The sequence below is a fragment of the Lepus europaeus genome, unplaced genomic scaffold (genome assembly GCF_033115175.1).
Source record: "Lepus europaeus isolate LE1 unplaced genomic scaffold, mLepTim1.pri SCAFFOLD_3_1, whole genome shotgun sequence".
NCBI lineage: Eukaryota > Metazoa > Chordata > Mammalia > Lagomorpha > Leporidae > Lepus > Lepus europaeus.
The window spans coordinates 9813442-9929762 of NW_026909276.1; the positions used below are offsets into that span (position 1 = coordinate 9813442).

Below are 116321 nucleotides of genomic sequence, written 5' to 3' on the forward strand. Positions count from 1 at the left end.
GCCCTTCCAAATCATCTCCTTTTTTTCAGTAGGCTTCTGAAATTCTTCTGCAAATATTACTCACAGGATTAGGGGAAGGTAGGGTGCCTTCATTAGGACTACCATGCTGTTGGAGGAGGGTGATTGGGGGTTTATAAAGAGGTTCTAAGGCAGGGGGTGCTGGTGTTAGGACTAATGGGGAGTCCTTGTAAGAGTAGACAAGATGCTTGCTTCTCCCCAGAACCTGTCTATTAGCAAGACAAAAGTAGCAATGCTCCACCCTTCTGAGCTTCTAGTTTTATCATGAGAATAGAAAGAATTGGCCTATCCTACTAATTGGCTGGATTTTTGTTTTAACAAGAGCAAGCTAGGCAGGATTATTGATGGGTTTTGTCCCCAGCCGCTGACTGATTGTTAGCTGGTATTATTCTGCTCATCCAAATTGCAGTTAAAAGACTCCACTCCATTTTTCAGGTCTCCCTCTCTTGGAGACCCCCTAATGGCTGCTGTGGCAAGAGGTTTCTGACTTAAATAAATCTTGCTTTGCTCACTGCATGTCCACATGGAAATTCCTTGTGAGACAAGCACCCCAGGCACCTTCCTTCATCACCATTTTCCCCCGTTACTTTGGTGTGGTGAAGTCATGGAAGAGTTGACGGTCTCTGGTTTCAGGTGTCATGGCTTGTCGCTAGACTGCTGACTAGGCTTAAGTTCTGTGATTCCTCCGGATGGTCAGCACCTGTGTCCTTCAGCTCTGCCTCAGCCTAATGGTAGAACAGAGACCTGGGGCTCCCCTGCTCTCTTAAAAACCTACTGTACATTTCCACAGATGCCCCTGATGAAGTTGATTGTGAGGAGCAAAAATTAACAATGGGATTTCTTTCTTTCTTTCTTTCTTTTTTTTGACAGGCAGAGTTAGTGAGAGCAAGAGTCTGAGAGAAAAGTCTCCTTTTTCCATTGGTTCACCCCCAAGTGGCCGCTCCGGCTAGCATGTTGTGGCCAGTGTGCTGTGCCAATCCTAAGCCAGGAGCCAGATGCTTCCTCCTGGTCTCCCAAGTGGGTGCAAGGGCCCAAGCACTTGGACCACCCTCCACTGCCTTCCCAGGCCACAGCAGAGAGCTGGACTGAAGAGGAGCAACTGGGACAGAATCTGGTGCCCCAACTGGGACTAGAACCCGGGGTGCTGGTGCCACAGGTGGAGGATTAGCCTAGTGAGCCATGGCACTGGTCAATAATGGGATTTCTTTTTTTCTTTCTTTCTTTCTTTCTTTTTTTTTTTTTTTTTTTTTTTTTTTGACAGGCAGAGTGGATAGTGAGAGAGAGAGAGACAGGAGAAAGGTCTTCCTTTGCCGTTGGTTCACCTTCCAATGGCCGCCATGGCCGGCGTGCTGTGGCTGGCGCATCGCGCCTATCTGAAGCCAGGAGCCAGGTGCTTCCTCCTGGTCTCCCATGGGGTGCAGGGCCCAAGGACTTGGGCCATCCTCCACTGCACTCCCTGGCCACAGGGAGTTTCTACACACACACACACACACACACTCCTCTCCTGGACACAAGATTTCCCAGGTACAAAATTAGATAATATTATCAGACTCAGTAGCCTTCTTTGCACCAAGCAAACAGTGTTTTCTGGGTGTGTGTTTATTGGAGGGGAAGACTAGGACCACCTATGAAGTTTTATACTTATATAACATGAGACGTCTTTATACTTATATAACATGAGAAACTCATAGAAATAATTTCCTTCTGAGATGCCAACATGGCAGCGGTTGGGGTTGGCAGGCCGGGGGCAGTCTCCACGGGGGCGTTGGCAGCTGGGACTGCGAGTGGGGCTCACAGACGCCTCAAGTACATATCCCTAGCTGTGCTGGTGGTCCAGAACGCCTCCCTCATCCTCAGCATCCGCTATGCCCGCACGCTGCCTGGGGACCGCTTCTTTGCCACCACCGCTGTGGTCATGGCCGAAGGGCTCAAGGGCCTCACCTGCCTGCTGCTGCTCTTCGCCCAGAAGAGGGGTAATGTGAAACACCTGGTTCTCTTCCTCCACGAGGCTGTCCTGGTGCAGTACGTGCACACGCTCAAGCTTGCGGTGCCCTCCCTCATCTACACTTTGCAGAACAACCTCCAGTACGTTGCCATCTCCAATCTCCCAGCGGCCACTTTCCAGGTGCCATACCAGCTGAAGATCCTGACCACGGCACTGTTCTCAGTGCTCATGCTGAACCGCAGCCTCTCCCGGCTGCAGCAGGCCTCCCTGCTGCTCCTCTTCACTGGGGTCGCCATTGTCCAGGCACAGCAAGCTGGTGGGGGCGGCCCACGGCCACTGGATCAGAACCCCGGGGCAGGCCTCTCAGCTGTTGTGGCCTCCTGTCTCTCCTCGGCTTTGCAGGCGTCTACTTTGAGAAGATCCTCAAAGGCAGCTCAGGTTCCGTGTGGCTGCGCAAGCTGCAGCTGGGCCTCTTCGGCACAGCCCTGGGCCTGGTGGGGCTCTGGTAGGCTGAGGGCACTGCTGTGGCACACCGCGGCTTCTTCTTTGGGTATACACCTGCCGTCTGGGGTGTGGCGCTCAACCAGGCCTTCGGTGGGCTCCTGGTGGCTGTCGTTGTCAAGTATGCTGACAACATCCTCAAGGGCTTTGCCACCTCCCTGTCCGTTGTGCTGTCCACTGTTGCCTCCATTCGCCTCTTTGGCTTCCAACTGGGCCCATTATTTGCCCTTGGCGCTGGGCTCCTCATCGGTGCCGTCTACCTCTACAGCCTTCCCCGAGTTGCAGCCAAAGCCATAGCTTCTGCCTCCTCCTCTGCCTCTGCGTCCGGGCCCTGCACTCAGCAGCAGCCGCGGGGCAGCCACCGCCGCCGCAGCTGTCTTCCCACCGTGGAGACCTCGTCACGGAGCCTTTCTACCAAAGTCTGTGCTGGTGAAGTGAGGGCTGGAGGCAGCAGGGGGAGAGAGGGAGGGGGGCTGGGGCGGAGGGTGATGGGCATCTGCAGGACCCAAGTCACCTCCAGGGCCTGGCTCCTCTCGGGTTGGAACACCTTGGTCTTTTCTCCCAGGTCGTTGTGGCTTCCAGAGGGGTTGTGGGACTAGGGCCAGGTATCTTGTGAACCCTTCCTGGTAGGCTGAGCCCCCTCCCCTGGGTGGAGGCGGGGCCATGTTTAGAGCTGCCTTCTCTGCCCCAGTCTGGCCTTTTTGAAGGACAGGGTTGGGAATGTTGTCATTCAAGGCCTTTTTTCTCTGTTACCCTCTGCTGGAGGTGTCCTGTGGCCCATGCCTGGGAGACACCCTCCCAGCAGTCCCTCCACATTTGTAAGGACAAACTGGCCAGAACTTGTGCAGCTCTTTGGTGATGACTAATGCCTATCCTGTGGGGTTCAGTTTCCCATTGTTCGAGGCCTTCTCTCCCTCCCCCCCACCCCTGCCGGATCATATTAGCAGCTCTGGCTTTTGTGTGGCCTTCCCTGACACTGAGCACCTTTTTTGAGCATCCAGGGCATGAGAAAGAGGTGAAAGCTGAGACTTTGACATCAGGTTGTCTGGGGGAGGTCACACAGCAGCAGGGCCACCTTTGTTTTTGTTTTGTTTTGGTTTTTTAGCAGGTTTGGGATTTGTGGTGTAACGAGGTCATTAACGATCCAGGTAGTGGGGAAAAGTGGGGAGGGGCAGTCCTGGAAGTGACTCACTCACTGAATTAAAGACACTGGCAGCTGCTGGATGCAGGGTTATTTGCAGAAGTCACCCAGAGAGGGCAAATAAAGCTGCCAAGGCATACTCTGGGTACCCCATTGGCTGCAGGAGATACCCTCACTCTGTGGGGGAAGGGGTCTCAGAACCAGAAGACCCATGGAACCCGCCTCCTGCACTCCCCAAAGCTTATTAACCCCTTAACCATGTCCTGGGGGGTGGGGGTATGAATGCGCATGGGAGATGCCCGGGTTGGCTCTGCTATTTGTAAATATGGCCATTGAATCTTTATTTTTGATTAATTTGTTTTGATTTTTTTTTCCTAAGGAACTGTAATGAAAAAAAAAGTCAGGATACCCAATGCCAAATAAAGATGTTGTACTTATTTAAAAAAAAAAAAAAAGAAATAATTTCCTTCTAAACTCAGCCAAAGAAACCTCCCACAAAATTATCTGCTACAAATCTGTAACATTCTTATATTCCCTTATATTCCTAAGTTATTTGTTCTGCTTTGTTCCTCTCTCTCCTTGCCAAACACCAGTTTTATTTCGCGTTAGGACAAAGATCACTTGCATTCTTTGCACAAGGTGTCCAGTGTGTAAGAAATCTTCCTAGTCAAATGAATCAGTTTACAGGTTTTTATTGGGATTCCCCTCCTGGGCAAGGTGCACCAGTTCCAACAGAGTGGGGGCCAGGGAAGTCATGCTTCAGAGGTTGGGAGGGCTCCTTTTATAAATACAGGGCATGGGGGTTAAAGGTTGAGGTGCCTCTGATCCTCATTGGTTGACCTTTAGGTGCACGCGGGACCTTGGCAAGGACTTTTTGTTCCTGGAAGAGTGGGCCTTCTCTCTTGTGGATCCCAAAGCTACCACTTTGTTATTTGGAACACATCTTGGGTGCCAAGACACATTCTCACTCATTTTTCCCTTCCCTATCTATTGGTTCCTTAATATGCATTTTGAAATAATCCTAAAAAGCCTCTAAAATAAGAGAAAAGTATTTTAATAAAAGAACATGTAGAATTTCAAATTATTTTAAAGTAGTCTAAAATGGTTTGTCTTATATCAATGATTTATGTAAACCAAAAAGTCCTTTGTCTTTTACAATTTTTAAAAAGCAAACAGTACAGGGGCTGGTGCTGTGGCACAGCAGATTAAAGCCCTGGCCTGAAGCGCTGGCATCCCATATGAGCACCGGTTTGAGACCTGGCTGCTCCACTTCTAATCCAGCTCTCTGCCCCAGGGTCAGCTCATATGCAGCAACCACAATATGAGAGCCTCACTCCCTTAGGAAGAGCTGTGCCAAGAGGACTGGGTTGTGGATTTAGTGACCTGTTTTCTAACTGAGGGGAATTACATTATCCAGGAGGAAAAACAAGGGACAGGGGATCCCACAAATCATGGGTTCTCCCCCAAATTCCATGCATGAAATCTGGATTCTCCCTGAGAACCTGTGCATCCTAACCACACAATTTGGAAAAATGCAGAACTCTAGGGCTGAGCCAGTCACAACATTCAGGAATGAAAAGATATCCAGTGTCCCATGCCAGATACCATCCTGCAAGCAGGAGGCAACTAACCCCACAAACTCCCCATATTCCAGATTCCAGGCATCCTTCTGATGGTTTTTATAGTGAGAGAACTTCACAGATGACAAAGACTGAGCCTCGTGGAACCCCTATGAGCAGCAGACTGGAGAAGCTCTATTTAGCAGCATGAAGAAAAAGACCCCATGTTGCTCTTCATTGTTGATCCAGTGTGTCTGATTGGACAGTTTGCTGAGCCAGTGAGAAGGCATCATGTCAGAGAAGATGCAGCCAATCAGAGTCACACCTACTAGATTTCTGTGAGGGGTGGGGAGAAGGGGTGCCATTCATCCAGGCTGTGGCTGATGGGAGTAGTGAGGGCTGAGTCTTGGGCTCAGGTCTGGAGGAGCTCACCTTCCTGGGGCCTCACTCTCCTAAGAGCAGGGGCTGCTGCCACCTTCCTGATGACTCAACCTCATGAGATTGGGGATCTCTCCCACCCTCCAATGTCTGTGATTCTGCTGGGATCTTATGACCTGGAGCTTCCAATAAACTCCTTTACAAGAGATGAAATTTACTCAAAATTTAATGAATTCTGAGCTTTTCATTTTCTTCATGTTTTTGACTTAGTTTTGTTTTAGGTCATTTTGCTTTTTTAATGATTTCAAAAATATTTAAAGATACTCTATAGAAGTTTTCTAGTCTGTATTTTGTCCTTTAAAATGGCTTTCTATTTTTTCCTGCTGCTACATGGAAAGCCACTTGATATATATTGATCTTATACTCACTAATATCACTTAATTCTCTTGTCAGTTTAGAGTTTGTTTTGGATTACCTCTGTAGATGGTAGAGTCCACCACATATATTGAAAATTTTGTTGTTTAATTGGGTGTAGAAGGGACATTCCTCAAGACAATCAAGGCAATTTATGAAAAAGCCACAGGCAGCATCATAGTGAATGGGGAAAGGTTGGAAGCATTTCCATTTGTGAGAGGCCAGAGCCACAGCATGACAGGCTTCTCACAAGACAAAAAAACTGACTAGGCCCAGGATGCCCCTGGTATGAAAAGATGAAACCTGACACCGGGCAGTCCTTTGTCCTGTCAACAGGACCAGTTGGAGGCAACCAATAAGGTGGGCCGTCCTTGCTTCTGCAGGGCCAAGGGAAGGAAGGGATGCAGATGTAATATTTGTTTGCCTGGGAACTATAAAAACCCTGAGAACAAAGAGAAGGGGGTCTTGGTCTCCCAGCACTGCATTGCATGGGAGGCTGGGGCCCCAGCATGCTGGAGCTACAAATAAAGTCCCTTCGTTCTTTGCATTACGGTGAGCCTCACTGGTTCTTTCTATCTGGGCAATCTGGAACACAACACACTGAGATCTGGTACCAGACAGCAATGCCCACTCTCTCCATTGCTATTCAATATAGTACTGGAAGTTTTTGCCAGAGACATTTGGCAAGAAAAAGAAATTACAGGGATACAAATTGGGAAGGAAGAACTCAAACTATCCCTCTTTGCAGACAATATGATTCTTTATTTAGGGGATCCAAAGAACTCCACTAAGAGACTATTTGGAACTCATAGAAGAGTTTGGCAAAGTAGCAGGATATAAAATCAGTGCAAAAAATCAACAGCCTTTGTATACACAGGCAATGCCATGGCTGTGAAAGAACTTCTAAGATCAATACTATTCATGATAGCCACAAAAACAATCAAATACCTTGAAATAAACTTAACCATGGATGTCAAAGATCTCTAGGATGAGAATTACAAAACTTTAAAGAAAGAAATAGAAGAGGATACCAAAAAATGAAAAAAATCTTCCATGTTCATGGATTAGAAGAATCAATATCTTCAAAATGTCCATTCTCCCAAAAGTGATTTATACATTCAATATGATGCCAATCAAAATACCAAAGACATTGTTCTCAGATCTGGAAAAAAAATGATGCTGAAATTTATATGGAGGCACAGGAGACCTCGAATAGCTAAAGCAATCTTGTACACAAAAACAGAGCTGGAGGCATCACAATACCAGATTTCAGGACATACTACAGGGCAGTTGTAATCAAAACAGCATGGTACTGGTACAGAAACACATGGATAAACCAGTGGAACAGAATAGAAACACCATAAATCAATCCAAACATGTACATCCAACTTATATTTGATCAGGGAGCTAAAACCAATTCCTGGAACAAGGACAGTTTGTTCAACAAATTGTGCTAGGAAAACTGGATTTCCACATGCAGAAGTATGAAGCAAAACCCCTACCTTACACAAAAATCCACTCAACTTAAAGATCTAAGCTTACTACCCGACACCATCAAATTATTAGAGAACATGGGAGGCACAGGCAAACTTCTTGGGAAAAACCCTAGAGGCACAGGCAGTCAATGCAAAGTTAACAATTGGGATTACAGCAAATTGAGAAGTTTCTGTACTGCAAAAGAAACAGTCAGAAAATGAAAGAGGCAACCAAGAGAATGGGAAAAAATGTTTGCAAATTACACAACTGATAAAGGATTAATAACCAGAATCTATAAAGAGATCAAAAAACTCCACAACAACAAAATAAACAACCCACTTAAGAGATGGGCCAAGGACCTTAACAGACATTTTTCAAAAGAGGAAATCCAAATGGCCAACAAACACATGAAAAAATGTTCAGGATCACTAGCCATCAGGGAAATGCAATCAAAACCACAATGAGGTTTCTTTTTGCCCCAGTTAGAAAGGCTTTCATACAGACATCAATGAACAACAGATGCTGGTGAGGATGTGGGGGGGGAAGGCATACTAATCTATGGTTGGTGGAAATGCAAACTGGTAAAGCCATTATAAGACAGTTTGGAGATTCCTCAGAAATCTGAATATAGCCCTACCACATGACCCAGCCATCCCACTCCTTGGAATTTACCCAAGGGAAATTAAATTGGTAAATAAAAGAGCTATCTGTACCTCAGTATTTATTGCAGCTCAATTCACAATAGCTAAGACATGGAATCAACCAAAATGCCCATCAGAAGAAAACTGGATAAAGAAATTATGGGATATGCACTCTATAGAATACTATACAGCAATTAAAAAAAATCTAGTCATTTGCAAAAAAAATGGAGGAATCTGGAAAACACCATGCTGAGTAAAATAAGCCAGTCCCAAAGGGACAAATTTCATATGTTCTCCCTGATCTGTGACAACTAACTGAGCACCTAAAAGGAAGCCTGTAGAAGTGAAACTGACACGATGAGAAACAATGACTTGATAAGCCCTTGTCCTGACTGTTGAGGAATAGCTTACTATTTTATTCTTTTTAGTATTTCATTTTTCTACTTAATACCATTGATTGAACTCTTCAATTAACATAGGTGTTTAAATTCAACTGAAAATTGATCCCTGTTAAAAACAAGAGTGGGAATAAGAGAGGGAGGAGAGGTACAGTTTGGCACATGCTCACTCAGACTTATCCCTAATGGTAGAGCTAGAAACATGCCATGGGGCTCCAAATCCCATTAAGTTGGCAGGTACCAATGCCATCTTACTAGTCAAAATGATCAGTTTAAGTTCATAATTGATCATAAAGATAGGATTAATTGTCAAAGGGATCACATAAATAAGATCAGTGCCTGCTAATAATAATTGAAAAAATTAAAAAGGAGAGAATGATCCAACATGGGAAGCAGGATACACAGCAGACTCATAGAATCACAAATGCCCTAAACAGCACTCTGGCCTCAGAATCAGCCCTTAAGGCATTCAGATCTGGCTAAAAAGCCCATGAGAGTTTCTCAGGCATGGAAAGCCAAGAGACTGTGGCAAAAAATGACCTAAATGAAAGATCTCTGTGAGTGAGATTCCTGTGGAAAGAAGGGACCATCAAAAAAAGGAGGTACCATTCTCTGAAGGGAGGAGGAAACTTCCACTTTGATTATAGCTTGTCTAAATAAGGTCAGAGTTTGTGAACTGAAGAGATTTCCATAGCCTTGGCAGCTCATGACAAGAGGCTCGGGTGATAACTGACATCATAAATAAGAGTTCCAATTGTTAAATCAACAACAGGAGTTGCCCTGCTCTTACTTCCCATGTAAGATCTGTGTCCTTAATGTTTTGTACTATGTGAATTAATGGTAAAACTAGTATTCAAACAATACTTTACACTTTGTGTGTCTGTGCAGGTGCAATCTGTTGAAATCTTTCCTTAGTATATACTAAGTTGACCTTCTGTATATAAAGATAATTAAAAATGAATCTTATGAAGAATGGGATGGGAGAAGGAGTAGGAGATGGGATGTTTTGCAGGTGGGAGGGTGGTTATGGGGAGAAAAACTGCTATAATCCAAAAATTGTATTTTCAAAATTTGTATTTATTAAATAAAATTTTTCTAAAAACAAAATAAAATTTTGTGGTTTAAAATTTGATCCATTTATCTAATGCTTTCATTTTGTTGTTTCCTTTTCCTGACTACACTTCTAGTACAATGTTGCAGAAATAGAATGGAAGGAGGTAGCTTTGTCAGGGCAAACTCCCAGGAAAAGAGCTTTCATTGTCTTAATGATACTGGTTGTTATAGGCTCCTCAAAGACAATTTTAATTATAATAAAAAATTCTGATATCTTACTTTTCTGCTAACAATTTCTTTAAAGCTTAGATGCTGAATTTAGTCAAGTGCTTTCTAGCATTAAGCTCAAATATTTATGCATTTTATTCTTTTATTTTTAATGATTTATTTGAAAGGTATACTGATAGAGAACTTTCATCCATTGGTTCACATCTCATATGATGACAACAACCAAGCTGGACTTAGCTGAAGCCATCAGACAGGAATACTAACTGGATCTCACACATGAGTGTCAGGGACTCAAGTATTTGGGCCATTTTCTGCTGCTTTCCCAGGTGGAACAGCAGGGAACTGGGCAAAATGTCAATCATTCAGAATTTAATCTAGCACTGTGATATGGGACTCCAGCATCACAGCTGGTGGGTTAACCCACTGTGCCACAAAGGTAGCCATTGATTTTGAGTGTTTTTCTTTTTTTTTAGGCAGTAGCTTGATGTACTATATATATATATATATATACATACATACATATATATATATTTGAAAGGCAGAGTTACAAACATACACACATACACACACACACACACAGAATCTATCGGTGATGGCTAGGTCTGGGACAGATTGAAGCAGGAGGCTTGAATTCCATCTGGGTCTTCCACAAGGGTGCAGAGGCCCAAAGCTTTGTGTCATCTTTCACTGCATTCTTAGGCCTATTAGCAGGGAACTAGATCAGAAGTGCAGAAGGGGCTGGCGCTGTGGTGTAGCAGGTAAAGCCACCACCTACAGTGCCAGCATCCCATATGGATGCCAGTTTGAGTCCCGGTTGCTCCACTTCTGATCCTGCTCTCTGACTGGGAAAGCAGTAGAAGATGGCCCAAGTCATCAGGCAGCTACCCTTGAGTGGGAGATCCAGAGAGAGTTCCTAGCTCCTGGCTTCGGATCAGCTCAGCTCCATCCATTACAGCCATCTGGAGAGTGAATCAATGGATGCAAGACCTCTTTTTCTCTCTGTTTCTGCCTCTCTGTATTTCTGCCTTTCAAATAAGTAAATAAATCTTTAAAAAAAAGAAAGAAGTGTAGCAGTTAGTACATGAAGCAGTCCCTATATAGGGTGTCATCATTGCAGACAGTGGACCCAAGAGATATTTTTAATAATTGTAATGCTTGATATCTTGGGGATATTTGAATAGGTAAGCACACACATAAATGGCATACATCCCAGGGGTCATCCTTACCTTTTGGGTAGGGCTAAACATCAATGGCTCCTCAGCACTCCAACTCAGAACCACTCTCAGAGGGCTTATACACTGCACTGATGAGTAAACTTGCTTTGGGTGTTCCACAAAGAGAAATTACTGAAATGTGTCAACTGGACTCTCTAGGGAGCAATAGTTATGTGCAGTAAAACTCCAAATCCAGTGAATTGTTGGCACCTGTCTGTTGGGTCTTGCGCCTACTCATGTGGATTAAGGGAGCCACAGGAAGGCTGCAAAGACTGCAGCTGACAAACCTGTCATTTGGAGGTTCAGAAAAGGGAGCAGCAGCATCTTTCTGTAACTTGGGGTCCCGGCAGGGAAATCTTGTGATGTTTCCTTCCAGTAGCACAGAGGCTGCTTCTCTCCTCTGGAGTCAGGCCCCAGATTTCAGGTCTCTACAAAATTTAAATGTTCTTTTGCACCCCCAGCCAGTGCTGAAGTCTTCTATGACCCCTTGCTAGCTGACAGCTGCTGTCATCTCAGCATCCCTTGTGACCTGGAGGATGGATGGTCTTTTGTGGCAACAGTGTCCTGTTCAGAAACTCAATCTCAGAGGAAACAGGTTTGGAGGGGTGGTGACTCGGTTTCAGAATATGAGGGACACTCATAACATGTTGAGATACTGTAGAGTCTGACACATACAAACCCCTTGACAAATACTTGCCATCCCAGAACACTTTCAAAACATTGGGGGGAGGACACTGTTGTGGCATAGTGGCTTAAGCCACTTCCAGTGATTCTAGCACCCCATGTGGGTGCCAGTTTGAGACTTGGCTGCTCCATTTCTGATCCAGTTCAATACTAGTGTGCCTTGGAAAGCATCAGAAGATGGCCCAGGGGCCAGTGCTGTGGCATAGCAGGTGAAGCCACAGCCTGCAGTGCTGGCATCCCACATAGGCACCAGTTCGAGTCCTGGAAGCTCCACTTCTGATCCAGCTCTTTGCTATGGACTGGAAAAGCAGTGGAAAAATGACCTAAGTCCTTGGGCTCCTGCACCCACATGGGAAGACCTGCAGGAAGCTCCTGGCTCCTGGCTTCAGATGGGTGCAGCTCTGGCCATTGTGGCCAACTGGGGAGTGAACCAGTGGATGGAAGACATTTTTTTCTCTCTCTCTCTGCCTCTCCTTTTCTCTCTGTGTAACCCTGACTTCCAAATAAGCAAAATAAATCTTAAAAAAAAAAAGAAGATGGCCCAAGGACTTGGGCCCCTGCCTGCCATGTGGGAGACCTGGATGAAGCTCCTGGCTTCTGGCTTCAGCTCAGCCCATCCCTGGATATTGCAGGCATTTGTGGAGTGAACCAGTGGAAGAAAGGTCTCTCTCTCTCTCTCTCTCTCTCTCTCTCTCTTTCTTCTCTCTCTCTGCAGCTCTATTTCAAATAAATAGATTTTTTAAAAAACTTAGAAAAAACCTACCAAACATTCTACATGCTGGGCACAGGATCAGTTCCCAGTGTCTGGGTCCCCGTTCATTGTAGTGTTGTTATCACACCATTGCATTCATTGGCTAGATGATTTCACAGACACAACCAGGAAGATACTCAAAGATTTATTTTTTAAAAATAGATTTATTTATTTATTTGAAAGGCAGAAGGCCTGGCTTTGAGGGGTAATGGGTAAAGTTATCACCTGTGATGCTGACATCTTATATGTTTATGTTCTGGCTGCTCCATTTCCAGTCCAGCTCCCTGCTAATGGCCTGGGAAAGAGAGCAACAGAGAATGGCACAAGTGTTTGAGCTCCAGCCACTTGCATGGAGACTGGAAGAATCTCCTGACTCATGGCTTTAGCCTGAACCAGCACCAGCCATTGTAGCCATCTGGAGGGAGTAAAGAAGCGGATATAAGATTTCTCCCTCTGTCTCTGTCTCTTCCTCTCTCTGTGAAACTCTGACTTTCAAAAGAAACAAATAAATCTTTAACATATAGAAGGCTGAGTGACAGGGAAGGAGAAAGATAGATAGTTGAGAGAGAGAGAGAGAGATCTTCCATCTATTAGTCTACTCTCCAAATGGCCACAATAGCTGAAGCTGGACCAGAACAAATCCAGGAGCCGGGAACTCCGTTCAGGTCTCCCATGTGGGTGAAGGGGCCCAAGCACTTGGGTGATGACTCCACTGCTTTCCAACATGTATTTATAGGGTGTTGGATTGGAAGAGGAGCAGTAAGGACTCAAATGAATGCTCATACAAGATGGTGGCATGGCAGGTTGAGGCCTAATATTTGCACCATTGTGCTGGCCCTGACTTTCACAGATTTCTATTGGTCATGATGGATGTCACGTAGAATGCTTGTTTTCTTGGAGATAAGCAGTTAGACAGTCACTCCAGAGACACCATGCTAATCTGTCATACAGATCTAGATGTACTAGAAATCTCACATCAAGTATGCCCACTGTCACAGAATTTCAGACAATAGTAACATTGACTATGACACTACAATGGATGTCAAGCAATTTAGAGTTTAAACCAAGCTTTGAAAAGTTGATGAATGTTGGTGAAGAATGAAGACCTGGATAGTAGAAATTCCTGTAATTTTAGTATTTGTCTAAGAAAGATACATGCTTTCAACAGCTTGAGTTAGAGCAATTCCCTTAGTCTTTTTTTTTTTTTTTTTTTGACAGGCAGAGTGGACAGTGAGAGAGAGACAGAGAGAAAGGTCTTCCTTTTGCCATTGGTTCACCCTCCAATGGCAGCTGCAGCTGGAGTGCTGCAGCCAGCGCACTGCACTGATCTGAAGCCAGGAGCCAGGTGCTTATCCTGGTCTCCCATGGGTGCAGGGCCCAAGCACTTGGGCCATCCTCCACTGCACTCCCGGGCCATAGCAGAGAGCTGGCCTGGAAGAGGGGCAGCCGGGACAGAATCCGGCACCCTGACCAGGACTAGAACGTGGTGTGCCAGTGCCACAAGGTGGAGGATTAGCCTGTTGAGCCACAGTGCCGGCCCTCCCTTAGTCTTATCTTTCTGTTGAAAGGATTCTGGGATGCAACAGTGACATCTCTGCTGAGAGTCTGCAATATACTTAGATTCTTGATCCACAAATCTGCACATCTCAGCTGAATGGTGTGTGACTTGTCTGTGGGCATTTTGTTGGGTCAGTCCATGTTGGGCTGTTTTGTGGCACTGGAGCTTACCCATTTCATGCAAAAGCTGGAAGTGATAAGTGATATCACATGGAGGCTGCTAAGGTGGCATGTGTGGCACTTTTCCTGCACCAAGCCAAAAGCCTATGCCCTCATTTACACAATGAGGAGAGTTAGAGACAGTGGGAGGATGTTAATAGGTGAGGAAACAAGAGCCCTTGGAACAGACAATCCAGAGAGGGGAGCACAAGGAGACTAATACACCAAAGATCCTGAGACACTGGAACATCTAGAAGAAAAGTCAACCAGAGAAACAACCTGAGATGTGTTAAATATCCTCCAGGAACAAGTCTGAGTGAAACCTACATTTGTTCTCAGGAAAATAAACTTTTCTCTGCCTTCTACTGCAGTTTAGTTCACAGGTTCCAATGCAAAAATGGAATAGGAAATAATCATCAAGAATATAAACATAAAACTCAGTTGCTGGGACTGGCATTGTGGCACAGCACATTAAACTATCACTTATGATGCCTGCATCCCCTATCAGAGTGCCAACTTGAATCCTAGCTGTGTTCTTTCTGATCCAATCCTCTAAACCTGTGCCTAGGAATTAGCAGATAATGGCTCAATTCCTTGACTCCTTGCCACCCACATGAAATACTCAGATGGGGTTCCTGACTGCTAGCTTCAGTCTGGCCCAGGCCCAACTGTTGCAGCCATTTAGGGGAGGGAACCAGTGAATGGAAGTTTCTCTCTCTCTCTCTCTGCACTCCTCCTTCATGTATGTGAATCTCCTTCCCTGTCACTCTGCCTTTCAGCAAAATAAAATCTCCCGTTATGATCAAGCATCTGGGGATACTACACTTTAGCAGGAAATGGATTGATTTGTTCAGAGTGCTCAAAGCAGCTCTTTTATATCCCACACTTATGTTTTTATAGCACTTATTATGGCATCAGTGTGTTTTATTCATTTTTTCGTATCTAGTCTGTGATCTATTAAAAAGCAGCCTTTCTGATTGTGTCTTTTTGCTGCTCCATCCCAAATACTTAGAATAGTGTCTAGTGCCTGACATGTAAAGAACATTTGTTGAATGAGCAAACTGAGCTATTTACTAAGTGTTATGGGGGAGCTCATATATAATCAATCCATTTATAAAATAAAGCTCAGCAGACTATGGAATGTTTATATTGTATATAAAATATATATGACTTTGCAGTCTGCCTTTGAACTTGGTCATAAGCATCAGCATCCTGGTCTCCTTAATTTGTTGTGGGCAGTAAGATTTCTGTCTGCTCTGTTTAAAGATCTCCATGGTTCTCAGTGTTCAAAGAGCTTTTCTGCTGGTGACCTTCCATGTCCACCTGGTTTCTCTTTGTACCCAAGCCTGGACATGAGGATTGTGATTGTTGATATGGATCCCAGCTCAAAACTCAAAATAGGGACTGGTGCTGTGGTGTAGTGGGTAAAGCCACTACCTACACTGCTGGCTTTCCATATGGGTACCGGTTTGAGTCCCGGCTGCTCCACTTCTGATCTAACTCTCTGCTGTGGCCTGAGAAAGCAGCAGAAGTTAGCACAAGTTCTTGGACCCCTTCACCCATGTGGGAAATCTGGAAGAAGCTCCTGGCTCCTGGCTCCATATTGGCTCAGCTCCGGCCATTGTGGCCATTTGGGGAATGACCAGCAGATGGAGACCTGACTCTCTGCCTCTCCTTCTTTCTCTGTGTAATTCTGCCTTTCAAATAAATAAATAAATCTTTTTAAAAAACTCAAAATATACTCACTAAAATATTTTTTATTTCCTTTTTCATTTCACTTCAAGCCAATGGCAGTTTGACAGTGTGGATTGAGATCCATGTATGTGTGACTTTTCCAGTTTTTCTCAAATAGATTTCTATTTTTATTCTATTGGGTTAGGAAAGACAATGGTATGACTTCATACCATTTTCTAAAAATTGTTGACACATTTTTTTTTCTGAATTAGATGATCTCACCTGGAGAATTTTTGACAGCTGTTGAGAAGAACACATGTTCTGCTGCTGTCGGGTAGAATGCTCTCTGGGTAACTGTTAGGAAAAATTGATTTACAGTGTTCACATCTACCACTCTCTATTGATTTCCCACCTAGATATTCTCTTTTATTTTGTAAGTGGTGTATCGGCCTCTTCTGTTTGTTCCATTGCTGTTTATTCCTTCAGAGCTGTCAACATTTGCTTTACATATTGAGGTGCTCTGTGGTTGAGTATACATGTTGTTCAACCTAGGAAGTACACAGGTGAGCAACTCAATATCAAGAATAATATGGGAACAAAATGAGGAATTCAAAATATACATAGAACCTTGAAGAAGAATCAATAAATTTTCAAGATGTAGAAAATGATGAATAAAAAGAAAAAACTTCTATCCCAAGGAAACACAACAGAAGAAATATTTTGTTATACAGAAATGGGGTTGGGTTTGTATGATCCTCAAGCTCTGGTGCTTTTCCCTGGCACAAATCCATGTCTTCTACTGAGAGCATCATCCCAGGACTTCTTAAGGGAGTGATCCATCCCACCTGTCAGTGTGAGTGGTAAGTGAGGATAGAACTAGCTCCTGCTGCAGGGGAAAGGGTCATGCTTGTTCTTCCTGCTGTGGCATTGTTGGTGCATGCGGAGTTGGGGTTCAAGTGTGCACATCTTATGAGGAAATGCACAGGTCCCAGGATTTAGCCCTGGCTGTGAACAAATGGTCTCTCTGTTCAGCACAAGGCACACCTGCTTCCACCTAGTGTAAGATGCCAGGGGTGACCAAATTATGTTTCTCTCAAACACAGCTAGGAGGGAGGGGAGCCAGGCCTCACTCACATTAAGCATGGCTTCTGCTCTTTGTCATCAGTGTCTTTAGTGAGAGAAGATGGCATCTGCTGATTCCTATTAAAAAAATCAACATAGCAGCTCATCAAAATGGAATCAGAAATGTTGTTGTGGAAATGGGCAAATATAAGAGATTGTACAAAATTAGTAAGTATTAACTGCACTTCTGAGAAAGCATAACATGTTAACTGTTATGAGATGTGTATTTGACTTTTTTCACATCAACAGTTCTTTTTTTGTTTTAAAGACTTGTTTTGTTTATTTCAAACACAAAGTTAGAGAGGTAGAGACAGAGAGATCTTCCATCCACTGGTTCACTCCCCAAATGGCCACAATGGCCTGAGCTGGGCCAATCTGAAGCCAAGAGACAGGGGTTTCTTCCAGGCTCCCCATGTGTGTGCCGGGGCCAAGTACTTGAGACATTTCCCACTGCTTTCCCAGGCACATTAGTGAAGAGTTGGATGGAAAGTGGAGCACCCAAGACTCAAACTGGCAGCAATATAAGATGTAGGCAACACAGATTGGAGCTGTGCCATAGCTCTAGCCCCTATTTGAACACTTTTTAAATGTACTGTTAGTGTGGTACTGACAAAACAAAATATAGTTGATGAATTTTATCATTTAAGCATTTCTAAGTGTATGTTGAGTAGTGTTGAGTATAAGCACATTGCTGTGTGACCAATATTCAGAACTGTTTTTCCTTATGAGAGTGAAACTCTACCCAATGAATGAAAATTTCCCATAATTCCACTATCCCTAACTCCCAGTAACTGCCATTCTACTTGCCATTGCCCAGGCTACAGAGTCTTTAGGAGGTACAGTGATTTTTCAGGGTCACATAACAGCATTTAGAGAGAACCATGTTGGAACTCAGTTCTGTCTCTGCAAAGCTGGGTCCTGATTATACCCAGCACTCCCTGGGGTTTTTGGATTCAGCTATGTGATTATGGACATGGCATGAGGCAGAAGGAGTATGAGACTTTGGAGAGTCTTTTCTGCTGAGGAATCCCATGAAATAGGATCCCAAGAAATGAAATCAATTTCTTGATGAAAGTCAACAATAGAACCTGGAACTCATTGTGTCAAGCTTTCTTTGCTGAAGCCCCACTGGAGAAAGCCATCTGTTCTGCTGCTCTGTCCTGACTTTCCAGGTGCCCAGACTCAAGAAAACCTGCAGATATTGGCTCAGCTCTCACTATTGATATCTTGGACATTTGGGCAGGAAGGACCCCATGGTGACATGGGTTGTCCCAAAGAAGGAAACTCTAGGCAAGGTCACCACTCTGATCCCACTTGGGCATTGCAACACTACTTCCCCTTTTGTGGATAATTTTTGGGAGCCTCATGTAGGCTGTCCTGTCCCATATAGGAACAATTTATTGAAGATGAACAATTTGGAACATGCTCAATCGGACTGGCCGCAAATGGTGGAGTTAGAAATGTGCCAGGGGATTCCAACACAATCCCATCAAGATGGCATGTACCAATGCCATCGCACTAGTCCAAGTGATCAATTTCAGCTCACAATTGATAGCTCTGATAGGTCTAAGAGTCAAAGAGATCACACAAACAAGACAAGTATCTGCTAATACTAACTGATAAAAATCAAAAAGGGAGAGAAAGATCCAACATGGGAAGTGGGATACACAGCAGACTCATAGGATGGCAGATGTCCTAAACTACACTCTGGCCTCAGAATCAGCCCTCAAGGCATTCAGATCTGGCTGAAGAGCCCATGAGAGTATAGCAGGCATGGAAAGGCAAGATATCATGGAAAAAAAAAAAAAGACCTAAATGAATGATCTCTGTGAGTGAGATCCCAGTGGAAAGAACGGGGCCATCAAAGAAGGAGGTACCCTTCTCCGAAGGGAGGAGAGAACTTCCACTTTGACTATGACCCTATCGGAATAAAATCAAAGTCAGCGAACTCTAAAGGCTTCCATAGCCCTGGCAACTCATGACTAGAGCCTAGGGAGATTACTGACGCCATGAACAGGAGTGTCAAATTGTTAAATCAGCAACAGGAGTCACTGTGTACTTACACCCCATGTGGGATCTGTCCCTAATGTGTCGTCTAAAGCCAAGTGATGCTATAACTAGTACTGAAACAGTATTTTTATACTTTGTGTTTCTGTGTGGGCACAAACTGATGAGGTCTTTACTAATTATATACTGAAGTGATCTTCTGTATATAAAGAGAATTGGAAATGAAAAAAAAAAAAAACCTGGTGTTCAAATGGAAATGGCATAGAAAATTAATTAATTTGAAAAAAAAATTATGTAGGATCTCTGTCTTTAATGTGCTGTACATTGCTATTTAATGCTATAATTGGTAATCCAATGGTAGTTTTTTCACTTTATGTTGCTATATGGGCAAAATGTTGAAATCTTTGCCTAATATGTGCTGGACTGATCTGTATACAAAGAGAATTGAAAATGAATCTTTACATGAATGGAGGGGGAAAGGGAGCGGGGGGGGGGAGGGTTGCAGGCGGGAGGGAGGTTATGGGAGGGGGGAAGCCATTGTAACCCATAAGCTGTACTTTGGAAATTTATATTCATTAAATAAAAGTTTAATAAAAAATATTCACAAAAAAAAATCCGGGTCAGCCTGTTAGGTCTACACTCTAGGTCATGGCAGACAGAATGGGAAGAAGAATGATGTGGTGGTGCTCATCTTTTATGTGAATTGTAAGCTAGAGAAATGTTCAGATAGAAATATGTGCTTGACCTTGCTAATGAAAATTACACAGAACAGAAGCAGTATTGATAGCCAGATGGGGTTATGATACCACCAGACCTACGTTTAGGACCATTGCACAGGGGCTGGCACTGTGGCACAGTGGGTTAACACCCTGGCCGTGAAGTGCTGGCATCCCATATGGATGCCAGTTTGAGTCTCAGCTGCTCAATTTCTCATCCAGCTCTCTGCTATGGCCTGGGAAAACAGTAGGAGATGGCAAAAGTCCTTGGGCCCCTGCACCCATCTGGGAGACCTGGAGGAAGCTCCTGGCTCATGGCTTTGGACTGGTGCTGCTCTGGTCATTGGGGCCAATTGGGGAGTGAACCATCAGATGAAAGACCTCTCTCTCCCTCTCTGCTTCTCCTTTCACTGTGTAACTCTGACTTTCAAATAAATAAATCTTGAAAAAAAGAACCATTGCACGAACTTGAAAATATACTTAACAGGATCATATACTTCTCCCTGGGTGAGGAGCAATTGCACCACACTGACAATGAAGCCCAATGCTGAATCCACTTTGAGTGCAGATGCAAAGAGATCTTCATAACCATGGCCTGGAAATGGCCAATAAGATCTCCTGCTCCTGTTCTTTAAAAAAATGGAACACCCAATTGTGTTGGTGAAAATACAAAGATTTTCAGCCACATGTGCATTGTTGGTGGTAACGTAAAATGGCACAACCACCACAGAAAACAGTGTCCCTTAATTAAATTAAAAATATAATTTTTATGTGATCTCATACTCTCACTTCTGAGTATACATCTAAAAGTATTGAAAGTTCAATATAAGCAAAGTATAAATATTATTCACTACAGCATAATTCACTGTAGCCAAGATTTCTAGTGTGGGCTGTACTCAGTGAAAAGTTACGCAGGCACAGAAGAAAAGGAAATCCTGTGACATGGATGAACCTTGAATATATTTTACTAAATGAAATTAGCCACAAGTATCAGTCTCCAAAGGAAAAATACTGCAAGATTCCAATCATATGAAATAAATAAAGTAGTCAGAGGGACTGGCACTTTGGGGCAGTGGGTTTAAACTCCTGCCTATAGTGCCAGCATCCCATATGGGTGCTCGTTCTAGTCCTGGCTGCTCCACTTCTGATCCAGATCTCTGACAGGGCCTGGGAAAGCAGGAGAAGATGCTCCAAGTCCTTGGGTCCCTGCACCTGAGTGGGAAGCCTGGAAGAAACTCCTTCCTCCTGGCTTCAGATTGGCTCAGCTCTGGTTATCTTGGTGTTTTGGGGAGTGAACCAGTGGATGAAAGACCTCTCTCTCTGGCTCTACCACTCTCTGTAACTCTGTCTTTCAAATAAATAAAATAAATCTTTAAAATAAATAAAATAGAATACTAGAAACAGAAAGTAGAAGAGTGGTTATGGATGGTAGGAAGGGTATGCAACTCAGTAGAAATGGAATTTTTAGATGAAAAAATCCTAGAGATCTGGTGTGTGTGTGTGTGTCGACATGTGTATATGTCACTTACCTTAGAATGACAACTGTCCTTGTGAGATACAGTACTCAAGCCCTCTTCTACCTGACCCTGGATAAGAAAAGGGCTCCCTCTGTTGGTTATATGTCACTCTTCAGGTGCTTGAGGTAGGGCTGGTGGCACACTATTCCCAAGTGAGTAGAGTCGTGACTGGTGTTACCTAGGAATGTTGGAAAGGCTGCAATGATGTCTCCTTTCTCTCTCCAGTTTGGTCCCCTTAGTTATCACACTCTCTTTGGGTGAGAATACAGGAAGATACACCAGTCTCTGCTGAGTTTATGATGATGCAACTACAGTTGGGGCCTATGAATTTATCCTCCTTTGTAAGAAAATGGGCAGCCTCTCATTTTGGCCCGAGACTTTGAAATGCATCCAATAAATATAGTTCTAGCTTTATTTTTGTAGGAGCCTGGTTCAAGTTATAGCAGACCAGAGGATGATCAATAATATCTTTCCAACATTTACATTAACATTTTTTTATCCATGAAGAATTTTCCTTTAGATAAAAAACATGAAAGACTGTGATTTTTCTCTTCTATATCATGGAGTTGCTAAGGAAATAATTCCCTAATTAACCATTGGAGCGATCGAAGTGAATTTAAGTGAGTGGTGAACACAGAAGATAGACACACACAGTAAACTCAGATCTGGTCAACCTGGTTGTTTCCAGGCAGGTTTGTAAAGATGATAAAGTGTGACTATGGAGAATAAGATTTCTGCCAGAGCACTCTTAGTGAAGACATTTTCTTCCCAGAACACAGAGTGTGACCTCAGGTACTGATTAAGGATAGCTTATGACTACTAACAAGAAGAGCATTAGCCCTTGTGAGAACGTAGGCTTCACAAGAACATGCAGCTGCTTTCTCAGACATGCTTGTTAGGGTTTGCAACCATGATGGAGAACTACAACCAAGACCATGCTTGTTCAGGCCTGCCACCTGGGAACGGAACCTGAAGGAGGGAGTGGGAATGAAAAGAGGGACAAGGGCTCAGAGAATGGAGCCAAGACAGCAAGGCTGATCAAGGCTCATTTATTCCAGTGTCTCAGAGATATTTATGCATAATCAGCTGCAGCTCAAGGCAACTCAGAAGTTAACAGCACATGCAAGCAACTTATCAGGGTTTCTACAACACAGTCAGAACATAGTTAATTTTAGCAGAGTGCTCCTGTTTAATCATCCTCCTTCAACATGGGAATACGTGACTTTCTCATCCCAGGAATTCCACAAGCCATGATTGACCTTGACTTGCCTATGGGCTGCCTACACATGCTGAGCAAAGAAAAAGTTTTATTAGAGTCAAGAACTGCCAGGAGTATCCTCAGAGGGAGAGGCTCTCTGGGCTCAGGTGTAGGGCTGGGGTGTTAGAGGGAACTTGTCCCAAGGGAGGTGGGAGATAGGTTGGAGAAGCCAAACAAAGGGGTGTGGGATGTGGGCTGGAGCAGCTGGAGAAGGTACCTGATACCAGGAGGCACAGGATGTCAGCCTGATTTATAATAGGGGCAGTTGTGGGAACAGTGAGGCACAGAGAGTCTCTCAGGCCTGATTTTGGGAATGATGAGTCTCTCCATAAGCACAGCACCTCTGTGTTTTTGCTTTCCTGATGCCAGGAAAGACTGGCGGAGATGCCTCAGACCAGTGTGGATTCAGGACTCTCACAATGTTTATCTAATATGTCTTGCTAAATGTGTTTCAGAGAAACCTTAGTTCTATGAACACATGCACATGCTCTACAACAGGCTGTTATAATCTTTATCAGTAAAGAAACCACACCGGGCTAGTCTGTGCACACTTTTTGGAGGAAGAGACCCCATGTCCTATTTTTTATTTCATTTGCACACCCCAACATGTGACCTTGGTTATCCAGACTACTGTGACCAAATTAGATACTGGAACATCTAAGCATCAGCGTGTGAGCATGCAAACTATAGATTTGAGCGCTGGTCTGGTTTTGAAAAGATTTTGTGTATCAAGGTAGTTGTAAAAGATTTGTTGCAGAATAAAGGCAACTATTAGGCTTAAAGTTCCTTGTCACTGGTTCACTCCCCAAATATCTGCAATGGTCAAAACTGTGCCAATACTTAAGGTGGGGTCAAGAACTCTATATAGGTTTCCCAAATGGGTGGCAGGAACTCAGTTAGTTGAACCATCACCATTGCTTTCCGGGGTGTGCAGTAACAAGAAACTGGAGTATGGTTCTGGATGAAGATATCAAACTTATGCACTGTAATGTAGGATTCAGGCATGTAACTACTAGACCTGCCTGCTCCTCTTATCCATATTTTTAAAATACATATAATATATGAAGAGTAATTTTATTTACTTTTAGCTGTGGATTTAAGATTTTTTAAAATAATTATTTATTTATTTGAAAGTCAGAGTTACACAGAAAAAGGAAGAGAGAGAGAGAGCGAGTGCACAAGATCTCCTCTCCACTGTTTCACACCTCAAATGGCCACAATGCTCTGGCTGCAACCAAGAGTCAGGAGTTTCTTTCAGATCCCTCACATGGGTACAGGGGCCCAAGCACATGGGCCATCCTCCACTGTATTTCTGGGGATATTAGCAGGGAGATGAATTGGAATTGGAGCAGCTAGGTCTTGAACCAGCACCCATAAGGGATGCTGGTGTCACAGAGAGTTTCTTTACCCACTATGCCACAATGCTGGCCCCCTGGCTGTAGATTTAAAAGGCATGTAACTATAAAAAATAATGTTACATGACAATTTTTGGAATGAATGTTGAGATGATTGAACTGTAAATACTCTGTTTCCCATTTAGCAGATAGACTGGATTAAGAGACAAGAAAATGGGACTGGCACTATGGCATAGGAAGTTAATCCTCCTCCTGTGATACTAGCATCTCATATGGGTGCTGGTTGATGTCCCGGTTGCTCTGCTTCTGATCCAGCTCCCAGATAATGGCCTGTAAAAGCAGTGGAGATGGCTCAGGTGCTTGGGCCCCTGCACTCATGGGAACCCAGAGGAGATGCTGGCTCCTGGCTTGGGATTGGCCCAGCTCTGGCCATTGTGACCATTTGGGGAGTGGACTAGATGATGGAAGAGCTCTCTCTCTCTCTGTCTCTTCTCTCTGTCTAAAATGCTGCCTCTCAAATAAATAATAATAGTAACATATACAAGGAAAATGATAACTGATGATTGGAAACCCCAGAGAAGAGAGAAGGGAGTCCTCACCACAGAAGAAATCAGGCTAAGATCATCATATTGCAGCAGTTCAGGAATCCGAGCTTGTCTGGAACTGCTTATATGTGACAATGAACACAATGGTGAGATAGAGGTGAAAGAGCTGCACCTGCTGAACCCCAGGTTTGTATTTAGACTGTTCAATCTGAATAGTGCTGGTCACTGTTTCATCATCCCCTCCACCTTAACACAAACAGACATAAATCCCATTTATTATTTGCTACATAAGAAACACATATACTTTAGCTCTTCACCTCTTTCAATGTTCAGTCATTTTGTGGAGGAACCTAAGGTTCATATCAGAGCATAGTTAACTCATGGTCATAGTTGATATGTCAGAATTAATTCATGTTTAGCTGCATCATAAGGAGTTAGGAGATGCATTTGAAACTGATAAGGAAATAGTCTTAAGTTCAAAAATTTATAATCATGTATAATTTCCCACTTTACTCAGACATCTACAGGTTATTTCACAGCATAGCTGTGACACTCCCATACACTGAAATCACTGACTGTTCAGATTGTGTACATATCCCAGTGATTGTGTGGGAAAGACACATGGAAGGCCAGCACAGGGAAATACTTGAGGGTAATCCCAACCATGGTTCAAATTTTCTATCGGGGCCGGCACCACGGCTCACTTGGTTAATCCTTCACCTGGGGTGCTGGCATACCATATGGGCACTGGGTTCTGGTCCTAGCTGCTCCTCTTCCAGTCCAGCTCTCTGCTGTGGCCCAGGAAAGCAGTGGAGGATGGCCCAAGTGCTTGGGCCCTGCACCCCATGGGAGACCAGGAGGAAGCACCTGGCTCCTGGCTTCAGATCCACACAGCATACCAGCCATGGCAGCCATTTGGGGTGTGAGCCAACAGAGGGAAGACCTTTCTCTCTGTCTCTCTCTCTCACTGTCTAACTCTTCCTGTCAAATAAAAAAAATTTTCTATCCATAGAGCCACGTGCTTGGAACAGTTATGACCTTCTCTCCTAGACACTGGTACAGATGGCCTTGGCTGAGCAAGGATGTCCATATTTTAGGAGTTAGTCACATTCAAGGATATGATTATGGATGTCACCACAGAAGCTCAGGCCCTGCTTGAGACTTCTGAGGGAAAGCTGTAGAGGATGTGATTCTGAAGAACATCTGCTTCATGAGTATTAAGACATATGGATTCTAATTCAACGAAGAGTTTTCAGAAAAAAAATGTAGCATTCACTTATCTAACATTTTAACCCTCAGGTATTCACCTGAAGGAAGTGAAAATACATATTATAAAACATTTTCCAAAATCTGCCAGTAGGCAAGAAGACAAGACCAGAGCGTCCTGGATTATATAAAGCAAATGGTCATAAGTGAGATTAAAATAAAATCAGAGAGATGTTTTTCAGACGCAGAATAGGATTGCAAATTGGGAGACAGACTCAGTTTAAAGTGAACCATGGTTCTTCTGAGGTGGAGCAGGACTGAGGCTTTTATAATAAGGAAAGGGAGGGGATGTCCAGCTTTGCATTCTTTGAATATATACAGGGTAGGATGAGTGCAATGGTTTGAATTGATGCAGGAACTAGCATGTGATTCAATAGGTTAAGCTGCTCTTCTGACATTGGCATCTCATAGAGGAGTGCAGGTTTGAGTCCTGGCAACTCCTCTTCCATTCTAGATTCTTGCTAGTCTGTGAAAAAGGCAGTGGATAATGGCCCAACCATTTCTGTCAACCATATGGAAGACCTGGATGAAGCTCCTGGCTCCTATCTTTCATCTAACTCAGTCCTGATTGTGGTGGGTATTGTGTAGTAAGCCAACAGATGAGTGATTTCTGCTGCTTGTCTTTCTCAGTCTCTCTGACTTTCAAATAAAAACTAAATTAAAAATTAAGGAGTGGCCATTTGACATAGTGGTTGGACCACTGCTTGGGATGCCTGCATCCCATGTCAGAGAGCCTGGGAAAAGTTCTAGCTCTGCTTCTGGTCCCAGCTTCATGTTGGTGTGCATTCTGAGAGACGGTGATGAGGCTTAAAGGAGTTGAGTCCATGCCACCCTTGTAGAGACCCAGATTGTGTTTCAGGTTGCTGGTTTGGGCTTGGTCCTGCCCCAGTTGTGGCATAAAGTTGGGGAGTGAACCAACAGATTTGAGATATACCCCATGTCTACTTTACAAGTACAAAAATAAAATAATTATTTTTAAAGAGCAACAGGGTTTTCAAAACCTTTAAAATAGAAAGATCAAGCTGTTTACAAATTATCACAAATATATTCACAAGATATGCATTGTGAATATTATTCTATTTTTTTTGTGCAGTCTAAACACAGGCATGTAGATTCTTAGAAGGGGACAAGTTTTACAACTTTGGCCTTATAGGAATTGGGTAAGGTTTATCCTTCATAGTATTTGATGCTGTCCCTGCTTTACTAACATGATGTGGATATTGTCATCTTACAATTTGGTCATTTTAAGAGTAGTTAACTTTGGGCTGGTGCCGCGGCTCAATAGGTTAATCCTCCACCTAGCAGCACTGACACACCAGGTTCTAGTCCCGGTTGGGGTGCCGGATTCTGTCTCGGTTGCCCCTCTTCCAGGCCAGCTCTCTGCTGTGGCCAGGGAGTGCAGTGGAGGATGGCCCAAGTACTTGTCCCTTGCACCCCATGGGAGACCAGGATAAGCACCTGGCTCCTGCCATTGGATCAGCGTGGTGAGCCGGCCGCAGCGCGCCAGCCGCGGCGGCCATTGGAAGGTGAACCAATGGCAAAAGGAAGACCTTTCTCTCTGTCTCTCTCTCACTGTCCACTCTGCCTGTCAAAAAAAAAAAAAAAAAAAAAAAAAAAAAAGAGAGAGAGAGAGAGAGTAGTTAACTTTGAAATTATTTCAAACTTACAGAAATACTGTGAGTGAGTCCCATTCATTGTGAATGCCCAGTTAGTATCCTTTTAGCACTTTTCCCCTGACCTAAGATGTTTCTGCTGACTATAGGGTGGTCCCCGGATAAAAAGCATATGAACCCCAATTTAGGAAAGCAAGATTAGTTCAACGTTATAGCCCAACCCACATAACTATCACATCTTTTTCCAACTGTGTCAAAATATCTTTTCTCCCATTGGGATTCAATGTTCTTTTTCTGGAATTCTCCTTGACACTTCCCTAATATGTAAGCCCTCAAGAGATATCAAGAGCAGAGATGACTCAAGCTGGGCCCCTCCAGTGTTCCTTTCTGAGAAAACGTGGGCCCTGTGTTCTCATCAGAAACACCCTGGTCCGATGCTGGGCTCTGCTCAGTCTCCCATCTGCTCTATGATGGATGCTATCAACTTGGTACTTAGTGAATTTCTGCCAGATTGATTCACATACAACCCTCTTGTTTTTTAAAGATTTATTTATTTATTTGAAAGTCAGAGTTACAAAGCAGAGAGAGGAGAGGCAGAGAGAGAGAGGTCTTCCATTCGATCGTTTGCTCCCCAAATGACCACAACAGCCAGAGCTGGGCCAGAGCTGAACTGATCTGAAGCCAGGAGCCAGGGGCTTCCTCCAGGTCTCCCACATGGGTACAGGGGCCCAAGGACTTGGGCCATCCTCTACTGCTTTCCCAGGCCATCGCAGAGAGCTGGATCAGAAAAGGAGCAGTCAGGACTAGAACCCATGCCCATATTGGATGCCGGTACTTCAGGCCAGGGCGTTAACCTGCTATGCCACAGCGCTGGCCCCACACATACAACCTTTTAAGGATTTATTTAGGTGTGTTCTCATGCAAAGGGAAGGAGTGTTGGGGATCCGGATTCTCAAAATTGAGGCTTTTCATCCCCAAAGGAGAAGAATCCGCTTCCGCCACTGCACCCGGCCCGTGCCCGCCCTTCCTTCCCGCATGGGGCTGGCCCCCAGTGCCACCTCTTCCTACAGTCTCCCTCCTCAGCTTTCCCCATGTGTTGCATGGTCGTCAGGCACTGGGGCTGGCAAGGAGCCCGCCAGAGGCCGGTCAGGCGGCACTGGCAGCATTTGGAAGTTTACATTAAATTTTTCCCAGTGGAGCCCACGACTTCTGGTCAGGATGCTAAAGTTGTGGCTGAATTGCAGGCACAGTGAGGCCAAGAGGGCAAGGACAGCTCTCATCTGATGAATGGTCCTATATCTCAAACCACTTCTCAAATTCCATCCCAGCTTTGAGTCAGGTACCATCAACTAAGGTTTCAGAGCTAAACTCTAATGCAAAAGTGTGGGGGACTCATGTTACATTTGGAAGCAAGTAGTGCAGCTGTCAGTTTGAGTGCTGCATGGGAGGAGACAGCCGGCCATGGTGCACACTGTAGCCCACAGGGATTGGATGTCAATGGTGATGGTGACAAAAGTCATGAGAATGCAGCATTACCAGATTTACCTGAGTCAAAACAGACACAAACGCTTTGGCTATGGATCACGCAGAATACAAATCTCTACCTGAAAATAGTGAAACAGGAGGAAATGAATCTCAATCAGAAAGCCAGGAAGATCCTGGAGAAGTACTTAAAAAATTAGAATTCTGTTTTTTTTTTTTTTTTTTTTGACAGGCAGAGTGGATAGTGAGAGACAGAGAGACAGAGAGAAAGGTCTTCCTTTTGTCATTGGTTCACCCTCCAATGGCCGCTGCGGCTGGCACATCATGCTGATCCAAAGCCAGGAGCCAGATGCTTCTCCTGGTCTCCCATGGGGTGCAGGGCCCAAGCACTTGGGTCATCCTCCACTGCACTCCCGGGCCATAGCAGAGAGCTGACCTAGAAGAGGGGCAACCGGGATAGAATCTGGCGCCCCAACTGGGACTAGAACCCAGTGTGCCAGCGCTGCAAGGCAGAGGATTAGCCTGTTAAGCCATGGCGCCGGCCTAGAATTCTGTTTATCTAGGGAGACTCTTGCTAGTGCTGTGTATCTTACATCACAGATAGACAGTGAGCAGTATGCTCTAATTACAATGGTAGCTACTCTTGACCATATCAAGAAACTCAGTACTAATGTGGATTTCGTTGTTGAAGTGCTAAGATCTTTACCTTTAGTCCAGGTGGATGAGAAGGGAGAAAAAGTGAGGCCAAATCAAAATCGTTGCATAGTAATATTGTAAGAAATATCTGAATCTACCCCTGGGGAAGAAGTAGAAGCACTATTTAAAGGAAATAATTTTCTGAAATTTATAAACTGTGAATTTGCCTATAATGATAATTGATTTTTTACATTTGAAACAGAAGCTGGTGTACAACAAGCTTACAAATACCTATGAAAAGTCAAAACTTTTCAAGGAAAACCAATTAAGGTGCAGCTAAAAGAAAGGCAATAGCTATAAACCTGTTTTTGCCAAAGAATGGATTTAAATCTCTCGACAATGTCTATTCTCCCAAAAGCAATTTATACATTCAATGCAATACCAATCAAGATACCGAAGACATTCTTCTCAGATCTGGAAAAAATGATGCTGAAATTCATATGGAGACACAGGAGACCTCGAATAGCCAAAGCAATCTTGTACAACAAAAACAAAGCCGGAGGCATCACAATACGAGATTTCAGGACATACTACAGGGCAGTAGTTATCAAAACAACATGGTGCTGGTACAAAAACAGATGGATAGACCAATGGAACAGAATAGAAACACCAGAAATCAATCCAAACATCTACAGCCAACTTATATTTGATCAAAGATCCAAAACTAATCCCTGGAATAAGGACAGTCTATTCAATAAATGGTGCTGGGAAAATTGGATTTCCATGTGCAGAAGCTTGAAGCAAGACCCATACATTTCACCTTACACAAAAATTCACTCAACATGGATTAAAGACTTAAATCTATGACCCAAAACCACCAAATATTAGACAGCATTGGAGAAACCCTGCAAGATATAGGTACAGGCAAAGACTTCTTGGAAAAGACCCCAGGAGCACAGACAGTCAAAAACAAAATTAACATTTGGGATTGGCCGGCGCCGCGGCTCACTAGGATAATCCTCCGCCTTGCAGCGCCGGCACACCGGGTTCTAGTCCCGGCCGGGGCACCGATCCTGTCCCGGTTGCCCCTCTTCCAGGCCAGCTCTCTGCTGTGGCTAGGGAGTGCAGTGGAGGATGGCCCAAGTCCTTGGGCCCTGCACCCCATGGGAGACCAGGAGAAGCACCTGGCTCCTGCCATTGGAACAGCGCGGTACGCCGGCCGCAGCACGCTACCGCGGCGGCCATTGGAGGGTGAACCAACGGCAAAAGGAAGACCTTTCTCTCCGTCTCTCTCTCTCACTGTCCACTCTGCCTGTCAAAAAAAAAAAAAAAAAAACATTTGGGATTGCATCAAATTGAGAAGTTTCTGTACTTCAAAAGAAACAGTCAGGAAAGTGAAGACGCAACAGACAGAATGGGAAAAAATATTTGCAAACTATACTACAGATAAAGGGTTGATAACCAAAATCCACAAAGAAATCAAGAAAATCCACAACAACAAAACAAACAACCCACTTAAGAGATGGGCCAAGGACCTCAATGGACATTTTTCAAAAGAGGAAATCCAAATGGCCAAGAGACACATGAAAAAATGTTCAAGATCACTAGCAATCAGACAAATGCAAATCAAAACCACAATGAGGTTTCACCTCACTCCGGTGAGAATGGCTCACATTCAGAAATCTACCAACAACAGATGCTGGAGAGGATGTGGGGAAAAAGGGACACTAACCCACTGTTGGTGGGAATGCAAACTGGTTAAGCCACTATGGAAGTCAGTCTGGAGATTCCTCAGAAACCTGAACATAACCCTACCATTCAACCCAGCCATCCCAATCCTTGGAATTTACCCAAAGGAAAGTAATTTGGCAAACAAAAAGCCATCTGCACATTAATGTTTATTGCAGCTCAATTCACAATAGCTAAGACCAGGAACCAACCCAAATGCCCATCAACAGTAGACTGGATAAAGAAATTATGGGACATGTACTCTATAGAATACTATACAGCAGTCAAAAACAATGAAACCCAGTCATTTGCAACAAGATGGAGGAATCTGGAAAACATCATCCTGAGTGAATTAAGCCAGTCCCAAAGAGACAAATATTTGTTTTCCCTGATCGGCGACAACTAACTGAGCACCAAAGGGAAAACCTGTTGAAGTGAAATGGACACTATGAGAAACAGTGACCTGATCAGCTCTTGTCCTGACTGTTGATGTACAATGTAATACTTTATCCTTTTTAGTATTTTGGTGTTGTTGTTGTTCTAGTACTAGTGGTTGAACTCTGTAATTAACACACAATTATTCTTAGGAGTTTAAATTTTAACTGAAAAGTGATCCCCGTTAAATATAAGAGTGGGAAAAAGAGAAGGAGGAGATGTAAAATTTGGGACATGCTTAATCGGACTTGCCCCAAATGGTGGAGTTAGAAACGTGCCAGGGCATTCCAATACAATCCCAACAAGGTGGCATGTACCAATGCCATCTCACTAGTCCAAGTGATCAATTTCAGTTCACAATTGATCACTCTGATAGGTCTAAGATTCAAAGATATCACACAAACAAGACTAGTGTCTGCTAATACTAACTGATAGAATCATAAAGGGAAAAAACGATCCAACATGGGAAGCGGGATACACAGCAGACTCTTAGAATGGCAGATGTCCTAAATAGCACTCTGGCCTCAGAATCAGCCCTTAAGGCATTCGGATCTGGCTGAAGAGCCCATGAGAGCATTTTAGGCATGGAAAGCCAAGACACCATGGAAAAGAAAAAAAAAAAAAGAAGAAGACCTAAATGAAAGATCTCTGCTAGTGAGATCCCAGTGGAAAGAATGGGACCATCAAAGAAGGAAGTACCTTTCTCTGAAGGGAGGAGAGAACTTCCACTTTGACTATGACCCTATCGGAATAAAATCAAAGTCGGTGAACCCTAAAGGCTTCCACAGCCTTGGCAACTCATGACTAGAGCCTTGGGAGATTACTGACGCCATAAACAAGAGTGTCAAATTGTTAAATCAACAACAGGAGTCACTGTGTACTTACATCTCATGTGGGATCTGTCCTTAATGTGTTGTCGAATGTGAAGTGAAGCTATAACTAGTACTGAAACAGTATTTTTACACTTTGTGTGTCTGTGTGGGTGCAAACTGATGAAATCTTTACTTAGCATATACTGAATCGATCTTCTGTATATAAAGATAATTGAAAATGAAAAAAAAAACCTGGTGTTAAATTGGAAATTGCATATAAAATTAATCAATTTTTAAAAAATATCATGTAGGATCTCTGTCTTTAGTGTGCTGTACACTGTTATTAATAACACTGTTATTTAATGCTATAACTAGTACTCCAACAGTATTTTTTCACTTTGTATTGCTATGTGGCGGCAAACTGTTGAAATCTTTACTTAATATGTACTAAACTGATCTTCTGTATATAAAGAGAATTGAAAATGAATTTTGATGTGAATGGAAGGAGAGAGGGAGCGGGAAAGGGGAGGGATGTGGGTGGGAGGGAAGTTATAGGGGGGGGAAGCAATTGTAATCCATAAGCTGTACATTGGAAATTTATATTCATTAAATAAAAGTTAAAAAAAATAAATCTCTTGACATGAACCTTTATACATAGCAGTGTTACACATCATTTATTTACCTCCACTATACAGTCCCCAACAACAGTTTCTTCTGCACAGTCTGACTTCCCCCCATTGTCAACCATGCATAACTATTTTTATCCACCCTTGGTAATTCTATTTCCAAATACTGGATTTATACATGGGTTTACGTCTCCAACCTTCAAGCCTGCAGCCTCTCCTCTGACTTCACTCAGACAGTATCCTCCCAGAAGCAGGAAAAATTCCTTGGGCTATAGGAAGAAAAGGGAGGAGAAGTTTAGAAGCAGCCAGACTCAGTCTCCAACACGACCAAAGCCTCCATCACAAACTTTGAATTAGGGCTGTCCAACTTCCCCCCATTGCCTGGAGCTGCAGGCAATTTGATGACAGGACTTGTTTGAAAACAGGCCATCTATCTTGATAATAGGATTATCAAAGGAAAGGGGCCTCCATGCAGATGCAAGTAGGAACACTATTCCTGTAGTGGTCCCCAGAGAGCCCTCACTGCTGGCTTCTTGTGCTGTATCAGCAACATATGAATGATCCCCCTCCCCAGCCCATTTACCTGAGGATCCCAAGGTGTAGAAAAGCAGAGGGAAACCCACAGTGTGGACAGACTCTCTCTGTCCTTACTACAACTGCCTGTAAATCGGTGCAGGTGAATGGAGCTGCCAGAGAACTGTGAAAGCCCAGTTACGTGGAGATTTGTCAGAGAACGAGTAAACAGCACCTTCTTCCCCCAGTGCAACCCCCAAAAGAACAAAAGTCAAACCCCCACAGTTGTAGGAAGGAGGAGAAGAAGCTTGCTGTGCCTGTGGAGAAATAGAGGGAGCCCTCGCCCTCAAGTCCACTCCCAGAGTCCCCAAAGACCAGGAGAAGCAGCCTGGGCACTGGCCCTCACCCCCAGCTGTTGGAAAGTGTCTTCACAGATGACAGAACACTGCCCCCAAGTCTCCTCAGTGAAAATCCTATGTCTAGAAGCGGTTGCATAGAGCTGTATAAGCCACAAGCGAAACACTCTTCCCACTCAGTATGAGAATGAGTCGCTGGTTAGGCACTCGCAGTGTCTGAACCCCATGGAATGCTTGCAAGTTATTTTTTCTTCTATGAGTCAGATTCTCCCCCTCTTGGAAAAAAATATAGTTTTCAGGATTTAATTAACCCTATTTTTGGTTGGTGCTTAACTGGAGGTGATGTGTAAGTCTGATTTTTTTCAGGATAGAAAATGCATTTATCCCAACAGATTGGTGTTTTCTATTAAGCCTCTGTGTGGTTCTGAATGCAAGCTATATATAGTGATTTTTTCTAAATTAAGGGAACTATGCTACTTTATTTTTTAAATAATACTGATCTACAAGTGCGTATCTCAGATGCTCCAGCAGATGGCGGCCTTGGCCTTGAGGTGGAAGGGGGTTGGCAGTGTCAGGTCTGACACACTGGCATGGGAGCTGTACTTTCATCTAAATTGTTAACAAGTGAGTCTAGCATTTAAAAATACATATAAATGTACATATAGGCCATTTTGGATCCAGTGGGCAGAAAGAACCTGTAGAGCGCACCCTAGAGAAACCTGGAAGCTTTGAGTTTTGACATCCTGCCAGCAAGTACCCAGCTTCTCCCCTCAATTACAAGTGGCTATTACCTAAAATCAATTCAAAACACGTGAATAGAACCTAAATGAAAATATACTTTGTTGGCCACTGACACGTTGCCAGGATGTTGTACCATGGAGTGGTTTTCATCCCTGTGAGCTGGCTGCTCTGGCCCTTGGCCTACTGCACCTGCTCCATGCACATTTCTGTCCATGTTCCCCCACCCCAAGGTACTCTCTAGGAAGAGTCCTCATCTTAACTCCATGGGGATGTCTTCCTGAACCTCGCATCAGCACATGGATTTAAAGTATGTAATGGTGAGAGAGTGGTGTTTGTGGTTTTATTCCCCTCTTTGGCTGGTGGAGGACAAAAATTGTTGCTCTTTTTACCTCCAAGATGAGGGTCTCATTGATTCACTTCTAGAAGTGTTGCACTTCTGAAGAACAAGGATGCACTAAAGTTAACAAGTTTATAATAAATTTAAATATAAATTATTTCGTTTAAAAATGCCTAAAATTTTTCTTTAAGTATTCTAAGCAGCAGACATTAAATATTTCCTGCTACATGTAACCATACAGTTTATTACATGAAATGTTATTTAACAAGACTTCTTTTTAAAATTATTTCCATCCAATATTTAAAGACTTGAATTGTATTTAAACTTGAAAATGACTTTGCCTTAACTTTTGTACAAGGCAGCTTAGAGTTCATGGAGACTCACCTTGGGTTGGCATGAGTGGATCAGTTACTCAGTTACTGTGTGGATATTTTGTCACTAGTTTTACTGAGTAAGCATACCATAGTACAAGAACTAGCAGTAGTTTTTGTAATATACCTTAAAGATCTTAAACAGTTGATCTTTTTTCAGATTGTTGAAAAGTCCTGTAAATGCAAATAGTTGATACTGTATTAAATATGTGTACTTTGGGAGTGTGCTTTGCTTGTACAGTTGTAAATAATCAGAACATATTAAGAAAGGTTCCCTACAGAGAAAATATGATAAAAACTATTGATATATTATAAATGGTGATGTTGAGCTGGATGTAGATATACTAAATGCTGTGGCTTGAATATTGTTTTTATTTGTTGAGGTTTTTTTTTTTCCCCTTCTCATAGTGGTGTGTTGAACTGATTTTGTCTCTTTGCTGCAAAAGGGAAATGGAAAGTCTTACTAAAAGCTGTGAGATGTTTTTATACTCTCTTTCAAAATATGGAAATGCATACTAGTCATATTTAATGTGAAAGAGTTCTGAAGTACAATGTAGTAAGCAGAAATTGGTAGAATCTTTTTTTTTTTAATTTATTTGACAGAGGTAGAAAGTGAGAGAGAGGGGCAGAGAGAAAAGTCTTCCTCTCCATTGGTTCACCCCCCAAATGGCTGCTATGGCCAGAACTATGCCAATGTGAAGCCAAGAGGCAGGTGCTTCCTCCTAGTCTCCCATGCGGGTGCAGGGCCCAAGCACTTGGGCCATCCTCCACTGCCTTCCCAGGCCACAGCAGAGAGTTGGACTAGAAGAGGAGCAACCGGGACTAGAACTGGCACCCACATGGGTTGCAAGCACTGCAGGCAGAGGATTAACCAAGTGAGCCACAGTGCCAGCCATGGTAGGATCTTTAAATCAAAATAAAAAATGATCTAATTTGAATCATATATTACTAAGTGTGATTTACCCTACCAGAGGAAAACCTGCCTAGTGTCTCTCACTGTTCCCTTCAGGGCAATAGTCATTATTCAAAGATGTAGAAATATGGCCAGTGCCTTGGCTTAACATGCTGATCCTCCACCTTGTGGCACCGGCACACTGGGTTCTTGTCCCGGTTGGGGTGCCGGATTCTATCCCGGTTGCCCCTCTTCCAGGCCAGCTCTCTGCTATGGCCCGAGAAGGCAGTGGAGGATGGCTCAAGTCCTTGGGCCCTGCACCCACATGGGAGACCAGGAGAAGAAGCACCTGGCTCCTGGCTTTGGATCAGCTCGATGAGCCGGCCGCAGCGGCCATTGGAGGGTGAACCAACGGCAAAAAGGAAGACCTTTCTTTCTGTCTCTCTCTCTCACTATCCACTCTGCCTGTCAAAACAAAACAAAACAAAACAAAAAACAAAGATGTAGAAATACACATATTGCTAATAAGTTTCAAATGCCTGATTAAGGAATGGGAGAATTAATTTCTTGGTAGCTGTCAGGTTGCTGGACCGAAAACTCAGAAATAATTGACCTCTTCAAAACAAACCAAGAGATGCTGTAAACACTCAAAGGGCAAGCTCTGAGATCTGGGGTCCTTTGTGTCACTTCTTAGGAGCAGGTGCCAGGGTGTGCTCAGCCATCCCAGACCCCACACACCAGGGGGTCTGTAACAGTAAGTCCTTTCTCAAATGTGTGAGATTTGCAGCATGATATGGGTGTGATTAGAGCCAACTGTGGTTGGTTGGTTGCAAACTAAAAGGCTGGAGCTCAAGAGCAGCATGCAGGAGAGCAGTGGGCATGTGGAGTGATGTCATCACAGAGAAGGGGCTGTGCTGGTGGGTTCTGCTGCCATCTGGATGAGGTCAGTACACTGTAGTTACTGCTTAGCCAGTGACAGTCTGTTGCATCCAGAGCTGAAACTTTGCTCGGATGTGATTTTTATAGCAAAGGTTATATGCCAAATAACTTTTTAAAAAAATATTTATTTATTCAAAAGTCAGAGTAACACAGAAAGAGGGGAGGCAGAGAGAGAGGTCTTTCATCTGATGGTTCACTCCCCAATTGGCCATAATGGTCGGAGCTGTGCCAATCTGAAGCCAAGAGCCAGGAGCTTCTTCTGTGTCTCCCTTGTGGATGCAGGGGCTCAAGAATTTGGGCCATCTTCTACTGCTTTCCCAGGCCATAGCAGAGAGCTGAATCAAAAGTGGAGCAGCCAGGTTTCAAACCCACACACATAAGTGATGCTGGCACTTCAGGCCAGGGTGTTAACCCACTGCACCACAACACTGGCCCTGCCAAATAGCTATTTAATGTTGAAAAAAAACCTGTCTGATATTGCTTTTGAGATGTTACACTCATAAAAAAATGGGAGTTTCACAATAGGAAGCTGTGACAGCACATAGAGACTGTTGCTATTTCACATACAGCTAATGATATGTGGCTTTTGTACATTTTTTACAATTAAACTCAATCCTTTCCCCACCCCCAGAAATACCTGAAATTATAGAATCAGAGATGTAACAATCACAAATGACATTTTAACTTGTAAAATTGTGTGATGTTACTTACTGTTTGGAAATATAGAAATAAGAACCAGGCCCCATTTCACCAGATGTGAATTTCAAGTAGAGTAGTTATTCTCTTGAGAATTGGTGTTATGATGTTTCTGAAAAGTCCTTCCTGTCATCGCATCACTGGTCACCACTGGCCAGTGGCGTGAATGTTTTATGTTGCTGTATTGGTCAGGATGTCTGCAGTTTACCTTTAAAATCTGGTTCAGTGTATTACAGCAGGTGACTAATGGTGCTTACTTGTCTTTGTATCACCTTCAGTGGGTTATAGTTGTGGGTTTTGGGGGCTTTATAGCCTGTTACACAGAAAGCAGCAATCAAAGATTTAAGGAGCAGTGAGAGTTGCCAGTTCAAAAAATGGGAGTGTAATTTGGAAGCTTTCTTGAGGGTTTTGTTTTTGTTTGCTCTACTTCTTTTCATTAAGACTGGAATCAAGCTTACATGTAAACTATTGGTAATTTAAGTTTCCTTTTGTGTCATTCAGTGTGAAACTGTATAATTTGAAAAAAAAAAGTAGGTTGCAAAAAGTAGATTTAGGCACTGTTTAAAAAAGGATTTATTTATTTTCAAGGCATAATGACAGTGAGAGCGGGATCTATGTCTATGTCTATGTCTATGTCTATGTCTATGTCTATGTCTATCTACTGGTTCATTTCCAAAAGCATTTCAACAGTAATCTCTTTGTCAAGCTGAAGCTAGGAGGGAGGGACTATTTCGTGGTCTTTCACATGGGTAGCAGGTACTTGGATCATGTTCAGGGGCCTTCCCAGGTGCATTGACATTATGCTTGATCAAAAGCAGAGAACTGGCCAGTGCCACAGCTCAATAGGCTAATCCTCCACCTGCAGTGCTGGCACCCTGGGTTCTAGTCCCAGTTGCTCCTCTTCCAGTCCAGCTTTCTGCTGTAGCCAGGGAGTGCAGTGGAGGATGGCCCAAGTGCTTAGGCCCTGCACCTGCATGGGAGACCAGGAGAAGCACTTGGCTCCTGGCTTCGGATCAGCAGTGTGCCAGCCGCAGTCCACCGGCCGCAGCGGCCATTGGGGGTGAACCAATGGAAAGGAAGACCTTTCTCTCTGTCTCTCTCTCTCACTGTCCACTCTGCCTATCAAAAAAAAAAAAAAAAAAGCAGAAAACTGGGTTTGAAGCAGCACTCTGATATGGAATGCCAGTGTAGCAAGCAGTGGCAGAACTTGCTGCACCACAATGTTGGCCCTATATACAAATTTTTATTCCTCTTTGGAATGTGTGGATTTTTATTCAAAAAATATTCTAATATTATGCCAGTATCCTATTTCCTATTAAATTTTCACCCAGTGCCTTTGATATTGAATTCCTTATTTTTAATCATCAACACTATGAAAGGCTGGTGTTTTAATTCCCAATATTGTTTATTTGTTTATATTTTTTATCTAGCATCAAAGGGTTCACTTTTCTGTCCTAGTTATTGTGTCATTATATACTATATCATTATGAGTTCATAGATTCTTATCTTGTTAAATATGTTATAGTCTGAAATTATCTGTTCTGATGCTCAAGTTATCCCAGATCGTAGTGGAATCCTCTTCAACACACCAAATTAGGGCCTTAATACCTACAGTTGGTGTAAGTACCATTCTAGGAGAAAAGATTCACTAATTCTTATCTCTCTTCCCTGAATTACATTTCCCTTAAAGGTGCCATTTCTTTCATCAAGTCTTGTTAATAGCTATCATTGAATATTTACAATTCAGCAGTACTCTCTTAAGTTTTCTCTGGAGATGTTCTTCAGTACTTAATTTAAAGACCATTTTATAAACCAAAATCTCATCAAGTCACACTCCTCTTCCTACTGTGTAGATGGTTTCCCACTGACAATGCTATGGGTTGTACCCTCTTAAGTCTTGTCTACCAGCTGTCTGCTCGCTATTCTCTTCTTACATGCTAGGACTCAGAAGGATCTCAGTTGTATCACAGACTTTACAAATTTCCTCTCAACCCATCAAAATTACTAAAAGTTCCAAACTTGAGGCTAAATTCTTCTTTTTAATTATTATTTTATTTGAGAAGTAAAGTTACAGAGAAGGAGAGACAAAAAGAAAGATCTTTTATCCAGTGGCTCACTCCTCAAATAGCCAACTTGACTGAGCTGGGCTGATCTGCAGCCAGGAGCTTCACTCTTCTCTCCCACGTGGATGCAGGAGCCCAAGCATTTGGGCCATCTTTGACTGCTTTTCCAGGCCAAAGCAGAGAGCTGGATTGGAAGAGGAACAGCTGGAACTCAAACTGGCACCACAGGCAGAGGCTAAGCCCACTACACCACAGTGCTGGACCCTAAGCTCTTTTAAAATAAGATTTACTGATTTACTGTATTTTTGAAAAGGCAGAGATACAGAGAGAGAAGGTTGCAGGGAGAGAGAGATCTTCTGTCTGCTGGCTCATTCCCCCAAATAGATGCAGTAACAAGGAGATGGATCATAATGGAGCAGCTGGGACTCAAATCAGTGCTCACATGAGATGCTGGCATTACAGGCAGTGGTTCAACATGTCAGCTACTTCATTTCTTCTTTCAAAGGAGGGCTCATTTGTAATGATTCAGAATGATGTACCAAAGGATCTTTGAGGTGGTTATGCTAACTTATCTCTCTTAAACTTAAATTCAGAGGGGCCAGTGCTGTGGTGCAGTAGGTTAATCCTCCACCTGTGATGCTGGCATCCCATATGGGCACTGCTTCTAGTCCTGGCTACTCCTCTTCCAATCCAGCTCTTTGCTATGGCCTGGGAAAGCAGTAGAAGATGGCCCAAGTCCTTGGGCCCCTGCACCAGTGTGGGAAACCAGAGGAAGCTCCTGGCTCCCAACTTTAGATTGGCACAGCTCCAGCCATTGTGGCCATTTGGGAAGTGAACCAAAGGACAAAAGACCTTTCTCTCTGTCCGTCCCTCTCACTGCCTGTAACTCTACTTCTCAAATAAATAAATAAAATCATAAAAAAAAGTTAAATTCCACAGAACACACAATATAACTAAATTATTTACCAACACAACCTCATTCCTTGATACTTGCCTAACTCAGATGAGATATGTAATGGATACTAATCTCTGGGTAAAAAGTGATGATCATGTCCATAAAGAAGATTGCAGTATAGCTCAGCTGAACAGGCAAAAGATAACATGATACTGTGAGTTTTCAACAGCAACACAAAAATGCAATAAGTGATTATTTAAAATGCATGATATTAAAATAATGCACTCAGAGAATTTCATCATGACAGCCTCCATTTTGGACTACACCTTCAGTGCTCTAAGTTTCTACAGCACCAGCGCAGTGTGGGCCATGAAGGATTCTTGATGGGAGAGATAAGAGGAAACTTTTAGCATCAGTGATAGCAAGACAGAATTTCTGCAAATAATTGAAATCCATAACCATCAGTTTTGGTCAAAACTTCATTTTCTGTAACTGTGAAAGAAAAATTAAGGGAAGAGATTTGGGACAGAATTCTTAAAGATATGTGAAAGAAGGTTATTGAGTGGTACGTAACTTGGCAAACCCACAGCAGCAGGTTTTATTTAAGGAACAGATCACCCATAAACAGCTCACTCACACCATCAGAGTGCCCAATCTTGGCTTCTTTCTCTTCAGCTTAACCTCCACTATCAGCAATTTTATTCCTGTTTTAGAATTTAGGCTCTCTTTAGTTCAATTTGAAGGTATAATCAGAGGATAACATTACTCCAAATCCAGGTAATAGTAGCAAGCAAAACCACAGTGTCTTCAGTGTCAAACACCTTTCAGTATTATGCCAAACTTATTAAAGAACATGATACTGGCATTTTTACACTGATGAAATAATAAAAATTATTAGGGCAATTTATCAGGTTTATAATGTGCATCAAGAGAAAGTGCTGCCAGGTGTGCATATGTAGAGCACAGTGTGCAAATTGTTGAATATTATCAGGGAGAAGTGAGAAAATTAAGACAAATCATGCCGGGTAAAAATATAAGGGAACAAGATTTCAACAGGCAATGCTAAGCAGAGAAGCACCACATAGAAGTATGGAATCATTGTTTAATCAATGGATGCCCTACTCTGGGTTCACAGCTGGGAGGTAGAAATACACCTGGAGATGCAGAGGTCCCTGATCCTCTTCATGATGACTTTTACCCAACCCAATCAAGACAGTATTCTCAGTCATTCTCACATGGATTCAAGTGTCTTTATGCCTTGACCTCAGCTGTGGGCTCTTTCAATTATCCTTCCTCCACTGCTGGACTTAAGTATTCTGCAAGTGGAGCACATTTTCTTCCCCAGAAGAGCAGCTGGAGACAACAGTGGGGAATCAGATGTCAATGATTGTGAAAATGTAATTGATGCTACAGAGCCCTCTAGTGGTGAATAGTCATATTCAACTGATTCATGATCCATTATTATAGCCCAATGAGGACCCCAGCAACACTCAGGCCTCCTAGAGTTAATTAAACCAAAGATGCTCTCCAGTTAGCACACCTTCTCTCACTTGTTATTGAAAGAGGCGCTTGAGGACTTAATCTAGGAGAGCTTCCTTGCCAGATGCTTTGACCCTCAAGAGGAGAGTTTTTGAACACAGTAATCATAAGCCTCTATCCCTGGTCCATGTCCTTGGATGCAATGTGCAAGCTTCATGACACAGAAAAATTAACAGAAAGAAAGAAGAAAGAAAGGAAGGAAGGAAGGAAGGTAGGAAGGAAGGGAGAGAGAGAGAGAGAGAGAGAGAGAGAGAGAAAGAGAAAGAAAGAAAGAAAGAAAGAAAGAAAGAAAGAAAGAAAGAAAATTGTATTGTGGTGCAACTCATGGGTTTACCATAAATTTAGATAAAGTGGGGGCTGGTGTTGTGCCATAATTGTTAAGCCTCTGCCTGTGGCACTGGTATGTCATACAGGTGCCAGTTCATGTCTCAGCTGCTCCGCTTCCAATCCAGCTCTGTGCTAATGACCTGGGAAAGCAGTGGAAGGTGGCCCAACTGCTTGGACCCGTGAACCCATGTGAGAGACCCAGAAAAAGCTCCTGGATCCTGGCTTTGGATTGGCCCAGTTCTGACCATTGCGGCCATTGGTTAGTGAACCAGTGAATGGAAGACCCCTCTGTCTCTTTCCCATCTGTCAAATCAATAAATATTTTTTAAAATTAGATAAACTGAAATTTATCTGTGTAATTTCTCTTCTATAAAGTAAATCAGAGAGAGCGACAAGATGGTGGAATAGGATTGGAGCACACTGATAGTCCTGGAAGAGACAGTTTAATAAAAGTGGAGATACTGCAGGGTCAAGGAAGAGTAGGGGAAGAAACAGCAGAGGAAACTCTTCCAGAACTAGTGATTCACAGTGGACCTGCGTGGAGAGCGTGGGAGCCCAAGTTCGGGACACCAGCGGCAGACTCAACACACCAGCGCTGGAATGCGAGGTGAGCCGAACCTCAATAGCCCGAGACACCAGCGGGCAAGCAGAAAGAGGAGACTAGAGGGAACGAGGCTTAAAACTCCATGGGGAAAAGTTCACCAGGTTAACTAGAAGAGAGAGAGGGAAAAAAAAAGTGACCAATACAGAAACGAGTTTCTCTCTCTCTGCTCACCCCTCAAAGGCTAGCAAGACAAAGAGCAGGTGCCATTTTGGACATATGTCATAAGCAGGGTGACCTCAGGTCCGCACCAGCCCTGAGCCTAGCAGAAAAACCTGACTCTGGGGGGAGGGGTGAAATAACAGGAGATTAGGATCTAACTTGACAACCCAGTGGGAGATTGCAGGAGAATTGGAGCCCACACCGAGGGCAGCACAGATTCCCTGTGTGGTCCTTGGGAAAGAGTTTCCAATCTCTGGCTCCTGTGGGTATATCATTTGCCTGCTAACTACCTCCAATTATGTTCAGCTGTGTGGAATTACGTCCCTTTTGAATCAAAAAAAAAAAAAAAGAAAGAAAGAAAGAAAGAAAGAAAGAAAGAGATTTACCACGCCTAACCTGGGAGTGTCATCTTTGACACACCCTCAACCCTGAGGAACCAAACACAGCTCTCAGGACACACTCATCTCAAGCCTCTAAGGCTCCATCAAAAGCAGACAGTCCACTATATATAGAGCCATAGGGTAACAAGAAAAAACACCACAGTGAAGAAACCAAATATCTCCAACATGCCAAACAACAAATGCAAAAACCAAGGTAAGAAGAATAAGGAAGACACTATGATGCCCCCAAATGAACAAGACACCCCAATGCAAGATTATGAAGATGATGAGATAGAAGCAATGCAAGAAGCGGATCTCAAAAAATTGATAAGAACATTAAGAAGTTCTCAAAAACAAATTCTTGAACTACAGAAATCCTTAATGGACAAGATAGAAAATCTCTCTCAGGAAAATGAAATATTAAGGAGGAATCAAAATGAAATGAAACAACTAGTAGAACAAGAAACTGTGATAGTGATGAGAAATCATAATGAAATGAAGAATTCAATAGATCAAATGACAAACACATTAGAGAGCCTTAAATACAGAATGGGCGAAGCAGAAGAGAGAATATCAGACTTAGAAGACAGAGAACAGGAAAGGAAACAGGCAAACCAAAGAAAAGAAGAAGAAATTAGAAATCTAAAAAATATTGTCGGGAATCTACAGGATACTATTAAAAAACCCAACATTCGGGTTCTAGGAGTTCCTGAAGGCATGGAGAGGGAGAAAGGATTAGAAGGCATTTTCAGTGAGATATTAGCAGAAAATTTCCAGGTTTGGAGGACAGAGGCACCTTAGTACAGGAAGCTTATAGAACCCCTAATAAACATGACCAAAAGAGATCCTCACCACGACATGTTGTAATCAAACTCACCACAGTGAAACATAAAGAAAAGATTCTAAAATGTGCAAGAGAGAAATGTCAGATTACTCTTAGAGGATCTCCAATTAGACTCACAGCAGACTTCTCATCAGAAACCCGACAAGCTAGAAGGGAATGGCGAGACATAGCCCAGGTACTAAGAGAGAAAAACTGCCAGCCCAGAATATTGTATCCTGCAAAGCTCTCATTTGTGAATAAAGGTGAAATTAAGACTTTTCATAGCAAACAGAAATTGAAAGAATTTGTTGCCACTCATCCTGCCCTGCAAAAGATGATTAAAGATGTGTTACACACAGAAACACAACATGGTCACCAATATGAAAGAAGGTAAAGGAAGGAAACCTCACAGCAAAAGATCACAGGAAGCTCAATTTCTCTTTGACCATAGAATTAAACTCTGATGCTCTGTTAAAGCAATGTGTTAAAGTAATCTATTACTTTCTTCTTGATGTCTGTTAAATTCTAATTGTTCAAAAATAGCTGAATTTTTATTAAGAGCTAAGGGTTATTTAAATATATGCTTATTTTCAAAGATTTGAATAATCACCTTGTACCAATGATCAAATTTGGTCTATGTTATGTCATGATTTTAAGGAATCTTATTTCAACCAGATATTTTGGATTTTGAGCCTTCTTGGCATTCTTGACAGGCATTCAGAAAATCAAAGTTTCAAACAACCTGGACTCTAAAATTTCCAGTAAACCCTGGACTTTGGTTTTTCCAGTTTGGGCCCAACTGAAAAAATCGAAGGACCTATGTCTCTCATCTTATAGAGGCACCAACTAATCAGGCTATTTGGATTATACTAGAAGTACTGTCAAGATGTGATGTGGTACCAAACTTTAAGTTTCTATAATGGAAAATGCTATTAATACAAATGTTTGAGAATTAAAAAGTCTAATGATCTTGTGTCACTAGACATGATAGTTATCTTAATGAGAAAGCCCCAGAGGCCTAAAGGGTTAAATACTTGTAAAATCCTACAGGTGCTTTCAAAAATACTGTGAAATAAGCAAGTGCCTCTTGTTGGCTGATGAGTTTATAATTTTAAACATGGCGACTTAAAGTCTTTTGTCATCCACAGTTATATATGATTTGCTGCTCATAAAACTAAAGCGTTGTTGGTTCTGTGTTTAGCTGTCCTCCTATAGGTTCCTATGGACTTTTTCCAGCCACTTCTATTGTATTCAGTACTTTGGGATGGCTCTGTAAACAGATGAAGCCAATAATATATTAACAGTACCAACTGAGAGAAAGTATGGTTAACTGAGGTTACTAAAAACAAAAAGCAATTCAAATCAATTGGCAATCTACAAAAAGAGTTAAAGATTTTAAAAGCTATTATTAAAATTGCTATATTGGTCTACTAAGCTATGTTATATGTGTGTACATATTGTATGTCCACATGGGGAAATTTTATTAAGAGTTTTATTTTAAATGGCTTATAGATAAGATTGTCCATAAATTTAAGCTGCTAAAATCAATCAAAGATACATTTTAATTCGTGTGACCTTAGTCTCTGTATCATATGTTTTAAACGTGTTGGTAGAAAGAAACTAAAAACATTTTATATGGTTGTGCTTAAGTTTACTGGCTAAACAAACTACACCATGTTAGATATTTAAGAGGAGTTTTCAAATACATGATTCTTAAAATTTATAGAATGCATTGGACCTTCTGGTAAATGTTTTCTTAAGTTGTTATCTAATGGTTGAAACTGTTTGCTAAGTATTCATGTGATATTGCTATTGTCAGCAAGCGATCTAGGACTTGCTCCCTCATTTCTCTATTCTAAGCCCAACTTGTTCTTTCATTTCTCTATTCTCTTCAAGGTAGGAAACTAATTCTATTATGAAGGAATCTGTAGGACGCACAATTTAATCTTTAGACCTTATAAAAGAGATGGCTAACATTTTTCTGTAATAGCATAGCAAAATAAGAGCTTAAATTATAATCTCATAGCTAGATTCACTTCGCCATCAGCGAAGTATACAGTAAGTAGAAAAAAACCTCCCTTTCAGACCAAAGGGAAAGAAAGTCTTAAAGTGAGAATATAATTTTCCTCATGGGCATTGTCTACCTTAGAAAAACTACTACAGAACATGCCTGTGACTATAGACTTGTAGTTCAGGCCACCGAAGTTTAGAGATGGGACTTGGGCACTCCCTTGACTTGCATCCTCTGGTCTGCTTTAACAAAAACCAGGAGGAAAAGAAAGCTCGGCATCAGAAGCAATGGGTGGCAGGCCTATGAATGGCTGATCTGTACAGTGATCTGCCCTCAAGGAGACCCAACAGGCCAGTCCACTGCAGTGGCTTTCAATGTGGTAACTCTGGGCTTCAGCAGAAGTCAGCTTGTGAAGAGCTCTGGCAGCTCTGCCAAGAGTTGGATCACTGGAAATGGACGTGCCCTGGAGTCAAAGGATGCCCAGGTCAGAGCCACAGATCTTATTGGCTCTAAGCTGAAAAGCTCTTCACTCAGCCCAACTTCCAAAGTGACCACTGCAGCTGAGGGGATGGTCAAGTAGGGTCAGCAACATTGCAGGCAGAACTGTAAATTTCTTGTTAGAGATGCCCCCTGCCTTTACCTGGCCATCTCTCTTCCCAGCCCAGCCAAGTAATGAAAGTCAACAGAGTGCCTTCCCCTAGGAGGTTCACACCTCCCTTAGGATATACCCCATGTAGAGATAGATAGGTCTGGGCCTCTTAACTTACAAGGCCTAAAGCCCACCAGATTATTATCAAGCCCCTTCTATCAGGTTCTATTTGCCTCTCAATCAGAAAACTTAATTGTAGCTTAGACAGCACCTTTCTTAGCTCCTCTAATAATGACTCTGTCCTTTGTTCTAGACCCTGTCTAGCACACTTGGGCCTCATTCCTTTGTAATCATAACCTCTACTCTACCACCATTGGCTCTACTCCCAACCTGTGTGTACTGATGGTCCTCTTCCCCACTTAATGCTGTATAATTGTTCAAACCTGGTAAATGCCACTCTTAGGATCATTGGTTACTATCCTCACTCTGTCTTTTATGACCTTGTCTAAATATGATCAGAGTCGGCAAACTTGGAAGGCTTCCATAGCCTTGGCAACTCATGACGAGAGCCTAGGGTGGTTACTGGCACCATAAACTAGAGTGTCAATTTGTTAGGTCAACAACAGGAGTCACTGTGCACTTGCTCCTCATGTGGGATCTCTGTCCTTAATGTGCTGTACATTGTGATTTAATGCTATAACTAGTACTCACACAGTATGTTTCACTTTGTGTTTCTATGTAGGGGAAACTTTTGAAATCTTTATACTAAATTGATCTTCTGTATATAAAGAGAATTGATCCTGGACATTTTCAAATTCAATGATCAAATTAGAGTTTCATAAAAAACTTTAGACTGTAATAAACATATGAGTTTCATTGAATGAATCACTACAGCAGACCTAGAAATGTCTGATCAACTCTTCATAAAAGATGCCAGGACAACACGAAGAATTTTCAGTGAGTTCATTATTTCCCATGGGGAAAAAAAAACCACAATGGCCACATATTCGTAGTGTTAGGGTTGGCACAAGCTGTGATACTGATGGTATAGGAAAGCAATAGTAATTAGTACAAGACAAAGGTAAAAAAGACTCACATTCTCATAGATAACATATGATGTGATCACTGTCAGTAGCATTGAGTAATGTGGTAAGAGATATAGTAGAGTAAGTCCAAAGGCTCCACTTCTGGTCAAGCTCCCTACTAATGCACCTGGGAAAGAAGTGGAAGACAGCCTAAATGCTTGGGCTCCTGCACTCATGTGGGCGACCCAGAAGATGATTTTGGCCTGGTCTAGTTCTGACTATTGTGGCCATTTGGGGAGTGAGCTAGTAAGTTAGTGGATGGAATATTCTCTCTCTCTTTGGCTCTGCCTTTCAAATAAATAAATAAACAAATAAATAAATAAATAAATTTTTAAAAAGAAACACAATTAAATTTTTATTTTATTTTATTTTTTAAAGATTTATTTATTGTCCTTGAAAGTCAGAGTTACACAGAGAGAAAAGGAGAGGCAGAGAGAGAGAGAGAGGTCGTCCATCCAATGGTTCACTCCCCAGATGGCTGCAATGGCTGGAGCTGCGCAAATCCAAAGCCAGGAGCCAGAAGCTTCTTCCAGGTCTCCCACGTGGGTGCAGGAGCCCAAGAACTTGGCCCATCTTCTGCTATTCCAGGCCAAAGCAGAGAGCTGGATCAGAAGAGGAGCAGCTGGGACTCGAACCAGCACTCATATGGGATGCCAGTGCTTCAGGCCAGGACATTAACCCACTGCACCACAGAGCCAGCCCCTAAAATTTTATTTAAGAATATTATAAAGCTTTGGCATTTGCAATCAAGGAAAATCACTATTTAATTCAATAGATAGCTATAAAACTAAGATAACTTTGTCCAGAATGACATTGTTGAATATGTCAAAACCAATGTTAAATTGAATCTCATCACAATCCAGATTCAGTGAAAGAAAAGAAACTTGAATGGGTGAAAGAATATATTGAACATGGACAGTACTGTAAAACTCCAATTGAAAATGGACAGGAAAGCTTAGAAATTTCCATTGAGTTGATAACCTCTCAATTAGCATAGTAAACAACAACCCAAACACTTGCTTACACTAGGCACTTATTATATACTCTGGTGACCATAATAAAATCATAGAAAAATAAATAACAAGTGATGTTATATCACCTTATAAATTGGGATTAGAGAAGAGTAGTTTGGAAGGAGTGATTACCAAGTGGCAAGTAAATACAAGGGGATTTTGTGAAAATAGTCCTTTAAAATTACATTTTAAACATGATTGCATATTACAGAATCTTAAATCAAGAGACAAAAATGTCACCTTATAGAAGAATATCTATGGAAAGATATCCTCATGTAGAATGATACTATCAAAAATGTCAGCAGAAGTGATAAATTTGGAGTTCTCTAGAAACTCCCAAATGGCAAAATTATGTGATTTTTTTTTTTTATCTGCAGCCTGAGAGAGGCCCACGGTCAGGACAGTAGGCCTGGCTGCACTGGGCTTGGTCTGCTTCTTGCCTGCCCCAGGGCATGCAAGAGCCAGCCCAGCACTCCAAATGGGCCCCAAGTCCTACCTAGAGGCTGAGGCCAGCCTCTGGAGGCCTCAGGAACACCAATTATGTGATTCTGATACCATGAAGCTGTACATTGGTATTAGACCATTCAGAGATACTGGATATACAAAAGATTCCAAGGCAACTTAGAAGAATTTCAGGAAGCTGATAATCTTCCAATTAAAAAGCCAATGAATACGTTTACATATTCATGGTGCTAGGACCAGGATACACTAAGAAAGTGAAATATTTTATAGATGATAGCATTAAATCCAAAGGCAAAAGAAAACAGGAAATTAAATGCTATGACAACAATGATGTGATAACTTTGAGTGGATACATATTTTTGAAAAAACAATGATAGCCAAAAAATCTGAGCAAACGCAGTGAATAATTATTAATGCTATGTATAAAAATCCTATAAAATTTCTCAGAAACTAAAATTCAGAAGGGATTAATCCTTTTCATATTGATTTTAAAGGAACACCAGCATCTAGAACTATATTATTGAAAACTTCAACGTCAATGAAAAGTGCTGTCCCATAAAAATATATAAAGAGTAAAAAAAGTCTTTGAAAGAGTAAGAATACCCTGACTCCAGATGGATTTGAGAAGTTTTGAAGATAAAAATTTTTTAGGTTACTTACAGAATTTTATGTGAATTGACAACACAATAGAAAAGCCAACATGAAAAGAAAGCTGCATGTTCACAGTGCTAGCACCGGTACATACTATGATCTGATGCTGTAATTGGGCAATATTCATAAAATCAAATACAAATTACAGATTAAAATCTTTATCTTATTAGGGTATAATATATTTTCATAACTGTGACTAGAACTGTTAATAGAAATGTTAATAAAAGAAACATGTAGGGGCCAGTGTTGTCACATAGTAGGTAAAGCTGCCACCTTCAGTGCTAACATCCCATATGGGCACTGGTTCATGTTCTGGCTGCTCCACTTCCAATACAGCTCTCTTCTATGAAAGAGAGAAGGTAGTACCTATCTATGTGGGGGACCTGGAAGAAGCTCCTGGCTCCAAGCTTCAGATTGGCCCAGCTCCAGCTATTGTGACCATTTGGGGAGTTAGCCAGTGGATGGAGGACTTTCTCTTTCTCTCTCTCTCTCTGCCTCTCTGTAATGCTGCCTTTCAAATAAATATTTTTTTTAAAAAATAAGCATTCATATTAGCATTTATTGAAAAATAGTCCATTTAATTATCTTTCAAATGGAAAATAAGGGAAAAATGAATGGCAAAAAGGAAAGATTTGGCAATTACAGAAAATCCTGAGGGAAATATATTTGTATCTATAGTTTTGAGAATTGAAAGTGAAAGTTTAATTTATAGTCCCCTAGAATTCCAGAAAAGATAAAACAACATATCATTTGGGAACTGAGAAAGATTGCATCAAGATGGCTTTGGGAATTTGGGGGCATGAAATAGTTGCAAAGAAAAATCAATAATTTTCACCACATTGATGTCACAAGGAAAAAGTCACCTAAGAACTAAGTTTGAGAGAAAAAAATTGAGGGCTAGAGAGCAACCTGCTATGCAGGGCTAAGAAGAAAAACTGCAGAGAATAGGATAGGAGGTACACGCTTGGCAGAGAAGAGAAGAGAAAACCACCTGGGAAGCCCCACAACAGGAGGGGAAATAGCTTGAAATTGCATGATGAGTGTTAATGCGCACCCGGAGAATAGAAGCCACAGACAGCCTGAGCTGGCAGCACTATTGAGACAGCGAGGGCAGATTTATCTACACCAATCCATGGACATAGAGCCAGAGAGAGCATGCAGTGGGTGCAGACTGCAGCCTCGGGAGCTAGTAGTTGCTGGCAGTCACCTGAGGTCCTAGTGGAAGTAGAGGGGACAGCTGATTCAAACCAATCTCTCCAATACAAAACTCATGACCCTACCAATAGAGGGAGTAGGCATACTTTTAAACCAGTGCTACAACTCAGAAGACTGCAGGCACGCACATAACAGTTCACTGAGATGGGACACCTGGACACAGAGCTGCCAGCAGCATCAGGCAGGCTTTAGACCAGGGACCCTAGTGTGCACATGTGATCCAGAGCTACCAATGGAGGGAATGGCCCACAGCCCTCACTGCCTCAGAGCTTGGCAAGAAGGTGGCTGGGCAATTATGAGAGACAGAGGAGAACCTGCACCAACAGCACCCTATAGTCTTGGCATCTGTGGGAGCCCTATATGCTAAGACATTGGAGCCTTTGTAGCTGCACAAAAAGGTGTAGGGCATAGCTGGCTTTGGAGTTTTACCATGCCCAATGTTGGTGTTACCCCTGAAACTAGCCCCACCCTAGATCATTAACCCAAGCCTCTGGGCCACACCCACCACATGCCTCCTGGTAGTCACTGAAAAGGCAGACATTCCATGAAGCCACAGAAGCATAACCCCAAAGATAAAAACCAACACAAGAAAAAATTAAAAATCAGCTCCACAAATGCCAGAAAATAAGAGCTGAAATTTAAGAAACAAGAATAAGGAAATCACCATGACCCCCAGAGGAACACAACATTTAAATATTAGTATATTAAGATGAAAAGATTGAGGAAATGCTAGAAAAGTAATTTAGAAAATTAATCATAGAATTACTCAAAAAAATCAGAAGCAAATCTATGAACTAAAGAAAACAATACAAGACATGAATGAAAACTCCCAGGAAACTGAGAATATAAAGAGAAATCAAAATAAAATTTTAGAAATGAAAGAAAATGGATCACATAAAAACTGCAGTGGAAAGTCTTTACAGCAGACTTGAAGAGGCAGAAGAAAGAATATCTGAATTAGAAGATGAATATTTGAAAATCTTACTGACAGACAAAAAAAAAAAAAAACAAGAAGAAACCTGAAAGCAGTGTTGGAGGCCAGCGCCACTGCTCACTATGCTAATCCTCTGCCTGCTGTGCCAGCACCCCAGCTTCTAGTCCTGGTTGCTCCTTTTACAGTTCAGCTCTCTGCTGTGGCCCGGGAGGGCAGTGGAAGATGGCCCAAGTGTTTGGGCTCTGCACCCACATGGGAGACCAGGAGGAAGCAACTGGCTCCTGGATTCAGATTAGTGCAGCGCCAGCTGTAGTGGCCATTTGGAGGGTGAACCAATGGAAGGAAAACCTTTCTCTCTCTCACTGTCTAACTCTGTCAAAAAGAAAGAAAGAAAGAAAGAAAGAAAGAAAGAAAGAAAGAAAGAAAGAAAGAAAGAAGTGTTGGAAATCTATGGGATACTATCAAATGACCCAACATACAAGTCTTAGGAGTTCCTGAAGGAGAGCAAAAAGAAAAGGGAATAGAAAACCAATTAAATGAAATATTTAGAGAAAATTTCCCCAATTTGAAGAAAGACAGAGATGTTCAAGTAGAGGAAGAATATAGAACTCCTAACATACATGGCTGGAAAAGATATTCACCAATACACATTGTAGTCAAACTTTCTACAGCAAAACATAATGAAAAAATTCTAAACTGAGCAAGGGAAAAGTGACAAATCACTTTCAGCGTATCACTAATTAGACTCACAGCTGACTTATTAGGAACCCTACAGGCAAGAAAGGAATACTGAGATATAGTCCAAGTCTTAAAAGAAAAAAAAAAAACTGTCAACCCAGAATACTGTACCCCACAAATCTTGCATTTATGAATAAAGGTGAAATAAAGACCTTCCATAACAAACAGAAATGAAAAGAATTCATCAAAACTTGTCTAGCCTTACAGAAGATGCTTAAGGATGTGCCATACACAGAAACACAGAAAGATAGCCATCATTATGAAAGAATGAGAAGGCAGAAAACCCCAATAGAAATACAAAATAAATCCAAAGTAAATGATAGGAATATTTATGGAAAAATGGAGGGTCAGGTCATTACTTATCAATGCTCACCTGGAATGTAAATGGCCTCAATTCTCCAGTTAAAAGATACAGACTGGCTGAATGGATTGATAATCAAGACCCATCTATTTGTTACTTGTAAGAAACACAGTTCATCAACAAAGATACATGCTAATGGAAAGTGAAAGGATGAAAAAGACAATCCATGCTAACAGAAACCAAAAATGAGCTGGTGTTGCGATTCTAATATAAGACAAAATAGACTTTAACATAACCACTGATAGAAAAGACAAAGAAGGGCACTATGTAATGATTAATGGATCAATCCAATAGGAAGATGTGACTATAATAAGTGTATATGTACCCAATTACAGGGCAGCTGGCTACTTAAAAAATGTTAGTAGACCTAAGGGAGACATGGACTTCAATACCCCACTTTCATCAATGGACAGATCAGCCAGATAACCAGCAAGGGAACAGAGTTAATTGACACTGTAGATGCAATGGACCTAAAGGATATCTACATAATCTTTCACCCCACAGTGGCAGAATACACATTTTTCTCATCACTACATGGAACATTCTCTAAGATAGACCATAAGATAGGTCACAAAGCAAGTCTCAGCAAATTAAAAATAATTGAAATCATTCCATGTACCTTCTCAAACCACAGTGGAATAAAGCTAGAAACCAACTACTATACTATCTCTAGAACATAATTAAACATAGGGACTGAACAGCATGCTCCAGAATGAACAGTGGGTCATAAAAGAAATCAAAAGAGAAATCAAAAAATTTCTGGAAACATATGAAGATGGCAATATATTATATTGAAACCTATGAGATATAGCAAAAGTGTGTTAAGAAGGAAGTTCATAGCAATCAATGTCTACATGAAAAAACTGAAAAGGTACTAAATAAATGAGCTATCAATGCAACTCAAGGATATAGAATATCAACAACAAACCAATCACAAAAGTAGGAAGAAAGAAATAATTAAAATTAGAGAAGAAATAAATAAAACTGATACAAAAATTTGAATAATCCATGAAATGGAAAGCTAGTTTTTGAAAAAAATATATAAAATTGATACACCATTGGTGCAACTGACCAAGAAAAAAAAGGAAAAGTCAAATCAATGAAATCAGAGATGAAAAAGGAAATGTAATAATAGATATCATATAAATAAGAATCATCAGAAATTATTGTGAAGAGCTGTATGCCAACAACTAGAAAACCTAGAAGAAATGGATAGACTCCTAGAAAGATACAATCTACCAAAATAAAGTCATGAACTTATAGAAAATGTAAACATGCCAATAACCAAAATAGAGATTGTATCAGTAATACTCTCCAAACTATAGATAAATATAGAAAAATATCTCTGATGAACATAGATGCAAAAATCCTTAACAAAATATTACCCAAAATATCATCAAAATATCCATTTTTCTGAAAGCAAATTACAGACTCTATGTGATACCAATCAAAATACCATGGACAGCAGGTTAATGCCCAGGCCTGAAGTGCTAGCATCCCATATGGGTGCTGGTTTGAGAACTGGCTGCTCTTCTTCTGATCCAGCTCTCTGCTATGGCCTGGGAAGGCAGTAGAGGATGGCCCAATTCCTTGAGCCTCTGCACCCACTTGGGAAACCCAGAAGAAGCACCTGGCTCCTGGCTTCAGATCACTGCAGCTCCAGCCATTTCGGCCATTTGGGGAGTGAACCAGTGGGTGGAAGACCTCTCTCTCTCTCTCTCTCTCTCTCTCTGTGTGTGTGTGTGTGTGTGTAACTCTGACTTTTAAATAAATAAATAAACTTTTAAAAAAAATAAAATCAATCCCTGGAACAAGGAGTCTCTTCAACAAATGGATCTGAAAAAACTAGATCACCACATGCATTAATAGGAAGCAAGACCACTACCTTACACAAAAATCCACTCAAAATGGATTAAAGACATAAATCTATGACCTGATATCATAAAATCATTAGAGAACATTGGGGAACCTCTGCAAGACATTGGCATAGGAAAAGAGTTCCTGGAAAAGATTCCAGAGGCACAGGCAATGAAAGCCAAAATTGACATATGGGAACACATCAAATTGAGAAGCTTCTGAACTGCAAAAGAAACTTCAGCAAAGTAAAAAGGCAATGGACATAATGAAAGAAAATATTTGCAAACTTTTTTTTAAAAGATTTATTTATTTATTTGAAAGTCAGAGTTACACAGAGAGAGAAGGAGAAGCAGAGAGGGAGAGAGAGAGAGAGAGAGAGAGGTCTTCCATCTGATGGTTCACTCTCCAACTGGCTGCAATGGCTGGAGCTGCACTGATCCAAAGCCAGGAGCCAGGAGTTTCTTCCAGTTCTCTCATGTGGGTGCAGGGACTCAGGGAGTTGGGACATCTTCTACTGCTTTCCCAGGCCATAGCAGAGAGCTGGATCAGAAGTGGAGCAGCCAGGTCTCGAACCAGCATCCATCCATATGGGATGCTGGCACTGCAGGCAGTGGTTTACCTGCTGAACACAGCACTGGCCCCAATATTTGCAAACTTTAAAACTGATAAAGGATTAATTATCAGAATATATAAAGAGATCAAGAAACTCAATAACAACAAAACAACCCAATTAAGAAATTGGCAAATGACTTAAATAGGTGTTTTTCAAAAGAGGAAATCCAAATGGTCAACAGACACCTGAAAAAATGCTCAGGATCACTAGCTGTCAGGGAAATGCAAAACAAAACTACAATAAGGTTTTACCTCAAACCGTTAGAATGGCTTTCATACAGAAATCAACAGACAACAAATGCAGGTGAGGGTAGGGGGTAAATGTACCCTAATTCACTGTTGGTAGAAATGTAAACTGGTAAAGTCACTGTGCAAGACAGTATGGCAATAGCTCAGAAATCTGAATATAGACCCACCATATGACCCAGCTATCCCACTCCTGAGAATTTACTCAAGGAAAATGAAAACACCATATGTAAGTTATCTGTATCCCCATATGTATTGCAGTTTAATTCACAATAGCTAAAACATGGAATCAATCCAAGTCCTGTCAACTGAATACTGTATAAAGAAATTATGGGATATGTATACCATAGAATATTACGCAGTGGTAAAAAAAAAAAGAAATCCGGTCATTTGCAACAAAATGGATGAAACTGGAAAATATACTTCGTGAAATAAGCCAGTTCCAAAATGACAAATGCAATACATTCTCCCTGACCCTTGATACATAGTAGAGAACCTAAAAGGCAATCTGTAGGATTGAAATTGACATTTTGAGAAGAAATAACTGAGCAGCTCCTGTCATGACTGTTGAGGAAATTTTTTCTTACTATTTGTTGCACTCTTTATTTAAGAAAGGGTTGATTATATGTGCATAAAGTTAATTGAAAATAGATCATAATAAAAATAATATTGGGGATGAGAAAGGGAGGAGAAAGAGGGGTGGGAGTGTGGGTGAGAAGGTGGGCACAGTGGGAAGAAATGCCATGTTCCTAAAATTATAAGTATGATGTTTGGAACTGTAAAGCTGTAATATTCTTAATATATTCCTATGGACTTACATCTAAGGATAGAGTTTATTTTATTTATTCATTTTTAGAAATTTATTTATTTATTTGAAAGGCAGAGTGACAGAGAAGCAGAGGTAGAGAGAGAGAAGGTAGGAGGGAGGGAGAGAGAGAGGGAGAGAGAGAGAGGGAGAGGGAGAGAGAGAGAGAGAGAGAGAGAGAGAGAGAGAGAAAGAGAGAATCTTCCATCTGCTGATTCACTCCCCAGATGGCTGTAACAGCCAAAGCTATGTTGATCCAAAGTCAGGAGTTAGGATCTTCTTTTGGGCCTCCTGTGTGGGTGCAGGGGTCCAAGGACTTGGACTATCTTCTACTGTTTTCCCAGACCACAGGAGAGAGCTGGGTTGAAAGTAGAGCAACTGTGACTCAAACTGGCACTCAAATGGGATGCTAGTGCTGCCGACCAGGGTTTTAACCTGCTGCGCCACAGCACTGCCCCCTAAGGGTACACTTTAAAAACTTGCCATGGGACTCCAAATCCTCTTAAGTTGGGAGTAAAAATAGCATTTTAAGTGTTAAAGTGATATTATGGATATGATTAAGTGTTAAAATGATCATATAAATAGGATTCACTGTTTGGAAATAATACTAGAATTAAAGAGGAGTGAATGCTGCAACATGGGAAGCAGTCCATATAGCAGACTCATAGGATGAAAATCACCTTAAGAAGCACTCTGGCCTCAGAGCCAGCACCTAAGGCATTCGATTCTGGCTGAAAAGCCCTTGAGAGCATTTCAGGCAAGGAAAGCCAAGACACAGTGGCAAAAAATTTCCTACATGAAGGACCTTTAAGTGTGAGACTCCAGGGGAAAGAAGTGGTCATCAAAGAAGGATGTACTTTCTTCTGAAGGGAGAAGAGAAATTCCACTTTGCTTACCACCTCATCTAAATACTGATGGAGCTTGTGGATTCAAAAGGCTTTCATAGCCTAGGTGGCTCATGTTAAGAGCCTTGGCTGATCACTGACATCATACATAGGAGTGTTAATTGTTAATTTAATTTTTTTTGACAGGTAGAGTGGACAGTGAGAGAGAGAGACAGAGAGAAAGGTCTTCCTTTTGCCGTTGGTTCACCCTCCAATGGCTGCCGCGGTTGGCGCGCTGCGGCCAGCGCACCGTGCTGATCCGATGGCAGGAGCCAGGGGCTTATCCTGGTCTCCCATGGGGTGCAGGACCCAAGCACTTGGGCCATCCTCCACTGCACTCCCTGGCCACAGCAGAGAGCTGGCCTGGAAGAGGGGCAACCGGGACAGAATCCAGTGCCCCGACTGGGACTAGAACCCTGTGTGCCGGCGCCGTAAGGCGGAGGATTAGCCTACTGAGCCGCGGTGCCGGCCTGTTAATTGTTAATTTAAAAACAAGAGACACTGCCCACTATCTTCCCCTGCAGGACCTCTGTCCTTAATGAATTGTACTGTAAAACTTATTCTCAGTTTTTTGTGTGTGTGTGTGTGCAAATCATTGAAATCTTTACTTATTTTAGAGTTTATCTTCTTTGTATAAAGCTAATTGAAAATGAATCTTGATGCAGAATGGGACTAGAAATGGTAGAAAGAGGAGGAGCAGGGATCAGAGTGTGGGTGAGAGGGTGGGTACAGTAGGAAGAATAACTATATTAATAAAGTTATACTTATGAAATTTGTATTCCTTAAATAAAAGGTTTCTTTGAGGAAAACTTCCACTTTGCTTATTGTCTTTTCTAAATTCTTACAGAACTTGTATATTCAAAAGGCTTCCATAGCCTAGGCAGCTCATGTCAAGAGCCTTCAGTGATCACTGATGCCATACATAAGAGTGTTAATTGTTAAAATAACAACAGTAGTCACTGTGCACTAACTTCACATGCAAGACCTCTGCCCTCAAAGAGTTGCGTCAGGAGAGTTAGCAGTAAAACTTTTTTTCAAAGTATATTAAGTATATTTAGTATATTAAGTGGAGGATATTCTTATGTCTCATAAGTTTCAGTTACGTCAAAGTGTCCAACTTCATTGCTTATTTTCTTAGGTGCTTCTTTAATTAATGATAAAACTTGTTCCCAAAGACTTACTTTCTTTTAATGGATTATGTGCAGGATATCCTTATGTCTCATAAGCTAAAATTATGTCTAAGTGCTTGCAAAAGATGTATCATTCTTGGGTGCTTCTTAAAGTAAATAAAGTTTCTTGGGGCTGGCACTGTGATGCAGCAGGTTAATGCCCTGGCCTGAAGCACCAGCATCCCATACAGGCGCTGGTTCAAGTCCCAGCCACTCCACTTCTGATCGAGCTCTCTGCTTTGGCCTGGGAAAGCAATAGAAGATGGCCCAAGTCTTTGGGCCCCTGTGACCAAGTGGGAGACCCAAAAGAAGCTACTGGCTTCTGGCATTGGATTGGCACAGCTCTGAACATTGGAGCCAATTGGAGAGTGAACCATCAGATGGAAGACCTCTCTCTCTCTCTCTTTCTCTGCCTCTCCTCTTTCTGTGTTATTCTGACTTTCAAATAAATAAATAAATAAAATCTTTTTAAAAAGATTTTAAGGGTTAAAGTGTTAAACTGTCTCTCCAGTGAGGAAGAGAGACAGAGAGAAAGGTCTTCCATTGGCTGGTTCACTCCCAAAATGGCTGCAACAGCTGGAGCTGTGCCAATTCGAAGCCAGGAGCCAGGAGCTTCCTTGGGTATTCCATGTGGTTGCAAGGGCCCAAGGACTTGGGCCATCTTCTATGCTTTCCCAGGCCATAACAAAGAGCTGGATTGGAAGAGGAGCAGCCAAGTTTGAACTGGAGCCCATAAGGGATGCTGGCACCACAGATGGAGGATTAACCTACTGTGCCACAGTGCCAGCCCTCAAATAAATAAATCTTAAAAAAAGTTTCTCAAAAAACAAGAAAAGGAAATTAACCTGGGAAAAGCAATGATTTTGAACAGCCCTTGTCTTCCTTTTTTTTTTTTTTTTTTTTTTGTTTGTTGGACTCTTCACTTACTATAAACTAATCTTTGGTGTACAAAGTTAACTGAAAATAAAATTTAGCATAAAAGATGATGTGGAATAACAGAGGGAAGAAGAGAGTGGGAAGGTGAGTGAGAGGTAATGCTCCATGGGAAGAATCACACTATTCTTTTTTTTTTTTTTTTGACAGGCAGAGTGGATAGTGAGAGAGAGAGACAGAAAGAAAGGTCTTCCTTTTTGCCATTGGTTCACCCTCCAATGGCCGCTGTGGCCAGCGCATTGTGCTGATCTGAAGCCAGGAGCCAGGTGCTTCTCCTGGTCTCCCATGCGGGTGCAGGGCCCAAGCACTTGGGCCACCCTCCACTGCAGTCCTGAGCCATAGCAGAGAGCTGGCCTGGAAGAGGGGCAACTGGGAAAGAATCCGGCACCCCAACCGGGACTAGAACCCGGTGTGCCGGCGCCATAAGGTGGAGGATTAGCTGTTAAGCCATGGTGCCGGCCAGAATCACTATATTCTTAAAACTGTACTTATGAAATTCATGAAGTCTGTATTCCTTATATAAAAGGATTCTTTTGATAAAAAATGAAGGACTAGGTAATAGTAGTTAGATTGGCTTATAATTGGATATTGATCATATAAAGGGGTCATATTAGTGAATTAAGACAATAAATAAAATGCAAATTTTATGACATAAATTGCATTTTGATCATTATAGTTAGAATTAGGATAATAAATAGAATGATCAGTAGACATAAAAAAACTTGGTGAACAATAACCCAGAAAATTATTTTACTGTCAGAAAATTTTTAAATTCAAGGAATTTAAATCAAGGAACACTGAAAAGTAAACATAAAGAATTTTCATCAAATTGACAAAATCACAATGAAAAAGTTAACCAGGAAAGGCTACAGTTCTCTGTACTAGGATTGATACACACTACATCCTGATGTGTATGTATCATAGAAATAAAAGATAAAAATTTAAAAATATGTGTGCATGTTAATATATAACCTATATTCTATTACTGGAAGTGACAGGAATAATATAGGAGCAATAATAGAATGACAAACATATACAACATATATTAAATATGCATTAAATTTGAGAAATCAAAGAAAAAATCAACAATGATAAAGAGAATATCATACCATTTATCAAAAAAAATGCTGACATGTAAGATACTGACATCTACAGTGACACTTAGGAAAATACTAATAATCAAAGATTTAAATACATTCTCATAAACCAGAGAAAGTTAAAGGTATATTACCTGGAAGCAGAGAATGATAATATTGGTCAAAAGTGCTTCCAATGAACTGTATACATAAAAGTGGCAAAAATTCACAAAATTTGCCTTTGTTTATGATGTTCTAACATAAAATTTGAGCTGCATACTGATAGTTTTAGTCCTAGGATGGACTTTCATTAAGCTACTAACAATTTACACAATTGATGAGTGTAAATTCAAAGAAAAACAAAGTATACAAAGAGGTATACTAATTGGAATATAAATTATACTTTCATTAGTGTGAATGAAGTCAGATACTTGATAATATAAATAATAATGAGATAATCACATGTAAGGGATTTTTTTAAATTTTTTATTTCATAAATGTGAATTTACAAAGTGCAACTTTTGTATTGTTGTGGCTTCCCCCCAACCTCCCTCCCTCCCATGGCCCTCCCCTCTCCCTCTCCCATCCCACCCTTTATTGAGTTTCATTTTCAATTACCTTCATATACTGAAGATCAACTTAGTATATACTAAGCAAGGATTTCAACAGGCTGCATTCACACAACCACACAAGGTATAGGGTATTGTTCCACTAGTAGTGTTTTTAAGTTTCATAGCAAAACACATTAAGGACAGAGATCCTATGTGGGGAGGATGTACCCAGTGACTCCCATTGTTGATTTAACAATTGGCACTTTTATTTATGACGTCAGCAATCACCCAAGACTCTTGCTATGAGCTGTCTAGGCTATGGAAGTCCCTTGAGTTCACCAACTCTGAACTTGTTTATTCAAGGCTGTGTCACAGTGGAGGTTCCTTCCTCCCTTCAGAGAAAGGTGCCTTTCTCCTTGATGGCCTGTTCCTTCTGCTGGGGTCTTGTTCAGCAGAATCTTTCATTTAGATTGTTTTTTTGCCACCGTGTCATGGCTTTCAATGCCTGTGAGACTCTCATGGACCTTTTAGCCAGATCCGAATGTCCCAAGGGTTGATTCTGAGGCAGGAGTGCTGTTTTGGGCATTTGCCATTCTATGAGTCTGCTGTGTGTCCTGCATCCCTTGCAGGATCATTCTCTCCCTTTTAATTCTATCCTTCATTATTTGCTTACACTGGTCTTATTTGTGAAATCTCTTCGACACATACCCTATCTTTTTGATCGGTTGTGTATTTATACTTATCACTTTACCAAGTGCACTGGCATTGGTACCTGCCTCCTTGGTAAGATTGATTTGAAATCCCCTGGCACATTTCTAGTTCCACCATTGGAGGTATACTAATTGGAATATAAATTATACTTTCATTAGTGTGAATGAAGTCAGTTACTTGATAATATAAATAATAATGAGATAATCACATGTAAGGAATTTTTTTTAAAAAAAATAGCACATTATATCTACATTAAAAGCAGAAAATAAGGAAAACAAAGGAATGCAAACAAAAGTTACACCTTTGCCAAAGATAAGTTCGTTGCAGATGCATGGATTGATTTCTGGATTTTATATTCTGTTTGATTGGTCTACCATTTTTTTGCATGAGTACCAGGCTGTTTTGACTATAATTGCCTTGTACTATGTCTTGAAATTAGATATTGTGATGCATCCAGCTTTATTTCTCTTGTATAGGATTGGTTTAATTATGCAGGGTCCCTTGTATTTCCAAATGAGTTTCAGAATCATTTCTTCTAGATATGCAAAAAATTGTGATTGGGATCACATTGAATCTATAAATTGCTTTTGGTAGTATGGACATTTTGATGAAATTGACTCTTCCTTTTTTAAAAATTTTTGACAGGCAGAGTGGACAGTGAGAGAAAGGTTGCCCTTTGTCATTGGTTCACCCTCCAATGGCCACTGCGGCCAGCGCACTGTGGCCAGCACACCGCGCTGATCCAAAGGCAGGAGCCAGGTGCTTATCCTGGTCTCCCATGGGTGCAGGGCCCAAGCACTTGGGCCACCCTCCACTGCAGTCCTGGGCCATAGCAGAGAGCTGGCCTGGAAGAGGGGCAACCAGGACAGAATCTGGTACCCCAACCGGGACTAGAACCCAGTGTGCCAGTGCCACTAGGTGGAGGATTAGCCTGTTGAGCCACAGTGCCGGCTGAAGTTGACTCTTCCAATCCATGAATATGGAAGATTTTTCAGTTTTTAATGTCTTCGTATATTTCTTTTTTTAGTGTTTTGTAACTTTCATTCTCAGATGTAAAAAAATAAAGATCCTAAAATTCATATGGAAAAACAAGAGACCCCAAATAGCTATATCACTCTTATACAACAACAACAAAGAGCCGGAGGCATCCCAAGCCAGATTTTAAGAGATAGTACAGGGCAGTTATAACCATAAGAGCCTGATACTGGCACAAAATAAAATTAGATGTATAGAACAATGTAACACAATAGAAACTCCAGAAAATAATGTACATATCTACAACTAACTTCTCTTTGACAAAGAAGCTAAAATCAATCCCTGGAACAATAACAGTCTCTTCTACAAATAGTGCTAGCAACACTGGATCTCTGAATGCAGAAGTATGAAACAAGATCCATACCTTAAAATTTACACAAAAATCCACTCAAAATGGATCAGGGACCTAAATCTATGACCAATACCATCAAATTACTAGAGAACATTGAGTGAACTCTACTCTGCAAGACATTGGCATAGGCAAACACTTCCTGGGAAAGACCCCAGAAGCACAGGCAATCAAGTCCAAAATTGACAAATGGGATTACATCAAGCTGAGATGCTTTTGCACTGAAAAATAAACATTCAGCAAAGTGAACAGGTGACTGACAGAATGGGAAAAAGTATTTGCAAACCACACAACTGGTAAAGGATTGACAACAGAATCTATGAAGACTTAAAGAAATTAAACAAGAAAACAAACAATCCAGTGAAGAACTGGGAAAGGGATTTGAACCGGCATTTTGTGAGAGAAGAAATTCAAATGGCCATAAGACACTTGCAAAAATGTTCAGGATCACTAGCCATGAGGGAAATGCAAATCAAAACCACAATGAGGTTTCACAGTTAGAATGGCCTGCATATAGAAATCAACAAATGACAAAAGCTGGTGAGGATGTGGGGAAAAAGTTACTTTGGTCCACTGTTGGTAGGATTGTAAACTGGTGCAAGCCACTGTGAAAGACTGTATGGAGATATCTTACAAATCTGATTATAGACCTACCATATGATCCAGCCATCCCACTCCTTGGAATTTACCCAATCCAAATTAGCAGATGAAAGAAAGAGTTATCTATAACCCCATGTTCATTGCAGCACAATTCACAACAGCTGAGATCTGGGAACAGTCCAGATATCAATCAATTGTTGACTTGTTAAGAAAATTATGGTATATACACACTATGGTGTACTACTCAGTTATAAAAAAAAAAGAAAGAATAAGAAACCCTGTCTTTTACAACAAGATAGATGCAACTAGAAACCATTATACTTAGTGAAATAAGCCAGTCCCCAAAAGACAGATATCATATGTTTTCCCTGATCTGAGGTAGCTAATAGAGTACCTAAAATGTAATGTATTAGAATTAGATACACATTTTGAGATTTGATGATTGTTTACAGCTCTTGTCTCTTCCACTGAGGAACAGTAATTTTTTTAATTTATTTTTTTTCTTCATACTATTTGCTGACTTGTTGAACTCTTACTTAGTGTAAACTATAAAATCATTAAGTAAACTGAAAACAGACTTTGTAAAAGTTAAGTGGGAATGTGAGAGGGAAGAGGAGAAAGGGTTGGAGTGTGTGTGGGATGGAAGGTATTGAGGGAAGTGTCACTTACATTCATTAATCTGTATATATGAAATATATCAAACTTACATTACTTAAATAAAATTTAAAAAATAAGTAAATATTTAAAATTCAAAAAATTTATACCAATAACCAGAACTTTAAAGGTGTTTGTATATATCATCATATATATCTGTGTGTTTGACATTACAATGTAAATGTACATATATGTAATTTGTAATATAAATGTATATAGAGCAACACTTTGACATTTTTGTAATGCATTTATCAACAGAAAAGAATAGCTCAGATTTCTGTAATAATCCAGTTTCTAATCATTACAAGAATGAAGAGTAAGCCACCAAGTTGTAGCTCATAATCTCTGTTTCTCTGTGTTTCCAAGTCTACCAGCCTCTAAAATTAAATAAACACACATAATTCTGGGATAAAAATAACATTAAGATCCCACTATTTTCCCACATAAATTTCAGAAAATATACTAGTATCTAGACACATAGTGGCAAATTTATATATGTATAAAATATATGTATGTTATATATGTTACATATATTCATAAATATATTACATTGAGGAGAAAGAATTATTATCCTTGGCTAAAATGGCCCTGAGACACTGTGTACCTGACAGTTTTCAGGGCAACTTATAGAATGTTGGGAGTGATGATGATCTTATAATAAAAGTTAAATCTCCATGGCCACAGATTCACAGGCTTAGGATTGGCCTAGACTAAAATATTTGTGCAAAAGAGTGACTCCAGTGAATTTAAAAGTTAACTTAAATTTTCATAATTAAAGGTTAATTTCAAGTTCCATGAATGTCTGTAAGGCTAAGAATGAAATCTCCTGCTAATGAGTGATGGAACTGGCCCTAAATTGTTCTCAAATACTGTGAAAATAAAATTTGGATATCTTCCAGAATTTAGATAGTTGATGGCTTACAATGATAAAATAAATCATCGTAGCCTGAAGTTCCCTGCACTAGAATTGGCACAAATTAGGTTATTGACTATTTATTAAGGTGGTAATAATAAATTTAAATCAACATGAAAAATAGAAAAATATTCATTTCAATATATGTTGTATATTGACAGTTGTGTGTACAAATGGTAAATTTAGTAGAAGCAGAAATAAGATTACAAGGAGATGTAACAGACATTAATAAAAATAGCCCTAAATACACATTTAAATACAGAAAATTTGTGCTCTCTTAAATCAAAGAAAGCTTATGCCATTTAATTCAGTAATTTTAAAACCAAGATAAAATTGTATCAATCTAATGCATGGAAATTTTAAAGAGAATGACAATTTTGATTTTCTAAAAATAAAGAAACTATAAGAAAGTGTCATTGAAAGTGTAAAAGAATGTAACATTCAGCTGGTGCCATGGCTTACTAGGCTAATCCTCCACCTGTGGTGCCAGCACCCCGGGTTCTAGTCCCAGTCAGGGTGCTGGATTCTGTCCCGGTTGCCCCTCTTCCAGTCCAGCTCTCTGCTGTGGCCTGGGAAGGCAGTGGAGGATGGCCCAGGTCCTTGGGCCCTGCACCCACATGGGAGACCAGGAGAAGCACCTGGCTCCTGGTTTCAGATCAGTGCGGTGCATTGGCCACAGTTGCCACTGGGGGGTGAACCAATGGAAAAAGGAAGACCTTTCTCTGTCTCTCTCTCTCTCTCACTATCCACTCTTCCTGTCAAAAAAAAAGAGAATGTAACGTTCTAAAATTATTTGATAGTCCATAAAGATGGAGGTTGCTAAGACAACTTGAACATTATCTAGTGCATTCATGACATGAAAATGTAAGTGCCCAAAAGAATCATCACACCTTGGCAGTGCTAATATTGGTTTCCATGTGGATATTGACATACTCAGATGAAATTAATGAAAGACAAAATAAAAAATAGAAACCTGATGCACATGGAAGTTAAAACTTTGCTTTGCCCTTAGTGACAATGTGTATTTGAATGTGATCCATAATTAAAAAACAAATATGTGGATGAGTATTTGGTGAAAAACAGTCCAGAATAAACTGGAAAAATTACAGTATGATACAGACTTGTAGTTTGGAAAATTTTCCACAATCAGAAAATAATTTACAGTTCCAGGAGCATCTAGAAACATTAAGAATGTATCCTATGCTGATGACCATGATGGTGCTGGCACTGCAATGTACTCAAATCCTATACACATAAAAGTTGCTGGGACTTCCAGCATTTAGAGTGAGTTGATGACCACACAATTATAAACCAAACCATGGTGCCCATCATTTCCCTATGTTAGGACTGTCACAAATCAGGTTACTCATTACACTTTCAGGTGACAGTAGTAAATGATAAAATAAATATGCATTCCATGGAAGGCATTTAATTTTGATTATATGGTGTAAAAATTAGTAATTTGGCAGAAACAGAGTCATAATCATATAGAGATGGGCTAATAATTGGATGGCGGAGTAGGGAGGGAGCTTACTGCTCTTGCCCAGGAAAAGATAGTTTTAAAAAAGTGGAGATAGAGTAGTCTCAGGGAAGAGTTAGGGAAAAAATGGCAGAGGAAACTCTACTGATATTAGAGGGACTTGGTGGACCCACATGGATGGCATGGTGCCCATGGATCACGACTCCAACAGCTGAGAGCCTATGCACCAGAACTGGAAGGTGAGGTGAGACAAGACCACAGTAGCCCAAGCCACTGGCAAAAAAAGTGGCAGGAACCTAGAGGGAATGAGGTTTAAATCTCCATGGGGGAAAGTGTGCCAGCCAAACTAGAGGGGAGGAAAAAAAGGACAATACAGACACGTTTATCTCTCTCCAATCATCTCACAAATGTGTGCAAGCTGATAGAGCAGGAGCCACTTTGGACATACATAACAGCTGTGCCAGCTTGTGTCTGCACCTGGCAACAGCTGAGTGGAGACTCCTGACTCTCATGGGGAGAAAAACAGGGAACTAGGAACTTGTGACTGTGTGAAGCTTCCAAAGCAGGACTGTGAAAAAATAAAAAACTGAGGGTGTGTGGGGAGACTCGCAGTGTGGCTAGGACTTTAAGCACTCTCGGTTTGAGATGCCACAAGTTGGGGGTTCCTGGTTACCCGATGAGAGACATTGCTGGAGAATCTGAACTTACACTGAGGACTACACAGATCCTTTGTGTGGTTCTTTGGACAGAGCAGATGAATATTATACCCACTGGGGCTAGTACTCAGGCATTGGTTTCCATTGAGAAGAGCCCAGCTGAGCAGAATATTCTACTGATTAAAAAAAAGGAGACAGAAGATTTAACATGCCAAACTTGGGTATGTCACCTTAGGCACATCCTTAACCCTGGAGACTGAACAGAGCTCTCTGGCCATACCCATTACCAGCCCCTAGAGATTCAGTGAAAGTAGACAGTACACTTATCTACAGAGTCATAGTACAAAGATAAAAGCCATAGCAGTGGAAAAAAAATTAAAAAAAGAAGAAACCAATGAGTATCTTAAAAATGCTAAACAAATGCAAAATTATGAGAAACAAAAATAAGGAAGACATCATGACACTCCCAAAAGAACATGGCACTTCAATACTAGATTATGAACATGATGAGATAGAAGAAATGTAAGAAATAGAACTCAAAAATTTGATCATAAGATTACATAGAAGTAATCAAAAGAAATGCACAAACTACTGAAATCCATGAAGGACACGAAAGAAAATTTCTCCCATGAAATTGAAATTATAAGGAGGGATCAAGATAAAATAAATTCAATAGGACATGAAATTGAGATATTAAAGAGAAATTAAAGTGAAATGAAGAATTCAATAGAGCAAATAAAAAATGCAGTGGAGAGCCTTAAAAATAGAATCAATGAGGCAGCAGAGAGAATATCTGACTTAGTAGACAGAGCACAGGAAAGCACACAGTCAAACCAAAGACAAGAAGTGGAAATTAGAAATCTAAAAACACTGTTGGGAATCTACAGGAAACTATTAAAAAAAAAAAACACAACATTTGGGTTCTAGGAATTCCTGAAGGCATGGAGACAGAGAGACAGCATTAGAAGGCATTTTTAGTGAAATACTAGCATAAAAAGAGAGAGATGTCCAAGTACAGGAAGCACACAGAACTTCAAATAGACATGATTAGAAAACATCCTTGCCATAACAAATTTTCTTTCATGTCCTTCATGGATTTCAGTAGTTTGTGCATTTGCTTTTGATTACTTCTATGTAATCTTATGATCAAATTTTTGAGTTCTATTTCTTGCATTTCTTCTATCTTATCATCTTTATATTCTAATATTGAAGTGTCATGTTCTTTTGGCAGCATCATGATGTTTCCTTACTCTTGTTTCTTGGATTCTTGCATTTGTTCGGCATTTGTGGAGATATTCGCCTTTTTTTTTTTCCCTGCTGTGGTAGTTTTTATCATTGTATTATGACTATAGATAAATGGACTTTCTGCTTTCAGTGAATCTCTAGAGGCTTCTAGTGGGTATGGCCCGAGAGCTTTGTTCAGTTCTCAAGGGTAAAGGGTATGCCTGAGGTGACACACCCAGGTTTGGCATGGTAAATCTTCTCCCTTTTTTTTTTTTTTAATCGGAAGGGAGTTATATTCTGTTCAGCCGAGCTCTTATCTTCAATGGAGCCCAGTGCCTGAGTACTAAATCAAATGGGTATAATATTTGCTCTGTCCAAGGACCACATAATGATCTGTGCTCCCCATGTGGGACCTCTGTCCTTAATGAGTTGTACCATGAGAATTAACAGTAAATCAAGTCTTCAAACACCTGTTTAGCTGGGACCCTAGAAAAAGTGCTCAGGCAAGCAATATTGTGAAAAATTAGTTCTAAGTAATATGAAAGAAAACCCAGACAAAACAGCAGTCCAGCAAATCATTCAACCTCACTGAAACTACCAGCAGCCACACCATTCATTTTCTATTAAATCTGTTTATAAGATTTAATTTGATAAACACTTGTAAGAAGCTGTGAGGACTTAAACAGAGATGAAGAGCTATTTCTAATGGAGGTGGAATGGATTACTTGCACAGCTATTATCTAGATGGGAAATAAAAGAGCTACTGAAGCTAGATGCATCCTAGCATTTGTAGCCCTGTTATCAAGGGATGGCCATGCAACCTAGGTAAAGTGTTCCTCCTGAGGGTATCCTGAGGAATTAACTGAATGTAAATCAGATTTACGTAAATCAAGTAAGGACTTTGTAAATTGGAAGGGATAAAAACACACATTTTCAATAAAAATGAGGGCCACCTGTAGGAGCAGGGAGTAATACAATAAAAAAGGTTATAAAAATTATAGTAAAGTTAAATTAATACAACTGTACTACAGGGGCCAGTGCTGTTGCACAGCAGGTTAATGCCCTGGCCTGAAGTGCCAGCTTCCCATATGGGCACTGGTTTGAGACCCAGCTGCTCCACTTCCAATCCAGATCTTGGCTATGGCCTGGGAAATAGTAGAAGGCCAAAGTGCTTGGGCCCCTGCACCTACATGGGAAATCTGGAGAAGCTCCTGGCTTTGGATCAGCACAGTTGCGGCTGTTGTGGCCAATTGGGGAGTGAACCATTGGATGGAAGATCTCTCTCTGCCTCTCCTCTTTCTGTTTAACTCTGACTTTCAAATAAATCAATAAATCTGTTTTAAAAAGTGTACTACATTTATGCTCCTGCTTCTCTGTTGCAATGGGTACCACCTGGATAGACTTCATTCCATGTTCTTTTCAAGGCAATTAGGAATTGAATGAAGTAGAAGTGGAAAAGGGGGATCATGAATGAAAAAGGCATTATGCATTCAGTAATACAGGAACATTCAGATAAGTGTTGCAACTTATAGGGTTTCAGATTGTCCCTTTAAAGAATGAGGGTGATGTGTGGGATAACATCTACTTGCATATTCAAATAGACCTTGGGTAGTGGAGTCTAATCCAGATGTGCACACAGATAAGTTGAAATTTCTCATGGGTATATAGGTCACCACAAACTCATTCCCTTGTGCTGCACACAACACTTATTTTCCAGGGCTGGAGTACCCATTACAGCTGGAACATATGTCACTTGAAATGCCTATGGTCACATCAGTGGTTTGCACAATAATGTGGGGAAAGAATCCTGGGTGGCCAACAAAGCATCCATAAAACAAATAACTTTGTAATTGATGAAGATGGTGTTCCAAATAACTGTTGCAACAACTGTTACTCAACTTTTAGATATTTATTAACAAAATTTACATAAGAGAGTACAGTTCAGTTCATATACTTGATCCCACTCACAATAATGAGAAACCAAAACTACAGGTTGTATAAGAGAAAAAATTTCTGAAGAACGGTTAACCACTCTCTGTCACAATTCATCATGAAAACTGCCCCAATACTTACTAAGGTGTGATTCCACCAAAGAATTCTTTCAAACAAATTATACTTCAGGGACTTCTCTCTGTAATCTTGCTATGTTTTGTGGCAGTTTGCCTAATAATAAAGGTATTTCCCATTACAATACAGTCATAGGATTTTTTCTTTCTGTGAGTTGTCAGGTAACCATTGAGAGATGATGTATGGTATATAACTTTTCTATGCATGTATGTTTTCTCATTTCTGAGTCTCTTCATGTGAATTGATTAATGGCAGAACAATTTTTTCACATTCATTAAATTGACATTTTGCTGTATGAATTCTCTGGTGTTCGTTGATGTTTAATTAATTTGATAGGTAGTGTTACAGACAGTGAGAGATAGAGATAAAGGTCTTCCTTCTGTTGGTTCACTCCCCAGATGGCCACAATGGCCAGAGCTGCCCTGATCCAAAGCCAGGAGCCAGGAGTTATTCCTGGTCTCCACATGGGTACAGGGGCCCAAGCACTTTGGTCATCTTCCACTGCTTTCCTAGACCACAGCAGAGAGCTGGATTGGAAAAGCAGCAGCTGGGACTAGAACTGGATTATCTTACTGCACCATGGTGCGAGCCTGTTTAATTTCTGGTCATGGTTTTATCATATCTACTGCACTTGAAGGATATCACCTTTTTTGAGTTGCATATTTATGACAGCCTGAATACCATGAAAATATACTTCCACATTCATTACACTCCAAAGAAACCCTTTGTGTGAATTCTCTGATGTATAGTGATCAATTTCTGACAAATGGCTTTTTCTCACACTAATATTTCTAACCTTTCTTTCTTTTTTAACAATTTACTTTATTTATTTGAAAGACAGAGTTACAGAGAGAGGTAGAGAGAGAGAGAGAGGTCTTTCATTTGCTGGTTCACTCCTCAGATGGATGCAATGGCTGGAGCTGCAGCAATCAGAAGCCAGTAGCCAGGAGCTTCTTTTGTGTCTCCCATGTGGGTGCAGGGCCATCTTCTACTGCTTTCCCAGGCCATAGCAGAGAGCTGGATCGGAAGAGGAGCAGCCAGGACTAGAACCAGTGCCCACATGGTATGCCAGTGCTTCAGGCCAGGGCTTTAACCTACTGTGCCACAGCGCTGGTCCCAGTCTTTCTTCCTTATGGGAGTGCCTATTGTATGGGATGTAATTTCCAGCAAAAGGCTCTGTCACATGGTTATGTTGATTTTGGAAAAAGTTCTCTCCCTTGTTTGAACTACATGTGTTATGAGGTATTACTTCTGACAAAAGGCTTTCCCACACTTATTACAAGCTTTCTATTATGTAATAAATTTTCTGATGTTATATTGTGTGATTTTGGCAGAGTTTTCCAACACTCATTCCATTCAGAAGGTTTCTCCCCCATGTGAATTCTGATGTTTTATGAGGTGTTAACTTATGGATAAAGGCTTTTCCATATGCATTAGATCCAAAGTGTTTTCCCCCATATGAATTAGATGATGTGCAATGAGGACTGCATTATGGGAAAAAGCTTTCCAAGTCATTATGTCCAAAAGGTTTCTCTTCATGTGAATTTTTGACGCATTCTGAGATGTGACTTATTGCCAAGGGCTTTTCTACAGTCATTGCATTCATGAAGTTTCTCCCCAGTGTGAATTCTCTGCTGTGATATGAGCTATGATTTATAACAAAAGGCTTTCCCACACTCATTAGATTCATAAGGTTTCTTCCCTGTGTGAATTCTGTTTTGATATGAGGTATAATTTATAGAAAAAGGCTTTTCCACAGCCATTACATTTATAGTGTTATTGCCCTGTGTGAATCCTCTGATGCAGTTGGAGTTGGAACTTAAGACCAAAAGTTTTCCCATAGTCACTACATTCATGAAGTTTCAACACTGTGTGCATTCTCTGGTGCATTATGAGGTTTGACTTTTGTCCAAAGGCTTTGCCAGTCATTACATTCATAAGGTTTCTGCCCAGTGTGAATTCTCTGATGCATGATGAAGGTTGACTTATGGCTAAATGCTTTTCCACAGTTATTACAATCATGAGTTTTCTATTCTATGTGAATTCTCTGCTGTGATATGAGGTTTGTCTTTTGTCCAAAGGCTTTTCCAAAGTCATTACATTCATGAGGTTTCTCCCCTGTGTATTCTCTGATGTTTCCTAAAGACTGACTTTTGTCCAAACGCTTTCCCCCGCTCATTATATTCATGGGGTTTCTCCCCTGTGTGAATTCTTGTGTGGTATGAGGTGTGACTTTCATAAAAAGTCTTTTCCACAGTCATTACATTCATGAGGTTTCTGCCTTGTGTGAATTTGCTGATGTTTCATGAGGCCTGACTTATGGCCAAAAGCTTTTCCATAGTCATTACATTCATAGGGTTTCTCTCCTGTGTGAATTTGCTGATGTTTCATGAGGTCTGACATTTGCCCAAAGGCTTTTCCAGTCATTACATTTATGAGGTTTCTCCCCTGTGTGAATTCGCTGATGTTTCATGAGGTTTGACTTGTGTCCAAAGGCTTTTCCACAGTCATTACATTTATGAGGTTTCTCCCCTGTGTGAATTCGCTGGTGTATGATGAGGTATGACTTTCGTCCAAAGGCTTTTCCACAGTCATTACATTTATAAGGTTTCTCCCCTGTGTGAATTCGCTGATGTATGAGGAGGTATGACTTGTGTCCAAAGGCTTTTCCACAGTCATTACATTTATGAGGTTTCTCACCTGTGTGAATTTGCTGGTGTATGATGAGGTGTGACTTTTGCCCAAAGACTTTTCCACAGTCATTACATTTATGAGGTTTCTGCCCCATGTGAATTCTCTGGTGTGTGATGAGGACTGACTTGTGTCCAAAGGCTTTTCCACAGTCATTACATTTATGAGGTTTCTCTCCTGTGTGAATTCTCTGGTGTATGATGAGGTGTGACTTTCGTCCAAAGGCTTTTCCACAGTCATTACATTTATGAGGTTTCTCTCCTGTGTGAATTCGCTGATGTTTCATGAGGATTGACTTGTGTCCAAAGGCTTTTCCACAGTCATTACATTCATGGGGTTTCTCCCCTGTGTGAATTCGCTTATGTATGAGGAGGTATGACTTGTGCCCAAAGGCTTTTCCACAGTCATTACATTTATGAGGTTTCTCTCCTGTGTGAATTCTCTGGTGTATAATGAGGTGTGACTTTCGTCCAAAGGCTTTTCCACAGTCATTACATTTATGAGGTTTCTCTCCTGTGTGAATTTGCTGGTGTATGATGAGGTCTGACTTGTGTCCATTACATTCATAAGGTGAATTAAAACTGAGTGAATTTTCACAAGGTTTACCTTTAGAGAATTTTCCCCTTGTATTTAGTCTGTGATTTATTGCAAGTTGTGACTGGTGAATGACAGGTTCAACATACTTAATGTACTTATAAAATTTCTTTCCTGTGTGAGTTTGTTGATGCATATTGAGGCTAGAATTTTCATGGATAGCTTTTTCTATTTGAATTACTTTTCCAAAAGTGACAGTTGATTTATTACAGTTTTCTGCCATATGAACCCTCTCAGATTTACAGAGCATCTTTCTTGTGAAGAATTTTGCTTGTGCAGTGGTTCCAAATGGCTGCTTCATGATGTGAATCTTGTCATGCTGACCAAAAGGCTCACAGAACTGGAGAGAATTTCCAGGTATCTTAGTGTTATCAAATTTGTCTCCATCCTGTAGTTGATCAGGCCCACTGTGGGGATAAACAGTGTGACATTTACTGAATTCCTCGGGCTTCAATCATGAATAGGTTCCCTTTTTAATAATCAGTGTTGGAATATGGCTTGAATTTAAACTAATGGTTTTTCTTAATTCAACTCTCTTGAGAGCTGATGTCTTGTTATTTTTCATAAAATCTTGATTCAGATTTTTGTCCTGACTTTCCTGGTTGATCCTAATCAGGTCATCCCTTTTCATGACCACTGAAATGAGAAAAAAGCAATCATGTCACTGAATCACATGTAACTGTTTCTCCTGGCATACTCATATAAAGGGAATCAAGTTACTTGTTATTCAAGTGGTATTAGATTTTGATAAAATCAGTATGAGGTACTTATTTATGACCATTATTATGGTCTTTCTCCTGGCTGGTGCTGTGGCTCAATAGGCTAATCCTCCTCCTGCAGTGCTGGCACACTGGGTTCTAGTCCTGGTTGGGGTGCCAGATTCTGTCCTGGTTGCCCTTCTTCCAGGCCATCTCTCTGCTGTGGGCCAGGAGTGCAGTGGAGGATGGCCCAAGTACTTGGGCCCTGCACCTGCAAGGGAGACCAGGAGAAGCACCTGGCTCCTGGCTTTGGATCAGTGCAGTGTGCCAGCCGCGGTGGCCATTGGAGGGTGAACCAATGGCAAAGGAAGACTTTTCTCTCTGTCTCTCTCAGCCTGTCAAAAAAATAAAAAAATAAAAAATATGGTTTTTCTCCTTAATACATTAATATATTAAATTGTACCATGAGGTTTCCCAATGTTCAAACATGATCCTTTTTACCATGGGAAATTTTCAAGTATGGTAGGATGACTTTTGTGCTATGATGTATGGGATGCCTCCATCTCAAAACAGTGTCAGTGTGAGCCCTGGCTACTCTGCTTTCAGTACAGCTCTCTGCGTATGTAAACCGGGAGGAAGCAGATAATGGTTCATGTGCCTTGAAACCTGTGATACACCAGGATAGACTAGATGAATTCTAAAGTTTTTGGCTTCAGACTAGTTAGACCTAAGTGTTGCAGGCATCTGGGAAGTGAGCTAATAGAGGACCTCTTTCTCCTCTCACTATCACTGTGCCTTTCATAAAGATGAAATAACTATAAAATATTTTAAAGAATGAACAAATATTTAATAAAAATATTCACCCACTACCTTGCAACCATTTTTTCTCTGGCTTTTTCTCCATCTTATTTTTATAAAAATTGTGTGTTTTTTGCTTCTCTGATATTTCAACCATAAACATGAAAAAGTTTTACTGATCATTTACTTGCAGGTGGAGAAGAGTGAAATGTACCTGTACTTTAAGCAGGGCAACATTTAAGGAGTATGATCTGAATCTATGATTGTCTTATGTTCAGTCTTTCTAGGTAAACATCATTTGTGGGATTTTTCAAATGAAAAACTACTTTGTCTCTACTCTATGCCAGCTTCCCCAAATTCCTAAGGACATCCGACACCTTCAGCTTCTCAGAAGTACAACAGGTAGAGAAAAGTCCCAATCTACCACTTTAGTTAAACACTCCCAATCAGTGTGAAGAATTTGTTTCTGCAAACCAGGATGTGCTCATCTTTGAAAAGTGTTTTCTAGCTCATTCAGAAATCATCAGTGCTGGCTACCTCCTCTCAATTCTTTCCATAAACATTCTTGTGTGATAATTAGAATTTCTGGAGACTTTTGATCAGTTGTCTGCTATTTTCATAGAAAGCTTCATTTCCTATGCTTTATCTTTTTGTTTGCTTATTTTTCAATGATACTGAAAAATAAGAGAGAAATCATACTTCAAACTTCACCCTTAGTGAAATCTGAGCCACTCAACATAAACCCACAAGGCTACTTGACCTTGGGTCTCAAAATCTCATTACTTTTTTGGTGAGTCTAGGATCATTTATTTTTATGTTTTACACAAGTTCATGCTTAGTTTATAATTTCTTTTTTTCAAAGATTTACTTTATTTATTTGAAAGCTAGAATTATAGAGAGAGATAGAGACAGAGAGAAGTCTTCCATCTGCTGGTTCACTCCCCACATGGACACAATGACCAATGCTGGACCAAGATAAAGTTAGGAGCCAGGAGTTTCTTTCTTGTCTTCCACATGGGTACAGGGGGCCAAGGACTTGGACCAACCTCTGCTCCTTTCTCAGGTGCATTAGCAGAGAGCTGGATTAGAAGAGGATCAGCTGGGACTTGAACTGGCACCCATATGCGATGCTAGTGCTGCAGGCTGGAGCTTTAACACACTGCACTACAGTGTCTTTCTCTTTCCTAGCTTCATAATTTCTAACATCACAGCACAGAGGCTTACTCATGACCATCTTTTGGTTTTTTTTTTAAAAGATTTATTTATTTGAAAGTCAGAGTTACACAGAGAGAGGAGAGGCAAAGAGAGAGTAAGGTCTTCCATCCAATGGTTCACTCCCCAATTGGCCACAATGGCCAGAACTGTGCTGATCTGAAGCCAGGAGCCAGGAGCTTCTTCTGGGTCTCCCTCGGGTGCAGGGGCCCAAGGACTTGGACCATCTTCTACTGCTTCCCCAGGCCATAGCTGAGAGCTGGATTGGAAGTGGAGCAACTGGGTCTCGAACTGGTGCCCATATGGGATTTCAGTGCTTCAGGCCAGGGTGTTAACCCACTGCACCACAGCCCCGGTCACATGACCATCTTTTAACGTTTACTTATTTACTTACTTGAGAGTCAGAGAGACAGAATGAGAGACTGAAACAGGTTTGCCAGCTATAGCTCACTCCTCAAATGTTTCCAACAAACCATAATTTCTTATTTATTTGAGAGGCATAGAGGAAATAAAAGAAAGAGACTAAGAAAGAGAAAGTTCACATTTATTGATTCAGTCCTGAGCAAGTTCTATGCCTGGGCAAAATCATGAGTGGGAACTCTGAGCAATGAACTAGAAATAAGTTTCTGGGGGCCAGCATTGTGGCACAGCAGCTAAAGCCACCACCTGCAGTGCTGCCATCACTTATGGGCACCAGTTCAAGTCCTAGCTGCTCCTCTTCTGATCTAGCACTCTGCGATGGCCTGGGAAAGCAGTAAAAGATGGCCCAAGTCCTTGGGTTCCTGTACCCATGTGGGAGACCTGGAAGAAGCTCCTGGCTCCTGACTTTGTATTAGTGCAGCTCCAGCCATGACAGCCAATTGGGAAGTGAACCAGTGGATGGAAGATCTCTCTGTATCTCTCTTTCTCTCTCTGCCTTTCTCTGCCTCTCCTTCTCTCTCTCTGACTTTCAAATAAATAAATAAATCTTTAAAAATAAACAGAAAGAAACACTAATCTTAAAAAAACTTTCTGTACATTACCTAGTTAACAAGCACTGAAGGAACTAATAAGTGCATGAAAGAAAAGGTATGAAAGTGTAGAGGACAAGTTAGAATTTGGGGAATGTATCAAACCTAGATAAAAGCCTTAGTAACATCAGAAAATGACTGGATTTTTTTTTAATCAAAGAACATCTTCACTAAGAACAAAAGTTAGAAAGATACTGGTTTCTCTAAATACTCTAGAATGCCTGTGTCTGATGCACAAAACCAGCTGTCATCAGGAGTAAGGCTTGAGAAAAATTCATGGAAAGAGCACCAGTCAACATCTGCACACTTTCTGCCTTGGCCTTCCTGTGTCTTATGTGCAGACTGACCTGGAAGGCTCTGATTCAGGCATTCTTCCACCATCCATGGCTCTGCTCCTCGCTCCAACTTGAAGATCAAGTCAGGTTTGGTAATGCAGTGCCCTGTTAATGAAAACAATGTAAGAATTTGTGAAATCACTATCTTGGGTTATTTAAAGGACTACAGCTTGGTCCAAGAGCTATGCAACAAATGTTCCAATTTGAATCTTTTGTTAGATGGTAGATAGATTATTCATGAACTCAAATTCTATATCTGTGCAATATTAAACATTATAAAGTGTTCCCTTGTTTGTCAAATAGCAAGAAAATGTTATCACTGGGCATGTGATGGGTGTCACTCACCCAAGGAGAAGAGGCTGCTGTAGGTCTCCAGCATCACATCTCTGTACAGGGTTTTCTGAGCATTGTTCATGTTCTGCCATTCCTCCAAGCTAAAGTACACAGCCAGGTCTTCAAATGCTATCATCACCTGTAACATTATAGTTCCAGTCAACTATTAACTCTGTCACAAAACAAACACTGACAGTTGTGTATGGATATGAAGGAAAAAGGAAGGATATGGTTTTACATTAGACTTGTTGAGTATTTAGAAAGCCACACAGAAGTATTCAATAGAGTCAAACCCATGATCTACAGGCTGTGAAAAATGCCCAAGCTGGAGGGAAACAGGAGGCTCAAATCACAAAGGGCACATCTTCCAAGGGGAATTTCACAGCAGGCTAGAAGAGGGGTAATATTGACTCTTGAATGGGTAATGTTAGGAGAAGTTTGTAGAAGCATTGAGAAAAAAAGGCAAAAAACCCTCAGTGAAACTACGATGGGAATGAACAGAAAAGAATTTCCATGAAAACACCATGCATGTCTCTTCCAATATGTCAGAGAAAAAATATATTAAAAGACAGGGCAGACATTTAGCTTAGCATTTATGATGCCACCTCAGAGTGCCTATGTTTGATTTCCAATGCCAGCTTCAGTTCTCAGCTCCCAGATAATGCAGACCTGGGGAAGCTGTGGTGATGTCACCAATGAAGGAGGCCTAGATTCCATTCCTCAATCCTGGCTTCAGTTCTGCCCCAACTCTGTTTGGTATGGTTATCTAGGAAGTGAATTAATGTGTCAAAGCTCCCAATCTCAGTCCATCAACTTCTTTCTCTATTAAACTAATAAATATTTTTAAGTAAGAGAGAAAATACAGGTAAGACAAAGAATACAAATTAGCTTTTGCCCTTGTCTATGATTATTCTACTGATAAACAATTGAAATAACATTATACCTAATTACAGTGAAAGCAATGGAAATACTGCCCAAAACATTCAAATGATAAACATTTGAAAGAACATTATACATAATTAAAGTGAAAGCAATGCAATTATTTGTCCAAAAAGAGAACCTGGGGATGTCTGCAATACAATCTCCCTGCTCAACATACAATTTAGCTCTCTGCTATGTCCTAAGAAAGCAGTGGAACATGGTCCAAGTCCTTGGGCCACTGCACCTGCATAGGAGACCCAGCAGCTGTTGGGTCTTGGCTTTGGATCGGCTCAGCTCCAGCCTTTGCAATAATTTGGAGGGTGAGCCAGCAGATGGAGGACTTTCTCTCTCTCTCTGCAACTCTTTCAAGTAAATAAATGAAATCTTAAAACAAAAACAAAAACAAAACCTCTGGTTTCCTTCCGAACTGAACAGTGGGGAAAAAAAGAATATGATAGAATGAATAAAGAATAATAAATACATTAACCAAGAAAACATCAGCTTCACAGTGGAGGAATAAACCTGTAAAAGTTGAAATATATAGGAAAATGCACCCACCTATATTAAGTGGCAGAGATTAAACAGAAGTTATCACTGGTTTAACAAAAGCACTATCTACAAATTTTGTAAAATAATAATGTAAAAGTAAAAAGAAACTTTGAGTGTTCAAATAAATGAAGCTATCAAAGAGATAAACATTATGTTGTTATTAAGTTTATACTAAAGAAAATTAACAAATACACATAATGTGTATCTAATGCAGTGCACTTTACCAGTAGTGATTCCAAGTAGCACCTTTCCCTGTACTTCATCCCTTCACAAAACCCTGGGTTGGGGCTGGCACTGTGGCCTAGCGGGTAAAGCTGCCGCCTGCAGCACTGGCATCCCATATGGGCACTTGTTTGATTCCCAGCTACTCCACTTCTGATCCAGCTTTCTGCTATGGCCTGGGAAAGCAATAGAAGATGTCTCAAGTCCTTGGACCCCTGAACTTATGTGGGAGACCCAGAAGAAGCTCCTGGCTCCTGGCTTTGGATTGGCACAACTCTGGCCATTGCAGCCAACTGGGGAGTGAACCAGTGGATGGAAGACCTCTCTCTCTCTGCCTCTCCCTCTCTCTGTGTGTAACTCTTTCAAATAAATCTTTAAAAAAAGACCCTGAATTTCACCATTTCACTTGATTTACCCCATGAGATACCAACAAATGTGATAGAAATAGACAATTTGTTAAAATATTTATTTATTTGAAAGAGTTACACAGAGAGAGAAGGAGAATCAGAGAGAGAGAGAGAGAGAGAGGGAGAAAGAGAGGTCTTTGAACCGCAGGTTCACTCCCCAGATGGCTGCAATGTCTGGAGCTGTGTAGATCCAAATTTAGGAGCCAGGAGCTTCTTCCAGGTCTTCCACATGGGGGCAGGGGCCCAAGGACTTGGGCCATCTTCTGCTTTCCCAGGCTGTAGTAAAGAGCTGGATCAGAAGTGGAGCAACTGAGTCTCAAACTGGCACCCATATGGGATGCTGGCACTGCAGGCGGTGGCTTTAACTGCTATGCCACAGCACCAGCCCCAGAAATAGACAATTTGTAAAGTATTTGCCTTCTCAGATTTTCTTTTTCTGACAGTTATCTTCTGAAAAACCTTCCTGTTGAAGAGATGGTATGTAGCCAAGATTCACCACAAACCCGAGACACTTAAGTGAAGGCTCAATCAGTTCCCCAAATGATGAAACTCTCATTTCTGCTCTCAGACTAATCATAGGAATTGTCCAGCTGAGTGAAGCCCATAACACAGAGTCAGAACTGCAAATCAAATGGCTGTTTGCTAAGCCATCGTGTTTTCTGATTTGTCCTACATCAAATGCTGATACATACAAGTAAGTATGGCAGAAAGTTGAATTACATGCAAATTACAATGCATACAACTTCAAAATTTCATTTAGAAGTTCCCATAAAACAGGCCCAGCATTGTCACATAGCAAGAAAACCTGCCATCTGCAATGCAAGCACCCCATGTGGGCACTGGTTCAAGTTCTGGCTGTTCTGCTTTTGATCCAGCTTCCTGCTGTTGGCCTGAGAAAAGCAATGGAAGATGATCCAAGTACTTGGGCAAATGCTACCAATGTGGGAGACCCAGAAGAAGATCTTGGTTCCTGGCCTCATTCTGTCCCGGCCCTGCTCAATGCGGCCATCTGTGACGTGAACAAGCAGAAGGAAGATCTCTCTGGGTCTCTCCTCTATATACAATACTTTCAAATAAATTTTTAAAAAACTTAGAAAAAAGCTCCTATAAACACAATTTTGCCTCTCAATTAGACCTTAGAAAAGCTGCTGATACTAAAAAAAAAATAAAATAAAATAAAATAAAAGTCTTGAGATTCACACAAATAAATTATCTGGAGACCATAAGGTTGTTCTTCACATTTCGACTTATATATGGTCATTGTGTTCTTTTGGTTTATATTTTAAGAAGCTTATTATCACATGAATCTGATTTAATATAATTTTACTATTTCAGAAAGCAGGATAAAGGTTCACACTAATTTTCTGTAGCTGCATGTATACTGTATATTGTTCAAGAATAAATTACTGAAAGGGGGAAATTTTTTATGATATGCTTTTTGTATTTATTTATTTGAAAGTCAAAGTTACACAAAGAGAGGAGAGACAGAGAGAGAGAGGTCTTCCATCCAATGGCTCACTCTACAAATGGCTGCAATGGCTGGAGCTGCACCAATCTGAAGCCAGGAGCTTCTTCTGGGTCTCCTACATGGGTGCAGGGACCCAAGGATTTGAGTCATCTTCTACTGCTTTCCCAGGCCATAGCTGGATCAGAAATGGAGCAGCCAAGTCTTGAACCCATGCCCATATGGGATATGGGTGCTTCAGGCCAGGGCATTAACCTGCCTTGCCACAGCACTGGCCTCATGATATGCTTTTTGAAGTCATACTCCAAACAGCATTAGGAGCAAAAGGGAAGACATGCTCAGGGAAGTTTTCTAAAGCAGTATTATTTGAACTGGTGATAATTTCTGAAATGGATCTGAAAAATAAATGTTTTTTAATTAAGTGTGGCAAGATAGAGAACATTAGACAGAAGTTAGGGTGCCGGGTATTTACAAATCATGTGACATTACTCAAACCACTTTTCTCCTGAAATACAATTTGTTTCATTTTTTTTACAGAGATCCTAGCAAAACTTCTTTGAGCTACCAGAAAGGACTATTAGAATACAGAGGGCAGCAGCATAGCCCAGGTACCAAGTATATGACAGACTAGGTTTCACAGACCTCCATTTCTAGAGATCCTGGTAGTGGAATGAAGTAATGGGCATGTGGTAGGAAGCAGTGCAGATGGTGACTCTCAGATATGAGAGGTTATCCCTCCACCCCAGGCTACATCCTTAAGACCACTGTCTTCTAATCCATTCATGCCTCTCTTTTGAATGCTGGTCCAGAACTTCTATTACCACCAAGTCTTGAAAATAATGGATGAGGTAAGGTAATATCAAGTATATCTTGTTCACTCTGGTCAGTATGATCCATAACTGCTTGGACCATGCAACTAGGATCTTTACATTTCAATGACTCTTGTCTCTGCTCTGAGCCTTGAGGTGTTGTCTCAGAGAGCATTAAGTTGTATTCTGTTAGAAAAGATTCCTATGTGCAGAGCTCCCTTCTTCAAATACCATAACAATTACTAACTTCCAAAGGAAATGGGACTGTCCCCCAGTACCCAAACTTCCATGTTCCCAGAAACTAGGCATTGTATAAGTTCAGTAACCTCAAATGAGTAGCACTGGACAGGCTATACAGTGCAGGATACCGGAAACTTCATTTAAAGAAGATACACCAGAAACCCCATAAATGCAATTGCAACACAGTGTAAGTCAGCTTGCACACATCTCACAGTAAGAATATTTCATTAGTATTGCTGCTACGCTCATCTTAGAGATGAGTAAACAGTGACAGAGGTGCAACCTACATTCAGCTCATATACAATTCAGCTCAAATGGTCTGAACACCCATCTCCAGCCCATGGCCATCTTGTATGAGACCAGTTGTCTACAGAAATTTTAGAACCCCTTTCTGTATACCTAGAGACCCACTGGACTTCTATCAGACACATCATCTTTTTTTTAAAAAAGATTTATTTTTATTTATTTGACAGGCAGAGTTACAGAGAGAGGTAGAGACAGAGAGAGAGGTCTTCCATCCACGGGTTCACTTCCTAGATGGCCACAAAGGAGCTGTGCCAATCTGAAGCCAGGAGCCAGGAGCTTCTTCTGGGTCTCCCATGTGGGTGCAGGGGCCCAAAGACTTAGGCTATCTTCTACTGCTATCCCAGGCCATAGCAGAGAGCTGGATCAGAAGAGGAGCAGCCGGGATTAGAACCGGTGCCCATATGGGATGCTGGCACTTCAGGCCAGGGCATTAACCTGCTAAGCCACAGCGCTAGCCCCTCATCTTCTGACAAAAAAAAAAATGCTTGAAAATCCAACATTATTCATCCCTTCTATGGCTTTGGAACTAAGGATCTACCACTGGTACCCTTTCTTGAACCAGCCAAGGTCTATAAGGTTGTACCTGAATAAGAGATTATAATGTCTCCGATCTACAACTGCACCTATGCCACCAAGAGACAGGAAACGGTCCTTCTCTACAAAGTTTCTTTTACCCCCACACTAACATTCACAGACATAGAAATCAATCACACAGTTCTTGAGCAATATGGGGACAGCTTCAGGACCAGAAATTCTCTAAAGATGGTGGGAGTGATTGCAATGGCATATGCTGAGAAGGACAACAAAGGAGACTTTCCATCATCTTTCCCTGTTGACATCACGGGCAGATGAAGCTACCTTCCCTGTAAAACAGTGCACACCTCCATTAGGAAGAAAACTGCTGGAAAATGAACCTCTTAGGATACAGTGGGTGTACCTAAAAACGTGTGTAACCACATGAAGTGCTCACATAATATTCCAATTCCTCATTAATTCCTGGCTTGGCAAATACATTTGAAAGAAACATACTATAAGTGGAGAAATTAAAATGTGGAAAGAATTTTTGGAAATTGTCATTAAATATAGTATTTTTTTTCAATTCTCATAATTAAATTGTGGTTCTAAAACCCTCAAATACTTCTACATATTTTTAGAAAAACCCTCCAAGGACTCTTTTTAACTTTAGCATTTAAAGAAGAAAATAATATCCCTGAATAAATCATTTTTAATCCTTTAAAATGATGCTTGATCTTACCTAGTAAAACAATTTGTAGACCATCAATGGATCATATTTCACAGTAAAATAGTAATAATTTGGTGGATTAATATTGTTTGAAAACAGCATGAATGCCTTGTAAAATCTTTGTGAATATTTAAAAATGTACTATCTAGTAATTCTTTACCCAAAACATCCTGAAATTCATCTACCCATCACATCCAGTTACCTGTATATTTTTTTTCTTTTTCTTTTTTTGACAGGCAGAGTGGACAGTGAGAGAGAGAGAGACAGAGAGAAAGGTCTTCCTTTGCCGTTGGTTCACCTTCCAATGGCCGCTGCAGCCGGTGCACCGTGCTGATCCAAAGGCAGGAGCCAGGTGCTTATCCTGGTCTCCCATGGGGTACAGGGCCCAACACTTGGGCCATCCTCCACTGCACTCCCGGACCACAGCAGAGAGCTGGCCTGGAAGAGGGGCAACCAGGACAGAATCCGGCACCCCAACCGGGACTAGAACCCAGTGTGCTGGCGCCACAAGGTGGAGGATTAGCCTATTGAGCCATGGCACCGGCCAATTATCTGTATATTTTTAACAAAGCTATATTAAAAAAAAAAAAAACAAAAAAACCCACCTGCACTGAAGTAGTGGTTGCTGCCACAAATTAGGCAAGAGAAAAATATTAGGGTGTCATGGAGCTCCTGCTTTTACTTCTCTTCTTGTCTAAATGAGAATTGGCATGAAATTATAGTCAAACTCTTGAGGATTTGTGTGATGGTCTCATGGGCCATTGACTGTTGGCCCACAGCTATTGGTCATTTTTTCTATAGATAGTGTATGAATTGTGCTATTCAAATGCCTATACCATCATTGATCTGGTAATTGCCTTTCAGTGACTTCATTCTACAAATTCAGGGACCTCAGTTTTGAACTTCTATCTTATTTAGCTTCATCTCAGACCCAGAAGAAAATTATTGCTTAGTTCCAAGCATCATACAATGGAAACAGAAAATGAAGTTGTAGGCATCAAACAAGAATAGTATAATGAAATAGTGGATTGCCTTGTCCTTTCTAAAAATTATTGCTCCCTATAGTGGTAGCCACACACTTCTGACAGCAGGAGTTGCTGATTTTAGAATTACGGTTGTGAATTCTGTGGGGATTCCTGAGAAGAAAGTGGGAAGGCAGCATGCAACACTCAACTGTTGTTGATTGATTTTTTTTTTTTTTTGACAGGAGGAGTGGATAGTGAGAGAGAGACAGAGAGAAAAAGGTCTTCCTTTTTGCCATTGGTTCACCCTCCAATGGCCACTGCGGCTGGCGCATCACACTGATCCGAAGCCAGGAGCCAGGTGCTTCTCCTGGTCTCCCATGTGGGTGCAGGGCCCAAGGACTTGGGCCATCCTCCACTGCCTTCCTGGGCCATAGCAGAGAGCTGGCCTGGAAGAGGGGCAACTGGGATAGAATCCGGCACCCTGACTAGGACTAGAACCCGGTGTGCCGGCGCTGCAAGGTGGAGGATTAGCCTGTTAAGCCACGGTGCTGGCCTGTTGATTGATCTTTTACAACTCATTTCCTCTCACTGGTTTTAAATACCTTTTTTTTTGTTTTGTTTTGTTTTTTTGACAGGTAGCGTTATAGTGAGAGAGAGAACAGAGAGAAAGATCTTTCTTCTGTTGGTTCACTCTCCAAATGGCTGCTATCACCAGCACTGCGCTAATCCAAAGCCAGGAGCCAGGTGCTTCTTCCTGGTCTCCCATGTGGGTGCAGGGGACCAAGCACTTGGCCATCCTCCACCACCCTCCTGGGCCACAGCAGAGAACTGGACTGGAAGAGGGGCAACCAGGATTAGAACCCGGTGCTGATATGGGATGCTGGCACTGTAGGTGGAGGATTAACCAAGTGAGCCATGGTGCCAACTCCTATATACACCTTCTGAGTAATGACCAGCATTTATAATTTCAAGCACTTAGAAATAGGATCTCTAATACTTGATTTTACTGAATCAATAATGAAAAATATAGTCCCTAAGAAAAAAAGAGTGATGATCACAGAGTGAAACTAATTCAGGATCTGACAAGGACTAATTTTGAGGTCAAGCTTGAGCTACTTATCACTAATAGAAATATCACTACTAGAAACAATCAGTGTTATCTGATCAAGTTTTACTAGACGAGAATGGCATTCCATATTTGTGCCAGTTTGTGTCCCAATCTCTCCACTCCTGATCCAGCTCCCTGCTACTGAACCTGGGAAAATAGCAGCAAAAGATGGCCCAAGTATGTGGGCCTCTGCCCACACCACAGAGCCAGCCCTAATAAATCTTATTAAAAACCTAAAGAAGGAAAATGTAAAATGTATAAATTATAGTTGTATGTAGGTATAAATTTCTGAAAAAAAATATAATTTCATCCTTTTAGACATCTAAAATTTATTTTTAAATTATTTAATTAAAAAAGATAGAGACATTGATTCTTATGTCTCTTCAGCATAAGACATCAAATTTTCCAGGTTCTAGATACATTTATTCACAGTTTCATAGGTGTAATCAGTAATGTGGCTCAAATAACAGTCTTACCCAGGGGATCCCACTAAATTTAAACAGGGTACTCAATACCATTTTAGAAAAGTTCCAAAATATATATCAGAAGAAAAAATAATTTATTTGGTACATCTCATTTTAACTATAGTATTACCTAAATTTCCAATAGTCAGATGTACTCAGAAAATCCCACAGGTGGGAGAGAAGGCCTAACACAGCAATTATTAAAATAAAAATTTTATGCTACAACTTAACTAGGGAAAATAACACTCCACAGGTCCCAAACTTGAATAATTAAGATGACATAATAAAAGGAAACTCAATGTCTTCATGCATTAAAATTTATTACATTAGACTTAATTAACAAAAAGGTGATTATTCCAGTTCTTTCCCACTTGGCAGCCCAATTGTTCCTGTTGGATCTGGAAAAAAGTAAATGGCATCTCATGGTAGATTACTAAAATCTTAATGCTACATGCCATTGATTATGTCCACCACACTTTATATCTAATATCTAATATTAACATATCTGATGCCTCTTAATAGAAAAATGACTTGTCAACTATTACAAAAGTGGCAAATGTGTTTTTCAAAGCTTTTCCAACAGCCCCTTAGTCTAGTTTGCCTTCACTTTGGAAAGACACTTCTTCTAGGGTATACACAAGCATCTCATTGACTTTGCCATCAAACACAATTTTTGCAAAGAGTTTAACTACCCACCTTTTATCAGGAGCACAGAATATATCACATTGATGACTTCCTCCCTGAATGAGACTGTTTGACACACTTGTGCAGAACATACGATGCTAATACGTTTTAGTCCTTCCTGGGTTTTGGTGCAATGCATGCCTCATTTAAAAAATTAATTGTCATGGATGCTACAAATCAGCCCAGCTTAAATGGCCCCTTTCCAATGAAAAGTGCTAAAATCAGTCAAATTAAACCATGTAGGCACTATCATTAGTGCTCTCAGTGACTTCTTCACTTGTGGAGCTCATACGCCTTCTAAATTCTTTGCATCATCTATGATATCCATTACTTCTCAAGGGCTGTGATGCAAGAAATAACCTCTTTTGGAACCCTGCTATGTGCCAGTAAAATTAAATTAGATGGCTATTAAGTGTGCTATACTGGAAAAACAGTCACCTACACACCTTGAGCCTGTGATTCAACAAACCTTGATGTCTAGTAGGACTTTGGCCATGGATATATAACATTAAAATGTGAGGATGGCTACTAAGGCCTCCTTAATAAATGATAGACCCAAAACTTGGCATACTCCATTTGGCAAAGGGGACGGCTTCCAATGTCTACTGTCTATGTCCAGATGCCAGGGTACTGCAGGAGGTCACTATTCTAACAAAAAAGAAAAACCATTTAAGTTCAGCTGGACACCATTCTGCTGACTGTTGATCTCATTCCTGTTAATCTGGATGCCTTCACTGGTGACAATCCAGAGACCCAAAGTAGTCACAGCCATTATCTGCTAACAAAAGCTTAAACCAAGAGTTATGGATTTATATCTGTTATAACACAATTCCTCAGAACCCATCTAGTCCAAACCTTGAGAGTTGGAAGCTGTTATACTTGGCTCACCCATAAATAGGACGTTAATTGTGCCAGATGGGCTCTATATCCTTGTACTGCAAGGAGGATGTCACAGATATTGATGCTCCAAACTTATCCAGCTCCCTGCTTATGTGTCTGGGAAAGCAGCAAAGGATTGCCCAAATGCTTGGGCCCCTGAACCCATGTGATATCTGGAAGAAGCTCCTATCTTATGAGATCAGTCTGGTCTAGCCCCAGTCATTGCAGCCATTTTGGAGGAGAACAAACCAGAAGAAAGATCAGTCTCTCCCTTTCTCACTCTAACACTGCCTTTCAAATATATAAATAAATCTTTTAAAATGTAATCATTCCAATAGATGACTTTTACTATCTTAAGTACATTTTCATTTCTTTGTTAAAGATCTGTTTATTTGAAAGGCAGAGAGGGAGCTGGTGTTTTGCAGCAGTATGCAAAGCTGCCATCTGTTATACTGGCATCCCATATAGTCACCGGTTCAAGTGACACTTGTTCCACTTCTGATTTAGCTTTATGCTAATGGTCTGATAAAAAGTGGAAGATGGCCCAAGTACTTGGGCTCCTGCCACCCCCATTGGTGACTTAGAAGAAGCTCCTGGTTTCAACCTGGCCCTACACTGGCCATTAGAGCCACCAGGGGAGTGAACCAGATGATGGAAGATCTCTCTATGTCTCTCTCTCTCTCTGTAACTGTGACTTTCAAATAAACAAATAGCTTTAAAAATGATTTTAAAAATGGCAGAGAAATACACAGAAAGTGGGTGGAGAGAGAGAAGCAGAGAGGTCTTTCATATGTTGGTTCACTCTCTAAATGTCTGCAACAGCTATGGCTGGACCAGGCTCTCAGGTCCCCTAATAAGTAGTAGATCTTGCACTTAGGTAAAGGAACTGAAGAATTTGAGCCACTACCCCATGATTCCCAGAGATATTAAGCAGGAACCTGGTTTGGAAGTGGAACACTGAAAACTTATATTAGTACTGTAATATAGAATGTGGGCATCACATACAATGATCAACAAATCAGAAAACCTAGAAGAAATCAAGAAACATACCAGATAACAAAATTGAGTCATGAAAACATATAGAAAACCTAAGCAAACCAAAAACCAAGACAGAGATTGAATCAGTAACAAAAACCCTCCAAAGAAAAGCCCAAGACCAGAAAGTATCACTGCTAAATTCTACCAGACTTTTAAAACAGAATCAATTCCAATTCTTCTTAAGCTATTCAAAACAATTGAAAGAGAAGAGTATTCCCAAACTCCTTCTATTTGGCCAGTGTCACCTTATTTTCTAAACCAGAAAATGATACAATAGAGAAAGAGAATTAAAGAACAATATCTCTGATAAGCACAGATGCAAAAATTCTCAACAAATTGCTAGCTAATAAAATCCAACAACAGATCATAAAGATAATTTACCTGGACCAAGTGGAATGTACCCCTGGTAGGCAGGGATGGTTCAGCATACGCAAATCAATAAATGTGATATGTGACACTAGCAAACTAAAGAATAAAAACCACATGATGATCTCAATAGATGAAGAGAAAGCATTTGATAAAAAACAAGCTTTCAGGCTGGTGCCGCGGCTCACTAGGCTAATCCTCCACCTTGCGGCGCTGGCACACCGGGTTCTAGTCCCGGTCAGGGCACCGATCCTGTCCCGGTTGCCCCTCTTCCAGGCCAGCTCTCTGCTGTGGCCAGGGAGTGCAGTGGAGGATGGCCCAAGTGCTTGGGCCCTGCACCCCATGGGAGACCAGGAGAAGCACCTGGCTCCTGCCATTGGAACAGCACGGTGCGCCAGCCACAGCATGGTACCGCGGTGGCCATTGGAGGGTGAACCAACGGCAAAAGGAAGACCTTTCTCTCTGTCTCTCTCTCTCACTGTCCACTCTGCCTGTCAAAAATTAAAAAAACAAAAAAACAAAAAAACAAAAAACAACAAGCTTTCATTACAAAAACCTTAAGCAAGTTGGGAATAGAAGGAACACTCCTTAACACAATCAAGGCAATATATGACAAATCTTCAACCAACATCATATTGAATGGGAAATCATGGAAGCATTTCCACTAAGATCTGAAACCAAAGTTTCTCTCCATCACTACTGCTGTTCAATACACTACTAACAGTTTTAGCCATGGCAAGAATGCAAGAAAAAGGAAAACAAATTAGAAAGGATAAAGTCCAGTAATCTGTTTGCAGATGACATAATCCTAAATATTGGGAAACCAAAAGACTCCACCAAGAGATTATTGAAACTCATAAGAAAGCTTGGTAAAGTTGTAAGATATAAAATCAACACACAAAAATCAATAGCCATTATACACACAAAAATGCCATGGCTGGAAAATAACTCATCAGATCAGTGCCATTCACGATAACCATAAAAATTTTTATGGTTGGAATAAATTTAGTCAAGGGTGTGAAAGATCTTTACAAGAAAAATTACAAAACATTAAAGAAATATTAGAAAACACACAAAAAATAAAAATCTTCCATGTCATAAATTGGAAGAACTAATATCAAAATTTCCATACTACCAAAAGAAATTATTTTTATTTTACTTTTATAATCATTTATTTGAGAGGCAGTTATAGACAGAGAGAGGGAGAGACAGAAAGCGATGCCTTCTAACTATTGGTTAATTCTCCAAATGGCTGTAATGGCTGGTGCTGGGCTGATCTGAACCCAGGAGCTAGGAGCTTCCTCCTCATCTCCCATATGGATACAGGGGACCAAGCACTTGGGACATCTTCTACTGCCTTCACAGGCCATGAGCAGAGAGCTGGATCAGAGGAGCAGCTGGGACCCAAACTGGCATCCATGTGATACCAATGCCACAGACAGAGGCTCAACCTACTATTCTGCAGTGCCAGCCCCCCAAAAGCAATTTACAGATTCAATGTGATCTCAATCAAAATACCAACAACATTCTTCTCAGAGTTAGGAAAAAGATGATGTCAAAATTGGTATGAAATGCAAGGCAATCTTAACAAAAGCAAAGCTGGAGGCATCACAATTCCAGAATTCAAGATCTTCTATAGGGCAGTTATAATCAAAAGAGCTTGTTATTGGCATGCCAAAAGACATGTAGACCTATGAAACAGGAATAGAACCTCTGAAAATTAATCCACACATCTAAAACCAGTTAGTTTGTGAGAAACAAATTGAAAGCAATTCTGGAGAAAGGACAATCTCTTCAAAAATGGTGCTGGAAAAATTTTTTCTTCACAGTGTAGTAGGAAACAAGATCCCCATATTGCAACTTGTACAAAAATTAGCTGTAATTAGATCAAATATCTAAATCTATGTGATACCATCAGATTACTAGGGGAAAATATCAGGAAAACTCTGCAAGACATTGTCATAGGCAAAGACTTTTGGAAAAAGACCCCCTGAAGCACAGGCAATAAAAGGAAAAATAGTCAAAGTAGATTATATCAAGCTAAGAAGCTTCTGAACTGCAACAAAGGAAGCAACTGACAGAATGGAAGCAAACATTCACAAACTATTAGTAAAAATATCCAAAATCTCTAATGAGCTCAACAAATTAAACAACAAAACAAACAATCCAGTTTAAGAAATGGGCAACAGCCATTTTTCCTGTTATATTAAAACGCAGTTTTAACAAGCATTTTTCCAAGGAAGAAATTCAAATGGCCAACAGACACATGAAAAAAATGTTCAGGATCACTAGCCATCAGGGAAATGCTAACAGAAACCACAATGAGATTTCTTCTCACCCCAGTTAGTATGGCTATCATACAGAAACCAAAAATCATTTTGGGGCAGGCACTGTGGCTTAGTGGGTTAAGCCACTGCCTGCAGTACTGGCATCCCATGAGTGCTGGTTTGAGTCCTGGCTGCTCCACTTTGATCCAGCTTTCTGTTAATGAGCCTGAGAAAGCAGTGGAGGATGGCTCTCATGCTTGGATCCCTGTACCCATGTGGCAGACCTGGATGAAGTTCCTGGCTCCTAGCTTCAATCTAGCCCTGCCTTGGCCATTGTGGTCATTTGGGGAGTGAACCAGCAGAGATGTCAATCTCTCTCTCTCTCTCTCTCTCTCTCTCTCTCTCTCTGTAAATCTGCAATTCAAATACATAAATAAATCTTTTTTTAAAATCACAATTTTAAATGTTGTATGAGTAGACTTCTATAACCACTGAATTATTTTTACAACAGTCAGTCTGGTTTTAACTGTTTTTCTGTGAAGTAAGAATATGTACTTGAAAAAAGTATAGGCTTGAGAAAGTGGTGATATGCTAGAGTGGAGATGGCCGAGCTTGCTCCACTGCCCCCACTCTCCCCACAGTTTAAGAACATACAGCGCCGCAGCTCACTAGGCTAATCCTCTGCCTACAGCGCTGGCATCCTGGGTTCTAGTACCGGTTGAGGCACTGGTTCTGTCCCAGTTGCTCCTCTTCCAGTCCAGCTTTCTGCTGTGGCCCGGGAAGGCAGTTGAGGATGGCCCAGGTTCTTGGGCCCTGCACCCCCATGGGAGAGCAGGAGGAAGCACCTGGCTCCTGGCTTTGGATTGGCACAGTGCCAGCTGTAGCAGCCATTTAGGGGATGAACTAACAGAAGGAAGACCTTTCTCTCTGTCTCTCTCTCACTGTCTATAACTCTACCTGTCAAAATTTAAAAAAGTAAAAAAAATTAAAAAAATAAAAGAACATGCAGCATCACCTGATGGCTCAGGGGCATGACAAGTAGGGCTCTGTGGTGGCCTATTACTGAATAGTTGCTCAAGAATTGATCTGAGGGGTGGGTGTTGGCAGCCATTGCTGATCATTATGTATTTTACCAAGGGGGTCATTTATATGCCATGCAAACTAGAATGAATATTGTTAATAAAACTCTTGAGTGTCATAAATTTTTATCAAAATTAACAGGTCAGTTAGGAGCTCTTAATAAATAGGTGGGGGGTTGACACTGTGGTACAGCAGGTTAAAACCCTGGCCTACAGTGCTGGCATCCCATATGTGCTCCAGTTCAAGTCCCAGCTGCTCCACTTCTGACTCAGCTCTCTGCTCTGGCCTGGGAAAGAAGCAGAAAAATGGCCCAAGTCCTTGGGCCCCTGCACACATGTGGGAGACCTGGAAGAATCTCCTGGCTCCTGGCTTCAGATCAGCACAGCTCTGGCCATTGCGGCCATTTGGGGAGTGAACTAGAGGATGGCAGAGGCCAACTCTCCTTCCATCTCTCTGCCTTTCTGTAACTGCCTTTCAAATAAATAAATAAATCTGAACAATAACAACTGTTAGACCAGACTTGGATGGGACACAATTATCCCAATGAGAGACTTCAATGATGCAAAAGCAAAGAGGTTTATTGTTCTAGCTCAAGCTAGGGTCCACTCCTCCAATCATCACAGCGTTCTTCTGATGAGGACCCATCCCATTTCCTTTGTGGGGTTTATATAGGGTTTTCAGAGACATTCTATACATTATAGCACCATTCAGCAAATCATCTCATTCTGTGAGAATTTAAAGAACATCTCTTAAAATTGATTAGTAAATCCAGTGTTGGGAATAGACTAGTAAAGGTGGTTGGATGGCTTTGGGGTTGATGCTTTTTAAAATGACTGGTTAAAGTATAGGGTCCGAGCCGCTAGGGTGTACGTGCCAAACTGCAGGGATTTGGGATGTTATCAATCACCTTAACTGCCTGAAAAGACACCTGGATAGCAGGTATTTCCCTGCTATCTGCTGATTGGCTGTTGCTAGGGGAGTTTATCACAAGGGGAGTTTATTTTTCTTCTTTCAGGAGATTTTGCCTTAGGGTTCAGGGTCTGGTCAGTCCTGAGTTACAAGATGGAGGCCTAGTCTAAAATAGCTGTGCCTTGATCCAGGCTCAGGTTCTTCACAACAACAAAAAGAAACAGTGGGGGTGATAATGAAGCTATTACCCAAGGAGCAGTTGGTTCTGCTCATTTCGGGAATTATTCTTGGAAAATGTTTATATATGCAGACAGTGAACATTGTGCTGGGCTATTTCACAAAAAACATGATCAAGTTCTTCTATACTGCAAGTCTTTTAATAGATGTCATAACCGTGTTTAACATAACACTGATGAAAATGTGAAACACAAAGTATGCAAGGTGGAAGGCAACATATATCCATAATTGCTTAAAGAATGAGGAGACTCCTCAAGCAGGCTCTATTGCAATTGAGGAAGATATTGATGGTGAAGAAAATGAAGATGCTGTAGTAGCATCTCTGCCCACTCAACACACCTCAGCCATCCTCATCTTCAGCAGTTGACCCAGGCAGCATGCCATCAGACAGCTATAGTTGAATACAGATTCCTCTGGGTGCACATGCCCCAGCCAACACAACAGCGAAAGTGCCCATAGCATGGGTGTAACAAGGAATACTATGCAACCTACTCTATAGAGTAGTCCAGCCATTGATCCTGCACTTTCAGTACAGTTTCCCAAGGCGATACCCACCTCACCCCTGAGGACTTTGTGAGAGCTCAGAAATACTGCAAATATGCTGCCAGTGCTTTGCAATATGAAGCTGTAAGCACTGCCATTCAGAATCTACAGAAAGACCTCAAGTTACTGATGATCAACAGAGAATGAAGCCTTTGTACAACAGATCCGCATATCTTTGGCATAAAGAATTAACTCCATTACTCTGTCTTCAGCCTATCAAGAGTACAGTTTCAAGAAAGACTTCAGTTGAATTCAATATGACAATAAAATCTGTGTGTATCAGATTCCTTTTGAAGCATTCATCAGTAGCCTCAACCAGTTTTTATTGTCCATTTAATGGCTCCAATAATTTATGGGAACATAGGGCTGATGTTGGCAAGATCCTAAAAACACCCTTTGAACCCTGCTTCAGCAAATGAAAACACAGAAAATATATATTGGAAATAAGCTTTATTAATTTACATACATGAAGAGAAATTTTTTAAACACCATAATATTTGGACAAAGAGATCATATTACTTTGCTGTAAAATTCTAAATCTAATAAAAGATTCCAGAATTGTCTAGATGAAAGATTACCTTATTGTTTTCCTTAAGACTTATAAAACAAATGCCCTAAAGTGTTAGATTAACATGAAAAACTTATGTTCAAAACACAATTTTTATTCATTAGAGTTTAAAGTTGACAGAAGGAAAAATCATTCAGTAAAGAGGTAGAAAGGCTTTCAGAGTTAATATTAATAATGTTGGTTTCCCAAATGCTTTTTTCTGAATTCGCTGTGTTAAAAAAATAAATACAAAGATTCTTTTTAAAGAAAACTTTAAAAAAAAAGGCTTGTATTGAACAAGATGTATCTAAACTTCATAAAATGCTGTTATTTTAATATAAAACATACATAAGCATATGTTTTAAACATAAATAATTGATTATAAAAGCTTGTGTTTCTACTCAAATACACCTATGAAATGAAATTACAATTTATCCACAAAATAATTTAGAATTTCCTAACAGTATCTAACTTAAATAATGAAGTAAAACATACTAAAACATCTCTTGTTTGTGTGAATTTAATTACAGCACCTTAAATTAGCATTTTGCATACTAAAGGTTTTAAAAAGTTTTGAAAAGGAGATAAACTCCATGAGGTTGGTAGATTTTCTGTTCTAAATTCTTCATGTACTTGGGGCTGGTGCTGCGGTGCAGAGGTTAATCCTCTGCCTGTGGTGCCGGCATCCTGTATGGGTGCCAGTTCTAGTCCTGGCTGCCCCTCTTCCAGTCCAGTTCTCTGCTTGGCATGGAACAGTAGTGGAAGATGGCCCAAGAGCTTGGGCCCCTGCACCTTCATGGGAGACCAGGAAGAAGCAGCTGGCTCCTGGCTTTAGATCCGTGCAGCTCTGGCCATTGCAGCCATCTGGAGAGTGAACCAGCGGAAGGAAGACCTTTCTCTCTGTCTCTCCCTCTCTCTGTCTGTAATTCTACCTCTCAAATAAATAAATAAAATCTTAAAAATATATTCTTTTTTTTTTTTTTGACAGGCAGAGTGGACAGTGAGAGAGACAGAGAGACAGAGAGAAAGGTCTTCCTTTTCTGTTGGTTCACCCCCCCCCAATGGCCACTGTGGCTGGCATGCTGCAGCCGGCGCACCATGCTGCCAGGTGCCCCCTCCCAGTCTCCCATGCAGGTGCAGGGCCCAAGAACCTGGGCCATCCTCCACTGCCTTCCCGGGCCAGAGCAGAGAGCTGGACTGAAAGAGGAGCAACTGGGACAGAATTCAGTGCCCTGCCTGGGACTAGAACCCTGTATGCTGGTGCCACAGGCAGAGGATTAGCCTATTGAGCATGGCGCCATCCCCAAAAATATATTCTTTATATACTCATATTAATTACAACCTCTTATTTTAGAAAAATGAGGGTTAATGGTTTATGACTTCTGCTAGTCTGTGATTGTTACAAAGTAAAACTTCTAGTCAAGGTATGAATTTGTAAATTCCTAATCTGCAATCAACTTATGGTAATAAAAATTGTGGTACTAAGTCAATAGTCTTTAAATAAATACAAATTAGGAGAATATTTAGCAACTTAAAAACATCTGGCTATCAAAATTATTCAGATGCAGACAAGGTAAGATTCCTTGTGGGGTAACCACATGCTGAGTTTCTAGTTTTTTACTTACATGTCTCACTGTCACAGACTGAACAGCAACAGAACACAGTATGAGAATGATGAGCACTCCTCTAATTCTAGAGACAAGTGCCCTGTTAGGACTTCATTGGCCTAACTGTAGATGTTAACAATGCAAGTCCTTTTAAGAAACTAGTCATAGAAAATAATCAAAGAACAAAAGAGAACTCCAAAAGAAATCAGACATCATCTCATAAATATATGAAGAGTAAAAGACTCAGGAATAAATGTCTCTGTTCTCAAGATAATTGTGGAGCCGGCCCCATGGTGCAGTAGGTTAATCCTCCACTTCCTGCACCGGCATCCCGTATGGGCACTGGTTCTAGTTCCAGCTGCTCCTCTTTCAATCCAGCTCTCAGCTATGGCCTGGGAAAGCAGTAGAAGATGGCCCAAGTGCTTGAACCTCTGTACCCATGGGAGACTGGGAAGAAGCACCTGCCTCCTGGCTTTGGATAGAGCAGCTCTGGCTCTTCAGTCATTTGGGGAGTGAACCAATGGATGGAAGACCTTTCTCTGTCTCTACCTCTCACTGTCAGAAACTTTGCCTCTCAAATAAATAAATAAAATATTTCAAAAAATCTGTTAAAGTGAATTGCAACCACTATTGTATGTTTTCTTTTGCAACTTCAAGTGGACATAGCTCATAAAATAAAATGAATCATTGTTTCATAAACACTAAAGCTTATCATAGACAATTGGTAGCAATGAATAGCTTCTCTCATAGTCTCTCTTTATAAATAATTAATAAACCAATTATTTTCTTCCTACTCTGCAAAGCCAATTAATTGACTTCAAATTTAGAATTTTCCAATCACCCAGAAATGCACAATGTTAATGCTTTTGGAGCTTTATAAGAGCATAAAATAGCAATTTTTAATTCTTGCACTTTTTAACACTGGAGAGTTCTAAGACATTAAATGGTATTTTTCTTTCTAACCCATGTAAGACTAACAATGTGCAGAAAAAAATGAGGATTTTCATTATGCAGAAAAATAATTGTGCTTTGCCTAGAATCATACTTCAACTTTGGTTATTTTTCCTCTCCACTGAGCCAGGAAGAAGAGAGTCCTGTGAAACTAATAAAATGCCCCTGGTGTTCTTAAATGATTACTTTTTGGACAGGAATTTCCAAGAAACAACACCACAGTCGTAGTGAACTTTTTCTGTGGTTGGAATCTTCTCTTTGCTTTCAGGAGACCAAGAGAAGCCACCTGGAGATCTCAGGGGAAGGTCACATGGGAATGGAGAGGCATGCGTCTCCTCTGGAAGCAGTTGTGTCTGTGAAATTTTTTGCTCATGGCAAATTTGACAGGTCTCTATCCATTGATAAAGAAAAGACTCTTCATAAAAATTAGTAATGCAGAAAAAAATGATTGAAATTTCATTTTTTTCTGCCACAGGCAAGTGGAACAACATCTCTCACAGTAAAACAGACTGTAAAGAGTCTATCCAATATCTCTGGCTCTCCTCACATCCTAAGGACAGACCTCGGGGAACTTCCAGCTGCCTCTTCCAGAAAGGTAAATCAATAATAAATTGTTAATAAAAAGAAAAAGGAGGTAACTTTTTTCTGTATTTCTGGATAGGATTCCTGTCATTGAATCAATATCATGATTTTTATTCATTTTTCCTTCTTTGGAATTGGGGTAGGAGTAGGCAAAAACATGCATGAAAGAAGGGGGAAAAAGCTTAAAGTAGCAGATTGTAAAGTAGGAACAAATGGACAGGAAGGCTGGAGATGAAGGGGTAAAGACTAGGTTAGGGAAAAAAGCCAGCTTATTAAATCCTTAAAAAGAGAAAGGAAGAAAGGAGGAGGAAATAGAGAAGTATGGTTATGTTCTTCTGGAATTACATTCTTATGCAATCTGTTCTCTTTGTATTAATAAAAATAAAAATGTTTAACAATTGAAAATTTATTCCTTTATTGAATCACTACTGCCTCATTCCAACACTCTATATAAACAGAATCCAAAGGCAGGCATAGGTTGCAGGGTGGGGCACAGTGCAAGTGGCAGTGACAGCCCTATTTATCTAATATCAAATTCTGCACCCCAACTTCTAATCCAGCAAAGTGCTACACATCACCCAAAATCAATTTCAGAAAATAAACCACTTAGGGCAAAAGCTCAGAGAAAATCAATGAATTCATTATTCTTTGCCTGTGAAGTACTCATAAAAATTAGCATGCTGCTAAAGAAAGTGAGACGATGGCCAAGCTATGCATAAAGAACACAGGGCTGCAAAGTCAGGGGGCAGCTTGGTGTTTTATGAGCACCCAAAGTGAACTGCAGATGATGGAAGGGGATGCATTACAGAATGGGAGCTGAGTAGGCAGCCCAGCCAGCAGTGATCAACAAACCTTTAACCTGAGATTGATGAGTATTTGTGAAGTGTACAAATGAGTTCTACCTGTAGCAACAGTAATTACTTTTTCCTTAGGACACAAGGAAAAACACATTTTTTCCCAATTTTTATCTGTTTTTCATTTTATTTGAAAGACAGGGGGAGATGGAGGGGGGAGAGATTTCTTCCATTTTCTGGTACACACCCAAATGCTCACAACAGCAGGCAATGTTCAGCCTGAAGCAAGGATCCTGGAACTCCATGCAGCCCTGGGTGAGTTCAGTTAATTCTGAGGACACACAGTCTTCAGTGACACCTGTCTTTATAAAGACACATCTCAATACAAAATAAAACTCCCTACTCAGGACTTTGGTGATCCAAGAGGAAACTTTCAAATATTTTGCAGATGAATGCAAAACAGAAATCTGGAGACTTCTGTGAGCCAACAAGTTCCCTGCCTACCTGAGAATCAGCCTGGTCACCAGGGAGATAAAGGGAAGAGGACCAAACAAACCACTTGAGACCTGTGCCCAGAGTCTTACCTCTTGAGTGAGCATAAAGGCAGCCCAGTCATTGGGCACTGGCAGTTTTGGACCACCTTAATCCTAAAGTGGGTACACAAACTAGTCAACTCCAATTTGGGCTGAGTAATCACACTGGAAGTCTGGACAAAGATTGTCACCCATTAAGGAATCTGGACACAGGAATGGCCAAAAAAGAACCATCAGGAGATGCGCACAATAGGAGTCAGAGTACTAAGTGGGTAATAAATGCACAGATCCTAGACTAAGGCAACAGGCAATGCCAACCTTCTCTTTTGTTACAAAATTTTCTTATTTTATCTTAAAGGCCTTGAGAAACAGATCTGCAGACATCTCATGTGTAAGACAAACATGCATAATTCATAATTGGCCTATAAATATTAGCATTCTTGTCCTGATCAATGAGCCTCAAGAACTAGCTCATGGAGGGGCAATTAAAGGGAATCACTTCAGTCTCATTACTAGGGGAGTACACATCCTCCATGAACTGCTTCTTACAAAACATTTCTCCAATTTTCCAGGAGAAATACATCAACTCTAAAGAGGCTACTTTTTTTTTTTTTTTTTTTTTTATAGAGCCCAATACCTGTCTTGGGAATCACCTGTGATGTGAAGTAGATGGATAAGAAAGCCAATTGGAATCATCTACTAGAAGATGAGATACTTTACCCAAATCACTATATTTCACTCTACAGAAAAATGCAAACTGAATCACAAAGAACTCCAGTCGATCAATCCCCTTGTTTAAGCAAAGGGCATATTTGCATTACTCCAGATATGCAGGCTGCTTTTTCTGTTGTACCTTCATGTGGACTATCAGCATAGGGATACAGAGTGAGGGGGAGGCTGCAGTAGTAAAAATGGTCAATGTTTCAATTATGAAACTGATTTTTAATTATCTCAAATTCAGTCATAAAAATTCTGCTCTAAGGAGCGGCAAGATGGCAGAATAGGAAGGGAGCACACTATTAGTCCGGGGAAGAGACAGGTTAATAAAAGTGGAGATACTGCAGGGTCAAGGAAGAGTAGGGGAAAAAACAGCAGAGGAAACTCTTCTGGAACTAGTGATTCACAGTGGACCTGCGTGGAGAGCGTGGGAGCCCAAGTTCGGGACACCAGCGGCAGTCTCAACACACCAGCGCTGGAACGCGAGGTGAGCCGAACTTCCATAGCTGGAGACACCAGCGGGCAAGCAGAAAGAGGAGGCTAGAGGGAACGAGGCTTGAAACTCTGTGGGGAAAAGTTCACCAGGCTAACTAGAAGAGAGAGAGGAAAAAAAAAAAGTTACCGATACGGACACGAGTTTCTCTCTCTCCGCTCACCCCTCAAGGGCTAGCAAGACAAAGAGCAGGCACCATTTTGACATACGTCATAAGCAGGGCAACCTCAGGTCTGCACCGGCCCTGAGCCTAGCAGAAAAACCTGACTCTGGGGGGAGGGGTGAAATAACAGGAGATTAGCATCTAACTTGGCAACCCATTGGGAGATTGCAGGAGAATTGGAGCCCACACCGAGAGCAGCACAGATTCCCTGTGTGGTCCTTGGGAAAGAGCTTCCAATCTCTGGCTCCTGTGGGTATATCATTTGCCTGCTAACTACCTCCAATTACATTCAGCTGTGCAGAATTACTTCACTTTTGAATCAAAAAAAGAAAGAAAGAAAGAGAGATTTACCACACCTAACCTGGGAGTGTCATCCTTGACACACCCTCAACCCTGAGGAACCAAACACAGCTCTCAGTCCACACTCATCTCAAGCCTCTAAGGCTCCACTGAAAGCAGACAGTCCACTTAATATAGAGCCATAGTGTAACAAGAAAAAACACCACAGTGAAGAAACCAAATATCTCCAACATGCCAAACAACAAACGCAAAAACTGAAGTAACAAGAACAAGGAAGACACTATGATGCCCCCAAATGAAAAAACACCCCAATGCAAGATTATGAAGATGATGAGATAGAAGCAATGCAAGAAGCGGATCTCAAAAAATTGATAAGAACATTAAGAAGTTCTCAAAAACAAATTCTTGAACTACAGAAATCCTTAATGGACAAGATAGAAAATCTCTCTCAGGAAAATGAAATATTAAGGAGGAATCAAAATGAAATGAAACAACTAGTAGAACAAGAAACTGTGATAGTGACGAGAAATCATAATGAAATGAAGAATTCAATAGATCAAATGACAAACACATTAGAGAGCCTTAAATACAGAATGGGCGAAGCAGAAGAGAGAATATCAGACTTAGAAGACAGAGAACAGGAAAGGAAACAGGCAAACCAAAGAAAAGAAGAAGAAATTAGAAATCTAAAAAATATTGTCGGGAATCTACAGGATACTATTAAAAAACCCAACATTCGGGTTCTAGGAGTTCCTGAAGGCATGGAGAGGGAGAAAGGATTAGAAGGCATTTTCAGTGAGATACTAGCAGAAAATTTCCCAGGTTTGGAGAAGGACAGAGACATCTTAGTACAGGAAGCTTATAGAACCCCTAATAAACATGACCAAAAGAGATCCTCACCACGACATGTTGTAATCAAACTCACCACAGTGAAACATAAAGAAAAAATTCTAAAATGTGCAAGAGAGAAATGTCAGATTACTCTTAGAGGATCTCCAATTAGACTCACAGCAGACTTCTCATCAGAAACCCGACAAGCTAGAAGGGAATGGCAAGACATAGCCCAGGTACTAAGAGAGAAAAACTGCCAGCCCAGAATATTGTATCCTGCAAAGCTCTCATTTGTGAATAAAGGTGAAATTAAGACTTTTCATAGCAAACAGAAATTGAAAGAATTTGTTGCCACTCATCCTGCCCTGCAAAAGATGCTTAAAGATGTGTTACACACAGAAACACAGAAACACAGAAACCCAGAAACATGGTCACCAATATGAAAGAAGGTAAAGGAAGGAAACCTCACAGCAAAAGATCACAGGAAGCTCAATTTCTCTTTGACCATAGAATTAAACTCTGATGCTCTGTTAAAGCAATGTGTTAAAGTAATCTATTACTTTCTTCTTGATGTCTGTTAAATTCTAATTGTTCAAAAATAGCTGAATTTTTATTAAGAGCTAAGGGTTATTTAAATATATGCTTATTTTCAAAGATTTGAATAATCACCTTGTACCAATGATCAAATTTGGTCTATGTTATGTCATGATTTTAAGGAATCTTATTTCAACCAGATATTTTGGATTTTGAGCCTTCTTGGCATTCTTGACAGGCATTCAGAAAATCAAAGTTTCAAACAACCTGGACTCTAAAATTTCCAGTAAACCCTGGACTTTGGTTTTTCCAGTTTGGGCCCAACTGAAAAAATCGAAGGACCTATGTCTCTCATCTTATAGAGGCACCAACTAATCAGGCTATTTGGATTATACTAGAAGTACTGTCAAGATGTGATGTGGTACCAAACTTTAAGTTTCTATAATGGAAAATGCTATTAATACAAATGTTTGAGAATTAAAAAGTCTAATGATCTTGTGTCACTAGACATGATAGTTATCTTAATGAGAAAGCCCCAGAGGCCTAAAGGGTTAAATACTTGTAAAATCCTACAGGTGCTTTCAAAAATACTGTGAAATAAGCAAGTGCCTCTTGTTGGCTGATGAGTTTATAATTTTAAACATGGCGACTTAAAGTCTTTTGTCATCCACAGTTATATATGATTTGCTGCTCATAAAACTAAAGCGTTGTTGGTTCTGTGTTTAGCTGTCCTCCTATAGGTTCCTATGGACTTTTTCCAGCCACTTCTATTGTATTCAGTACTTTGGGATGGCTCTGTAAACAGATGAAGCCAATAATATATTAACAGTACCAACTGAGAGAAAGTATGGTTAACTGAGGTTACCAAAAACAAAAAGCAATTCAAATCAATTGGCAATCTACAAAAAGAGTTAAAGATTTTAAAAGCTATTATTAAAATTGCTATATTGGTCTACTAAGCTATGTTATATGTGTGTACATATTGTATGTCCACATGGGGAAATTTTATTAAGAGTTTTATTTTAAATGGCTTATAGATAAGATTGTCCATAAATTTAAGCTGCTAAAATCAATCAAAGATACATTTTAATTTGTGTGACCTTAGTCTCTGTATCATATGTTTTAAACGTGTTGGTAGAAAGAAACTAAAAACATTTTATATGGTTGTGCTTAAGTTTACTGGTTAAACAAACTACACCATGTTAGATATTTAAGAGGTGTTTTCAAATACATGATTCTTAAAAATTTATAGAATGCATTGGACCTTCTGGTAAATGTTTTCTTAAGTTGTTATCTAATGGTTGAAACTGTTTGCTAAGTATTCATGTGATATTGCTATTGTCAGCAAGCGATCTAGGACTTGCTCCCTCATTTCTCTATTCTAAGCCCAACTTGTTCTTTCATTTCTCTATTCTCTTCAAGGTAGGGTACTAATTCTATTATGAAGGAATCTGTAGGACGCACAATTTAATCTTTAGACCTTATAAAAGAGATGGCTAACATTTTTTTGTAATAGCATAGCCAAAATAAGAACTTAAATAATAATCTCATAGCTAGATTCACTTCGCCATCAGCGAAGTATACAGTAAGTAGAAAAAACCTCCCTTTCAGACCAAAGGGAAAGAAAGTCTTAAAGTGAGAATATAATTTTCCTCATGGGCATTGTCTACCTTAGAAAAACTACTACAGAACATGCCTGTGACTATAGACTTGTAGTTCAGGCCACCGAAGTTTAGAGATGGGACTTGGGCACTCCCTTGACTTGCATCCTCTGGTCTGCTTTAACAAAAACCAGGAGGAAAAGAAAGCTCGGCATCAGAAGCAATGGGTGGCAGGCCTATGAATGGCTGATCTGTACAGTGATCTGTCCTCAAGGAGACCCAACAGGCCAGTCCACTGCAGTGGCTTTCAATGTGGTAACTCTGGGCTTCAGCAGAAGTCAGCTGCTGAAGAGCCCTGGCAGCTCTGCCAAGAGTTGGATCACTGGAAATGGACCTGCCCTGGAGTCGAAGGATGCCCAGGTCAGAGCCACAGATCTTATTGGCTCTAAGCTGAAAAGCTCTTCACTCAGCCCAACTTCCAAAGTGACCACTGCAGCTGAGGGGATGGTCAAGTAGGGTCAGCAACATTGCAGGCAGAACTGTAAATTTCTTGTTAGAGATGCCCCCTGCCTTTACCTGGCCAGCTCTCCTCCCAGGCCAGCTAAGCAATGAAAGTCAACAGAGTGCCTTCCCCTAGGAGGTTCACACCTCCCTTAGGATATACCCCATGTAGAGATAGATAGGTCTGGGCCTCTTAACTTACAAGGCCTAAAGCCCACCAGATTATTATCAAGCCCCTTCTATCAGGTTCTATTTGCCTCTCAATCAGAAAACTTAATTGTAGCTTAGACAGCACCTTTCTTAGCTCCTCTAATAATGACTCTGTCCTTTGTTCTAGACCCTGTCTAGCATACTTGGGCCTCATTCCTTTGTAATCATAACCTCTACTCTACCTCCAATGGCTCTACTCCCAACCTGTGTGTACTGATGGTCCTCTTCCCCACTTAATGCTGTATAATTGTTCAAACCTGATAAATGCCACTCTTAGGATCATTGGTTACTATCCTCACTCTGTCTTTTATGACCTTGTGTCAATATGATCAGAGTCGGCAAACTTGGAAGGCTTCCATAGCCTTGGCAACCCATGACAAGAGCCTAGGGTGGTTACTGGCACCATAAACTAGAGTGTCAATTTGTTGGGTCAACAACAGGAGTCACTGTGCACTTGCTCCTCATGTGGGATCTCTGTCCTTAATGTGCTGTACATTGTGATTTAATGCTATAACTAGTACTCAAACAGTATGTTTCACTTTGTGTTTCTATGTGGGTGCAAACTGTTGAAATCTTTATATTAAATTGATCTTCTGTATATAAGGAGAATTGAAAATGAATCTTGATGCAAATGGAAGGGGAGAGGGAGCGGGAGAGGGGAGGGTTGCGGGTGGGAGGGAAGCTATGGAAGAGGGAAGCCATTGTAATCCATAAGCTGTGCACTGGAAATTTATATTCATTAAATAAACTTTTTTAAAAAAAGTTCTGCTCTAAGCAAGACACACATAAAGCCAAGCTCATCCCTTTCTCAACAAAAATTTAATGCTAACTGCATATTTAGGACTGTACTATTGCATTTAATTCCAGTACTTCTCTACATCTTATAAGATTTTAATTATTTGAGAGGTTGAATTAGACAGTGAGAGGAAGAGACAGAGATAAAAGTCTTCTATCTGCTGGTTCACTCCCCAAATGGCTATAACAGATAGAGTTACACTGATCTGAAGCCAGGAGCCAGGAGCTTCTTCTCTGTCCCCTACTTGGGTATAGGGGCCTAAGCACTTGAACCATCTTCTACTGTTTTTTCAGGTCATAGTCATAGCTGAGAGCTGGATCAGAAAAGGAGCAGCTGGGACTAGAACCGGTGCCCATATGGGATGCCAGTGCCACAGGCAGAGGATTAAACTACAGTACCAGCCCCTCTATATCTTATAAGCACATCTTATCTGTAAGAAGAAAACTGAAAAGTGAGTCAAGTATATCACAAATTATGTTAGAAATTATCTCTAATTAAAAAAAAAAAAAAAGGAACACCCTATAATAGAAATCTGCACAAATGTCCTGTGTCCTATTACTTTATCCTTCAGAATACTTTTCAAGATTTCTTCTGGCCTTCACATCTTCCCTTGTTCCTCATACCCTTTCTACATTGCTGCCTCTCTGTCCCTGCAGCTCTCTCCCTTTGGAAGCAGTCTTGTGGACTGGCAATCATTATTTCAAAATGTTTTGTAGGGAGGGCCTGAATGGCCTTCTAATATCCCTTAAATATATATTTCCATAAAACAGACAATAGAGGGGCTGGTACTGGGTCCTAGCAGGGAAAGCTGCTGCCTGCACTGCTGGCATCCCATGTGGGCACTGGTTTGAGTCTCAGCTGCTCCATTTCTGATCCAGCTCTCTTCTAAGGTCTGGGGAAGCAGTAGAAGATGACCCAAGTCCTTGGGCCCCTGCACCCATGTGAGATAACTGGAAGAGGCTCCCAGCTCTTGGCTTCAGTTCAGGGTAGCTCCAGCCATTGCAGTCATCTGGGGAGTAAACCAGAAGATGGAAGGCCTTTCTTCCCCCCCCCCACCTCTGCTTCTCTCTAACTCTGCCTTTCAAATAAAAATAGTAATAATAAAAACAGACAGTAGAGCATAGTGGGAAAGCCATTGCCTGTGATGCTGGTATTCCATGTTGTGCATGAGTTCATGTCCCAGCTGCTGCTCTACTTCTGATCCAGCTCCTTCATGTGCCTAGGAAAGCTACAAAAGATGGTGCTTGTGATCCTACTCCCAAATGGGAAATGTGGAAGATACTGGCTCCTGACTTTAATCCAGTCCAACTGCAGCTATTGTGGCCAATAGGGGTGTGAACCAATGGATAAATGATTTATGTCTCTCTCTCTTTGTAACTCTACCTTTCAAATAAATAGTTTTAATTTTTTTAAAAATTTAACAAATGGCCCTGAATATTCTGACTCATCTTGACATGTAACAGGATCCAAGAAAGTTGCTGCTGACTTTATGTAGTGCCTCCTCAATCCGTTCTATAAGAAAAAAAATATGTATTTCTTTTGCTATCCAAGCACTCGAATCTAAAAGAAACAATACTACCCAGTACAGCTCTATTTAAGGCTGCTCCTGCACTGAAGAAAAGTAAAGGAGCAAGGGGCCCAAACCCTGTGTGGCAGGGTGACAGTCCCCTCCTCACTCTGCATCTGAGTTTCTGGTTAGAGATGGAGACAAAGGCAACTCCAGATACTGCAGTGGTACACAAACAGCCTCAATCACAGACACGCCTTGTGTGTGTGCAACAGAAGGAGAGCACGGAGCACTATGTAAGGGAGGAGGAATACATTGAACAAAAAGGAAAGGATGTGAATGGACATAGCTAAGAATTTCCCCACCCTGCTGATCACGATCTCAAGGATGTCCAGGCCAGAATTCCATTTCACTTTGGAAAACACACTCCACAACTATGAATTCTGCCTTAAAAAATAAGCTTCATTCTGCTCTAGGAAGCTATATTGGTTTGGGCTAAAATGAGAAACACAGAGACCAGCTGGGTCTGTTAGGTGAGAAGAAAGGAAGCTTGATTTCCAGTTGTTACTTTGTAGCATGTTAGTCTTAAGAGGATTTCATTTTCCACTTCTATTTGAAGAAATGGAAAGGTAGAATCAGTGCCAGCCTAACACATGGCAACTTTAGCCACTGATGACATCACAGCTTGCTACCCAAAAGTGGCAGCCAAAATAAACTCAACAAATGACAACCAAAATAAAACAGAAAAGTCTAACATAATACCAACAGTTGTTCAGCAGATATCACCAAGATCATGACACAGAAGTCATCAGAAGGATAAAGGGTGGGTCTGGCTTTGTGGCACAGTGGATTAAGCCACCACAAAATAAAATGCTGGGATCCAATATGTGTGTCCACCCTTTAAAAAAAATTGATTTATTTGAAGGTCAGAGTTTTGGGGGCCAGTGCTGTGGCATAGCTGGTTGAGGCATCCCTGCATCCCATATGGTCTCTGGTTCCGGTCTTGGCTGCTCCACTTCCAATCCAGCTTCCTGCTAATGTGCTTTGGAAAGTGACACAGTATGGCCTAAGTCCTTGGCCATTTGTCCACATGGAGATCTGGAAGAAGCTACTGGCTTCTGGCTTCAGATCAGCTCAGATCTGGCCATTGCAGCCATTTGGGAAGTGAACCAGCAGACTAAAGACCTCTCTATCTGTCTCTATATTTATCAGTAACTCTGTCAAATAAATAAAATAAATCTTAAAAAAAAATGTCAGAGTTACAGAGAGGAGGGAGAGTCAGATGGGATGGCATTGTGGATTAGCAGGTAAAGCTGCTGCCTGCAGTGCTGGCATCTGGTATAGGCACAAGTTCATGTCCTGGCTGCTCCACTTCTGAACCAATTCTCTGCTAGTGGCCCTGGAAAAGTAGAAGATGGTCCAATACCTGGGTCCTTGCCACCCAAGTGGGAGACCTGAATGAAGCTCTTGGTGCCTGGCTTGGGCCTGGCCCAGTCTTGGCCATTGCAGCCATCTAGGGAGTAGACCAGCAGATGGATAATCTCTTTCTCATTCTCTCCCTTTCTCTATCTCTGCCTTGCAAATAAATAAATAAATGCTATAAAAGAGAGAGATCTTTCATCTGAGATGGCTGCAATGGCCAGGGCTGAAGCACACAGAATCCAGGAGCCAGGCACTTCATCTGGGTCTCCCATATGGGTTACAATGGCCCAAACACTTGAGTCATCCTCTGCTGCTTTTCTCAGGCCAACAACAGGGGGCTAGGTTAGAAGTGGAGCAACTGGGACATGAACTGCTGCTCATCTGGGAAGCTGGCATTGCAGATGGTGGCTTTCCCCATTGTGCCACAATGCCAGCCCCATGAGTGCCAGTTTGAGTCACAGCTGTTCCACTTCTGATCCAGCTCCCTGCTAACACAACTGGGGAAGCAGAAACAGATGGCACAAGTACTTGGGTCCTTGCACCAACGTGGAACACTGGGTTGGACTTCCAGGCTGAGTCAGCATTATTCATTGCAGTCTCTTGAGTGAACCAGCAGATGCAAGATCCCCATCCTTCTGTCTCTGCCTCTTTCTCTGTAACTCTGCTTTAAAATAAAATTTTTAAATCTTAATAAAATAAAGAGAAAGGGTGAGAGAGTAGCCACAGTAAAGTAACAGAGCAAAGCTACAGTTGTGCTGTCCCTCAGCAGCCTTCTGCCTCAAGTGGGAAGTCTCTGGCTTACAGACACTGACATAAAAGACACATTCACAACACATTTCAAAACAAAAGATGAGAGGTTTACAAGGCATATTGATTTTATGATGACTTTCATTCAATAGGTACACTGGGTTTAGGTATATGCCTTTTGTGCAGCCAAGTTAACCCAGGGACTAATTCAAAGAGAAACATTGAGGAAGATGTACTGCCAGGGGAGAGAGTTGCAATGTCCCATTGCTCTTATAGCATCATAAAGAGAATGAAAAGGGCTACTTATGTCTATGGTTATAAGAAGGACAAACACTTTAGAAACACTTCAGCACAAACACTTCAGAAGAGGGGAGCAAATTACAAATATAGTTATTTTAAGAAAATAAAATGAAGTAAATTTCAGAATATAATGTGGGGTAGAAAAACACCATCAGTTCACCAATTCACACGGGATCCAGGAAAACTGCCCTGCCTACTCATAAACCAAATGTTTCAAAACACATTTTCTGATTAAATTCAGAAGATTACAGGAATCAGCACTCTGGGTGTTCAAATGCCAAATTAAGTTTTAGTTTCCACTATGGGTAGATGTAGCCAACTACTCAGATCATGAGAAAAACTTTTCCATAAGAAGGAACATGAAATATTCAGTCACACAGAATAACTATGCTTAGTGCTCAAAGTGAACCCCAGGATAAGCACCCAGAAAACCTGTTAGGTCTTGGGGCCAGCTCCATGGTGTAGCATGTAAAAATTTATTTATTTAAAAGGCAGAGTTACAGAGAGGCAGGGCACAGAGAGAGGTCTTCCATGCACTGATTCACTCTGAAAATGGCTGCAATGGCCAGAGCTGGATCTATCTGAAGCCAGGAGCCAGAAGCTTCTGTCAGGTCTCCCATGCAGTGCAGAACCCAAAAACTTGGGCCATCTTCCACTGCTTTCCCAGGCCACGGCAGGAAGCTGGATCTCAAACAAGCACCCATATGGGATGCCAGCACTGTAGGTGGCAGCCTCACCTGCCATGTCACAGTGCCAGCCCTCAAAATAAACCTATTTTAAAAAGCATTTTAAATGAGGGATGGGAGAGAGTTTGTTTATCCAAAGCAAGGATGACATAACATAACATAACTACTACACAGAAGAAGCTCCTGGCTCCTGGCTTTGGATTGGCATAGCTGCGACCACTGTAGCCAACTGGGGAGTGAACCAGCAGATGAAGACTTATCTCTCTCTGCTTCTCCTCTCTGTAGCTCTGACTTTCAAGTAAAATAAATAAATCTTTAAAAAAAATAAGGTAACTACTAGTACTCATTAACTTAAAAAATATAGAAATTTAATGAAACTCAAAATATAACCAAAATCATCTACTACAAATTATAATCTTTATTCGAAGTCATATTAGAAAAAATTTAACCCCTCCCCTCCTTGAAAAATGCACATGGGACTGGTATAGTAGGTTAAGCAGACCCTGGCAGTGCCAGCACCCCACATGGGCACTGGTTCAAGACCTGGCTGCTCCATTTCCAATATAGCTCCCTAATTCACCTGGGAAAGCAAAGGATGATGGTCCAAGTGTTTGGGCCCCTGAAATCAAGTGTGAGAACCAGAAGAAGCTCCTAGCTTCTCGTTTTAGCCTGGCCCAGCCCAAGTCATTGTGGCCATTTGAGGAGTGAATCAATGGATGGAAGACCTCTCTCTATCTCTCCATCTCTCTGTAAATCTGCCTTTCAAGTAAATAAAATTAAAAAAAAAAAAAAACCCTATACAATGTAGTATTTTGGTTATTCCCTCATACAAGGAAAGCTCAGATAAACTGTAGATGAATCCTCCTGGCTTGATGCAATTCAGAAGGAGGATTGCTTCTGCCACCCTGTGCTAGACATCAATGAGAGTTATTAATGGGAAGATGAGTGGACACATCAGACTGCTTCCTCACATGGCATCTTTTCTTAAAGACATCACTGCTACATTATCAGATTATGTCTCTCATATGAAACATGTCTCTCCTAAAAATTTTAAAGAACTTGCCGGAAACTTCTAGCAGAGCAGGGGATGATGTGCCAAGAACAGTGAGTTAGCCTGAGTAGTCCAGGAAGCCTGTTCTTGGCTGTTTTCAAGTTCGTATTAATGTACACACAACATAGTTGCTGAGAAAGTGTCTTACAGTTGTTTCCTGGGTGTGAAGCAACTCTTTTTAGCAGAAACACATAACTGCTTGTCCACTCACAAGCACTGTGATAGGGAGTACATGGGAGAAAAGGTCAAAAACACTGGGTTTCAGAGAAAGAATGCTGTTACCCTAGCAACCTCTATCCAGGATTCCCTTTCTATTTTTACTTCCTAGGTAACTTTACTATGCTAAATGAGTTTCACAGATTAGTAATCTGGTGACAACAGGACTCTAACAGAATCTATGAATCACTGAGTTAATCAAGTGAAAACTTCATTATACTGAAAGTCTATAGCACTAGTTTTCAGGGCCACATTGCTCTTTTTTTAAAAAGATGTTTTATTTATTTATTTGAGAGGTAGAATTACAGATAGTGAGATGGATAGACAGAGAGAAAGGTCTTCCTTCTGCTGGTTCACTCCCCAGTTGGCCAAAATGGCCAGAAGAGCTGCACTGATCTAAAGCCAGGAGCTAGGAGCTTCTTCTGGATCTCCCACATGGGTGTAGAGGCCCAAGGACTTGGGTCATCTTCTACTGCCTTCCCAGGCCATAGCAGAAAGATGGATCAGAGGAGCAGCTGGGACTGAAACTGGTGCCCATATGGGATGCTGGCACCACAGGCAGAGGATTAACCTACTGAGTTACAGTGCCAGCCCAAAGCCACATCTTTTACCGCACTGTGTGGGCATCTCTGTGCGGGGAGAGGGGCACATTTTCTCTTTTCTTCCTTACCCCTCTTCACATTAACACCTTGTACAAAGGCTTCCACAGACCAGTCATTTTGAAAATCTACCACTAATATCCTCCCATGTTGAAAATGTCATGGGGTTAAACACAGAACCCAGAATAAGAAAAGTAACTTGAAGCTGGTGTTGTGTCTGAGCGGGTAAAACCATATGGGTGCCGGTTCAAGACCTGGCTGCTCCACTTCTGATCCAGCTCTCTGCTATGGCCTGGAAAAGCAGTGGAAGATGGCCCAAGTGCTTGGACCCCTGTACCTGTGTGGGAGACCTGGAAGAAGGTCCTGGCTTCTGGCTTCAGATCCATGCAGTTCTGGCCATTGTGACCATCTGGGGAATGAACCAGCAGATGGGAGATCTCTCTCTTTCTCTCTGTCTTTGCCTCTCTGCAACTCTGCCTTTCAAATAAATAAATAATTAATTAAAAAAAAAAAAGTAATGGGCCAGCGCCGCGGCTCACTTGGTTAATCCTCTGCCTGCAGTGCCGGCATCCCATATGTGCACCAGATTCTGTCCTGGTTGCTCCACTTCCAGTCCAGCTCTCTGCTGTGGCCTGGAAGGGCAGTGGAGGGTGGCCCAAGTGCTTGGGCCCCTGCACCCACATGGGAGACCAGGAGGAATCACCTGGCTCCTGGCTTCGGATCAGCACAGTGCACCAGCCACAGTGGCCATTTGGGGAGTGAACCAATGGAAGGAAGACCTTCCTCTCTGTCTCTCTCTCTCACTGTCCAACTCTGCCTGTCAAATTAAAAAAAAAAAAGTAACTGGCCCTCTTAATTAAAACCATGTGGACTGTAAGATAATCAGCTCGGTGGAGCATTGAGTGACTGTAAAGAACTAGACAAGAAAAATTGATACTTTTCTGTATTTATGTTTTCGTAGCTCTCCATTATGAAAATCCAGATTGAAGTAGCTCATTATTAACTCACACGGTAGACTTGCATTAATTTCAGTTCACTACTCACTTTGCAAAGGGGTTAGCAGCAGGTAATAAAAGTTGACATCCCTAATAACATGAGAAGAAAGAAGGGTTGAAGACAGAAATCGAAAAGCAGGAAAATAAATCAGCTATGTTTCCATGGCCTCAATCTCCAGATTGAAAAAGAGTGTTAATTAAACACGGAGGAGCGATCAATCCACAAAGCTACTGCACAAGCTTCACGTGCTTCTGGGAAAGTCAGCCAAACACAGAGCGCCCCAGCTGTCAGATGTGTCCACAGGGTCCAGCATGGGGGCCAGGAGCCAGATCCTACTCTGATCTTCCATCCCCACCTCTCCACTGCCTCAGGCTCCAGCTGAGGGCCACCGAGCCCCGCCCAGCTGGAACTACCAGGGGATATAGCCAGAGGCCCAGCCACAAGGCATTCTCTGACCCACCCACAGTGAGAACTGGGCTTATTTAAACATAGGGAATGGGACTCCTTCCTTCCCCTGCTCTCAACTGCCCTGCTTGTGCCGTTCCTCGTCCAGTGTACTTTAAGACTTTGAGCGAGGCAGCCCGTGGGACCGGCCAAGTGTTGGGAGACCGGGAAGCGACAGTGGAAGACACAACACCTGGGCCCCAGCCTTGACTCTGCCGGAGAAGCTCCCAGGATCACTTAGAAGCAAGTGATCGAGGTCTGGGAGCCGCCACCCGCCATCGCACCCACCCCTCTCCCACACACGCATAGATGCCCCCTCCTGTTCTCCATACTTGCCGTGGAAAATCTAGGGAGCAGGTCCCCTTTCTTCAGGACACACGGGAAGCAAAGCGGGGAGTGTGGGACAGGAGTCGCTGGAACTTGGGACCCACGGTGGCAGATGCAGAGGCACAGAAGCGGCGGGCGGCAGGTCTGGGGCTGCTCTCCCGAACTGCCTGCAACTGCACTTGCAGAGCAAGACTCCCCAGTGAATGCGGGAGAAGGAGCAGCGCGGCCCCTCAGGGCCCTCTCTGATCAGTAAATGAACTTCCGTTCCCAACTCCGAGCCACTTGGAAAGGCACGCGCATGCGCACGTTCTTCCGCATGCACACGCACACAGGCGTTCAGAGCAGGAAAACGTTAGAGCACCGGGTGACTCTGGGAAATGGAGTCCAGGCCAGGGCATTCCTGGATAGACTTACTGGCCCTCTCCTAGGACTTAAGTGTGGGGTGGGCGGAGACAGGCTGGGAACCAGAGGGCGTTTGCTTTTGTTTACATCCCGCCTTCCCTTCCTTCCCACCCCAGATCTCAAGGGTCAGCTGCTGTTCTTCCTTTCTTGAACAAAATCTTAAGAAGTGACAGCCACTGCTGCTGAGTCCCAAACCCCGGTTCCCTCACACACGCTGTTTCCCTCAGAAAAATCCTACTGACTGCTTTATTCCTGGACAGCTTCTCTCAAGTAATGAATGACAAGGATTTCAATGTAACTCTTAGCACAGGTGTACACAGCATAGTTTAACATCTAGATTTGAGGATACAATTTTTATTTGTGTCTTTTATTTGTGGTTCTTTTCAAAGCATTTTACACCACCCTCTAATTCACCAAGTACAAAAAAAAAAAAAAAAAAAGAGAGAGAGAGAGAGAGCGAACTGGATACAGGACTAACATTGCCAAGTATCTTCTAGGGGCCAGATTACCAGAGTAAATGCCTTACTTTGTATCAATTATACCTTAGGTTAATTCTGGAGACAGTATTCTCAATTTACAAAGAGAAAGCTGAGGTGGAAAGAGATTAGAATTAAATTTGCCCATGGAAGTATGGTAAAAAAGTCTAGGTTAAAGGCCAACCAAAGT

General features: G+C 41.3%; 4 pseudogenes; 3 read left to right on the top strand and 1 right to left on the bottom strand.

The window, feature by feature from the left end:
- Positions 1-1735: 1735 nt before the first annotated feature.
- Positions 1736-2902, top strand: LOC133755133 (UDP-galactose translocator-like; annotated as a pseudogene).
- Positions 2903-28290: 25388 nt separating this feature from the next.
- On the top strand, positions 28291-33890 carry LOC133755182 (la-related protein 4B-like; annotated as a pseudogene).
- Positions 33891-71248: 37358 nt separating this feature from the next.
- Positions 71249-115526, bottom strand: LOC133755141 (zinc finger protein ZFP2-like; annotated as a pseudogene).
- LOC133755351 (vacuolar protein sorting-associated protein VTA1 homolog) lies at positions 93632-95945 on the top strand (annotated as a pseudogene).
- Positions 115527-116321: the final 795 nt, after the last annotated feature.